The sequence below is a fragment of the Eschrichtius robustus genome, chromosome 7 (assembly GCF_028021215.1).
Source record: "Eschrichtius robustus isolate mEscRob2 chromosome 7, mEscRob2.pri, whole genome shotgun sequence".
Lineage (NCBI taxonomy): Eukaryota > Metazoa > Chordata > Mammalia > Artiodactyla > Eschrichtiidae > Eschrichtius > Eschrichtius robustus.
Window position 1 is genome coordinate 15,043,656 of NC_090830.1, and position 142,470 is coordinate 15,186,125.

General features: G+C 45.1%; 3 protein-coding genes and 1 long non-coding RNA gene across 6 annotated transcripts; 3 read left to right on the plus strand and 1 right to left on the minus strand.

Moving 5' to 3' along the window:
- Positions 1-2,246: 2,246 nt before the first annotated feature.
- LOC137767600 (uncharacterized) lies at positions 2,247-27,949 on the minus strand. Its single transcript, XR_011074550.1, has 3 exons — positions 27,862-27,949; positions 25,567-26,769; positions 2,247-2,335 (listed from the first exon to the last, which is right to left on the minus strand). It is a non-coding gene; the product is annotated as an uncharacterized lncRNA (long non-coding RNA).
- Positions 27,950-28,220: 271 nt separating this feature from the next.
- On the plus strand, positions 28,221-61,101 carry ABCB10 (ATP binding cassette subfamily B member 10). 2 transcript variants are annotated; one of them, XM_068547648.1, is made up of 14 exons: positions 28,221-28,814; positions 36,511-36,711; positions 37,460-37,662; positions 41,698-41,832; positions 42,590-42,736; positions 43,734-43,869; positions 49,680-49,775; positions 51,019-51,228; positions 53,129-53,208; positions 54,358-54,538; positions 57,069-57,112; positions 58,903-58,937; positions 59,404-59,649; positions 60,823-61,101. In XM_068547648.1, the coding sequence occupies exons 1-13, from the start codon at positions 28,319-28,321 to the stop codon at positions 59,633-59,635; spliced, it is 2,196 nt and encodes a 731-aa protein (XP_068403749.1). In that variant the 5' UTR covers positions 28,221-28,318; the 3' UTR covers positions 59,636-59,649; positions 60,823-61,101. The 2 variants fall into 2 exon arrangements, with proteins under 2 accessions (XP_068403749.1, XP_068403748.1); XM_068547647.1 differs by having other exon boundaries at positions 59,404-61,101.
- A 6,776-nt stretch (positions 61,102-67,877) lies between these two features.
- On the plus strand, positions 67,878-116,835 carry NUP133 (nucleoporin 133). Of its 2 annotated transcripts, XM_068547649.1 has the most exons (26): positions 67,878-68,192; positions 69,873-69,991; positions 72,340-72,443; positions 73,571-73,678; positions 75,367-75,501; positions 76,447-76,617; positions 78,216-78,371; positions 78,681-78,751; positions 82,244-82,391; positions 83,861-84,008; positions 84,863-85,020; positions 86,477-86,568; positions 90,864-91,027; positions 92,625-92,719; positions 95,435-95,659; positions 98,853-98,975; positions 99,551-99,650; positions 100,213-100,464; positions 101,103-101,236; positions 103,366-103,524; positions 107,059-107,194; positions 108,779-108,897; positions 109,957-110,037; positions 110,791-110,855; positions 112,149-112,237; positions 116,382-116,835. In XM_068547649.1, exons 1-26 carry the CDS (start codon positions 68,011-68,013, stop codon positions 116,516-116,518), a joined length of 3,471 nt encoding a protein of 1,156 aa, XP_068403750.1. In that variant the 5' UTR covers positions 67,878-68,010; the 3' UTR covers positions 116,519-116,835. The 2 variants fall into 2 exon arrangements, with proteins under 2 accessions (XP_068403750.1, XP_068403752.1); XM_068547651.1 differs by lacking the exon at positions 78,216-78,371.
- Positions 116,836-123,622: 6,787 nt separating this feature from the next.
- Positions 123,623-126,347, plus strand: ACTA1 (actin alpha 1, skeletal muscle). The gene is made up of 7 exons (XM_068547652.1): positions 123,623-123,684; positions 124,468-124,608; positions 124,714-125,038; positions 125,123-125,284; positions 125,386-125,577; positions 125,664-125,845; positions 125,947-126,347. The coding sequence occupies exons 2-7, from the start codon at positions 124,480-124,482 to the stop codon at positions 126,088-126,090; spliced, it is 1,134 nt and encodes a 377-aa protein (XP_068403753.1). The 5' UTR covers positions 123,623-123,684; positions 124,468-124,479; the 3' UTR covers positions 126,091-126,347.
- Positions 126,348-142,470: the final 16,123 nt, after the last annotated feature.

Below are 142,470 nucleotides of genomic sequence, written 5' to 3' on the forward strand. Positions count from 1 at the left end.
TCCTGCCTTTTCTCTCCTTGCTAAGAGTTCCCAAACCGTGATGGAGCTTAGCATCTGTGACTGTGTGAGGGGTGGGATCCGCTCGCCTGCACATAGAGCACTGGGGCGCGGGCTCCCGAGGCAGCTCTTCCACCATGGGCCCCGTGGGTCCCCACCAGGGAGGACAGCGCCCCCCGCAGCTTCCCTCCAGCAGCTGGGGAGCTCGAAGCGGCCTTCTGCGGTGTCAGAGTCCGTCCGAGCCGCGGTCCAAAGCAGTGCCTTTCTGAGGAGCCCTGAGATGCCCTGGCAGCCGCAGCGCATCCCTGCCCGGCCTTACCCTGCTCTGCTGTGCTCTGAGCAACTCTGGGATGAACTGGAAGCCGGCCAGGTGGCTTCGAACTGAAAGATACTAAGGAAGTTCTGCTATTACACACAATGACCAGGACAATGCTTTGGAAGACCTCATGGCTCGGGCGGGAGCCGGCTGAGACCAGGCCCTGCCTAGGCCCTGCCACGGAACCACCCCTGCAGGAGGCCCTGAGGAGAACACCTGTGGGCAAGAAGGGGCACACTTCCAGATTTTCTTTTAGGGGTGGAAGGTCAGGTGTAGAGACCGTGCTTGCCAAGTCTCTATGAACCTAGGTCCTGAGCTGGGGAGAAAGTGGGGAAGATTTGGGCATGCAAATGCCCCCAGAACTGTCCTGGCTCCTTCCATAGTAAAAGTATTTGTATTCTGAGAAGTGTCCTTCCCACCTTGGCCATCCAGAGAGACTTCTCTAGTCTTTCTGGGGTCTGTATGGCCTCAGCCGAAACCTGGCCCAGCTGCCAAGAGGAGTTGGGGAGAAGGAGGTGGGAGGGCCTGACTCAGTGCCGCTCTGGGGCTAGATGTTTCCCACCTCTGTAAGGGTGGACTAACCTCTAATCCGAGTTGAGTGCAATTGAAAGGTTCTTCCAGGGTTTTGTTTTTTCCCCTTTTAACAACGTCACTTAGTGTTACACTGGTTCTGCAATGGCTCTGAGGTGCAAAGAAGGCCCTTCTCCTCTTGGGGCCCTGAGTTTGCCTCTTCTGCCAGGCAGTTACCACACTTCCCTGCCCCAGCCTGTTTCTTTTGGCCTGGTTTGGACCATAGTCTTCTGCTACCCGAGATTTGAGAGCCCCCTGCTCTAGAAAACAGTTGTCGGTTTAAGAAATCATTGGCCCCTTCCCAGCACATCAAGTGGGGAAGAAAGAGGCTGTGATTTAGTCACCCAGCACTAACAACAACAACAACAAAACAGTTCAAAAACAGCTTCTCTGTTTTTGGACTTATTCTCCCAGGGCCTTATGTTCTGATAACATAGTTCTCAGAGCCAGTGGTTAGCACGTTCCTTTTTGAAGGTCCTGGAGAGCTTCCCTCACTCCCCCCATCCTTTCACCTTCTTGGTGAGATAAGAGGGGTGAACCCCTTGAGGAAGTGGAAGGCGGTTCTTCTCTGCGGGGTCCCCCAGTGAAGCAGCAGGACTGGCACTTAGGTTGTAATCAATGTTAAGCCAAAACAAAGCCATGGTAAATAATAAGAGACTCTGGGGCAATGTCTTTTGGTAACTGGGACATTTGTTGGGGGAGGAGGGAGGGGAGTAGATTTTTAAAAAGGAGCAGGGGATCATAATAAAAACTACCACTTAGGGGACTTCCCTGGTGGTGCAGGGGTTAAGAATCCGCCTGCCAATGCAGGGGACACGGGTTCGAGCCCTGGTCCGGGAGGATCCCACACGCTGCGGAGCAACTAAGCCCGTGTGCCACAACTACTGAGCCTGCGCTCTAGAGCCCATGAGCCACAACTACTGAGCCCACGTGCCACAACTACTGAAGCCCATGTGCCTAGAGCCCGTGCTCCCCAACAAGAGAAGCCACCACAATGAGAAGCTCGAGCACCACAACGAAGAGTAGCCCCCGCTCACCGCAACTAGAGAAAGCCCGTGCTCAGCAACAAAGACCCAACACAGCCAGAAATAAATAAATGAATAAATAAATTTATTAAAAAAGAAAAACAACTACCACTTATAGACTATACGCTGTGTGCCACGCATCGTGCTAGATGCCAGAGACTCTGTGATAAATCAGATGGCACCTCCACCTTCCAGTTACCAGAGAGGCCTTGTCTCAGCAGCTTCTCAGACATCACTGAACTGAAATGTTTGAGGGTCAGCAGCTTAAGATCTATCTGCTTCTAGTAAGTGTGCGCAACAGTTCAAGAAATTCCTGTGAGCAGTGATACCATGGATCTGGCCCATTAACAAAAACAAACACCTAAAATACTTCCAGCTGGTCAGCGGGGGTAATGCAGCACAGGGCTCTGTCTACTGATGCGGTATCCTGCAAGTTCAAAGAGGATAACGTTAAGTGTGTCTGGGAATTTGAAGATTACGTAAGAAATGTATTACACTTAGAACTACGTCAACTAAGCCCTTTAAATATTCGTAGGTGGCACCCATTTCTAGACAAAGTTATTGAGACTGTGTGATGTAGGGTGAATATGTCACGCTTCCAGATTTGCTCAACTGGTATCTCCATTTTTCAGTTAACAGAGGGGTCAGCCTTGTGACTAGTAGGTACTCAGACACCTGAAATGTTTGCATGTAGGTTGAACACTAACGTTTGCTAAGCCTGCCCAGTAAGTTGTTTTGTTTTTTTCTTGATCAGTGTACCCAACTGTTCAAGAAATTCCTATGAACATGAATGCCCTAGATCTAGCCTATTAAGGAAAAACAAATTTCTTCTTTCTTAAAGTCAACTGATTTAAAGCAGTGCTCAAAATCAAGTTTGATGGCAAATTTCAACACTGTAAAACTTAACTCATTTTTGTCACATTACATGTTATCTGACCTGACGATTTGGTCCCCCAAAAAGCAGAAAATTGGCAAACTATTTGCCTTAATCATTCTCTTTTTTGTTTTCTTTTTCTGGCCTTGTGGCATGTGGGATCTTAGTTCCCCAACCGGGGATTGAACCGGTTCCCCCGGCAAGTGGAAGCACACATTCCTAACCACTGGACCACCAGGGAATTCCTCCTTAGTCATTCTTGTACTGCTTTAGGACCACATATTTTTATATTGGAGATGTGTGTCATGTTTTTCTACCAATATATGTGCCTGACCCAACCCATGAGAAAGTAGCCAAACTTTCCAGGTACGTACAACATACAGTGCTGGCGTCAAGCTGGTCCAGCTGGACAAGCAAGCACGCTGGAGGCTCGGTAAGACACAGAGATAATCCTCACAAAGATTCAGAGGCTTGCCCGCCCGCCAGCCTGGTGCCTCGGGGTATGGCGGTCAGGGGTGTGCTGGGACACACGTGCTAAGTAAAAGACTGACTGCAACTCCTGGCATCCCTCACCACAGAGAAAGAGGCCTCTGTGGATTCTGGTGATGCATGGTGATGCACCCTCAGGACAAGCTCTCCAGTCCATATACCAGGTGACCCAAAGGCACCCCTTCGCATGGGGCCTGGAGCAGGAAGGAAGTCTTCGCTGCGCCCAGGCTACAGGCAAAGCAGTTCTGCTCGGGCCACATGATCCAACGGGCCTGAAGCTAGTGGAGGTGATGCTGTGAGGGGCCATCGGCCAGCTCAAGGGAGAGGCACAATGCAGGCCCAGCTCTGCTGCTTGAAAAATAGCTCCTGATTACGCCACAGGGCTCTGGAAGGGATTGAATGTCTGACCATGGACACCAAGTGGCCCCACATCAGCACTGCCCGTCATGACCTGGATTCTGTCAGACTCATAGGACCAGGGGAGCCCAGAGACGGTCCATAACAAGATGGCGCACCCAGGCTGAGCCCAGGCAGGACGAGAGAGCACACGTGAGCCGTGTGAGCAGTAGCCAGACCCCTGCCCCCACCGTGGCTGCACTTGCCACCCCTCTCCCCACCGCAACTGACATGGATAGCCGCATGGTGGCGGGGGTCCCGTAAAACCAGATGAAGCAGGAAGCAAGTGCCCACACTTGATTATGAGGGGTTGGCTCAGTGAGAGAATTCAAGCCAGAAAATGGATGGCAGCTTCATTGTAGCCACACTCAGGAGTTACCTTGAAAGACAGTGGCACGGGGAAGTCTTCCCGATGGGCAGTGTACCTGATGGTATGTGCTGAGTGAAAGGAAAAGCAGCCCAGGATAAAAATATAGAGGGACTCACGGGCAGTGGTGAATGACCTGGCTGGCTATTTTGGGCACCTGGAAGACCAAGGATGAGGAGGTCTGGGATGGAGGACCCCTTTGTGGATGGACGTCAGAGTGTGGGCTCAGGGGTGCACTGCAAAGTGCACGCCATGCTCAGCAGAAAGCACCCACCACAGAAGAGGCGCCCGCCAGTCAGCTACATCGACAGACGGACTCAGCCTGTGGACGTCCGCCGGCCTTTGTCATCAGCCACCCCAGCACTGGAAAGAAGGTCACAGAAATGGAGTGGCCGTAGTGCCAGAGATGGACAGCTGACATGAGCCCCACGGCGTGGACTCCTACGTGCCAAGGCTGATCTAGCTACCTCTGCCTCTGAACGTCCAACCTCCCAGCGACTGAAACCATCCCAGAGCCCCCGCAGTGGCACTATTTTCTGATAGAACCAACCAGCCACTTCGTGGCAAGTTTACAGCATCCTGGGAAGGTGCACCGCGTGTCCCACAGGAATGAGCACTTATTCCAGGCCGACTGCCCTTCCTGCACACAGAACCTCAGCCAGCACCACACTTGGGGGCTGTGAAGTGTCTCACCCACCTAGTGTTCACCCCAGAGACCCACTTCAGCATCCTGCACATCCCAGCCCCGGCGGGACCCAGCACTAGGAGGCCCTGCCCCCAGCACAGCGGAGCGGCCCGTTTGGAAACAGCCCTCTGCCGCCAGGATGAGATGCCATCTTCCAGGTCGTGTGCTCTGAGCCTGAGGCCTCTGCGGCGGCGTCTCCAGTACACAGGATGCAAGGGCCCGAGAACCAAAGGGCAGAAGTGGGAGCAGCCTGCTTACCATCCTTCTCGAGGGCCCTCTGGGGGCCTTCCTGCTGGCCATCCCTCCCCCTCTGCACTCTGGAAAGCCGGGGGACACAACGAAGTTCCCACCGAGCTACAGGATATGGCTGCTTTGTGCCCGTGTGTCCAGAGGCCCAGAGGTAAGGGGAGAAGCCCCACCTTGGCAGGGGTAATTGGCTCTGAGCACCACTAGGGGTAGAGCTGCCGCCCCACAGCAAGGGCAGCGGTCACTGCGGTGATCCACGTGGGACCACTGTGACTATGAACGGTCAAGTGCAGCAACACCAACCCGAGAAGAGGATCGGATCCTCAGAAACGAGGGCTGGGGTCACACCACCAAGCCAGCCACCAGGACTAGGAGTGACAGAGGAGGGCAGGAGGAACTGAGGAGACGGTGGCGGAGGAGCCAGCGTGCATCGGCATGGCCCTGAGTCCTCGAGCAGCCACAGACCGTAGTTCGTCCCACCGCCCAGGAGCCCTGGAGCAGCTGAGCGGAGCCCTGTGGCAGGCGGCGGACGGGGCTGCCAGGGTGGGTGCGCTTGAACCTCCCTCCAAGACAGAGCCCACTGCCAGTGACACTGTAGCCACAGCGTCTGGGGGCTCCATCCAGCCTTCAGCCCGCGGCCACGCCCTCCCAGGCAGCCCCCAGCCAAGGACTGGCCAGGACCGTGTTTGCCCAAAGTGGGACTCCTTTAAGGGACAGCCTTGACCCTGGCCCTCCCGTTGAGCTGACCAAGGCTTCGCCAGATTGCCAGCCTAGGCGAGGGCCCTCCCTGCCCGGCCCTGCGGCTTTCCTCTGTCCCTTCCACACGCGTGCGTCAAGCCCACGTTGTGACCTGCGAGCTTTTCCTGCTCAGTTTTGCTTCCTCTCCTTGGGTCTTTCGCAAGCTTTCCCCCGCCCCCCCCCCCCCCCATGCGTCTCCTGTCGCTGCCAGAACGTGTTACCACAACCTGGGTGGCTGCACACGACAGCAGTGTGTCGTCTCACAGTTCTGGGCGCTGGAAGTCCGAAATCGAGCTGTCAGTAGAGCCGCGCTCCCCCTGACGACCAAGGGAGGAATCGGCCCCAGCTTCCGGGGGCCCCTAGCCCTTGGGATGCCCCTTGGCTCGTCGCCATGTCACCCCAGTCTCCACCTCCGTCCTGAACATGGCACTCTGTCCTGTGTGTCTGCTTCTCTTCTCATGAGGACACCGGTCATGTCGGACTAAAGGCCGGCCCTGCTCCAGGGTGACCGCCTCCCAGCTTACATTCTAATCACATCTGCAAAGATCCTCTTCCTAAATAAAGGCACGTTCACGGCTACCAGGGGTTAGGATTCCAACATATCTTTTTTTTGGGGGGGCAGGACCCGATTCAACCCACACCCCCACCAGCTCACTCACATTCACTGTCTGCTTCCAGAGGTCCCAACTGACACAAAAGGTAAAAAGGTGGTTGACGTGTCAATTCAGCTGACATAGAGAATTAATTATTCAGTCATCTAGCGGAACGCACCAAGTTTGACTTTATCATTTCCTTAAAGCCCAGATACTGTGAAGCACTGTGATATGTAGATTTCTATCAGAGAGAAAAGGTCAGCCCAGAGGTTATTGCCCTGTAGGACATTAACCCATTTTGTATCTATTAGCCAGTTCATTTCAGTGTTCCCAGGACTGACTGTATAAATCTCTGTTCCTCAAATTCCCTTTTGAACCAGACTTGTTATCCTACTGGTTCCCCCATTAATTACAAGTTGAATAAAATCTTTGACAGCTGTTCCTTTTGTACATATTTGAGAGCCACATTGCAAACCTGTTGACATTGTGCTTTAACAGCAACTTGGACCTCCCTGTGACCATGAACTCACCCCCTGCATCCCTCCTCCCGGGAGCCCTGGGCAACCCACCCTGAAAGAACAAATTTCTGTGGACCAGCCTTGCAGAAAAACCACGAGCCCATAATCTTGACACCATAAATGCTTAATGCTCAAAGGTGACAAATTTTCATTGCGTTTTATCACCTGATAAATCTATGAAGTTGGTGACTAATAGGAAATTGAAGAAGGCCATTCACAGAGTTGTTCAAATTCAGATTTTGCATGCTAGAGTAACGCACTGCCGACAGTTTGATAGGGCTCTGCTACCTAATTCAAACCTCACTATGAGCGATATTACACACATTTTTACAGATGAGAAAATTGAGTCTCAAAGGAATGTAAGCAATCGGTCTGTCTCAGGCTACCACCTGGCACTGCAGGAAGTCAAGTCCACATTTCCAGCCTCTACACCAGCCTTCCTCACGTCTCAACTGCTGAAGAGGGTTCTCTTCCTAAAAGTTACATCACATGTGTTTTACCTAAATACGTGTGAATCTATTAATTATGCATACACAGAAAATAATGGGACATCTACCAGGAATTTCTAAAGTAAATACCACCATTATTTCTCTGTATCTTAGCACAATATAAATTATTACAAACTCAAAAGTGAATCCAAACTCTAAAGTGAATCATGTTTATTCTTTTTTCTTTTTTTTATTGAAGTATACTTGATTTACAATGTCATGTTAGTTTCAGGTATATAGCACAGTGTGTGTGTGTGTGTATATATATATGTATTCTTTTTCAGATTCTTTTCCCTTTTAGGTTATTACAAAATATCGAGTAGAGTTCCCTGTGCTGTACAGATCCTTGCTGATTATCTATTTTATATACAGTAGCGTGTATATGTTAATCCCAACCTCCCCCCACCCCCTTTCCCCTTCGGTAACCATAAATTACTTTTCTGTGTCTGTGAGTCTACTTCTGTTTTGTAAATAAGTTCATCATTTTTTTTTAGATTCCATATGTAAATGATATCATATGATACTTGCCTTTCTCTGTGTAACTTACTTCACTTAATACGATAACCTCTAGGTCCATCCATGTTGCTGCAAATGGCATTATTTCATTCTTTTTTATGGCTGAGTAATATTAAATTGTATATATATATATATAACACATCTTCCTTATCTATTCTTCTCTCGATGGACATTTAGGTTGCTTCCATGTCTTGGCTATTGTAAATAGTGCTGCTATGAACATTGGGGTGCATGTATCTTTTCAAATTATAGTTTTCTCCAGATATATGCCCAGGAGTGGGAATGCAGGATCATATAGTAACTCTATTTTTAGTTTTTTTAAGGAGTCTCCATACTGTTCTCCATAGTGGCTGCACCAATTTACATTCCCACCAACAGTGCAAGAGGGTTCCCTTTTTCTCCACACCCTCTCCAGCATTTATTATTTGTAGACTTTTCCATGATGGCCACTCTGAAGGGAGTGAGGTGATACCTCATTGTAGTTTTGATTTGCATTTCTCTAATCATTAGCAATGTTGAGCACTTTTTCATGTGCCTGTTGGCCGTCTGTATGTCTTCTTTGGAGAAATGTCTATTTAGATCTTCTGCCCATTTTTTGATTGGGTTGTTTGGTTTTTTTTGATATTGAGTTGTATGAGCTGTTTATATATTTTGGGAATTAATCCCTTGTCAGTCGCATCATGTGCAAATATTTTCTTCCATTTTATGGGCTGTCTTTTTTTTTTATGGTTTCCTTTGCTCTGCAAAACTTTTAAGTTTAATTAGGTCCCATTTGCTTATTTTTGTTTTTATTTTCATTACTCTAGGAGACGGATCCAAAAAGATATTGTTGTGATTTATGTGGAAGAGTGTTGTGCCTATGTTTTCCTCTAGGAGTTTTATAGTATACAGTCTTACATTTGAATCATGTTTGTTAACACAAGGGTAACATATTCCCCTAACACCTTCTCAGTCTGTGAGTATGTGGTGTGGCAGTTATCAAGCCTGGAAAGCATACCCTGAAATTGGAGACATAGAAGACCAGTGCCTGATTCAACCTAAGATGCTCAAGTGGGCTGTGTGCACAGGACGAGGGTGGCTGTGCTGGGATCAGCCTACACTCCCACCATTTGTCAGGATGGGATACACAAACGCTTCCTGAAGACCAGATGTGGGTCATGCCGGAGAGCGCTATCCTGTGGTCATCTTGTGCCCTACAGATACTCTGCAAAGCCAGAGGGGACCCAATAGCAAGATGCTGGATGCCAAAGCTAAATTTTTAGGGGCTGAGGAAGGAGGACCAAATGAGCATCCCGAATAGCGATGCATCAGCCTGGATCAGGGGAACAAGGGTCCCCGACACTAGGACTCTCCTGGGATCCTGTGGTATCACCTGCAGAAGGCAACTGACTCATTAGTCAGTTTCAAACACCTACCCTGCCCGGAGAGCATCCTGGACCATGCCAGTTCAAAGAGGGGCTTTCCTACTCGATATGCCTCTCTCCCCTGACCCTTTTCCAACACTGGTGTGGGTCCAAGAAACTGGATGGGATGCAGGAGCAGGAAGACTGGGAGAGAAGAAGAGGCTAAGGGCAAGACAGGGAAAGAGCGAAGAAGCCAACCACCTGCCCTGATCCACACTGGGGAAGGGAAGGAGATTTGGTGCAGAATTAGAACTGACCGTTACCTCAGAATAGCAGGAAATCCTTGTGCCTGCCTGACTTTTCTTCCAGGAACAAGGGAAGATTACCTCTGATTAATAACCTTTGTACGGACTGTAGGAGACAAAAATAAAACTGAATTTCCAGTATGTTACAAACACTGCTTGTTTCACATACCAGCTATACGCATTTTGACGCCCAGTAGGAAGGAAACCTGTTTAGCTTTGGCTTAATGTGTTTATTAAGAAAATTTATCCAAAATTTGGAAAGAAGAAAAAGGGATTATGAGCTGTTGTTTCAGTGTCCAGCTCAAAGTTTCTAACAAGCTTGCTAGAAAAACCTTCGTCTGACTTGCTACTTAGTATTGGTTAGGATGTTTTACAATTCTAAAGGAGATTATCTTGAAGAAAACTGATAGCACAGCAACTGATATTTGTTTTAGAGGAGAGCTAACCCCCCAAAGTATCATTTATTGCTCTGTGGGAAATTAGCCATGTTTTTAGTAATGCAGTAATCTCATTCTACATTTAAAAAAAAAAGTCTTTCCTGATTAACAAATGGACTCTTGTTCCTCAAACGCTCCTTGAGGCTTTACCATCCTGCTGGTCCTCTCATTAATGACTTAATCAATCCTTGACACATTTTGATTTTATATTTGTATGAGATATTCATGCTTTGTAACTTTTTGAAAATTAAACTTTACAACTGTTTCCAAAACTTAACTTAGCTGCCAAAACACTACTAGCTTTTTTCCTAATCTCATTAAGCCCACTGACATCCCCGGGGACCATATCTCAAGGAATCTGCTTTGGAAATTGCCACCAAGGCAGTCGCCTGTTAGCCAGGAGAACAAAGGAAGTGCCTGGTTTGTAAATAGGCATGATGACCCTTGTTGATTAAGCCAAAGGAAGATTTCAGGCCGTCCAAAAAAGACTAAAAATCCAGACAGCGTCCCAATTCACACACTCCTCTCATCCCCTCATCACCCCTGAGAGTAAAGTGAGGTTCTGCTGTTTAGGAAAATGCAACTAACATAAACATCCTCATGCCAAATATTTAATTAGGTATTTGAACTTTGGTATAGATACACAGATACATGTAGGAACATATGAGGTTGTTTTTTAATTAAAAGAGAGTTCTTTTTGATTGGAGGCTACTTGGAAAAGACCAATAATCACAAAAGTAACTATTAGAATTACAGGTAACTACACCTTCAGAGAGAATTGAGCCATGTTCGGCTGTTTAATCAATTGTTTTCATTTGCAGAATCAGGATGGAACCTAAGATGCTAATAATGTCATCTCCTTTCTTTATTTAACAATATGTCAAAAATATTGTCATTAAATATTGTTCTGCATGATTTTTAATGGCCTCAAAGTTGTCCACTGTAGGGAGGTACCAAAATTTATTTTATGAATCTTGAACTGTGGACCATTCAGGTTGCTACAAATTCCTAACAATTTCTTTAGGTTAAGTTCCTGGAAGTGGAACATTAAAATGAACTGTATTTGTCGAGGTCTTTTTTAACATGTTGCCAAACAGTCCTCCCAAAAGATTGTACAATTAAGAATTCCACCAATAGGTGTATGAGTGTGCTGTTTCCTTACATTCTCCACAATACTGGGTATGGTACTTTTAAATATTTTGCTGAATTTTTAAAATTGAATTATAGTTGATTGACAATATTATGCTAGTTTTCAGTGTACAACAGTGATTCAGTTATATATATATAAAACATTATATATATATATATATATAATATATATATATAAATGTTCTTTTAAAATTCTAAAATTTTTAAAATTCTAAAATTATAATTAAAAAATTTTTTAATTATAATTTAAAGTTTTAAAAATTATAATTTAAAATTTTTTTAATTAAAAAAATTTTAATTAAAAAAATTTTTAATCTTAAAAATTTTAAGGGGAGGAGCTTCAAGATGGCGGAAGAGTAAGACGCGGAGATCACCTTCCTCCCCACAGATACATCAGAAATACATCTACATGTGGAACAACTCCTACAGAACACCTACTGAACGCTGGCAGAACACCTCACAGCTCCCAAAAGGCAAACTCCCCACATACCTGGGTAGGGCAAAAGAAAAAAAAAAACAGAGACTAAAGAATAGGGACGGGACCTGCACCAGTGGGAGGGAGCTGTGAAGGAGGTAAGGTGTCCACACACTAGGAGCCCCTTCGCGGGTGGAGACTGCGGGTGGCGGAGGGGGGAAGCTTCGGAGCCACGGAGGAGAGCACAGCAACAGGGGTGCGGAGGGCAAAGCGGAGAGATTCCCGCACAGAGGATCGGCGCCGAGCAGCACTCACCAGCCCGAGAGGCTTGTATGTTCACCCGCCGGGGCGGGCGGGGGCTGGGAGCTGAGGCTCGGGCTTCGGTCGGATCGCAGGGAGAGGACTGGGGTTGGCGGCGTGAACACAGCCTGAAGGGGCTAGTGCACCACAGCTAGCCGGGAGGGAGTCCGGGAAAAGGTCTGCAGCTGCCGAACAGGCAAGAGACTTTGTCTTACCTCTTTGTTTCCTGGTGCGCGAGGAGAGGGGATTAAGAGCGCTGCCTAAACGAGCTCCAGAGACGGGCGCGAGCTGCGGCCATCAGCGCGGACCCCCGAGACGGGCATGAGACGCTAAGGCTGCTGCTGCCGCCACCAAGAAGCCTGTGTGCGAGCACAGGTCACTCTCCACACCGCCCCTCCCGGGAGCCTGTGCAGCCCGCCACGGCCAGGGTCCCGTGATCCAGGGACAACTTCCCCGGGAGAACGCACGGCGCGCCTCGGGCTGGTGCAACGTCACGCCGGCCTCTGCCGCCGCAGGCTCGCCCCACATTCCGTACCCCTCCCTCCCCGCGGCCTGAGTGAGCCAGAGCCCCCGAAGCAGCTGCGCCTTTAACCCCGTCGGCCTACACGCAGAGGCGGGGCCAAATCCAAAGCTGAACCTCGGGAGCTGTGCGAACAAAGAAGAGAAAGGGAAATCTCTCCCAGCAGCCTCAGGAGCAGCGGATTAAATCTCCACAATCAACCTGATGTACCTGCATCTGTGGAATACCTGAACAGACAACGAATCCTCCCCAATTGAGGAGGTGGACTTTGGGAGCAACGATACATATATTTTTTTCCCTTTTTCTCTTTTTGTGAGTGTGTATGTGTATGCTTCTTTGTGTGATTTTGTCTGTATAGCTTTGTTTTTACCATTTGTCCTAGGGTTCTGTCTGTCCGTTTTTGTTTTTTTACTTAAAAGTCTTTTTTTTTTAATAATAATTTTTTATTTTAATAACTTTATTTTATTTTATTTTACTTTATTTTCTTTTCTTCTTTATTTATTTATTTTCTGCCTTTTATTCTGAGCTGCGCGGAGGACAGGTTCTTGGTGCTCCAGCCAGGCATCAGGGCTGTGCCACTGAGGTGGGAGAGCCAAGTTCAGGACACTGGTCCACAAGAGACCTCCCAGCTCCACATACTATCAAACAGCGAAAATCTCCCAGAGATCTCCATCTCAATGCCAAGACCCAGCTCCACTCAACAACCAGCAAGCTACAGTGCTGGACACCCCGTGCCAAACAACTAGCAAGACAGGAACACAGCCCCATCCATTAGCAGAAAGGCTGCCTAAAATCATAATAAGGCCACAGACACCCCAAAACACACCACCAGACGTGGACCTGCCCACCAGAAAGACAACATCCAGCCTCATCCACCAGAACACAGGCACTAGTCCCCTCCACCAGGAAGCCTACACAACCCACTGAACCAACCTCAGCCACTGGGGACAGACACCAAAAACAACGGAAACTACGAACCTGCAGCCTGCGAAAAGGAGACCCCCAAACACAGTAAGTTAAGCAAAATGAGAAGACAGAGAAACACAGCAGATGAAGGAGCAAGGCAAAAACCCACCAGACCTAACAAACGAAGAGGAAATAGGCAGTCTACATGAAAAACAATTCAGAATAATGATAGTAAAGATGATCCAAAATCGTGGAAATAGAATGGAGAAAATATGAGAAACGTTCAACAAGGAACTAGAACTAAAGAGCAAACAAACAGTGATGAACAACACAATAAATGAAATTAAAAATTCTCTAGAAGGGATCAATAGCAGAAAGACTGAGGCAGAAGAACGGATAAGTGACCTGGAAGATAAAATAGTGGAAATAACTACTGCAGAGCAGAATAAAGAAAAAAGAATGAAAAGAATTGAGGACAGTCTCAGAGACCTCTGGGACAACATTAAACGCACCAACATTCGAATTATAGGGGTCCCAGAAGAAGAAGAGAAAAAGAAAGGGACTGAGAAAATATTTGAAGAGATTATATTTGAAAACTTCCCTAATATGGGAAAGGAAATAGTTAATCAAGTCCAGGAAGCACAGAGAGTCCCATACAGGATAAATCCAAGGAGAAACACGCCAAGACACATATTAATCAAACTATCAAAAATTAAATACAAAGAACAAATATTAAAAGCAGCAAGGGAAAAACAACACATAACACATAAGGGAATCCCCATAAGGTTAAAAGCTGATCTTTCAGCAGAAACTCTGCAAGCCAGAAGGGAGTGGCAGGACATATTTAAAGTGATGAAGCAGAAAAACCTACAACCAAGATTACTCTACCCAGCAAGGATCTCATTCAGATTTGATGGAGAAATTAAAACCTTTACAGACAAGTAAAAGCTAAGAAAATTCAGCACCACCAAACCAGCTTTACAACAAATGCTAAAGGAACTTCTCTAGGCAGGAAACACAAGAGAAGGAAAAGACCTACAATAATAAACCCAAAACAATTAAATAACTGGTAATAGGAACAACATATCGATAATTACCTTAAATGTAAATGGATTAAATGCTCCAACCAAAAGACATAGATTGGCTGAATGGATACAAAAACAAGACCCCTATATATGCTGCCTACAAGAGACCCACTTCATACCTTGGGACACATACAGACTGAAAGTGAGGGGATGGAAAAAGATATTCCATGCAAATGGAACTCAAAAGAAAGCTGGAGTAGCAATTCTCGTATCAGACAAAATAGACTTTAAAACAAAGACTATTACAAGAGACAAAGAAGTACACTACATAATGATCAAGGGATCAATCCAAGAAGAAGATATAACAATTGTAAATATTTATGCACCCAACATAGGAGCACCTCAGTACATAAGGCAAACACCTAACAGCCATAAAAGGGAAATCGACAGTAACACAATCATAGTAGGGGACTTTAACACCCCACTTTCACCAATGGACAGATCATCCAAAATGAAAATAGATAAGGAAACACAAGCTTTAAATGATACATTAAACAAGATGGACTTAATTGATATTTATAGGACATTCCATCCAAAAACAACAGAGTACACATTCTTCTCAAGTGCTCATGGAACATTCACCAGGATAGATCATATCTTGGGTCACAAATCAAGCCTTGGTAAATTTAAGAAAATTGAAATCATATCAAGTATCTTTTCCAACCACAACGCTATGAGACTAGATATCAATTACAGGAAAAAATCTGTAAGAAATACAAACACATGGAGGCTAAACAACACACTACTCAATAACCAAGAGATCACTGAAGAAATCAAAGAGGAAATCAAAAAATACCTAGAAACATATGACAATGAAAACACGATGACCCAAAACCTATGGGATGCAGCAAAAGCAGTTCTAAGAGGGAAGTTTATAGCAATACAATCCTACCTTAAGAAACAAGAAACATCTCAAACAACCTAACCTTACACCTAAAGCAATTAGAGAAAGAAGAACAAAAAAACCCCAAAGTTAGCAGAAGGAAAGAAATCATGAAGATCAAATCAGAAATAAATGAAAAAGAAATGAAGGAAACGATACCAAAGATCAATAAAACTAAAAGCTGGTTCTTTGAGAAGATAAACAAAATTGATAAACCATTAGCCAGACTTATCAAGAAAAAAAGGGAGAAGACTCAAATCAATAGAATTAGAAATGAAAGAGGAAAAGTAACAACTGACACTGCAGAAATACAAAGGATCATGAGACATCAAGCAACTCTATGCTAATAAAATGGACAACCTGGAAGAAATGGACAAATTCTTAGAAATGCACAACCTTCTGAGACTGAACCAGGAAGAAATAGAAAATATGAACAGACCAATAACAAGCACTGAAATTGAAACTGTGATTAAAAATCTTCCAACAAACAAAAGCCCAGGACCAGATGGCTTCACAGGCGAATTCTATGAAACATTTAGAGAAGAGCTAACACCTATCCTTCTCAAACTCTTCCAAAATATAGCAGAGGGAGGAACACTCCCAAACTCATTCTACGAGGCCACCATCACTCTGATACCAAAACCAGACAAAGATGTCACAAAGAAAGAAAACTACAGGCTAATATCACTGATAAACATAGATGTAAAAATCCTCAACAAAATACTAGCAAACAGAATCCAACAGCACATTAAAAGGATCATACACTATGATCAAGTGGGGTTTATCCCAGGAATGCAAGGCTTCTTCAATAGACGCAAATCAATCAATGTGATACACCATATTAACAAATTGAAGGAGAAAAACCATATGATCATCTCAATAGATGCAGAGAAAGCTTTTGACAAAATTCAACACCTATTTATGATAAAAACCCTCCAGAAAGCGGGCAGAGAGGGAACTTTCCTCAACATAATAAACGCCATATATGACAAACCCACAGCCAACATTGTCCTCAATGGTGAAAAACTGAAACCATTTCCACTAAGATCAGGAACAAGACAAGGTTGCCCACTCTCACCACTATTATTCAACATAGTTTTGGAAGTTTTAGCCACAGCAATCAGAGAAGAAAAAGAAATAAAAGGAATCCAAACTGGAAAAGAAGAAGTAAAGCTGTCACTGTTTGCAGATGACATGATACTATACATAGAGAATCCTACAGATGCTACCAGAAAACTACTAGAGCTAATCAATGAATTTGGTAAAGTAGCAGGATACAAAATTAATGCACAGAAATCTCTTGCATTCCTATACACTAATGATGAAAAATCTGAAAGTGAAATTAAGAAAACACTCCCATTTACCACTGCAACAAAAAGAATAAAATATCTAGGAATAAACCTACCTAAGGAGACCAAAGACCTGGAAAATTATAAGACACTGATGAAAGAAATTAAAGATGATACAAATAGATGGAGAGATATACCATGTTCTTGGATTGGAAGAAGCAACATTGCTAAAATGACTCTACTACCCAAAGCAATCTACATATTCAATGCAATCCCTATCAAACTACCACTGGCATTTTTCACAGAACTAGAACAAAAAATTTCACAACTTGTATGGAAACACAAAAGACCCCAAATAGCCAAAGCAATCTTGAGAAAGAAAAATGGAGCTGGAGGAATCAGGCTCCCTGACTTCAGACTATACTACAAAGCTACAGTAATCAAGACAGTATGGAACTGGCACAGAAACAGAAATAGAGATCAATGGAACAGGATAGAAAGCCCAGAGATAAACCCATGCACATATGGTCACCTTATCTTTGATAAAGGAGACAAGAATATACAGTGGAGAAAAGACAACCTCTTCAATAAGTGGTGCTGGGAAAACTGGACAGCTACATGTAAAAGAATGAAATTAGAACACTCCCTGACACCATACACAAAAATAAACTCAAAATGGATTAAAGACCTAAATGTAAGGCCAGACAGCATCAAAGTCTTAGAGGAAAACATAGGCAGAACACTCTGTGACATAAATCACAGCAAGACCCTTTTTGACCCACCTCCTAGAGAAATGGAAATAAAAACAAAAATAAACAAATGGGACCTAATGAAACTTAAAAGCTTTTGCACAGCAAAGGAAACCATAAACAAGACCAAAAGACAACCCTCAGAATGGGAGAAAATATTTGCAAATGAAGCAACTGACAAAGGATCAATCTCCAAAATTTACAAGCAGCTCATGCAGCTCAATAACAAAAAAACAAACAACTGAATCAAAAAATGGGCAGAAGACCTAAATAGACATTTCTCCAAAGAAGATATACAGATTGCCAACAAACACATGAAAAAATGCTCAACATCACTAATCATTAGAGAAATGGAAATCAAAACTACATTACGGTATCACCTCACACCGGTCAGAATGGCCATCATCAGAAAATCTGCAAACAATAAATGCTGGAGAGGGTGTGGAGAAAAGGGAACCCTCTTGCATTGTTGGTGGGAATGTAAATTGATACAGCCACTATGGAGAACAGTATGGAGGTTCCTTAAAAAACTAAAAATAGAACTACCATACGACCCAGCAATCCCACTACTGGGCATATACCCTGAGAAAACCATAATTCAAAAAGAGTCATGTACCAAAATGTTCCTTGCAGCTCTATTTACAATAGCCAGGACATGGAAGCAACCTAAGTGTCCATCATTGGATGAATGGACAAAGAAGATGTGGCACATATATACAGTGGAATATTACTCAGCCATAAAAAGAAACGAAACTGAGTTATTTGTAGTGAGGTGGATGGAGTTAGAGTCTGTCATACAGAGTGAAGTAAGTCAGAAAGAGAAAAACAAATACCGTATGCTAACACATATATATGGAATCTAGGGAAAAAAAAAAAAAGATCATGAAGAACCTAGTGGTAAGATGGGAATAAAGACACAGACCTACTAGAGAATGGACTTGAGGATATGGGGAGGGGGAAGGGTAAGCTGGGACAAAGTGAGAGAGTGGCATGGACATATATACACTACCAAACGTAAAATAGATAGCTAGTCGGAAGCAGCCGCATAGCACAGGGAGATCAGCTCGGTGCTTTGTGACCACCTAGAGGGGTGGGGTAGGGAGGGTGGGAGGGAGACGCAAGAGGGAAGAGATATGGGAACATATGTATACGTATAACTGATTCACTTTGTTATAAAGCAGAAAGTAACACACCATTGTAAAGCAATTATATTCCAATAAAGATGTTAAAAAAATAATAATAAAAAACAAAAACAAAAAAAAAGATGTGGCATATGTATACAATGGAACATTTCTCAGCCATAAAAAGGAACGAAACTGAGTTATTTGTAGTGAGGTGGATGGACCTAGAGACTGTCATACAGAGTGAAGTAAGTCAGAAAGAGAAAAACAAATACCATATGCTAACACATATATATGGAATCTAAAAACAAAAACAAAAACAAAAAATGGTCACGAAGAACCTAGGGGCATGACGGGACTAAAGATGCAGACCTACTAGAGAATGGACTTGAGGATACGGGGAGGGGGAAGGGTAAGCTGGGACAAAGTGAGAGAGTGGCATGGACATATATATACTACCAAACGTACAATAGCTAGCTAGTGGGAAGCAACCGCATAGCACAGGGAGATCAGCTCGGTGCTTTGTGACCACCTAGAGGGATGGGATAGGGAGGGTGGGAGGGAGGGAGATGCAATAGGGAAGAGATATGGGGACATATGTATATGTATAACTGATTCACTTTGTTATAAAGCAGAAACTAACACACCATTGTAAAGCAATTATACTCCAATAAAGATGTTAAAGAAAAAGAAAAAAAATTTTAAATTAAAAAAATTTTTTAAATTCTAAAATTTTAAAACATTAAAAATTGAAAACATTAAAACATTATATATATAAATGTTCTTTTTCAGATTCTTTTCCATTATAGGTTATTGCAAGATACTGAATATAGTTCCCTGTGCTATACAGTAAATACTTGTTGTTTTAAACATCTTGGTTCATTTAATATACTGGTTAATGCAACTGGTCAATTTAGTAGGCAGAGACTGGTATCTCATGGCTTTAATTAGCACTTAATTACTAGGTAAGATCAATACTTTTTCATATATTTTGGCCATGTTTTCCTAGTTGTATGTTTATTTTTCTACATGAACTTCAGTATCAAATTGATTGGGTCCTAGAAAAGATTTATTGGTATTTTTATTGACGTCATATTAAATTCATAAATTAACTTACAGAGAACTAATGTGCTTATGATACTGAGATGTTCTATCTAAGAACACTGGATGTTTTTCCATTTGTTTAAAATTCATTGTTGTATCTTTTAGAAGTGTTGCAAAGTATCCTCGTATAAATTTTGCACATTTGTTTTTATGTTTATTCCTAAATACATTTTCTATATTATATTGTCTAAGTGGCAATTGTGTATCTGAAGCCTCTTATTTTTCTTTTAAGAAATTTATTTCTTTCATTTATTTATTTTTGGCTGTGTTGGGTCTTTGTTGCTGCGCGCGGGCTTTCTCCAGTTGCGGCAAGCGGGGGCTACTCTTCGTTGCAGTGCGCGGGTTTCTCATTGTGGTGGCTTCTCTTGTTGCAGAGCATGGGCTCTAGGCACGCGGGCTTCAGTAGTCGTGGCACAAGGGCTCAGCAGTTGTGGCTCGTAGGCTTTAGAGCGCAGGCTCAGTAGTTGTGGCGCCCGGGCTTAGTTGTTCCGTGGCATGTGGGATCTTCCCGGACCAGGGCTCGAACCCGTGTTCCCTGCATTGGCAGGCAGATTCTTAACCACTGCGCCACCAGGGAAGTCCCTCTTATTTTTTGTATGCTGATATTGTACAATATTTTGCTATCTTAATGAAACTTTTTGTTGAGTCAGCTTTAATTTTGATTCTCTGAGGTTACTGAGGGTTACTATCATATCATCTGCAATAGAGATATTTTACTTTTTTTTTTTTTTTTTTTTTTTACCAATTCTCCTGTCTCCTTTTATAATTAGCATTGGTTAATACCTCTAGTATCAATACAATGTTAAGTAGTGATGTACATAATGGGCATCCTTTCCTGTTCCTGATCTTAAGAGAAATGCCTCTAGTATTTCCCCTCTAAGTAGATGGTGGTTTAGAGCTAAGATATATGATATACATACGAATAGGAATAAGAGTTGAATTTTGTCAATGATTTTTCAAAATCTAGGGAGATGATATTATTTTTCTCCTTAAATCTGTTAATATGGTGTATACAGTTGACCCTTGAACAACGTGGGTTTGAACTGTGTGGGTCCACTTATACTCAAATTTTTTTCAACAGTAAATACTATAGTACTGCACAATCCACGATTGGTTGAATTCTCAAATGTAGAGCTGGGGATACAGAGGATCTTCAGATAACGGAGAAACTGTGTATACCAAGGGCCAACTATAAATTATTCTTGGATTTTTTTAACTGCACAGAGGGTCGGTGCCCCTAACCTGCATGTTATTCAAGGGTCAATTTACTATATTAATGAATTTCCAAATATTGAACCAACCTTGTATTTTAGGATTAAATTGTATTTGGACATGATGCATTATTTCCTTAATGTGGTGGTAGATTCTGTTTACTAATATTTTGTTTAGTATCTGTCTGCTGAACTGTGTCTACCTAAAATGTTGAAGTCCTAAACTACAGTACCTCAGAATGTGACTGTGTTTGGAGATAGGGTCTTTAAAGAGGTAATTAAGTTAAAATGAGGTCTTTAGGGTGGGTCTTAATCCAATGTGACTGCTTTCCTTATAAGAAGACATTTGGACCAAGACAGGCATGCATACAAAAGAAAGGCCGTGTGCAGACTCAAGGAGAAGGTGGCCATCTGCAAGCCAAGGAGAGAGGCCTCAGAAGAAACAAAACCTGCTGTCACCTTATCTTGGACTTTCAGCCTCCAGGACTGTGAGAAAATAAATTTCTGCTGTTTAAGCCACCCAGTCTGTAATATTTTGTTCAGGCAGCCCTAACAAATAATAAAGTATCTTAGCCTTGATAATCATACGTGACATCAGTCTGTAATTGTTTCTGTATTATTTTAAACAGGAATCAGTATCAATACTGTACTGGCTTTATAAAAGTTTTCCCCAACATCACTTAGTTGAAGTTCATCCTCTAATAGACTCTTCAAGTGGGGCTCATAAACTCTGTTCTTCCCAAGCTTTTGCACGTTCAAATCAATTTTTCTATAGTCTTGATACTTGAAGGCGAATACAGTGGGTTGAATAGTGTCCCACAAAGAGAGATGTTCAAGGGACCTCCCTGGTGGTCCAGTGACTAAGACTCTGCCCTCTCGATGCTGGGGGCCCAGGTTTGATCCCTGGCAACTAAGAGTTCACATGTCACAACTAAAGATCCCGCGTGCTGCAACTAAGACCTGGCACAGCCAAATAAATAAATTAACATTTTAAAAAAAAGAGAGAGATATTCAAGCCCTAACCCCTGGTACCTGTGCATCAACTTACTTGGAAATTGGGTTTTTGCAGATATAATTATCTGCACATCTTGGGATGAGGGTATCCTGGATTTAGGATGGACCTGAAATGCAATGACTGGTGTCCTTCTAGAGAAAAGAGGGTGAGATTTTAAACAGAGACACAGAGGGGAAGACCATGTGAAGACAGAGACAGAGATTGCAGTTATGCAGCTACAAGCCAAGAATGTCGAGAGTTGCTGGCACCCACTGGCAGCTAGGAGTGAGGCATGGAACAACAGATTATCCCTCAGAGCCACCAGAACAAACCAATTCTGCCAACACCTTGATTTCAGACTTCTGGCCTCCAGAACTCTGAGAGAATAAATGTCCATTGTTTTGAGCCACCACGTTTGGTAATTTGTTATGATAGCCCTAGGCAACTAATACAGACTAAAATCTTTAGTTCATACTTTTCTTTTCATTGCTGCTCCATGGTTGCCTTACTTTGTGTGCTACTTTGGAGAAGTCTGAAGTCTGAATGCTGTCTAGTTCTCTTGCCCGTGCAAGTTATTTAACCCTTTTGCCTGGAGGCTTCGAGAATTTCTTCTGTATCTTTAAGGTCTAATCTACCACAATATGTCTCAGAATTGACCATTCTCTGTCAACTTTCTCAAGTGGCTGCGGGTTCTTTATCTATTTTTATAGACAATGATGGAGATTGGTATTTTATTTTTATTTATTTATTTATTTATGGCCACACCGCATGGCTTGCGGGATTCTCAGTTCCTCAACCAGGGACTGAACCCTGGCCACGGCAGTGAAAGCACCAAACCCTAACCACTAGACCACCAGGGAACTCCTCCATAGTTTGCTTTTAGGTAATCTTTTGCTATCTTAAAAAATTTCTTCTTCCTTTTCTTTCTTATCTTCGTTTTCTTAGTTGTTAGTCAATACTTTTAACTGATTTTTGAATAATGGTGAAAAATCCTAAAGTTACAGAAGGACACCTACCCTTATACCCCATTCACTTCTCCCCAGAGGCAACCACTGTTCCTTGTGTATCCTTCCAAATATATTCTATGAATATATGAATATTACTGCCTGTCAGTGTATTATATTTTTTATTTTTTACACAAGTACACTATACTATACACGCAGCCCTGCACCTTGCTGTTTTCATTGTACATCTAGGGTATGGTTCCAAATTGGTGCATGTAGAGCTGCCTCATTTTTTTGAAGACTGCATGGTCTTCCATTGCATGACTGTACCTCAATTTATTTAACTAATGCCCTAATGCTGGACTGTAATTTACAGTCTTGCTATTATAAACAATACTGTAATAAATATTTGGTACATATTTATCATTCCACACATGTGGGAGTATATATGTAGCCTAAATCCCTAGAAGTGACACAGCTATTAGAATGGCTAAAATCCAAAACACTGACACCACCAAATGCTGACGAGGATGTGGAGCAACAGGAACTCCCAGTCATTGTTGGTGGGAATGCAAAATATACAGACACCTTGGAAGGAAGTTTGGCAGTTTCTTACAAAACCAAACATACTCTTATGGTATGATCCAACAGTGGTGCTCCTTTGTGTTTACCCAAAGGAGTTGAAAACTTACATCCACAAAAAAACTGCCCACAGATGTTTATAGCAGCTTTATTCATAATTGTCAACATTGGGAGGCAACCAAGGTGTCCTTCATTAGGTGAATAGATTATTTAATAAACTGTGGTACATCCAGGCAATGGAATATTAGTCAATAATAAAAAGAAATGAACTATCAAGCCATGGAAAGTCATGGAGGAAACTTAAACGTATACTATAAGTGAAAGAAGATAATCTGAAATGCTACATGCGGTATGATGTGGAATTCTGGAAAAGGCAAAACTATGGAGACAGTAAAAAGATCAGTGGTTGTAGGGGGTTGGGGGGAGGGAGGGATGAACAGGCGAAGCACAGGGGATCTCCAGAGCACTGAAAATACTCTCTATGATACTATTACGGTGGATACATGTCATAACACACTTGTTAAAATCCACAGCATGTACAGCAGCAAGAGCGAACCCTAATGTATGCTGTGGCCTCTGGGTGATGATGATGCATCAATGTAGTTCATCCACTGTAACAAGTGTCCCGTCTGGTGGGCGTGTGGTGGTTAGCGGGTTGTGCTGTGTGTGGGAAAAAGGGGTCCATGGGAACTCTCTGTACTTTCCACTCAATTTTGCTGTGAACATAAAACTGCTCTAGGAAAACAAAAGTCTACTGTTTAAAATCCTAGGGGTGTTTGCAGGATCAAAGGATATATGCCTTTAAATTTTTGATAGATATAAGAGCTTTCCAGAACCACTGCGGCAATTTACATCAGCCTTGCCTATTTTTGTACCTCACTCTCATCAATACAATATAGTTGAACTTTTTGATCGTCACTGAATTGTTCAAGGAATAGGGTATCTGCTTGTCATTTTAATTTTCGTGTCTCATTATAAATTAGATAGAACATCTTTTTTTTTTTCTTTTTTTTTTTAATGTGTCTGAGCCATTTGAATTTCCTTTTGGGTGAAGTGCCTGTTCATTTTCTTTGCCCATTTTTCTATTAGGGCTGCACCTAATTTTATAGTTAGAAATCTACAAATTGGAATGGGAATGATGGTGTTAAGATCTTATATTGTGGATTGAAAAATATAGTTATCATATACCGTGCAGTCAACCTTGCATCTTTAAGCATGAGGTGAAACTAGAACTGAATGAGAAAAGTCATAGGGTATGGGTACTTTTTCTATATATCTGGGTACAACCTCAGCCTCTTAACATAAGAAACATAAAAAATACCATACCTAAATGTTATAAAGAGCATAGAATCAGGTGCACTGTCTAATTTCATTCATGCTGTCTTTTGTGGAACAGTCCTGAGCTACATTTCATTAGATCATGCAAGGTTCTCTGTGTAGCCTGAAATCTGGACAGCTGCTGAACATACTTTTTGGTAAAATAAAGTTAAGCATTGTACCAGATGCGATCTGCAAACTGACTATTTAAAGTAGCCTGAATAGGGACTTCCCTGGTGGCGCAGTGGTTAGGACTCTGTTCTCCCAATGCGGGGGGGGCCCGGGTTCCATCCACTGTCAGGGAACTAGATCCCACACGCATGCCGCAACTAAGTTTGCATGCCACAACTAAGGAGCCCATGTGCCACAACTAAGACCCAGTGCAACCAAATAAATAAATAGGTAAATATTTTTAAAAAATAAAGTAGCCTGAATAACTCAGTTGGTTTTTTGGCCAAACATGAGTAAGTGGACAAATAGTGAGCATGTGTTGCAGTATCAGACGAGATACTGACCTTTGTACCACTTTCCTAGAGCTACCTTAATAAAACAAAAACAAAATGGGTGGCTTAAAACAAATTTATTGTCTCATGGTTCTAGAGGGTCGAATTCTGAAATCAAGGTTTTGGAGGGCCATGCTCCCTTGGAAACTTGTAGGAGAATCCCTCCTTGCCTGTTGGCAGTTTCTGGTGATTTGTTGGCCATCTTTGGTGTTCCTTGGCTTGCAGCTGTAGAACTGCCATCTCTGCCTTTGTCATCAAGTGGCATTTTTCCCGTGTGTCTCTGGCTTCACATGGCCACCTTCTTATAAGGACACTGTACTCCATCTCCAAAATGACCTCATCTGAACTATATCTGCAATGACTCTATTTCCAAGTAAGATCCCGTTCTGAAGTACTGGGGTTTAGGATTTCAACATACTTTTTTTGGCGGGACACAATTTAACCCATAACAACCTTTCTCTAGAATCTTTTGGGAGAAGGTGAGAGAGACAAGGTAAAAGCCAAAGAGGCCGACACCTTTTACATACACTGCATTCAGCCTGCCTGAGCCATATCGGCGTTTGCTGTAAGCACACAGTGTGGATGACTTACCAAAAGCTTAATTTCAGAGGAACTTACAAAGCACTTCTGCCCCACGTGGATTCTAGACCTTTCGTTTGTGATTCACTGAACTGCATGCTCCACCTTCAGCCATCACCCTGCCACCCCGTCCCTGACAGGACGAGCTGCAAGCTGCAGAGAAAAAGAAATGAACTAAGAAGGGTCAAATGATCCCCCATTAGATCACAGATCAGACTGCAGGCCGGGGAGACTTCTGTCTGCTTCCCGTGCTATTGTGCTCCGAGGGGGGCCCCCTCCTGCTGTCCACCTTGTCGCCCTTTGAGAGCGACAAGGACCCACACATGGAGCTGTTCCTGAAGTAGTCTCAACTGATCTCAAGTTTCAGCCAAAAGACATCCTTTTTGAATTCGACACCTATTGGCCGCCTAACCTATTAAGCATCTATTCACCAAGGGCCAGATCTCACTACTTGGTTCAGTCACCCCTCTGCCGAGAGCCCTTTCTGTCTCGCCGTGGGTAGCATCTGAACTTCTGCTTGTTGTCTCAGAATTAATGTGCAGCCTTCCCTTGCTTTCCTGAGGAATTTTGTACTACTAATCCACTCACATCTAAGTGGTTTTTTCCTTCTTTCCCAAACTCACCTTAGAGCATTTCTTGCCCTTTTCAGTGGCCAAGGAATTTTATCCTAACTTCTAAAAAGGCAGTGAGAAGTTATCCTTAGTTTAAAATGGGAATATATATACATATATATATATATAATTGCCAATATATATTGAATATATATATTTAGAGCAGGCCACACTTCTTTTTTTTTTTGGTGTGATGACTATATAAGTCCAGATGATCCTTCAGCCAATTATTATTCCCTGCTCCATTCCCCCGTTGTATTTTTTTTTAAAGAGCCATGGACGTTTTCTTTAGATTCTTTGCTAGTAAATAAAAAAATTCTTGCCTTGAATATCATATGATAGCTGGGTGGGGTTTCTTTGTTCTGTTTTTTTTAAGCATGACAGTTTTGTAAGGGATAATTTTCAGATTATCAACTGACTGATCGTTAGAAGTGCAAGCAACACAGAGAGTTTTGTTTTTTTCATCAGTTACACTTCAGGTATTTTTCTTTTGACTCCAGGCCCCAGAGATTGCTGGCTGAAAAGGGCTGGCGGACTTCATTCCAGGGAAGGCAGAAAACAAAGGCCAGTCCTGCCTTCCCCAGCAAGCAGCAGCAGCAGTTTTCTGGAAAGTAGGAAACAGAAAAGAAGAGGAAGATTAGATTTGAGTTAAAATTGTCACTTTCTCTCCAACTGGGAGAAGGTCACTCTCTGACATGATGTGGGGTGTGAGGCACTGTATCTCCCTTGTTTTCAGAAGTCACCTAACAAAATCTCTCCCAGTAGGACACACCTACTCATAAATCAGCAGCGTCAGCTTCAATCACAGCTTGCATTCTAGAATGTAGACACCAGGGAGAGGCTGACCTAAGTTAACCTGGGGGGACTCCATGCCCCCCTGGCTCTCAGAGATTGGAATTTAGAGGATGGCATGCTTCCTGCTGTCTTCACAGGAGCATTTAGGGTGCGCTTTAAATCCCGCATTATCTTTCCATTATGGGTACTTCTCCTCCAAAGTCCTACATTCCTTATCTACCAGGGCCCCAAGTAGGGGGAGGTAAGTGAGGCACTCTCCTAGGGGCAAAATTTAGGGGAACCCTAAATAGCCCCAGTAATCAAGATAAACGGTATTTTAACGCAAAAAAATTAAACAAACAAATTGGCAAACAAAGCTGCTAACTGCTTGATTTTGGAAATGAAGCTTCCAGGGCTGGGATCAAGGTGAGGAGAGAGAGGTGGGCTCGTACAAGTGCAGGGGCAGATCCTGCATTTGAAATTTTGATATATTGTTCATTATGGGGTTTTTTGCATTAATTTTGGCCTTCAAAAAATTTTTAACTAAAATATTTATCTTGATTATTGACTTTTTTTTCCGAATCCATAAATACTGTAACTGAGGCAACTGCCTCTCACTGGCCTCAACCCGAGTCCCGGCCTTTAAAATACTGACGAGTCAACAAAAAGCTATCCACCTTCCGGAACCACGACTCTTAGATAAGGACCAGACTCCGGGGTACAGACGCCCTGCCGTGAAGTCTCCGCGTCCCGGTGGGTTTGGACCCTCCCCTCCGCCTTTCCGCGCTCGGGTATTAAAACACTGCGCGTTCTGCCTGGCCTTACTCGGAGCGGCCGGCGCGCCCGAGCCACGTCCGCTCCCGCGCGTCTGTCCACGTTATGAGATGACCCCTTCCCTCTCAGAGACCCAAGTTTCACTCACCGCCAAGCCCGTGCCGCACAGCGGTCTCCAAGCCCGCGCACTGCCGCAGCGCGCTGTCCGCCAGCATCTTTCCGGCGCCGGGCCCGTGCGATCGCGCCTGCGCGCTCCGCCGTGCGCGGGCGTGAGAAAGGGCCCGCGCCGCTCCCAGGTTGCTCCGGAGGGGCAGAGGAGGGCGAAACTGCTTCCCCGCGCGGCAGTGCGCAGGCGCAGCGGCGCGCGGCGCTTTCTTCCGCCTCAGCCACCGCGGCTCCGGCGGCGCGCCCGTCGCTGGGCCGCCCGGTGGGGGGCGCTGCGGGCTGGGGCGCCCGAGGGTGGTCGGGGACGGACTCGCCGCCCCGGGGCGGGGCCGCGCGGGCCGGGATGGGGCGGTCGCCGGGGCGGTGGTCCAAGCCGGCGAGCGGCGGCGGCGAGCACAGGAGAGGCTGCGGACCGAGGCGCAAGTTTCGGACGCGGCGCCATGCGCGGCCCCCAGGCCTGGCCGCTGCGGCTGCTCCTGAGGCGGGGCCCAGCCGCCCGCGCCCCCGGGACCTGGCCGCCGCCGACGCGCCTGGCGCCGGCGCGGCTTGGGGACGCGGGGCCGGCGCTCCTCGAGGGTGGCGAAGCCGCGCGAGGCCCGCGGTGCCGGGCGGGCCGCTGCCCGGGCGGGGGTCCCGGCAGCCCCGCGGGCGGCGCGGGCCTGGCGCGGCTCCTGGCGCTGTGGGCGCGGCCCTCCGGACCCTCCAGGTGCGGGGCGCTCGCCGGGTCCGGCGTCCCCCGGCTCCCGCGCGCCGCGCTCCCCGGCGGCCCAGCGGCGGTCGCGCGGGGCGGGGGCGAGACTTGGCTGCGCGAGCCGGCCTTGCCTGCGGCCGCGGCGACCCCCGGACACGACCCGCTGCAGCGGCCCATGGCTGCCGGGCGCTCGGAGGCCCAGAAGCTCCTAAGGCTGGCGCAGCCCGAGCGCCGGAGGCTGGCAGGTAGGGCCCCCGTCCCCTCCCCTCGGTCACCGCGACCTTACACACGCGAGGTCAGGGGCCGCCGAGAGGGGCACTGCGGGGGCGTCAGGGGGACCCGGGGCCACTGGAAACGGTGAGGAGGACGGGGTGCCTGTACCTGGGCGTCCCCACCTGGAGTGCGGACCGAGCGCGCCTGCTGTAGCGGTGTGGAGCCGGCAGGCCCGCCGGGAATCTGCTCCCAGAGCTAATGTTTGTTTTCTTATCTTGATACATATTATACAAGTGGGGCGGCATCTCAGTGTTGCAGTCTTCGGGTCTGTTCCGTTTTTACTTTGCCGGCGTTCTCAGAATGACCTGGGTTTTCTCCCCCTATCTTTGTAAAATTAATCCTAGCCCCAGATAAACCTATGTTCTCATATGCGCGTGCTTCAGGCAAGTTTATTAAGCAGCCAACAATACTTTTACTCTGTGAAGCAAAACAGTGTAAACTTTTCAGGTTTGTCCCCTGTGTCTCCTGGGTGGTAGGCAGGAAGTTACTAAGTTCTTTTCAGAAGAGTCAACACTGGCCATGATCAGTGATCTGTAAACTCCAGAAATGTTGAGAAACTGTAAATCATAACCCAACTAAATCATAATTGAGTAATTTTTAAGAAGAAATCAAAATGAATATTTTTAGAAACAAAATCCAGATAAACAGATTTTTGTATAGCTTGTCATTTTAGCCATAAATGGATAAATGTTTAAATGCAAGGGCCTTGTAAGATCTCAGAGGTTTTGAGATTTCTCCAAGTCTTCGTTTCTTTAATAAATATTGAGTCTCGTTGTGTGCTAGGCCCTTGGGTTCCACTGATGAGCGGAAGAAACATGGTGCCCGTTCCTGCTGGGGCTTGCGGCTTAGTGGGGGAGAAACATTGATGACAAGATCCTGTGACTGGAGATAAAACTGCACATGTGATGCGGGCTTGCAAAGAGGGCTTGTGAGGTTCTTAGGCTTGAAAGAGGTGAGAATCCCACCTTTTTTGGTTACAAATCCATTGCTTTAGGAAGGATAGTCCTAGAGAGCTATTTGTGATTCAGGGCAGGTTGGTGCCGTGGAGGAGGGCAGTAGAGTGGGAACATTTATACCTCTCACTGACTGTTACAGTTTAGGGGGGTTCTTGGTATTACCGAGGTATAAAGAGAACTATCTCATCGCTCAGTCGGTTGTGCGTGTATTTTGATGGAAATAAAGTTTTTTTCCTTTTTCCTCTTTTAAAAGAAAATGTTGAGGCTAGGAGCTCTCACTGGATTGTGAGCTGCTTGGGAAAGGGGCTGTGTCTGCCTCACCTTTCTGTGTCTAGTCCTTAGCCTGTGTGTGTGGTACGGAGCAGGGCTCAGGGGGCCTTCAAAAAAGGAATAAGTGATAGTCCGACCAGACCCAGAGGGAGGCCTGAGTTTAGAAACCCTGAGCCCTGAGGGGTGTGTCCGTCATTCCCGTATGTAACTAAAAGTAAGCGTAAGGAAATCCAGTTTTGTTTTGTTTCTGAAATTTTAGATGTCAAGAAGGTCTTTAGGGGTCGGGCCCCGTGGCACCCACACATGCTGGCCACAGTGGGTGGCCCAGCCCTGCCTCTCCCGTGATCACCATCCCTGTACCCTCCTGCCCGGTCCCACGTGTCCTGCCTGCTAGCATGCTGAGAAGACAGCCTTAAACAGGAGAAGAGCTGTATCTCCTTTTATTTTAAGAAGGGGAGGTATTTAGATCTGCTGCATTGAATCACTGTGAATGTATAATTTGAAGAAATAAGTCTGGGGTTGGTACGTTAATTTTTTCCCACCTTTTAAACAGGTAATAAATAGCTATTGTATTTAATATGATGAAAGCTCCTTATTGGGACGTACGGTTTCCTCAGAAGTTATTATATATAATATATTGCAGCCCCTCTGGATGTTGGCATTTGAAAGATTGAGAGAACGTTGAAGGGGGTCACCATTAATTTGTAACTTGTCGTTGTAAGAGCGGCCTCAGAAGCCGGCACATCTCATTGCAACTGGAAATAAAGAGCAAGGGTGTGTGTGTGTGTGTGTGTGTGTACTTTTAAATCAAGAGGCCAAAAAAAGCTGAGTTGAACAGAAGGAATTCCAATGTTAATTTGTTAATTTTTAGAAAAAGGAATACAAAAATCCTTTTCCAAAAATTCAGCTGTACGTTTGAATAACAGTGTTTTCATCTGTGTTCAGTAGTCTGGTGAGCATGCTGCCTGAACTGTGTGACCAGAAAACTTTGATCTTAAGTGATTTGTGGCAGAAACTTTAAAAACAGGGTCTGCCATTTGACATGCTTGTAGGTATCTGTTGAGAGCAGTCATTTCCATTTCTCTCCTAAAGGAACCACAGTCCTCGATGATCTCCGCGGCCCCTCCTCCCTGTGTCTCACTTTGTGTAGGAATTTGCAGATATCTTCCAACAGCTGTGGCCTAAAAGGTTGCTCTGCAGTCTTTTTTCACTGATAATTCTTCATCTTATCACCTTGGTCACAGGAGTCTTAAAAGATGGAGGAGCTCACTGAGGAGCCCCTGTGGGCTGATGGGATAAGAGGTAACTGGTCAGAGCCGTCCTGCCGGGCCTGGCAGATAGAAGCGGCTGCTGGGGCTCCCAGTGAGTTAGAGGCGGGGTGCGCCGTGCGTGGAGTTGGGAGTTAGGAGGGAGCCATGGGTCTTAGGGGGCCGTGAGACGCCGATGGAGGGTCTCTGTGCGGCGGGCCCGGTGCAGAGGAGCTTGTCTTGCTCATGCTTTGCAGGCAGGTCCCTGGTCAGGTGTGGCAGGTGCACGTCCAGCCCTCCACCCCCAGGGTGTTCACTTAAACACTGATAAGGGCTTGTGTGGTTTGAGAAGAGGACAGTTCTCAGAACCAGACGCCCGCCAGGAGCTTTTGCTGCATTTGTAGTTACATTTTATGGAGATAGACCGTGGCGTGACCAAAATGAACAGAGTGGTGAAACCAGTGGGTGTGGTAAGCAAGGAGAGGGGCGCAGCCTGTTTCCTGCAGCCCAAGCCGGGACAGAGGGTCTGACAGGGACAGCACTGGTGGGACAGTGAGGCTGAGCCTCCGCAGTGGAGACCGCTCCAGAAAGCCCTACGCAAGTACCACGTGGCAGAGAAAGCATGAGCGTGCTGTATCTGTGCTGCGAAACTGCTAGTCGGAGTTGATTCAAGACGGAAACACACACCAGATTTTGAAAGGACTTAGTATGGGAAAAAAAATGTGAACTTTCTTTACTTTTTAATGTTCATCGCATGTTGATTAATATTTTGGATCTATTGGATCAAATAAAATATGGTATTAAACTTAATTTTACCTGTTTCTTTTAAATGTGGCAGCTGGAAGATTTTAAGTTCTGTGGGCGGCGCCCGTCGCGTGTCTGCTGGACAGGAGCACCGGGTCACGGGCAGCCCCGATGATCTGGCCTTGCCCAGACCTTTGTTCTCCAGGTCACTCCACGAGCCTGCGAGGCTTCCTCACCCTCCGCTTCCTGCTGGCTGTCAGCCCCCTTCACCTCCTGCCCTGTCCAGCTTAGCTAGATGCCAGGCTCCTTCACCTCAGCCTCGAACCTGCACCGGGCCTCTACTCCTTTGTTCCCTGTAGACACAGAAAACTCCTTTCCTCCTCTGTCCCTCCCGTCAGAGAGTGGAGCTGCTGGCAGGGACACGGGTCATTCCTGACGCCTTGCGGTGACGGCTGTAATATAGATAATAGCGGATACTTACTGTTTACTAGATACTGGGCACTGGGCCAGAGGCTTTACGTGTGTGTGTGTGTGTGTGTGTGTGTGTGTGTGTGTGTGTAATTTCTCCTCACAACATTTCTGTGAGGGAGGGGTTCTTTTTATTGCTATTTGACAGATGAAGAAACTGAGGCACAGAGAGTTTGAGTGACCCACTCAAGGTCAAACAGCTAGATGGCAGAGCTAGGGCACTGACCCTGTCAGTCCCAACTTCAGAACTGACCTTCCCAACATGCATCCCAAATCTGAACTTCTCAGGTCCTGTAGAATCTAGTTCTTAAAAATATCTGCAGTCCTTGTCACGGTCCGTATCCCCTCTGCCCCTCCCCGTTTCACCCCAGTTCCCCTCTCGCCTGGATCAGGGGAGCCTCAGGTCCTTTCTTTTCACTCTGCTGCCAGAGTAGATCGTGTAAAATGCAGATGTGACTGTCTCACTCCCCAGCCCGAGGCCCTTTTAGGCCTGCCTTGCTGCAGAGTCCCTGTTCTACTTTAGAACCCGGATCCTAGTATGCCTCCACTTTACTTCTCAGTACTTCTCTGCCCCAGAGTCCCTGTTCCAGCTTTGTCCTGCAGCCTTTCTGCTCCCTGGCTGCCCTCACCCCCATGCGAGGCCCGTGCTGTGTTCTCGGCTTGGAATGTGGGAAGATGAAGAAGACAAGCTTTGTCTCAGAATGTGGTTCTGCAGTGTATGAACTGGGTGGCCTTGGGCAAGCTCCCTCACTTCTCTGTGCTTGAGTTTCCTCTCTGGAAAAAAAATGAGGGTGATAAAAGCATTGCTGGAGAGAGTGCATATCAAATGCTTCAGAGAGTGGTGGGTGGTTGGTGCCTTAGTCCTTGAGTGACATGGGGGTAGCTAGCTGCACCTGCCCAGCACAGTGTCCCGTATCCAGTGGCGATAGACGTGCTTTAGAGCCTCCTCCGCCCCCCAGGCCTGTCCATCCAGGAGCTGTCTACCGGCCACAGCCCTTCTCCAACAGCCTCCGTTTCAGGTTTTCCATCCCCTTTCTTTTGGAGGAGATTTCTCTCATTCTTTGAATGCTGTGATGCAGTAGAATGAGGGTAACGGAAAGATACTTGAAGATACCTGTCAAGAGACAGGTAACAGTTGCTTGGGTCCCGTCAAGCCAAGGATAGGAGCAAGCAAGATGCTTAACCATGGAGAAAAGGTGGAGAAGAGTTTCTGGAAGGATTATGGTGTACTTGGCTTGTCAGGTTTGGGGAGGAATCAGAGATGATAGTTGTGGCGCAAATCTGCATGATGCATGAATGTCCGAGATGGTGCTATGTAGTAAAACCTTAACAGGAATCCAGCTAACCCAATGCTGAAAAAAAAATTAACTTCTGTATACATTCAACTTGTAGAAGAAAGAGGCAAATGGCAATAAGACAAGCTGTCAATAGTTCTTTGTTTTTGTTTTTTTAATTAAAAGGAAAGAGAGGGGAGATACTGGAACGAATTTTGATTCAGCCAAATTCCTTTCTCTTTGTAATCATTATCATTACTGTGTAAGAACTAGTGTGTGTTCATGATATACAGGTTCTTATTTTGGAGTTGTAACTTTGAGTTTGAAAACTAGAGGCGGGAGGGAGAGATGGACCTTGATGGCACTCTGCATACATTACACTTACGGAAGTATTTGCCGAAGGGAAGAAACAAACCAGAGAAGCTGGCTGCTGATGACAGATGAAATAGGCCTTTCAGGTTAATCCCCGGCTCCCCAGGCCACTGCTTTCTGGAGCAGCCCGTTTGCCGTGACCGTGCCCTGCAGAACCCGAGCTATACTTGCCTCCTACACCCTTCGGGCTTTCAGTCCCTCTGAGCACTGTCATCAGGAACACCGCGTTTTGAAACAAGACCCCAAGTCTTAAAACAGAAGGAAATGGCCCTTGGCCAGGTTCACATTATGCAGTTCGGTTGTGATAAAGGGGTTTTCAGCCAGTCACATGGGCTTTCTGGCTCCGGTAAAGGAGTCATTGCCACACAGACTTCCTGAGCCACCAGATCTTAACGATTCTCTTTAGGCTGTTGTCGAACTCTGATACGCTTTCATGCCTCCTTTGCCAAAGTTCAGTTTATTTGTTCATTCATCCAACAAATATTTATTGAGCTCTTACTATATACCTGTCCCTGTAGGCAGTGGGGGTATAACAGTGAACAAAACAGACAGAAATCTTTTATCCTACTGGAGAGAGACAGTAGAAAAGTGAAGCGTTGGGAAGTGCTGGGAGGAGAATGAAGGGCGAGGCTGCTGTGTTTGGGTCTGTATTAACAGCTAAGGTTGCAGAGCAGGCCTCCTTGAGGGGAGGCCATTAGAAGACCCCCAGGAGGGGAGAGAGTGTGTGCAATGTTCCCGACTTAAGTCAGGCTCACATTCCTCCTAGAGCTCTGTTTGCCAACTGAACAACAGGTTCACACTGAGTTCGTCCTCTACTCTTTTTATTAACGTTTCGTGAAAGTAAAGCCTTTCACTGAAGTGTGGGCATTAGGCAAGACACAGATAGAGAAGCTGTTTGCAGGGTGTTGGGAGCACCCATTCCCCAGGGCTCAACCCACATTGTGTCCACTTGGGGTTCTCGCCATTGATTCTCCCGTGATGGCGCTAGCTGGGCCCCAAGTGGGACCAAACTCAGAAGGTGCACAGTGGCACGTGCCCTGCCCCAGTCACTCGATGCCACTCTTCAGAAGGAATCTCTGTTACTTGTTTCTCGTTACTCTCCTGGAGATATTCTGTGCATTCATGAACTTGAAAACCAACAAGCAAAAAAGTCCCACAGATGTTAACATCTGTGTCCTGGGCTTTTTCACTAACAGCGTATCTTGGTGGATGGCTTCATGTCGCTTCCTATAGACTCACCTCGTTCTTTTTAACGACTGCATAATATTTATTAAATAAATGCTCCATAATTGATTTAACTTTTTTCCATTAATGAATGTTTAGGATATTTTGAATCTTTTGCTGGTATAAGCAATGTCATAATGAACACCCTTGAGTGTACATTTTTTGCATACACATGTGGGAGTGTATCTGTAAGTTAGACTCTTAGAGATAGAATTGGTGGATGAAAGGGAATGTGCATTTACGTTTTGACTGATAAGATCACATCACTCTGCCGTTGCAACTGTACCAGTTTGCACACCCACTAACAGTGTAAATGCTTCTTTTCCCACAGCTTCACCAACATGGTGCTGTCAAACTCTTTGATCTTTGCCAATCATTAGATGAAAACTGATACATCTTTGTAGCGTAAATTCGCATTCCTCTTATTAGGAATGTCGTTATCTGATACATGTTGTTCCTAATTGGATTTTCTCGATATTTTCTTTTCTGAAAAGATACTGTGCCCTCTGTCTTTTTTTTTTTTAAGGAGCATGAACAGTTGTGTTCTTACATATTTTTATATCATGCTCATATTCTGGTACTTTATTTCCCAGAGCAATAATATTAAGAAGGAATGTATCACGTGTGTAATGGCTGCCCGTAACTGCTTTCCAAAGGTTCAAGTGTTTTGAAATATTAGACATAATCAAGAGCTTTACCTGCATAGTTTGATCTTCAAGCTAAGATACAGTTAGATGCCAGGGAATAACAATGTATAGCACGAATGTAGGAAAAATATCATCTCGGGAGGGAGGCTGGAACGGATTTTTGTGGTTAGCTGTCAGTCACTCCTGGGGAAGAAGAGAGCAACAGACCAGGGTAAAGCAAAAGCCGTCTTGTCTGGATACTTGGGGACGATCAGTGCCCTTACAGTCGTCCTGCCTGATCTGGCCCCAGAACCTACTCGGTTCTTCCCTTTAGTCAGGGGTCCAGGAGCTAAAGGGAGGAGACTCCCAGCATCTGAGAGCATCACATGCTCTGAAAAGTTTATTCGGGAAAGAAGCGTGATGAACTCAGCACCCCTGCGCCTTGGCCGAAGCACCGATGAACCGGAGAGTTGCTTGTGTTTTCCAGCTGCAGTTGGGTTTCTGACGGTGTCGAGTGTCATCACCATGTCCGCCCCCTTCTTCCTGGGGAAGATAATCGACGTCATTTACACAAACCCTTCTGCGGACTACAGCTCCAGCCTGACCAGCCTCTGCCTGGCGCTCGGCGGCGTGTTCCTGTGCGGCGCCGCGGCCAACGCCGTCCGCGTCTACCTCATGCAGACGTCAGGTGCCACGACCCTCCTCCTGGGCCACGTGGGGTGGGGGTGGGGGGCGGATCTCGTGGGTTCCCTGTGCTCCGGTCCCCATGTTGTCCTCTCTTCCTCCACCCCGTGGGGGACAGGGCCAACACTGGGCTGGGGATTGTTGTACATCACTTGCTCTGTGCTCAGCCCTCCTCTCCCGTGAATTGGAGCGCAGTCGCCTGTGTGCCTTCCCGGAGGTTTGAGTGAGGCGGCCGCAGAAGCCGGGACGTGCCCCGCGCTGTGCCGCCCCTGCAGGCGGAGCCGGGCGATAGCGGTCGGTGTCACTGTGAGGCCTGCTTGTTAGTAGGCGGTGACACCACAGTGACGCTAGAGCCCGGGACACCCGACTCCGAGTCGGTTGCTGGCCATTTAGCCGATGAAATACTCTGTAGATAATTCAGCAGTTGTTGCCGTTTGACGTTCAATCCAGGAAAAGATTGCGAAGGAGAAGCAAAATTAGCTTTTGAGAAGTTAACGTCGTAAAACTTCTCTGTAAGCTATACTTTACAGAAGTCTCTTGGTCACGTTCCGTTTACCGCTGTATCGTGGGCACCGAGAGGAGATCGGTGCTGGTCCCAGCGCGTGCCGGTCAGTGCGCCCGGCTCCCACCGCCCCCGCGCCGGCCCAACGGCGCCTCCGGGGCTGCGGCTCAGAAGAGGCGCCGACCTCGGGCCGCGCGGCTGCGTGTCAGCGGCTGAGCCCAAGCCGACGCCAGTGCTCTTTGCCTTGCAGGTCAGCGCATCGTGAATAGGTTGCGAGCTTCGCTCTTTTCCTCGGTTCTGAGGCAGGAGGTCGCTTTCTTTGACAAGACGCGCACCGGAGAGCTGATCAACCGCCTGTCCTCGGACGCGGCCCTGCTGGGGCGCTCGGTGACCGAGAACCTCTCGGACGGGCTCAGGGCCGGAGCCCAGGCTTCCATTGGCGTTGCCATGATGGTATGTCGGCCCGGCTGCCGGGGCGCCCTGCGGCCGGGGCTCGGCCCGCGCCCTCTCAGGCGTGAGGTGCGCTCCGGTGATCATCGCTGTAGCAGAGGCCGCGGGGACCTGGAGCAGCCGCTTCCTGGGTGGCACCTGCGCCGTCACTTCTCTGCAATGAATTCCTGTCTGGAGAACGGACCGTTGCATTTAGAAAAATTACCTTGTTGCCTGGGCTTTCTGAGAACGTGTGACGGGGGTGGGAGGGCCCTCGGGTGCTGAGCGTGGGTCAGAGGAGGGGTGTCAGTTCCGTCCCCAAAGGCAGGAAGCTGCCACTGCTGTCTGGATGGGACCGAGGCCTCGTTTCCTCTCCTCCTCCTGTCAGGAGCAGGTCCCCTCCTACACGCAGGCAGCTCAGCACTCCTTTAGGGGAGCCCGCTCCCCACAGGCCCGTGTCCCTTCCGTAGCTGGGGGCTGAGCCCAGCTCCCTTCTTCACACCAGGGGTCTCTTCAGACCTGCGCGGCTGGCCAGTAGGAATGTAGTGCAGGCCACGTGTGCCAATGTACATTTTCTAGTAGCCACGTTTTAAAAAACAGAAAGAGGGAATTACTTGGCGGTCCAGTGGTTAAGACTGGGCACTTTCACTGCTGTGGGCCTGGGTTCAATCCCTGGTCGGGGAACTGGAACTAAGATCTCACAAGCTGCGTGGCGTGGCCAAAAAAAAAATAAACAAATAAAAAATAAATAAAAAGCAAAAAGAAAGGTGAGATGAGATTAATCTTAATAATTTTACTTAATATAAACAAAATGATCAGTTCAACATGTGTTTAATATAAAAATTGTTAGATATTTCATATTATTTTTTCATATTAAGATTTCAAAATATAGTGTGTGGTTTTTTTATAAATTATTTATTTATTTATTTTATTTTTGGGTCTTCGTTGCTTAGCGCAGGTAGTTGCAGCGAGCGGGGGCTACTCTTCGTTGCAGTGCATGGGCTTCTTATGGCGGTGGCTTGTCTTGTTGCGGAGCATGGGCTCTAGGCGCACGGGCTTCGGTAGTTGTGGCTCGCGGGCTCAGCAGTTGTGGCTCGTGGGCTCTAGAGCGCAGGCTCAGGAGTTGTGGCGCATGGGCTTAGTTGCTCCGTGGCATGTGGGATCTTCCCGGACCAGGGCTCAGACCCTTGTCCTCTGCATTGGCAGGCGGATTCTTAACCACTGCGCCACCAGGGAAGCCTCCAAAATATAGTGTGTATTTTATGCTTACGGAACATCTAAATCTGGATGCTCAGTTTTCATTGGGAATACCTGATCTGTATTTAGATTTCATAAAATTTGTGGTTGAAAAAGTATATTAACATACCCAAGTTCCCAGACATACTTAAAACTTCACCGATAACTGAATAGAAATGGAGTATCAGTTTTTAATTTTAAATTTTTTTCTTTTTAATTTTTATTTATTTATTTATGGCTGTGTTGGGTCTTCGTTTCTGTGCGAGGGCTTTCTCCAGTTGTGGCAAGCGGGGGCCGCTCTTCATCGCGGTGCGCTGGCCTTTTACTCTTGCGGCCTCTCTTGTTGCGGAGCACAGGCTCCAGACACTCAGGCTCAGTAATTGTGGCTCACGGGCCCAGTTGGCTCCGCGGCATGTGGGATCTTCCCAGACCAGGGCTTGAACCCGTGTCCCCTGCATTGGCAGGCAGATTCTCGACCACTGCGCCACCAGGGAAGCCCTAAATTTTAATTAAAACTAAATAAAATGTAAGATTTAGTTCCCCAGCACACTGGCCACATTTCAGGTGCTCAGTAGCTGTGAGGGGCTGTCATCTTAGTGCAGTTCTAGACCCCTAGCATGAGGATGGTGACTGGTCTTTTCTCACAGGTGGAAAAGCTCGGGTTTCTGTCCTGTGTCCCACAGAGCATTCAGTCCAGAGCAGAAGGATATGTTGAGCCTGTAAGAGCTGACGTACAGAATGGAAGACAGCTTTGAAATCTTATGTATGCCCAGCCAAGAGAGAGGCAAAACTCTGGGAGGAGGGCCCTCCTGAACTAAAGCACCGTTTCCAGATATTAACAGTCTGGGGCTCAGGAAGAGCTGGGAAGCTCTTTTTGCAGCAGTTGAAGAGAGTCCCAGTGTAGGGCAGGTGGCTCATCACAGGGAGGGAGCCTTAGTACCTTGAGCTGCATAGCCAAGCACCACATCTGGGGGCTCAAACAGCAGAAGTTTACTTCCCGTGGTTCTGGAGTCTGGGAGCCCCAGGTCAAGGTGCTGACGACGTAGGTGCGTTCCGAGGCCTCTTCTCTTGGCTTGTGGGCAGCCGTGCTCTCGCTGTGTGCTCCGCTCACAAGGCCTTTCCCTCGTGCTCGTGGGGAGAGAGCTGACTCGCTGGTGTCTCCTCTCTTAAGGACCCGAATCCTATCAGATCAGGGCCCCACCCTTATAACCTCATTTTACCTTAACTCCTTCCTTAGAGGCTCCATCTCCAAGTCCAGCCCCATGGGGGCTTAAGGCATATGAATTTGGGGGGGACACAAACACTCAGCTCGTGACAGGGCCTCATAAGGGGGCATCCCCTGGGACCTGGCCTTTAGCTCTGGAGGAACAGAAGTGTACTTTGTTTCTCATGGGCTCCCTGGACCTGACTATGGTAAGCCTGCACCCAAGAACCTAATAATGTCTGTACCATACTGCCAGTTTGGTAATTTACATTTGGGGGTCTACCTCCCACCATTAAGATGTGTGTTCCTGATACTCCAGCGCTCCTTGCATGACAGCACCCTGCGATATTCTTCAGAAGGTTATTTCTAAGCATGGAACCGGAGCACAGGGAGGCAGGGTTCTGAGCCCATCCCCAGGGCCTAGGGAGCACCAAGGGATGCCCCCTGTGCAGAGGGCTTGCTTGGCCTGTGTTGTGTTGAGACCTGCCTGGGTGCCTCGCTGCCCCTGCATGTGTCCTGTGGCCACTGCCATCCCAGCGTCTGCTTGTCTGCTCAGGGTGGGTCGTCCCATAGATCAAGGTACTGAGCTCATTGCTGCCTCAGGGCCTCTGTGTACTTGCTCTTCCAAGACCACATGACCCTGTGGTTTCTCTCTCTCTCTCTCACCTGTTTGCTCTCCGACTCTCACCTTTGCTGTCCCCTTGGCTGAAGCTCCACGTGGGTCGGTTATCTCCCAGGTGCCTAGAATAGTGTTCGCTGCATGAAGGCATTAGGCAACCAATGAGTAAATAAGTGAATGACTGCGTGCTGCGTCCTTTACTTTACATTTCAGTCTGCAGCTTTTCCTCAGCATTTTAGGAGAGCCTTGTACTGATGATACAATTTTATAATTAATAATTTGTTGAAGAGATGCTAGTACCATTTAAAATAATTGCAACCCTAATTGCAGGGTTGGCTGCGGGAAAACCCCACTGTGTTACTTCCCCTTCGAGCAACTCCAGTTGTTAGGAAACTCCTCCTTTTGTTGAGTCCAGATCCATCCGACTGAGATTCCAGCCCTCTGGGCCGCGGAAACAGCTCTAACTTGGTTGTTACACCCCCTACCAAGTCCTCTTTCAACTTTGTCATATGATGTGGGGGTTTTTGGTCGTGCTGCCACCTGAGTCATTTCGGTGAGCCGTTGCTCGGGTTGTTCAGAGGCCTTGATCTGGACCTGAATGCAGGACTCCTGGTGTGGTCTGGCCAGCGTGGAGCAGGAGGCGGCCTCCCTCCTGCGCTCGCATCCTGCCCCCCTTCTCTGTCCTTGAACAGCGTGGCCTCATTTACACAGCACCGGTCCTGCATTGTGCCAGTAGTGGTGCAGCAGGGGAGGGTAAAAGAGCCCCACCCTTGCTTCAGCAGCTCTCTGTCACGTCACTCCTGTGTGGCAGGCTGAATATTCATGGGGCTTTGTGAAGATTGAAAATGTTTGAAAAGTTCTACCAAAACCGGATGTACGATTTTGAGACAGCACCTTTAAGCCTGCCTGTTAATTTCAACACACACCCACTTAGAGTGGGCAGTGAGAATGTCTTGCTACTCTGTGTAACCCAATACCTTTTGGCTTTTGTTTTTGACAGTTTTTTGTCTCCCCTAATCTGGCCACTTTCGTTTTGAGTGTGGTGCCTCCAATATCCATCCTTGCTGTGCTTTATGGTCGATACCTACGGAAACTGACCAAAGTCACTCAGGACTCCCTGGCACAAGCCACTCAGGTAAAGGCCCCTCCCTGGTGTGGTCTCCACTTGAATGAACTCAGAGCCAGGGTATCGGTGGGCAGACCCTAAGGGATGTGCTTAAGCTTTTCAAAAAAGTACTTCCTTTTCCTTACATTAGCCCCCCGGATCCTAGCAACACAAAGTACTCTGCCTTCTAGACTAGCCTACTACCCACACCTCAGCGTTGAGCCCACTTGACTGTACATTGTGTGAACTTCTTACTGTTACTATTTCTTATAGGACGAAAAAGCTAATTATATTCTGAAAATAGTTTCTGGATGATACTCTGTCCTTCATTAATTAATAAAGGTAGCTTTGTAATGCTATCCAGTATTGTCTTTTTTAAAAATTAAAAATAACTTATATTTTCATGTTACAAAACCATGCATATTTATGAAACTAAAATTTTGAGAATATAAAGAGAAAAAATAACATGCATAATTCTAGCTCTCAGAATGAATGTTATTAACATTTTGGAGTCTATCCTTTTCATCTATCTTTTTCACTACGTAAAATATATTTCTTTATCTATCTACCTACCTTCCCATTTATCTCTTTATCTACCTATATATATGATGTATGTATGTATAGATATATATTTGTTTACAAAAACAGGATTGTTCATATACTCTGCTTTGTAATCTATTTTTGACTTGGTTGCATATCATGAGCAGCTTTCTATTGATAGTATCTTAAAAATGAGAACCACATTTTAACGTTGCCTCCCTCGAAATATATGTATTATTTCTCCCAGCTAGCTGAGGAACGTATTGGAAATATAAGAACTGTTCGAGCTTTTGGGAAAGAAATGACTGAAATAGAGAAATACACCAGCAAAGTGGACCATGTGATGCAGTTAGCAAGGAAAGAGGCATTTGCTCGGGCTGGCTTCTTTGGAGCAGTAAGTAGATCATTTTGGAAAGAGTGAAAAGGGTAGACGTTATGATTGGGAGGGGTTTTTATTCTGTGAATCTTGCCATACGTAGAAAATACTTCTCTTCTCCCTCAAGACTAAGAATTACCATCCTTAAAATATTTTTGTGAAGGAGGAGGGAAACAAGTAAATGTAATTAAAGGAGAGGTGGTGAGACCAAGACAGTGTGGGATTGGGCACTGATTCTCAGAGTGTGGTCCAGACCAGGCATGTCAGCTTCGCCTGGGAACTGGTTAGGCACGCAGATTCTCAGCTCCACTCTGGATGTCCTGAATCGGAAACTCTTGGGATGGGGCTGGCAATCTGTGTTTTAGCCCCAGGTCATTCTGATGCAGGCAGTTTGAGACCCACTGAGGATTAACCAAAATAACCTCAGTGTATTTCAAGAAAGAAGTGTAAGAAAATTGATCACGTTGATCACAATGAACTCGGGTAGGACACCGAACTAGAAAATCACCATGATGGCAAATTCATAATATGTTCAAACTGGAAAGAACGTTAGAGGTGATTCAGTAACGGCCGTGACTTAACGGATAGGAAGGCCCAAGGAGGCAGCGCTTACAGAGACCACGCACCTCACGCAGGTCAGGGCAGGTGAGTGTGATGCAGGGCTCTGGCTTCTCAGTGCAGCCTGCCCAGCCCATCACGGTACAGTGTACTGATTTCCTCCAGTTAGGGAAGGCCTCCTTACTATCGTTTTTCTCCTTTGCAAATTGACTAGACTGAGTAAAATAGAAATCTGACGGGTGACTTAGTGTCTAGGTTTCTGTGTTAATGAGATTATTTCCTTCAATATTGTGATATTTCAAAAGTATTTTTAAATTCCGATGAAAACTTATTTAGTGTTTCGGAAAAATCTTGCTTGATGGTGAAATGCATAAAGGGAATTATAGGCCATGTGAATGCTTTTTGCACTTGGCGACTTCGGTTCCCACCTGACTGCTGTGTTTTCTTCCCTTGACAGACCGGGCTCTCGGGGAACCTGATCGTGCTTTCTGTGCTGTACAAAGGAGGGCTGCTGATGGGCAGCGCCCACATGACAGTGGGTGAACTCTCTTCCTTCCTAATGTATGCTTTCTGGGTTGGATTAAGCATTGGAGGTATATAATTTAAATAGGCTTGGGGAATTACAAATCAAAAATAGGGTTATAGTTTCTGAAATGAAAACTTAACTTTCCCATTACTCCACCTCTCATCAATTAACTAACTGCAGAAACCTCTCCTAGAATGTTACTCCAACTTGACTTTGGAAGAAAGAGCAAAGATACAAGTGGGATCCTCCCTGGGGTCGGGAATTTCCAGGGTTTTGCAGGCCCCCCGTAGCTGGTGGAGCTCCGGGTCTCACTGGAGCTCTTTCCAGCTGCATGTAGGGCAGCCTGTTACCTTTCACAGTAGGATGGATGCTGGGGAGGGAGGGTGCTGTGAACAGGCATGTACAGGAACCCCCGGCCTCTGGTGGTGAGGCTTCCATGATGGGCAAGTCACTGGTGGGGAGTAAAGTTCCTTCTGTACAAAGTCAGCCATGTTCAAACTAGTGAACAATCACAAATATAAACGATAAAGTACATGAAGCACAGTTGCTTGCTTTTGTCAAGAATCTCTCAGAGATGAGCTTTCATTGTCTACTCCTGGGTGAAGGGAAGCAAGATCCATGGAGTCTGCGAGGTTTTCTTTTCCGTAGCTTTCCTGAGGCCCCAGCCAACCGGGAGCAGATGATTTCCTGCTTTTTGTTTTCCTTCTTCTCTTTCAAAAGAGATGGAAAGGTTAGATAAACACTGAAGTCTGCTTCAAGGAGCTCAGGTATCCCATGGGGTCACCTCAACCCGAGACTCTTGTTGTTTTCAGGGTTTCAGGGTTTTCTACTGGTTAAACGTATAGGCTTCTCCTTAGACATCCGCAGGCAAGTGAGGATATTTTCTGGACTGAGATTTCCAGAGACCCCTTTAAAAATAGCATTTTAGTTCCTCTGGCTGGTCTTGAAGGCAAACCTGATCAAGACACTTCGGGTGCTGAGTGACGTGGGAAGCGAGAGGGCCAATTCAGGAGGACAGAGCAATGACGGTGTTGCCCTTTTCTCTCCGTCTCTTGGGTTGGGCCTGTCGGGCTGTAGGCTCGCACTCCCGTGTGGGTGGGTTCCTTTCAGCCTTCTGTCCCCCCCTCAGAGCAGACTTGTCTGCCGCCGCCTTCCCTCTCTGTGGCCTTCTTGTGCACAATCCACGCTTGACCGCTGTCAGCTTTCCTCCTGCCCCCCCCAATCTTACGTTTTCTGCCACATTTCTCTTGATCTTTCTTAGTCCCTCTGCTGACACCTCCTTTTTTCCACAGTACTTGACCTGATAGACGCTACCTCTGTTTTGGGGTGTTCTGCTGCCCTACCTTTTGTCCCAAGTTCATAGCTGTGTCTTGCACAGAAATTGGTTGGAAACACAGTTCCCGTCCCCTGGGAGTCAGTTACCTCCCCTGGTCACAGATGTGCTGCTGAGGCTTTGTCTGTGCTTGAGATTTCGGGGGGCTCGGCCTCCTGAGGCACAGGCCACCCCCCGGCTCTGGTTGATGGTTCCCGCCGTCTGGCGGTGGAGAGAGGAGTGAAGTGTGGGCAGGACTGTAGGGACCTGTTACAGGTTGAGTTGGGTTTTAAATGTTTTTGTGAAGCTCACTGTTTAGAGTGATTCTGTGATGAATCTGCCATCAAGAAATCCTGTTTTATTTATTAAATAAATCAGAATTTTTATATGTTGGTTCCCGCTTAGAACAGATTTTACTGAAAAAAAAAACCCCACAATAAATTCTACATTTATTCTCTGTTGTGAGAGGGTCAGAGGTGCTATTTGAAGGAAAACATGCTTGTTTATTTTATACCAGAGAAGGCTCTTACATCTTCCTGTCGAACCCAGTATCTTTTTTTCTTACATTTTTATTGAGGTGAAATTCACGTAACACAAACTTAATCATTTTTAAATGTACAGCTCAGTGGCATTTAGTACATTCACAGTGTTGTGCAACCACTACCTCTGTTTAGTTCCAAAATATTTTCCTCACCTCGAAGAAAGACCCATACTCATCAAGCAGTCTATACCCGCCTCCTCAGCCCCTAGCAACCAGTTTGCTTTCTATCTGTATGTATTTACTTATTCCGGATATTTCACGTGAATGGAATTATATAGTTTGTGGCCTTGTGTGTTTGGCTTCTTTCCCTTTGCATGTTTTCAGAGTTCACCCACATTGTAGCATGTACTTCATTCCTTTTTGTGGTTGAATAATATTCGATTGTATGGATAGACCACATTTTGTTTATCCAGGGCCATTTTGTCTTTGTTTCTGTTTTCCAGGGTCTAAACTTTTTACTATGTTGTGAACTACTTCCGACTCTTTCCCTTGACTTTTCCTTCCTTCCTTCCTTCCTTCCTTCCTTCCTTCCTTCCTTCCTTCCTTCTTTCCTTCCTTCCAATTAATAGACTTCTTAAAAGAGCAGTTTTAGGGGCTTTCCTCGTGGCACAGTGGTTAAGAATCCGCCTGCCAATGCAGGGGACATGGGTTCGAGCCCTGGTCCAGGAATATCCCACATGCCGCGGAGCAACTAAGCCCGTGCGCCACAACTCCTGAGCCTGCACTCTAGAGCCCGCGAGCCACAACTACTGAGCCCGCGAGCCACAACTACTGAGCCTGAGCTCTAGAGCTGTGCTCCGCAACAAGAGAAGCCACTGCAATGAGAAGCCCGCGCAGCACAACCAAGAGTAGCCCCTGATCGCCGCAACTGGAGAAAGCCTGTGCGCAGCAACGAAGACCCAATGCAGCCAAAAAGAAAGAGCAGTTTTAGGTTCACAAAAAGTTGAGCAGAAAGTACAGAGAGTCCCATGGTCCCCCCACCCCCCGTGCACAGACTCCCCCATTTATCAGCATCCCCCACCAGATGGTGCATTTGTTACAATTAATGAACATATACCGACACGTTATCACCTAAGTCCAGAGTCTACCTTAGGGGGTCACTCTTAGTGTTGTACGTTCTGTGGGTCTGGACAAATGTATAATGGCATGTATCCACCACTGTAGTATCATACAGAGTAGTGTCACTACCCTAAAAATCTTCTGTGCTCTGCCTATTCATCCTTCCTTCCCGCCAACCCCTGGCAACCACTGATTTTTTTTTACTGTCTCCACAGTTTTGCCTTTTCCAGATGTCGTATTGTTGAAATCATGCAGTGTGGAGCCTTTCCACCTTAGCTTCCTTCACTTAGCAGTAGGCATTGAAGGTCCCTCCATGTCTTCTCATGGCTCAATAGCTCTTTTCTTTTTCATGTTGGCTGGATGGACCACAGTTTATCCATTGAAAGGACATCTTTGTTGCTTCCAAGTTTTGGCAATTATGAATAAAGCTGCTGTAAACATTTGTGTGCAGGTTTTTGTGTGGCTATAAGTTTTCATCTCCTTTGGGTAAGCACAAAGGAGCACAATTGCTAGATTGCATATGGTAAGAGTATGTGTAGTGTTGTAAGAAATCGCCAAACATTCTTTCAAAGTGGCTGCACCATTTTGCATCCCCACCAGCAGTGAATAGAGTTCCTGTTGCTCCATATCCTCACCAGCATTTGGTGTTGTTAGAATTTTGGATTTTTGCTGTTCTGATAGGTTTGTTGTTGTCATAATTTGCTTTTTTCCCTGGTGACGTGATGCAGAGTATCCTTTTATATATTTATTTGCCATGGGTGTATCTTCTTTGGTGAGATGTCTGTTTGTCCATTTTTTAATTGGCTGTTTGTTTTCTTATTGTTGAGTTTTAAGAATTCTTTGTATACAGTAGTCTCCCCTTATCCTCAATTTCACTTTCTGTAGTTTCAGTTACTTGTGGTCAACTGCAGTCTGAAAATATTAAATGGAAAATTCCAGAAATAAGCCATAAATTTTAAATTGCACACCCTTCTGAGTAGCATGATGAAATCTCATGCTGTCCTGCCTGGGACATGGGCCATCCCTTTGTCCAGCACATCCCACCCGTTAGTCTTTTGGTAGCCGTCTCGGTGATAGATGGCACTGTGTAGTACTGCAGTGCTTGTGTTGATGTGACCCTTGTTTCACTTAATAATGGCCCCCAATTGCAAGAGTGGTGATGCTGGCAGTTCATATATGCCAAAGAGAAGCCATGAAGTGCTTCCTTTAAGTGAAAGGGTGAAAGTTCTTGATTTCATAAAGAAAGAGAAAAAATCATATGCTGAGGTTACTGAGATCTATGGTAAGAATGAGTCTTCTAGTCATGAAATTGTGAAGAAGGAAAAAGAAATTCGTGCTGGTGTTGCTGTCGCACCTCAGACTGCAAAAGTTACACCACACTGCTTAGTTAAGATGGAAAAGGCATTTAATTTGTACAAGATATTTTGAGAGAGACCACGTTCACATGACTTGTTACAGTATATTGTTATAATTCTATTTTATTATTAATGTTACTCTTACTTTATAAATTAAACTTTATCTTAAGTGTGTGTATGTAAGAAAAAAATACAGTTGACCCTTGAACAACACGGGTTTGAACTGTGAGGGTCCACTTATACAGATTTTTTTTCAGTAAATACGTACTGTAGTACTACACAATCCATAGATGCAGTTACAGAGGGCCTACTACAAAGTTATACATGGATTTTCACATGCGAGGGGGTTGGCGCCCCTAACCCCTGTGTTGCTCAAGGGTCACCTGTAGTATGTATGGGGCGCCACGGTTTCAGGCATCCACGGGGGTTGTGGAACGTATCCCCTGCGGATAAGGGGGAACTACTGTATTTTGGATACCAGTCCTTTGTCAGATGTGTCTTTTGCAAATAATTTCTCCCAGACTGTGGCCCGTCTTCTCATTCTCTTGACAGTGTCTTTCACAGAGCAGAAGTTTTTAATTTTAATGAACTCTGACTTCCTTAATTTTTTCTTTCGTGGATTGTGCTTTTGATATGATACTTAAGAAGTCATTGCTGAACACAAGGTCGTGTATGTTTTTCTCTTATGTTATCTTCTCAGAGTTTTATAGTTTGGCGTTCTACGTTTAGACCACTTTGAGTTAATTTTTGTGAAAGGTGTAAGGTCTGTGTCCTGAATCATTTTTTGCACATGGATGTCTGGTTGTTCCAACACCATTTGTTGAAAAGTCTACCCTTTCTTCATTGAATTGCATTTGCTCATTTGTCAAAGATCAACTGACTATATGTATGTGGCTCTGTTTCTGACCAATGCATTCTTAATTTAACCTGAAGGTTTTAATCCACCGTATCTTGTATAAATAACTGTATACCTTAGACAGGATATTTGAATTGCATTTTTTCAGCATCCTTACTGAGGGAAAGTGTTACAAGTATATGTTCTGGCAGTTGACATGGAGTGTACTTGGAGTTTAAGTCATTAATTAAATCATAGTTCAAAGGTGACTTTAAGAAGAGGTTGGAGTATTTAACATTGCCAAATTTCTTTTCAGTTTTTAGCCTGGTAGAAGTTGTATTTGTTGACCGTCTGCAAGGAGGGTTGGATTATGTGGATATGTCTTTTAAATGAATATTGGGGTACCTTAAATTCCTTATAAGTATGGGATAAGCATTATATTTTATTTATATTGCTATGTTTTTGAGTAGGTAGACTTTTATGTAACATTGTGATTTTAATTCAGTGGTTGATTAGTATGACTGTATGTATTTATAAATTCCCTGATCTGACCAAACATTAAATCCGTATTAGAAATAATGAAATTGGAGGAGGAGAAACTGAAGGAACACAAGGGTATGAGACTGAGGGAGTTCTGGTGGATTCCCAGGTAGCTGCTTCAAATCAGATTTTATATTAAAAGCAGGTGTGGTTACTGTTCCCAGAGGGCTGGGAGTAGCAGAGGGCCGTTTCCTGGTTCCAGTGACAGACGTGTGCCTTTGCTTCTCGTCCTCAGGTCTGAGCTCCTTCTACTCAGAGCTGATGAAGGGACTGGGTGCCGGGGGCCGCCTCTGGGAACTCCTCGAGAGAGAGCCGGAGCTTCCTTTCAATGGTGGGTCTGAAATGGGTTTGCTCCTGTTTGCTGGGATTAAACAAATGTGGTTTCGGACCGTGACACCAGCTTCCTGCCCCACCTGGGATGGACGAACGTGAGCGGGACGCTGTCCCTTGCGTGTGGCAGGGACAGGGCCATCAGTGGGGTGGGCGGTGAGGAAGGACAGCTGCTGGGCGCTGTCATGGGGCCCCAGGGCGTCCCTGGAGGCGTGGGGACTGACCACAAAGCGTGCAGCCACTGTTTACCTCCCTGCAGGCGATTTGCTACCACAGACAGCAGGGTAGAAGTGAGTGCAGCGCAGGGGTGCAGATAGGAAGGGCCCGGCCAGTGCCCCAGACTTGTCTTCCTTGGTGCTTTTGACGTTTGTGTGGGCGGGGCGGGGGGGGGGCGGAGGACAGGAAGAGGGATCACACGTATAAAAGACTCGGAGTTGCCTGGCTACGGGGGCGGGGCGGAGGATCCTGGCGCTGATTGGCTGGAGCTGTCTCCTTCACCAGCTGCTTCCCGGGAAGCCGGCGCTCGGGGCAGCTGTGCGGCCTGGGCCAGCCAGCCGAGGGCTCGGGGGACGGGGCTGTGAGCGGCAACCACTGCCAGCTGCTCGCTGATCCCTAGGGACTGGCGGTTGGCCCCAGGTCAGTAGTGAACGCCCAGTGTTCTCCACTCTGACAGGCTGGGAGAGATTGAGCCCAGCTGGGGGAGATTGAGCCCCTTCTCCCAGGTCGGGAGCAAGGCTACACAGCACAGAGCAGACCTCTGCCCCCCTCTAGCTCTGGGGCTGTTGTGCAGCGCCCGCCTATTCATCATCATACTCTCAAAACATGTATTTAGAGAAGGTGAGGGAAACCCTAGAGGCAAGGGAACCGCAGAGGCAGCATATAGAGAGAAGGCCCCTGGGCTCGCCCGGACGGCTCCGCGCTGGAACCTCCGTCCCCGGCTCGGCTGGCACGGGCAGGCTGGCTCCTCTGCACCTCGGCGTCCTGTCAGTAAGACTGGGATGGGGACTTCTGCCTCTCAGGGCTGCGAGACTCCAGCAAGGTGGCGGGCGTATGGTCGCACTGCCGGTGCAGAGCGGGTTCAGGGAAGCGCTGGTCGGAGGCCTCCTCCTGACCTGCCCGGGAAGAGCCCAGATTCCAGGACTCGCCACGCTGGGCCGCGTCCGCAGTCAAGACAGGCGGGCGCTGGGCTCCGCTGTGAGCCTGAGCTTTGCCCTGAGTGATTGGCGCTCCATCTTCCCTTGCAGAGGGGGCCATTTTAAACGAGAAGAGCTTCCAGGGCGCTTTGGAGTTCAAGAACGTGCATTTCGCCTATCCAGCTCGCCCAGAGGTGCCCATATTCCAGGATTTCAGCCTTTCTATCCCAGCAGGATCCATCACAGCGCTGGTTGGCCCAAGTGGTTCTGGCAAATCAACAGTGATTTCTCTCCTGCTGAGGCTGTACGACCCCAGCGCTGGTGAGTGGCTGAGCACGTTGTAGGACGGGAGGCCTCTCCTGAGCCCCCAGAGAGGATCAGATTACGCAGGGGCCGTGCAGTGCGCGAGTTGTGAACGAGTTCTGAACGCAGAGGGTTTGTTCCCAGGAAGGAAATCCCAAACAGAGGATTCACTTTTCAGGCTATGGCAGCTCGTACAGAGGGCCCGTCGGACACTTTGTATACCTTGTGTTCGCCACTCAGGTCCAGAGTGGCTTCCTGAACCCCACCTCCTTGTCTCCCGTGTGGTGCTTCCTCCACCGGGAGAGGGGCCCCAAGAAGGTGCCTCGGGGCTGCTGAGCACCGCCGGCCACGGCCGCACCGTGAGTAAGTGCCACTCGGTGCCGGCCCTGAGCTTGTGCGGGAGCCCGGGCTCTCCCTGGAGCCCTCCGGTCCTCCTGCCTGGGGCTGGTGTGCAGACAGGGCACGTGGCCGTCACTGATTCACTGCTGGGCCGCTGCTCCGTTGAAGCTTTCTTGCGGTAGTAGAGGTTTTCTTACGGATTTTTCTCTTTCAGGTTTTTTTAAAAATTTTTAACTGGATTATAGCAGCTTTCAGAGCAAAGAACACATTATTTTACTTCTTTATATCTTTTTAAAATATACAGTTGACATACAACATATGAGTTTCAGGTGTATAGCGTAATGATTCAATACACATATATACTGTGAAATGACCACCGCAGTGTGTCGGGCTAACATCCATCACCACACACAGTTACAGAGTTGACATCCTTCTTTGTGTCACAGCTCGGAGAAGATAGTCTGTTTTGGGATTAAGAAAACAATGACGGGGACTTCCCTGGTGGTCCAGTGGCTAAGACTCTGCGCTCCCAGTGCAGGGGGCCCGGGTTCGATCCCTGGTCAGGGAACTAGATCCCACATGCATGCCGCAACTGAGAGTCCGCATGCCGCAACTAAGACCCAATGCAGCCAAAATAGAATTAAATAAATAAATATTAAAAAAAAAAAAAGAATGGTATTTCTCAGCAGGAAAACAATTGTCGGTATAAAATAAAACCATGAATTTAAAGAGTATGTCTTATGGTGTCTTTGGTTACAACAGTGTGAGAGCTGGATATGTGCCAGGTAATTCTCTGACTCACAGATCCTGACCCACAGAACCACCAAGTGCGTTAAAATGGGTATTACTACACTGTTTGCCTCTGGAATCACTGCCTTGGTTTACCCTCTACTTGCTGTAAAATTCTGAGTTTAGAAAAATCCTAGTGAGGGGGATGCAAATCAAGTCAAAATACTAAGTCTCTAGTTTCTTCATCACAGTGAATAAATCAAGGAGAAAAGCAACTGCACTTAACATTCCTGCCTTGTGTAGCCTGTAGAACACTTATACTTTTTAAGTCAAGACCTCAGCTTTTTGTAGGTTTATGAAAGCCAGTTACAGCTGGCTTGTATAATGCCACACACCTAACTGAGAAGGAATGGGATTTCTTGTGTTGGTCACTGTCATTGTAATTGGGAAGCATGATTGCGTTCCCTCAAGGTGTAGAGGTAATTCTGTCAGCTGAGGTCACAGAGTTACATCTGACTGTCGAAACACTCTGCCACCGTGTCAAACAGAGTCTTAGTCGCAGACGGCAGACTCTCCAGCTATGCTTACTCGGGAAGGCGAGCTGGATGGATGAGCTAGGTGGGCTTAGTCATCCAACCACTGCAGGGAGACAGTAGGCGTGGACGATCCAGAAAAGTCCCTTTTAGCTCCGAAATTCCCTAAAATACGTTGGTTTTAGATTCTGTTTGGAGATTTTGAGTATCTGATCTTTAAAAAACTGAGTCTGGAATTTTCACACCAGATACTTTCTGTGTTTACATCAGTCATTGGCCCCATGACACCCAGTGACTCTCTCCTTCTTCTCTGCAAGGAACGATCAGTCTTGATGGCCGTGACATCCGTCAGCTAAATCCAGTCTGGCTGAGATCCAAGATTGGGACAGTGAGTCAGGTAGGAGGGGAGGGCTCCATTTTTATTACATTTTCTTTTAAAATGGCTTTTGTCATCTTCTTGGTCTTGAACCTTTCAAAAGAAAAGGAATGGAAGTTTTCCAGATGTATGAAACCAATCTCCAGGGCAGGTTGTTTAGGTTTGTAAATAGTGCTGTTTCCTGAAAACCTTAAACATTTTAACCACTCGAAGCATTGACTTTATCAGAAGCTGGGGACCGGCATTACTTTGTAATGCAGATAGTCTAGAAGAAGGCTGGGGAGAAAAAGATACAACTTTTTCGCTTCTACTGGCTCTTGCTCAATTCTCATTTTCATTACTAGCCGGTCTACTGTTTTGCATAATGGGTTTCAGAGACAAGCAAGCAAAGACTGTGGCCAGAGCCAGGGTCTCCTTGCAAAGAGGCTGCAGATTTCAAGAACCTTGATGTCATGCGGCCTCTTTGACGAGGCTGTTTTCACAAGACCACTCGGTGCAGGGGGATTTTGACACAGCTATTGGTATTTTTATCACCAAGCTTCGTGCACAGCAGGCAAACCCAAGCAGCCCGACTCCTGAGCCTCTTCCGCTAATGAGCCTTCCCTCAGCACCACTCCACTGGTCGGGGGCAGTGACGGGGGGCTTGGCTCGGTGGTGCAAGGGTAACGGCAGTGCCACAGCCTTACAGGGAGGGAGAAAGAAGCTGGGAGTTCATTTGCTTTTTAGGACTATTCCACAGAATGGCTCTGTCCAAATGCCACGTTCCCGCCTGCTCTGTGTGTATTTCAAAAAGTGATAGATAGAAATGGATTCTCCCATTGCCCTTGGACGGCAGGCGGCTGGAGAACGCAGACGGGCTCGGGGTCCTCCTCGGGGAGGGGGGCTTGCGCTTACAGAGCGCCTGCTGTGTGCCGGACACTCGCAGGTGTCTACTGTGGGACCCCGTGTCCTGCAGTGGGGGACCTACAGGTGACAAAGGCAGTCCTGCTCGTGCTAATGCATGCATTGTTTAATCGCCCACGGGGTATATTTATGGAGAATGAAGCAGAAAAACAGTATATATTCTCTGGGAACCGTTTAGTGTCTTAGCTGTAAGTATTGTACTAAGCTCCACTGTATTTACTAGACTGTTGCAATTTGCAATAAATACGTTTTATTTCCAATGTGTAGGAACCAATTTTGTTTTCTTGCTCAATTGCGGAGAACATTGCCTATGGCGCAGACGACCCTTCCTCGGTGACGGCCGAGCAGGTAGAGAAAGTGGCTGGTGTAGCCAATGCAGCTGCGTTCATCCGACATTTCCCTCAAGGGTTCAACACTGTGGTCGGAGAAAAGGGCGTTCTCCTCTCAGGTACCTTTTTGTTACCCTTTTGCGGCAAACACTCTCTAAACATTTCCTGTCGCAGTGTTATTTTCTAATTAGGCTTTTGTCCTTAGAGTTTATGAAATTAACCTTTTTCGTTTTCTCACATGTCTTTTGTGGACACATGTGGACAACTCCCCAGTGTCTTTCACTTTCCACCCCAGAGGTGCTTCCAGATTCCCACTGATGTCCCACTGGGTAGTACTCAGCCACAGCAGCTTTCTCTCATCCCAGAAGAGACACGTTTTGCAACTCGAGATCCTTGAAAACTGTAGAAAATAACACAGATACCGCGGATGGCAGGATGACTTGTCCAGGGAGGCAGACGTGCAGCTGAGGGAGCTCTTTATTCCCCACTTCGTAGGTTACGTGTAGACCCAGGACTTACAGACTTTTCTGTAGAGGGCCAGAGAGTAGATGATTTAGGTTTGTGCGTCACACGTGGTCTCTGTCACAGTCGTCGTCTTATTTTTTAACGACTCTTTTAAAACATAAAAACCATTCTCAGCTTGAGGCTGTGCACAGACAGGCCCTGGTCCAGACCTGGCCCAGGTGGAGTCCGCTCTGCCCCGTCCTGGACGAATGGGGGCTCGCAGGGCTGTGGCACCATCTGGCCCGTGGTGTCGGCTCACCCTGCAGGTCAGATCGCCTTTGGGGGCGGTGTTTCCAGGAGGGAAAGAGAAAACGGTTCTGTTGCTTTCGAGTGCAGAAGTGGGACCAGTGAATAGAGGAGTAAATTTTTCGTTAAACACAGATTTTTTTTTTTTATTACAAATGTTCAACTGTACTTCCTTTCACGGCGAGCTCTGTCACTGGATGTGTCCGAGCAAGGGATGGAGGCCTCCATGTCAGAGTGAAGGCTGCCAGGTTGGACTGGAGCAGGAGTCCTTTCCAGTGCTAAACTTTTTGCTTGAACTTAGACTACAGACAATTTAACACAAAAACGTTTTAAGTTTGTTGTGTATGATTTGTTTAAATGATACGCAGTAGATGAAAAAATGTTTTTTGATAGATTGGGGAAGTTCTGGGGTTTTTGATAGATTGGGGAAGTTCCGGGGTTTTTGATAGATTGGAGAAGTTCCGGGAGTAGAACCGCTACTGCGTCCCTGGAACAGACGTGTCCTTGGGCAGGACGCCAGTGTAAGCTTTACCGAGATGGAGGAGTGGGGTTGGGAGCTACCTGTGCTCTGTCCCATGAGCACAGCACCTGCTCCCTTGGAACAGGTGCTGCATGTCCTTCCCTTTGACCAGGATTCTCAAGCTCCATCTCCCAGTGAAATAACCAAAGGTTTCAGTCTACCCTGGAGGAAGGGTGGGCATCTAGCAGTAGGCCCCCCGTGTGCTCATTGGCACTGGGGTTTTCAGAGCTGCCCAGAGCCCTTGCTGGCCGCTCTGCTGACCCACACCGAGCACTCAGACCCCCACCAACCAGAGAATCCAGAAAGGAAGGGTTTTTCCTCCTTCCCTCGTCGTGAGGGTGGGGTTGCCTGGTTGAGGACAGCTTTTAGCAGTGCCACCCATTTCAGTTTAAATGATTAACTTGTCTTAGATGAAATAATAAGTAGGTTCAGCCAGTAACATCAACCAAAAAGGAATGTTCTCACCACCAAAAGTGGAATTGAGTTTCCTAACATGAACTAAGTTGTGAGGAGTGAGCTGAGTCCTGCTCTGAGACTTCACCAGTTGTAACTTAGGAGAGCGTCCCTGGGGGAAAGGAGAGGGTGGGGTGGAACAGTGATGAGGAGGGGAATTGTCATCTGTCTGTCCCTTCCAGCCTTCCCCCACACCGCCCCCCTTGCGTTTAGTAGAATTTGAGTTTTACAAAGGGGGCGGGTTAGAACGGCATACTCTCTCTGTTGCCCCCAGTTTTCATACACGCACAAAGTACCGCATGTGTCGGTTGTTCCCTGGGGCAGGAAAAAGAAAACACCGTGAGAGTGGAAGTATGGAGTGGTGTTCTGGGCGGACAGTGGAGTTACCAGTCCCAGCTCCTTTCGCCCCTGTCCATCTCACGTACTGCTCGGAAACCTCTAACTTTCTCGAGTTGCCCGTTTGTTTCCTGCTACAAGAGGTGCTCTCTTGGGGGACACGGCACGTGTGTGGTTAAAAGCGCACCCCACTGTTCAGACCTCGGCTCTGCCGCTGACCAGCTGTGAGGCCTCTCGCAGGATATTTGTGCCTCAGCTTTTCACCTGTAAAAAGAGAATCATTATAGGATCTACTTCAAAGGCTTGTTTTTGAGATGAAATGAAATAATACATGTAATGCATTTAGGAAATGCCTGGGACGTAGGAATTCCTCAGTGTTAGCCATGATAATAATTGTTGTTATTATTAATCTTGAGATAGATGAGGGAACGTTATAATATTTTAAAACATAGGTTTCTGTTCTCGCGTCTATCTCAACTATGACTGGGAGAAACTACCTTCAAATTGTCATATGGCTCATCAGAAAAGCCTATTACCAAGAATTTTTGTTAAGGCCTTCAATTTAAAAATGTATATATTGTCGTTGTCAGGTGGGCAGAAACAGCGAATTGCAATTGCCCGCGCTCTGCTTAAGGTAAGCCTGAAGCCTCTCGGCCGGGGTTGGCATTGTTCTTCATCAGGGACCTTGTAATTTGTAATGTGCAACTTTTCTTCTTCTTCCTTTTTCTTGGGAAGGGGCAGGTGGGTATATGGTTGACAGTTCTGGTGAAAGATGAGTTGGGAATTCCACTGAGTACCTGTGGTCCAAATTTAGCAAGTGTTTCCTGAGTATTAGGAGCCAGAGGGAGAACAGTTTAACACACGGATCTTCCATCAAGAAGCATACAGAATATTTTAAAAAAAGAACGTCTCTATGCGTGTAACTGAGTCACTTTGCTGTGCAGCAGAGATTGGCACAGCGTGGTATGTCAACTATACTTCAGTACAAAAAAATAATAAAATTAAAGAAGCATACAGTCTAACTGGTGGAGTAGTGATTATATCAAAATACCAAAATAATGCAAGTATGCTTACTTGTATAATCTGTAATCACCTGCTAAACTGAATAGTACAGACCTGAAATACTTATACAAGACTCCTAAGAGGAGAGGGGAAAGCTGAAAGTCATAGACATTGTATTTTTTAGGAAATGATGGCCTTCTCCTTTGTTATATAACTATTCTCCTCAGATTTATAGGTGATTTTTTCTTAAAAAACAGCTTTATTGAAGCATGATTTACATATCATAAGATTGACCAGTTTTAAATGTACTTTTCAGCGACTTTTAGTAAATTTACAGAGTTGTGCACCCATCACACAATCCAATTTGACAACATTTCTATCACCCTGATACCCTTTTGCAACCTTTCTGCCTTCCCAGCCCCAGCCTGCCACTAATCTACTTTCTGTTTGTCTAGATTTGCCTTTCTGGACATTTCAGATAAATGGAATCAGACAAGATACGGTCTCCTGCTTCTAGCCTCTTTCACCAGTATAGTTTTTGAGGTTCCTCCATGTTGTAGCCTATATCAGTACTTTATTCCTTTCCATTCCTTTGTATGGACAGACCGCAATTTGTTTATCACCCAAATGTTAATGAACTTTTGGGTTGTTTCCGGTTTAGGGCTGTTGTGAATAGCACTGCTCTGAATGAATAGTGTACAAGCTTTTGTGTGGGCATGTTTTCATTTCTTACGGATAGATTCCTAGACAAAGCTAGAATTTATGTGTTTCTCAGTTCTGTGTGTACTACTCCTAGCTAAACTATAAGCAGGACCTTGAGAGTCCATCTGACTCACTTTAGAGCCCCACTAAATACTGTTTAGTTGATTCACCAGCAGGTTAAAACTGCATTATGAAGAATATCCGGTTCATTGATCACTGTGATCATGGTTTAAAATCATGTCTAAATCTTCCATTTATGAGCTTATCTCAGACACTTATGAGCTTGTTTTTCTTCTTTTGTAGCAGCTTTATTGTGATAGAATTCACACACTCTACAGTTCACCCATGGAAAGCATACAGTTCAGTGTTAGCGTATTCAGAGTTGTGCATCCATCACCATAATCAGTTTTAGAACATTTTCATCACCCCCAAAATAGCATCCACACACCACCCTGCCTTATTTCCCCATTGACCCCAGTCCCAGGTAACGGCTCTGCCCCTGCAGAGGTGCCTGTTGTAGACATTTCCTGTGTGATTTCCTAAGTGGAATCACACACGAGGTGGACTTTTGTGTCTGGCTCCTCTCGCTCAGCAGAATGTTTTCAAGGGTCATCCATGTTGTATCATGTATCAGTACTTTATTTCGTTTTATTACTGAGAGTTTGTGTTTTTCTAATAAAATTATGTTTTCTTTTCCTTTTAATGTTTTTCCTTTTTCAGAATCCCAGAATTCTTCTCCTAGATGAAGCAACCAGGTGAGGCTATCTTAATGTGTAATTGGATTAAACCAAATTCTTCCTCTATCACAAACTTTTATTCTGTACTTCAAGTGATACGGCTGAGAATGCCTTACACTTTAAAGTCACGGGGTCTGAATTAATCATGACAGTTGGGAGGCAGTGAGCAGGCTGAGTCATGAGTTGAGGGTTCTAGTTCCAATTCAGACATTTGTGATGAATCCCTGATCACCAATCAGCAACTGTGCAAAACGCTTTTAACTTACATGGCAGTAGTTCTATGGAGATCAAGGGTCCAAAGCTTCTTTTTTTTACAGTAACTTTATAATATAAAATATAGACAGTTGACCCAAGAAGTTGCAATTTTGATCATAGTGAAAATCGGCTGCTAATGAGGGGCCAGTGTACGTGTACCAGGAAATACACGCGTGAACAGTGTGCGTGGCCCTGACGTCTTTGCTTTCCTGTGGGCTCTCCTGTTTAGTGCACTGGACGCTGAAAACGAGTATCTCGTTCAGCAAGCTCTGGATCGACTGATGGAAGGAAGGACGGTGTTCATCATCGCCCATCGTCTGTCCACCATTAAGAATGCCAATATGGTAGCTGTCCTTGACCAGGGGAAGATCACCGAGTGTGGGAAACACGAAGAACTGCTTTCGAAACCAGACGGGATATACAGGAAATTAATGAATAAACAGAGTTTTATTTCAGCATAAAGAAGCAATTATTGGTAAACTTAGTATGAGACACTTTAAAGCAAAGCAGCACTGCAGGAAAAAAAATTTTTTAAAACCCAGGCTGTATGAAATCTGTAAATCATACTTCAAGTTATTTGAAATCTGCCTATTTTTTCCAAAGATTGTAAAATATTGTTTTGAGATCGACCTGTTCTCAAGACCTTTTTATTCAGAGTTTTAATAATTGTAACTTTCTAAATGTCAAGCTCACTGAAGTTATTTTCAGGTTTTGTACTTTTATCTTGGAATATTTTGATTAATATAGCCTGGCACCTCACTTTCTTTTATCTGCTGTTATAAATTGAAGCTATTGTCAAATGACAACTTTTAAAAGGGAATTATAAATAAAGAGCCTAATTATTTTAGGCCACTTTACCAATCACTGTGTAATCTCTTGGTAGTACTCTACCTACTTTGGGTATCATTTTACCAGGTAGCATAATAGAAGGTGAAAATCTAACCCTTTATTTTATCCTGATAATCTCATAAAGCAAACCTGACATATATATACATATATATATATATATATATATATATATGTGTGTGTGTGTATCTATATATATGTGTATATATATAGATACACACACACAGAAATAGTTAACGTCACATGGCGAGGAGGGATCATGTATATTCCCCATCTCCTCTGTCTTCAGAGGTGTGAAAGTTCAGGGACATGTGTTCCTCTGGGCTGAGACTGTGTTTGGACGTGTGCATTTTCAACATTTTTGGCACATGAGAACCTGATGAGTTGTGAAAAGGGAAGAGGCCCCATCCTTTGAATATGAGAACTTCTGATTTCATTATTTACGTATTTGTTTCTGTGAATTTGGGAAGCCAGGCATGAACTGCCAGGTATTATCAAGAAGGATGTAAAAATGAATTTTACACTTATGTTGTCTGAGGCATGTGTCTTGAGAATTATTTTTTAAGAGTTTATAATTCCTAGCCAAATTTTACAGGTTTTTGTCGGTTACTTAGTTTTGAAATTTCATTCAATGAGGCTAAATTCCAAAATTATTAATATAACTGTAATGTTCAACCTTAAAACATTTGAAGGAAGCTTACATGTTCTTGCTATTCTGCAGAAGACCAAGAAACCTTAAGAGCTTGTCACTCTTCTGAAAAGAGGACATAACTAACCATCTTTCTTTTATTTGTGGTTATAGTTTTGTTCACCTAAATTTCTGAAAATTCCTCAAGCAATGCTGACGCCATTGGATTTGTCGTATTTCATATCAGCACCATTAATTTGCTGTTGCCTCAAGAAAAAGTACTTTTCTACATTGATAATGCCAGAACCTAAGAAGTAACAATGTTGATGTGATTAAAATGGAAGTTTTCTCGTGTCCTGAGTATGGATTAGTTTCCTGATTATACTGGAAGAAACCACTATTTCATGATAAGCGTGGAATATTACATTTCATTCTATGTAAGGGAATTTATTAATGAATAAAATGAATTCAGTGAATGAATGAACTCAGTCTTCTTTGAATTAGTAAACAGTACATCCGTGACAGTCATCTTAACAAGCTTTACTTGTTTTCTTCATGGTTTACTACTATGATATAGTTCTCAGAAAGCAAACAAATACAATCACAAGGTTGGATCTGAGGGAAATCTCCTTGTGCCATAGAAATAGTTACAAAATTGAATTTGATCATTATATTTTATTTTCTTATACAAGGTGTTTAATTGTGTCTTGGGTAACATTTTATATCATGGATTAAAATTCAAGCACATTACATTTATTGTGCACTTTATTTCTATTACTATTACAGATGCAGCTTAATTGTCACTTGCCACTCACTGATAGGGTTTTGATATGAGTCTGCAAGCAATTGATTTATTATGGTCTCTGCAGTCAGGCCTCTCCGCTAACGATCATCTGTATCTGCAGCTGCTCCCCAGTGCTAGCATCACCGCCTCAGCTCCACCTCAGATCATCAGGCATTAGATTCTCAGAAGGAGCACGCCACCTAGATCCCTCGCATGTGCAGTTCACAGTAGGGTTCGTGCTCCTGTGAGAATCTAATGCTGCTGCTGATCTGATAGGAGGCGGAGCTCAGGTGGTAATGCGAGCGATGGGGAGCGGCTGTGAACACAGATGAAGCTTCGCTCGCTCACCCACCGCTCATCTCCTGCTGTGCAGCCAGGTTCCTAACAGGCCACAGACTGGTAGCGGTCTAGTAGATAAGCAAAACGAAATTTAAATCACGTGAAAGCCTCCACGTGAAGATAAAATGTCACATCAGTGAGCTTAGTGTTTTGTTGTCTGCTCTCCCAGGCTCCTCTCTGTGCAAGGTCTCTGACCTTGGACCTGACTGGTTCCCAGGAAATAATCACAGATTAAACCATTATAGGCCGTACCCTGTACATGTACTTTTATAAAGTAGGGCTCCGTTTAGGGAAATCCATTTTATTCCATAAAAGTGCCAAAGCTGTTAGAAACTAAATGAAAACAAATGTAAATTGTTGTAAAACATTAAGTATATTAATGAAAGAAGTATATGGAAACTGCATTGTAAATGTTCATTTGAGGGTGTTTGTTTTTCTACGTTTTTACATCTGAGGCATCATGGAGCTTAGCTGGTAATCTCCGTTCAACTCATTCAATAAACATTTATGGAACATCTATTTTGTTAGGTCCTGTGCTAGGTGCTGGCTGAGCCTCCCTCATGAAGCTGGCACAGGGGTCCACAAGCTGTGACCTGCTACCTGTTTTGTATGGCCTGCAAAGCTAAGGATGGTTTTTACAGTTTTAAATGGTTAAAAAAAATTCATAATACATGAAAGGTACATGAAATTCAAATTTCAGTGTCCATAAGTAGAATTTTATTGGAACACAGCCATACTCACTCAGGGCAACAGACAGCAAGCTGGAGATTCTTCCTCTCTGGCCCGTGACAGAAAAAGTTTGCAGCCTCCAGAACTGGGGAAAACAACACACATTCTTCACTGCTTGAAGAACGTTTACGCTATGCTGAACTTTAGCGTTATCTCAAGAAGTTCCATTGCCACTAGATGGGGGCCTTGGAAATGACTGGGCGTGGATAATTTCCATGATGAGTTCTTCATTGTACCCCTGCCTTTCCATTTGAAGAGGATCATAATTACCGTGTTGCTGAGAATGGAATTCTGATAGTTCTACCGCATCTGCAGGAAATAATCCTGGCTGCTTTCCTGTTGTTGACTGAAAGGATGAGTCCCACATCAATCAGTTCGGTCTTAACAGAATGGGCTGAGTTTTAGGAAGGTTGGACAGAGGGAGGCACACCTAGGCTGAGAATCTTACACACATGCTGCACTTGTGGGGTACCTTTCTTTTTATCTTAAACAAAAATGGGCTTATACTGGACATACTAATTTTTAACCAACCTGCTTTTTTTATTTGATAGTATCTTCCTACATCTGCAAGTATTCATTACACACATCCACATGTATTCTTTTTAACCATATAGCATTCTATAATGTGAATATACTAGAAATCTATTGTTGGACATTTATCTTACTTGCTGTATTCTTTGCTGTCATAAACAACATTACCTATATATCTTTGTTTTGATTTCTTTGATTTTTTTCCAGACAAATTTCTGAAAGTGACATGGCTAAGTTTAAAGAGCATATACAAATTATAAGGCTTTTTGATAGATTGTCCTCATAAAAGTCTACTAATTCATAATCCCACCAGGAGGCTATATAATAGCGCCTCTTTCTCCACAGCCTTTTCAACATGAGCTATTTTCATTTTTTAAAACATTCCTGCTAGTTCAACAGGCAAACAATGCTGATGGGTGGTTTAACTTGCATTTCTTTAATTACTAGTGAAGTTTAAGACCTTTTCTTGTGTTTTTTGTCATTTTTAGTCTTTGATCTAGTGCTACTTCATGCCCTTCATACATTTCCATTTTTTTCTATTGGGGTAGCTTGCTTTCTCTTACTGATCTTCTTTAAAGTTTACTATTTTATTATAAATATTTTTTCTTCAGATTTTTTGTGTTTTTTGACATCCACAAATGTAATGGTATCTCTATTCTCTAATTCTCACAAGTGGGCACTATTAGTAGTTTATCAGAGGCTCAAAAAGGTGACACAGATAGTAGATAGCAGAGGTGGGATTTGAAACAAGTCCCATTTAATTCCAGAGTCTATACACTCTGTCAGTTACTACTGGTAGTTATCAAAATGTCCCAAGACAGCTGTCTCGATAACACTTGGGAATGCAAATGTTAGAAAAGCAGATTCTCAAGTCTCAGCCCAACGAGTCAGACACCGAGGTGGGGCTCGGCCGTGTAGCTTAGCCAGCCCTCCAGGTGGTGCTGGTGCCCCCTTAGGCTGGAGCGCCACTGCACTACACTACCCTTCCTTCTGGATTTCTAGAGTAAGTGGCTGCACTAGATTCAAGGAGGGAGAAAGATAAACAGGGACACGGCAGCACTGGGGAGGGATAAAGACGCCCTCGGCTGCCCCAAGGCGAACGTGCTGAGTATCTTCTGTTCCACGTGACTCCTCCACTCTATCCTCCAGGAGGCCGGCCTCCACAGACTGTCCTAGTGTCCTCCTCCCTCACAGCCTGGCCTCCCTGCACTGAGGTCATGATACGAACACTCCCAGTCCCCTTCCTTCTGGGTTGCCATGAGTTGGCTGCATCTCCTGACCCAAGGCCACGGCTCTGGCAGGTGGACCTATTTCTCAGGTTCTGGTGACCCCTTCCTTTCTTGGCCCATCTGCTGTTAGGAGCCTCAGGGCTTTACACAATCCCTAATAGTCCTTTTTTTTTTTTCATCTATTTATTTATTTAATTTTTGGCTGCATTGGGTCTTTGTTGCTGTGCACGGGCTTTCTCTAGTTGCGGCGAGCGGGGGCTACTCTTCGTTGCAGTGCACGGGCTTCTCACTGTGGTGGCTTCTCTTGTTGTGAAGCATGGGCTCTAGGCACTCAGGCTTCAGTAGTTGTGGCATGAGGGCTCAGTAGTTGTGGTGCATGGGCTTAGTTGCTCCGCGGCATGTGGGATCTTCCCGGACCAGGGCTCGAACCCACGTCCCCTGAATTGGCAGGCGTATTCTTAACCACTGCGCCACCAGGGAAGTCCCCCTAATAGTCCTTTATTAAACTCTCTACCCAGCTTGAGGGTGCTACCTATTTCCTCTGGGATCTTGTTTGATAGAGTTTACAAGGCCCTTCCTGGGCCCTCATTTCTCCAGTCTCCTCTACTTTTACTCACTTGTCGTTGGTTGGTTTGTCTAAAGTCCCTGGAATGCACCAAGCTCTTTGCTGCTTCAGGACCTTTGCCTGAGGATCCACTGCTTCAAACACTCTTCCTCCTCTTCTTTGCCTGGCTGACCGCACGTCTCAGCATAGACGGCCTTTTCTCTCAGAGGCCTTGTAGATCTTCTTCCAAAATCAGGTACCCCAGTCATTCTCTGTCAGACACCCTGCTCTTTTCTTTCATAGTACACATCCCAACTTGTAGTTGCGTAAATAAATTTGTGTCCATTTGCTCAGTATCCGTCCTTCTCACTGGCCTGTGACTCCATGAGGGCAGGGCCCGTGGCTGCTTTGTTTACCGTTATAAACCTCAGCACTTAGCGCATAGTCTGGCACGCGGTGGGTACTCAATAAATCCAGAATGAATGAGTGACTGTCTATTCGCCATCCTTCCTTAGTCATACATCTGGACTCCAGGGAAGTTCCTTTGAGCACAAAGGTGCTGACGAGTCGTTCCAGCCCCTGCAAATAACAACTTTTATAACTGGCTGGTGGACAAACCACTAACCAGACCCACAAAGCCCAAGAACAGATTTATCCCACAAATACCCACTCAGCCACGACTACTCTCATCCCCCTGGTAAGAATGAAACAAGTGGGGAATGCACGGGGCTATAAAAGCTATAAGACTCAAAGATGAGGTGCAAAGTTGGGTTATAAATGTAAGGGGAGGGCTTCCCTGGTGGCGCAGTGGTTGAGAATCTGCCTGCCAATGCAGGGGACATGGGTTCGAGCCCTGGTCTGGGAAGATCCCACATGCCGCGGAGCAACTAGGCCCGTGAGCCACAACTACTGAGCCTGCGCGTCTGGAGCCTGTGCTCCGCAACAAGAGAGGCCGCGATGGTGAGAGGCCCGCGCACCGCGGTGAAGAGTGGCCCCTGCTTGCCGCAACTAGAGAAAGCCCTCACACAGAGACGAAGACCAAACACAGCCATAAATAAATAAATAATTAATTTAAAAAAAAAAAAAGAGCAGGCTCTGCAGTCAGCTTAAAAAAAAAAAAAAAAACTAAGGGGAAGAAAGAGCAAAGCAGCTTGCCTATATAACCTTTGAGATGACTCTCCTGATGCTATAACGTGCACAAAAGAATGGCTTCCCAGGGGAAATGCCAACACCTGACATCCACATTGTGGTCTCCCACATATGCATATGCCAGTGTTTACTTAACCATTCCCTTATTTCAACAAATATTTAATGAAAGTCTATGTACCTGTTATGGTGTGCACAAAGGGAACAGCTGTTAAGGCATTCAAAAGGAGCTAAGTGAGAGACGGTTATGTAAACAACTATCGTGCAGGGTAAAAATATTATAAGTAGCCTCTACGTACGAGCACAGGGGGCAAAGGATAAAGGGATGCCTAGTCCTGTGGAAGGCTGCACCGAGAAGGCAGCACTGAAGTTAAGACTTGATGTAAGAGGCAGACGCTTGTGGGCAAAGGGGAAGAGAATGCGTTCCAGGCAAAAGAAACGTGTGCAAGGGCAGTGGAGGGGGGTGTGGGTTAGGGACAGAAAAGCCAGCCAGAGTTAAATCACAAAGGACCTTGCAAGGGAGCTTAGCAAATTACCTTTGGGCAACGATCAGCCAGAGCATTTAGAAGCCCAAGAGCAGCTTCTGGTTTGCCTTAGTTTGTTAAGCGGTGTCGATTAAAAAAATATATTCACAACCTAAAAGTTGAGAGTTGTGTTTTATTTGGCGGGAATTTTTAGGACTTCAAGCCCAGGAGGCAGCATCTCAACTAACCCTGAGAGAACTGCTCCAAGGAGGTGAGGGGGGGGGGGGGAGCCAGGATATATAGAGGTTTTGCAACAAAGGGCAGGTAGTCTGAATGTCAAAATATTACTGTTAAAGAAAACCAGGTATGTCAAGTTAAGGAATTTAGTACTTTTCTATGTATGGGAAGATGCAAGAGTCTGGGCTCACCGAAATCATTCCTTTGATGTGCACCTCAGCTATCTGGGGTCTGCATCTTGTGTTTTCATATCCTGAGTTTCCTCAAGGCTCACCAGCTCACCATCAGCTGTGGCTGCAATCGCTGATGACTGACATCCTCTGTTTACTGATACGGAGGCAATATTCCATTTATCAGCTGGCAGCGTGGGAGGACAGTGTTGTAAGACTACACAGAGGCACGGAGACTCAAAAAAGAGGCGAAAGTCTACGAAAGAGGGAAAAGGTGAACACCTGAACCAGGGCAGAGGCAGTGCAGGTGTGGTTTCTACTAGAGATGCTCAGTACAATGTCCCAGGCGTCACAGTGGAGGAGAGTGTGAAGAATGACCCTAGGACAGAGCTCTTCCTTTTGCCTTGGCCAACTGCCCAGTTTTACCAAATGGGGCAGAGGTGGTAGTAAGATAGGGGTCCTAATGAAAGCGTGAAACCAGCTTTTAGCGATTGGATTGTGAGGCGTCTGCAGGACTTCCAGGTGAAAGCGTCCACTAGGCGGCTGTCAGAAGCCTGTGGTTTTTGAGCAGGATCTGGTTAGCGATACGGACTTGTGGCGTCACCAACGTGAATGGGAAATGACAGACCTAGAGGATAACATCTAAAACACTGAGTGTGAAACCAGTGTCAGATTTAACACTTTTCCTCCCTTCTCAGCTTGGACCAGGGAAGAACTCTTCATCTCCCAAGAGGCTCAGGAAGGACCAGTGTGCAGAGGCTTTGCGTTCCAGTTGCTGGAGGGCCACCCCCACCCGCCGGACTGGAGAAGGGCCCCTGCTTCTCCTGCTTCACTTCCCTGGAAACTCCGGATTCATTCTCGCCGCTCCAGGACGCGGTCACACGCACACGATCCCTCTCCGCTTCTAGGGGCAGCCGCCTTGACCACGCCCCGTGGCCCGACGTTTCCTCGTACGTCATCACCGCGCCCCCTCCTTCCCCGGTTTCTCCTGCCTTCGCGACCACGCCCCGCGCCTCGGCGCGGCGCTTTGACGTCATCACAGCGCGCCCCGCGGCCTGGCGCTGCGCTTTGACGTGTCCACCGCGCTACCGCGCTCCCTCCCTCCCCTCAGGTGTTCAAGCTTCGTGCGCTGGCCGAGCTTCAGCCCCACGGCTGGAACGTGTGCTCTCTGTAGCTTCTCCCTTGCGTCATGTTCCCGGCCGTCTCCTCTCCGCGGACCCCGGGGCCCGGGGCCCGAAGGGGCCCGCTGGGCGGAGTCGGGCCGGGCTCCACGCCCCGGGCGACCAGCAGGAAGGGTCTGGCCCTGGGGTCTTTGGTCAGCTCCCCGGTGCTCTTCTCGCCGGCCGGCCGTCGTAGCTCGCTGAGCTCGCGGTGAGTGATCGTCCCGGGTTGGGTTTGGCGACTCACAGGCTCACGGGCCTCCAGAAGTCACCGGAACCGGGGACGGCGCGGGACGCCAGAGTACTGGGAGAATAGACCTCTGTCACCCTTGCATCCTTGTGTGTTGTTATTTCAGCCTCGCTTTGATTAATTCATCAATTGAGTCTTCGCATCATGCCCTTTGCATGGAATTACCTTTGTGTAGAGGTGAAGAACACATTGAATTAGAATCAGTGGTTACCCGCCTCACTCTTAGTACCCCTGTGATCTGGTGTAGGTCACTCATGATCTCTTCGTCTGCGAAATGGCGACAATGATACCTGACCTGAGCCTGCGAGGAGTCAATATGAAATGCCACGATGCAGATGTAAAGTGATGGTGGGAGTGAGGACCTCAAACCCTGGAAAATCATTATATGTGCTTAACATACTAATTGTCCTTAATATCCGCTGGTGGATAATTAAAGGGATTTTAGCTACAGAAGTTAGCTTTGTAGCTAAATTAATAGGGAGAAGGCTTTCCATAAGCAATGAGATAAGACTGGTAGTTTTGTTACCAAATAAAAGCGTGGCACACCAGTTCACGTCACTCGTGAAACCGTGGTCTGCATCTCCCCTTTCATAATTAAACTAGAATTTTAGAAGGAGCTAACATGTGTCTTGAGTGGTTTCTTTTGAATTCGTCTGTCAAAAATGAATTTTCTCCTCAAGAAGACGGTAATACTGGATCTTGAACTTACAGTTAAAATTTATCTATAGAAGTTTGCAATACTTTAAAGGAGAAATGATTTTTAAAGAATACCTTGTATCCTTTTGCGTTTTGTAAAGTGCTCTTCAAATGGTGATCTTGTGATTGTTTTCTACTCCTTTTGAGAAAAGTCAGTGAATAAAAGTCATACTTTGTTTTCTTTTTTAATTTCTTCTTACCTCTCGGTAATCATTGAAAGAAAAAACCTTTGTTATAATACTTTAGCAGAAACAATGCTCTCAATCACTCTGTGCATCTCCTTAGTCCTGTGATAAGAGGTAGAATAACTTTTATACTAATAAATTTACACTGGTTTTCTGAATGTTAAGAGGAAGGGGAGAAGGAAATATAATTTCTACTGCTGTATCTGTTATCGAAGACCAGGTAGCAGCAGATACGACCCTATTTGCTTTCTTGATTTTGATTGTATAAATCTGGTAGATTCTTATAATTCTGTATCTGATGAGAGCTTAAAGATAATCTGACCCAATGTTTGTAAAACTTCTTTGACCACAGAGTATGATAAACTCTACTCTATATTCTATTTCGTTTTCTAAAAATGTTGATTGAGACCCTCAAAATGACCCATAATTTGAAAAACACTGATCTAGTCCAGCCTTCTTATTTCACAGCTAAGGAAGCAGAGTTATAAAGAGTTTAAGTGAATAGATCATGCATCTAATTACTAGAGCATGAAAGTCTGAAGCCAAGTTTTCCTAAATCCTGTCAGTCTTCTTTGTTTTAATGAAAAATAAATTTAATAACACAGTATATATGAGCCAGAGTTTTTTCACTGTTATACTTCATCTTTCTTCTTGTTTATCAGAGATTTTCTCTTTATTGTGAAAATATATACATAAAAATTATAATGAATAATGGAAAATTTTAAGTTATGAGTGAAATAATCTGGTCTCGTTTCTTTAGAGGAACACCTACACGAATATTCCCACACCACTCTATAACTGAGTCTGTGAACTATGATGTGAAAACATTTGGATCTTCTCTCCCTGTTAAAGTCATGGAAGCCTTAACATTGGCTGAAGGTGGGTGTCATTTTCCATTTGTCTCTGTTAGCAATTCAAAATGAAGCCTAGGTCTGGCATGGAGATTGAAATTTGTGCTTTCTCTGGTATACCTTCACTTCAATGGAGAGAAATAGGTGGCTTATTTGGTTTTTCATTGTAATTGAGAAATATGATAAATTTGGGAAGCAGAATGAGTTCATTTTAGCACAATCAAAATAAGTGTTTATGGTTGTACATACTGTATATGCAAAACTTAGTCCAATTTCAAAAGTTGATTGAGTATATGAAGTTTAGCTTTTTAAAGAAAATCCAAAAAACTACTGCCTGACATTACTGGGTTTAATAATGCAGTAGAATCAAGTCTTACCTCCATTTCTGGATCCTATGTGGTACCCTGGAGGCTGTATGCACAAATTTATGTTATCAATTTGGTGCACCATTAGAAGGTTCTCTTGGCAGACAATTAGAGTGGAAGTGTAGACGGTGCAGTCAACACAAGCTGTAGAAAGACACCGTTAAGGGTGAGGAGTTGGGGTGACTAGAAGCGCAAAGTTCAGAGCATCCTGTGATTTCCTGGAACAGTGTTTTTGAAACTGCAGGTAGTGACTGAAATCAGTTTAGTGGTTCATGACCAGCATTTTTTAAAAACATGAAGTAAAATAGATTGCAAAATGTCAGAGTGCTTCTCATTTTGTTTTATTAAAATTGTGTATGAATGCATCATGATGTAAAATGTATTTCATACTGTGAATGACAGTCACAAAAGTTTAAAGTACTGCATTCCACAAGAAGGAATATTTCTCATCAACTTAAACCAGCACATCTTGCCAGTAAGTCCATGGGAGCTTCAGGTACAATTATTTTCAGGCAACTAAACTTCCATGAACCTCTGTCATGCATTGTTCCTGTTTTAAGTATATATTTTCATTTCCCGTCTAAAAATTTCAGCTTAAATTGCATTTAAACCTTTTGACACACTCCTGGTTCCTGCCACCAGATCATGTGAATAACAAATAGTACACAGCCTCAGAGGAGAGAGTCTCTAGAAATCAGGATGTGTAAATTGAAGAGTGTGTAAACTTGAGAGGAACTGGTCCTCACGTGGAAACTTCCAAGTGCTAGTCAGTTGGTGTGCTGTGTTAGCGTCCTCGAGGGTTCACCAGTGGAGGATTTGGAGCTGCTGTAGTGCTTTCAGGAAAAGAAAATATGGAGCAGATACTCCAGTTCAGCAAAAAAGCCCACCCTTAACCTAGGTATGATGTGATATTTTAGCTTGTACATTATTGATGCCTTTTATTTTGCCCCTCTACCCTGCCTTTAGACGGAGAGCAAAGCTCACATGAATTAAATTTCTAGGGCCGCTAATACATTTACTCAGGTTTACCACCAACACATACAACAGCGACAGAGCAGTCCCCCTTCTCCACAGGCGTGCGTTCCAAGACCCCCAGGGGATGCACCGGACCCTGTGTGTACTGTGTTTTTTCCTGGACGTACATACCTGTGGTAAAGCGTAAGTTTATAAATTAGGCACAGTAGGAGAATGTCCCAGTTGCCAGCGTCACGTCTCTGTGCTTCCAGCCATGTTTAAGTAAAATAGGGTTACTCCAACACAGGGACCGCGATGCCGCGACAGTGGATCTGATGACCTGCGCTACTACTAAGTGGCTGGTGGGAGGGTGGCAAAGGAGTGCTTCACCTCCCCAGCAGGACATCGGGGCAGTGGGAGATTTCATCACAGACTTCAGAAGTGTTATTTCTGGAATTTTCCATGTCACACTTTGGACCGCAGTTGACCACGGGTAACTGATACCACGGAAACCGAGGATAAGGAGTGACTGCTGTATACTAATTTAGTTTTGTCACTTAATACGGAATGTAACCCTTTAGGTCACCATATAATGAAGTAATTTATCATACTTTCAAAGAGCTCTTATTTGAAAATCTTGTTCTTTTGAAGGAACATGATTTTTCCTTGAAATACTTTATATATTTAATGAGAAGGTTTATGATTTGTGTTGCTTTATCAAAATTATGAATGTTACTAAATATAATATTATAAAAAGTAAGATATCTGTCTATAACAAAAATTAAGAAATACTAAACCTAGGCCCAAAATATACTTTTTGCCTTTAGATATATTTCTAAAAATAGTTGTCAAAGTTAAATGGAGCTCTTGTTTTGGATATTAATAACTCTTGAATTATTCAAGAGTATTTTTTGTTTTGAGTTAACCTCGTGTGTGTGTGGTGATTACTTTTTTGGGTGAAGATTGTGGCAATGAAGAAGATTTTGGTGTGAGGAAATTTTAAGTTTTTCTTATTCTTACTTTAAGATTAATTACGTACCTCATTTTTTTTCTTCAGTTGACGATCAGCTGACTGTTCACATAGATGAAGGTGGATGGGCTTGTCTGGTCTGCAAAGAGAAACTCATTATTTGGAAGATTGCTTTGTCACCTATTACCAAGGTAATGGTTCTTTAGAGAGCTGGAAGGAGAGAGAGGAGAGGATCCCTAATTGGCTCCGAATTTTTACCCTAAATTTTTAGAGTTGTTGGAGGACCATAATTTGAATCTACTCAAACATTATAGATTTGCATTTTCGTAGCAATATGAAATACTGAGCATATCATTTCAAAAAAGTTTCTCCCCTTATCATGATTTTAAGCAAGATCCATCTTATTTACATTTAAAAATTAGAGACATGGAAATTTTTAATGAATGTCGTGCTAGTCACTGTCTAATGAAGTCTAAGACTAAAAGCCATCCACATAAGCTGATGAACTGAGTTTCTTAGAAGATAGGAATGTATTTCACTGAATCTACTGAATGATGCATAATAAGATAGGAAAAAATGATACCAATTTTTATAACGCTAATTTAACTTTCAATTGTCAACTTCTCACACGGGGGTTTTCATTTGTACGTCCACTACCGTACCCTCAGCAGCGTCTTTTTCTTTCCGCTCCAGATCAGGCATACTCTCCTGTACCACTTGTGTTCACTGGGCCATTGTTCCGCTGGGACTTGGGCTCCCACTTACCTAAACTCTTCATGTCTACTGGCCTCTGTACTGCTGCTGCCTAGAAAACCGTGTTTGTAGTTTTAGGAGCATAGGTGAGGAAGAGGGCCTGGGGTGGGCATCCTGAGTTAGCAGAGGAACCTGATACTTGGCTGAGTCTAAGGAATGTTTTCTAGGTGACTTGGAATACTAACTCTGTGGTCATGCTGATTTTAAATGTCAACTAAACAAATCAAGATTAGACTGGGAAAATTCCAGGGGAAGCCTACACACTTCTTTCAACCAATAGACTTTTTGGTCTGGGAAGAGATTGGAGTAGTTTATATTAAGGGTCTGGTCTAGCTGTTAAGTTTTCTTGATTCTATATTTCTTAAAATATTTTGTTTTAAAATTACTGAAAATGATGATGAAAGCCTGATCAAAAAGATATGAGAAGAAAGAGTAGTTGTAGAATGGTATTTCCAGCAATGAATTAGAATCTAAAATATGCAGAGAAAGGAAATAGTGAAGCCAGATGCATATTCACAAACTTGGATTTGACATGAAAGATTTTTTGTTTGGATTTGTTCTGTAGTTATCTGTTTGCAAAGAACTTCAGCTACCACCTACTGATTTCCACTGGAGTGCCAACTTGGTGGCTCTCTCTTACTCTGCTACCTCAGGTGAAGCACATTCTACTCAGGTAGGTGACTTAAATGCTTATTGAAGTACATTTTTTAAAATAAGGGAGTTCTAAAGTTGGAGGAATCATCCAGCCCAGTTCTGAAACGTAACTATAAAGCTACAGGAATCAAGACAGAGAGGTAATGGCAAAGAGATGGACACACAGGGCAGTGGAACAGAATAGAGAGTAGAGATATAGACTCACTCAAGGGTGGCCCTTTGATCTTTGACAGAGGTGCAAAAGAAATTCAGTGGATCAAGGATGGTCTTTTCAGTAACTGGTGTTGGAATCATTGGCTGTCTTTATGGAAAAAAAAAGCATTCCTCCTAAACCTCATTCTTTATGTAAGGATGAATCCAAAATGGATCATAGATCTAAATGTGAAATGTAAAACTAAAAACTTTTGGAAGAAAACAGGAAAAAAAATCATCATGACCTGGGATTAGGTGAAGAGTTCTTAGAAGTTACCAAAAACATGATTCATAAAAATAGATAAATTGGACTTAATCAAAATTTAAAACTTGGCTCTGCCAAAGGCACTGAAAAGAAAATGAAGAGAGAACTACAGACTGGTAGGAAATATTATGAATCATATATCCAACCAAGGACTTGTATGTAGAACATAAAATGAACTCTCGAAGCTTAGTAAGAAAACAGACAGCCCAATTTAAAAATAGGACTTGAACACTTTACCAAAGAGGATATAAGGATGTCAAATAAGCACATGAAGAGGTGCTCACATCATTAGCCATTAGGGAAATGCAAATAAAACAAGTGAGATACCACTACAGCCCTATTACAGTGGCTGAAATGAAAAGCACTGACACTACCAAGTGCTGGCGAGGATGTGGAGCGACCGGAACCGCATACGTTGCTGGTGCGCCTGCTGGTGGTACAGCCACTTGATTTTCACTTCTTACAAAGTTAAAGTACCCTTGCCATATGACCCAACGATTTCATTCCTGGCTATTTACTTTAGAGAAAGTAACGCTTATGTTCACACAAAAAACAGTACGCTGATGTCATAGCAGCTTTATTTGTGATAGCCAAAGGCAGAAACAATCCGAATGTCCTTTAACAAGTGAATGGATAAACAAACTGGTTCATCCATAGGATGGAATACTACTCAGCAGTAGAAAGGTATGAGCTACTGATACATGCAACAACCTGGATGAATCTCAAAGACATCATTCTAAGTGAGATGAAGGTTATATTCAGTGTCAAATATAACCAGTGTCAAAAGGTTATATTCTATATGATTTCATTGGTTTGGCATTCTCGGAAAGACAGAACTATAATGATGGAAACGGTGATTGCCAGGGGTTAGGATAGGGAAGGGTGTGACAGTAAAGGGAAAGCGTTAGGGAGTTTTGGGTGCAGATGGAACTGTCCTGTATCCTTATCGTGGTGGTACTTACATGAGTCTACATGTGTTTTAAAATTCACAGAACTGTAAAAAGCAAAAGATTTTATGCGGTCTGAAGAGAAACCAGAGTATAAAAATTCACAGAACTGTAAAACAAAAGGGGGAAAATGTCAATTTTACCGTATGATAATTTTTTAAATTTGAAAAAAAGGAATTTTTATTTCTGATTTCTGTTAATCAATAGTGCACTGCCCTGGTTTCTTTATATCAGTGTCAGCAAACTCCCGATTTGGGCTCCTTCTTTTATTGTGGTTGCTGAGTGTTATGGTCTTGTTTTGAGGCTGTTGCTGTCATGGTTGCCACCAGAGAAGGATCCATCCGCTATTGGCCAAGCCTTGCAAGTGAAGACACCTACACAGAGACGTCCGTAGATCTGGGAGGTGATAAGACTTACAGTTTCCTAACAACAGTGCAGGTATATGATAGATATTCTTTTATATTTATTGGTAAGCTGTGCTGTGGCTTGGAAGTGGAATTTGAATGACTAAAAATTTGGGGTTTTGAGCAGATCATACCGGCAGGGGGTGAGGGGAATCAAAAAGAGGCAAGAAAAGAATGTCAGGATCTAGGATTTGAACACTTAGACGGAGGGAAGCCCTTCTCGTAGGGCTCTGAAATAGCAGTAGTGCATAGTAACCGATGTTATTCATTTCTGTCAGAAAGATCTTCATAACATGACTTAGAAACTCTTAGACAGTAGGAGGAATGGTTTGCTAATATATACTCTGCAGATTTACTGAAGAAATAAAATCTGATACTTGATTTGTTGAACCTGCATGATGGTGAACCTATAACTTAAAAATCAGAATTAAAAAATACATGCAGTTGGGGCTTCCCTGGTGGCGCTGTGGTTGAGAGACTGCCTGCCAATGCAGGGGACACGGGTTCGAGCCCTGGTCTGGGAAGATCCCACATGCCGCGGAGCAACTAGGCCCGTGAGCCACAACTACTGAGCCTGCGCGTCTGGAGCCTGTGCCCCGCAACAAGAGAGGCCGCGATAGTGAGAGGCCCGCGCACCGCGATGAAGAGTGGCCCCCGCTCGCCGCAACTAGAGAAAGCCCTCGCACAGAAACGAAGACCCAGCGCCGCCAAAAATAAATAAAATAAATAAATAAAGAAGCTTTCATTAAAAAAAAAAAAAATACACGCAGTTAAAAAAACTGCAACAAAGTTATTCTGTGTAGAATTAATATTAAGTGAATGGATTCATAAGTAAGTGATTTTAATAAAATAGCACTGTTCTTTTTCTTTTAGATTTGTTTTAAGGTACAGATGATTTCCTTCTGTATCAAAGTGATTTATGTTAATTTTCTTTTCTTAGTCTTAAATGCTTAACTAATTTTGCTATGTTTGTTCACAGGGAGGAAGTTTTATTTTATCCTCATCGGGAGGCCAACTGATTCGCCTGATACCCGAAAGTGTAGGAAAAATTCATCAGCATATCCTGCCTCAAGGGCAAGGTGTGCTTTCAGGAATTGGTCGGAAGGTTTCTTCTCTTTTGGGAATTTTATCTCCTAGTAGTGATCTCATAGTAAGTTGATAAAATAACTTTGTTTTACAAGCTTCTTTCTTAGTGAAATCAATAAGTTGGCAGTTTCCTATGAAGTTGGTATTGCCTCTGTATGAACAGTGGTGTACATGAGATGAAAGCTTTGATCTTTCAGTGAAGCATTTTTATTATGATGGTCAAATGAGTTCATACCCTGTAACGTTAATATTCTTAAGTCACACAGATTATCTTATAAGTACATTCTTTGAACTAAAACTATGATATAAAATTATAAATGTGTTTAAGGATTAATTTTGCTTTCTAGACGTAACCAAAAGTGTGTTCTCCACCCCCATGACTCCAGCCATCTGTGTGGATGACTCAAATCTATGTCTGCTGGGCTTCTGCCTCAGTCTCTGGAATAGTGAAGGGAGGCTGATGGGAACTAACATGTGGGGGGCATCTGCTCTCTGCTAGGTGCTCCATGATTGTTACCTCCTGTAATTATTAGATGACCTGTAACGCAGAGAGCTTCATCTCCAATTTGTAGATGAGGAACTGGCCTCAGTGAGGCTAAATTGCCCAAGGTTACAGAACCACTCCGTGGCAGATTCATGCCCACGTCTGTTTGAATTGAGAGCACACCATTTTTTTTTTAAAACTATGCTGTTCCCTCTGATTTCAGGTTACTATTATTATCTGCTTCCTTAACTGGTCTTTGAACCTAAAACTTAACATGTCTGGAAACAAATTGCTCATATTCTCTTCTCTCCTGTTGACTTACAAAACTCGTTTCTCTTTTGACCTGTTTCTAATGGCACTGTCACTTTTTTCAGAGACCCAGGTATAAAACCCTGATGTGTGTGTGTGTGTGTGTGTGTTTCTCTCTCTCTCTCTCTCCTTACCAGGTTCTCTAGGTTTGGCTTCTTTCATGTCTCACTGCCATCCCCATCTTCCTGCTTCCATTGTAAGGCCCTAATGTGCACTCTTGGTAAATTTCTCCTAAGTCTTGGTGCCAGTCTGCTTTACTCACTGTTGGCCCCTCCGGTCCCATTGGTGGCTAGACTCATGGTGACAGGAGAAGTGGAGACAATTAGGGTTTTCACTCAACAGTCCTGTATACCCAACTTAAAAAACACATCTATTCTTCAGAAGCAAGAAAGACGAGGTAACATACCCACGTGGAACTACACACAGCCCTACCAGATTCCTTCTCCTGTAACACAGCTCTTGTACTCGCAAGCCATTGAGACTATCGCCCTTGCTTATTAGGTTTACAAACACATTTAAGACTGTGCTGTGTGTGAACCTTATTTTTGCTTCTTTCCTAGTTATAATCCACATTCCAATTTAGCAGGACTAAATTGTCTAAATGTGTCTTGTTCTCTGAAGATCCTGTGACTTTCCCACCTCCCAACTCTGCTCTTCCTGGGCCTTCTGCCTTTATATTTCTGCCTGTGGAAATCCTTCTTACTCAAGGTCTGTTTCAGGATCACTCCTTCATTTGAATCCTAAATGAAGAATTCTGCTAGGATTACTAATCAAATAGTTATAAAATGTACTAATTTTGAATTTCAGAAAAATAGTTCATTAACATTAGAACTTAATAATCTATAAACTTTTTTCTCCTCTCCATATAGCTTTCAAGTGTCCTTTGGGATAGAGAGCGATCAAGCTTTTATAGCTTGACAAGTTCAAACATCAGTAAATGGGAATTAGATGATTCTTCAGAAAAACAAGCACATAGTTGGGATATAAATAGAGTCCTGAAGGAAAACATTATTGATGCTATCTGGGTAAGGAACGGTAACATTCTTCTCTGTAATTTTCATTTATGTGAGGTTGCTAGTTCCTTTCGTTGTTGTTTTTATTAGAACACATTTCAGTGTGATACACAAAGTTTTAGCCATCAGATAAGCTGAAATGGAGTAGTCAATCTTTAGAAGGATTGGAACTCACTGATTTACTTAACTTTTTAAACGCATACATTCAATAACTGTTTGACTTACTGTGGATGAGGCACTTTAGTAGGTGCTGGGGATATAAAGGTGAAAAGAAATGATTCCTAAACTCAAGGAGCTTACATTATTGATATTTTCATGTAGGGATCTGAAAGTAACTATGAAGCTATTAAAGAAGGGGTCAACATTCGGTATTTGGATTTGAAGCAAAACTGGTAAGCGATTAATTTGTCATGAAGAACATAGGAGTTGTTTGGAAAAACAAACCGATGTTTGTTATAAAATGATGAGCAGTCTTGCTGTCTGTTTTTCAAATGCCTCTAATGCTAATCTTACACCGTTATGTCTTACTAAATCGTTTTGTGTTGTCTAGAGATGCTAGTTCATTTGAGAAGTACAGGCAGTTGTCGGCCTTCCACTGTGTGTTCCATTAGCTGTCTGCCCTCAGCAGGGATCCTGTGTTCTGCTGTCACAGCCGGAGCCTCTCAGAGCCGCCTGCCCCGCTGCTGGGGGTCCTCCGTGCTGTCATTTTTCCCGGCTCAGAGGAGACGCTGGGCGCTCTTCTCCAGCCCTTTTTCTGTTGCTGAAGGAGCTTTAGCCTGTGTTTGTGGCTGTATTGAATAAAGGAAGGATGGGGTGAGGTTTTGTCGTGGTGGTACAAGTTAGAACTCGGTCATGGTTTATACTCAGAGTGAATTTCCTCTTAGAAACGGTGCTCTGAATGGTGCTTAAGATCCCAGGTTAGTCTGATAAAGCTACTTAATCCCATGTTATTGTTTAGCTTTAATACCAGAGGCCATATGGAACTTAAAAACCATTTGTAATATGACTTCTGTGGCAGAGTTCATAATGAGTGCAAATACATGACTTGTAGTTTTTCAAAACACAACTTACCGGACGTTAAGGACTATTTTTATGTGTTCTAGAGGAATTTAGTTTAGTAGAACAAATTCTGCTTGTTTCTTGGCTTGAAGTTCTGCTGTTTAGTTTTTCTCTCTTGGGCTATTGAGACTATCAGGATCCTTCTTTACAGTTTCTGAAAACCTCATATGTAAAGTATCAAAGAAGTAAAAATAATAGTATGTATTTAATTTCCCAAAACAGTTTCATTAAATACAGTGTATCTTGTTTTCATTTAGCATTACCAGACCTTCATAAATTTAGAACTGCTGCCAGGACACAGCCCACTGTGGGTGTAGGATGCGGGGATACGGACGATTTTTCATGTATAGTTTTCAGAATGGAGACCTGGGTTGAGAACAGAGAAACATGCTTAGGACTGGCTGTGCCGAGGCAGACTCTGGGCGCCTCCCCCAGTGCTGTCATTCTTGTGGGGCCTGTGAGATGCAGCTCTCATCCTCCTTCTGGGCCCCCTCCCCACCACAGCTCCAAATGACGCGGACATCGCTCTTATGTATACTCTTGTCGCAGTGATCCGTGCAGACTGTTCCATGTCTGGGTGGGTCTTTGCTGTTTAAGAAGCATGTGTGTCTCCCTGATGCTTATTGCTCCTCCTTGATCGACTGCTCATTTTGGCCAGAGCTGCAACCTCGGCTCCTATTTGCGGTGAACAGCCTTATGAGTTCTTTTACCAGATTATTACTGATGCAAAGCTCAGGCAGCTTCATTCTGGATTTTTTGAAATCATAAATGTATTGCCCTGTATATATTCGCATAAAAATTTGTCAATTTAAAAAAAAATTTTGTTTATTTATTTATTTTGGCTGCACCGGGTCTTGGTTGCGGCACGTGGGATCTTCATTGAGGCATGTGGATCTTCTGTTGCGGCACATGTGCTTCTCTCTAGTTGCGGCATGCGGGTTTTCTCTTCTCTAGTTGTGGCGCACAGGCTCCAGAGTGTGTGGGCTCTGTAGTTTGTGGCATACAGGCTCTCTAGCTGAGGCGCGTGAGCTCAGTAGTTGTGGCGCATGGGCTTAGCTGCCCCGCGGCGTGTGGGATCTTAGTTCCCCGACCAGGGATTGAACCCACGTCCCCTGCATTGGAAGGCGGATTCTTTACCACTGGACCACCAACGAAGTCCCTGTCCAATTTTTACTGATTTGCAGAATTGGTTATCTTCGTATCATCTTTACTACCTAAAATAGCTTCATGTTTTTTTAATCAGGAAGATTTTTTTTATAAAGATGTCAAATGAAACTGGTCTGAGCACCACTCCCTGAGGAATCCTCTGTTAGCTGTGTCTCCGGCATCAGGGGGCACCCGTTACCCCACGGCGGTCCAGTCTTTGGGGTGGCTTCAGTGTCGAGCCTCATCTGGGCGTGGCCGTCTCTCCCTCCCTACCTGGTGCGGAGGGCGGCTCTCAGGACTGCAGTCTCTGCGGCCTCGCTCACTTCCTTCTTACGTGTCATCAGGAGCTCTTTAGGTCACTGCCAATATGTTCAGATGTGGGCCAGTGTCCTTGAATTCTTCTCGGGAATTCAGGTAGAAGTGATAAGGTCTGGGGAGCTGGAGGAAGAGAACAGTGGAGAAGGGAAATGAGAGCCGCGTTAGGACTGCTTGGTTTGAAGTGCATGTCGTCCAGCCACTAGCTCGGTTTATTATTTTTAGTTGTCAGTAGAGGGTGCTTGCCACCCTGTTAATATTTCTGAGACTTGAACGAGAGTTGCTAAAAATGCTACTAAGTGTTTTAGAAGGGTTGAGATTAGAGACCATTTAATTGGTTGGGGGCAACAACTTTGATAGACTTAAGAGGACCATATACACTTTAAGATGGAAAAAGGTTTGTTTTTCACATATACAGCAGCTTGACTATACAGCAGCAGTTCTATGATTGGTTATTAAAATTAAAAACAAAATGTTTTTCCTCTGTACAAAAGTAAGCTTTAAAGAACAGATTAGATCAGGGGTTGGCAACCTTTCCTGTGACGGGTCCAAAACTATTTTATATTTTCAGGCTTTGGGGACCATGTGGTCTTCACTGCAGCTCTTTTACTCTATCACTGGTAGCATTAAAGCATCCATAGACAACACATAACAAGTGGCGTGGCTGCATGGCAGGAAAGCTTCATTTACAAAACCTCAACCTGGGCTCAGTTTAGTCTGAGAGCTGCACTTTGCCAATCCCTGTATTTGATGATTTGTTGGTGTTTTTAAGTCAGATTTATTGAGTTACATTTTACATATAGAAAATACCTTGCACCCTTTTTAATGTATAATTTGGTGAGTTTTGACAAACGTGGAGTCATTTAACTAGAACCACAATCAAGATACAGAACAGTTCTATCACTCCAAAAATTCCTTGGTACTCTTTTGTCAACCCCTCTCTCCACTTGCAGCTCCTGGCAACCATTGATGTATTTTCTGTCCTTATAGTATAAATGGAATCATAGGGTATAAAGCCTTTTGAGTCTGGCTTCTTTCACTTAGCATAATGCATTTGATATTCATTCAGTGGCTTCTTCCTTTTTACTGCTGAGTAGTAGTTCATTGTATAGATTTACCAGGATTTGTTTATCTATTCAGCAGTTGAAGGATATTGGGTTGTTTCCAGTTTTAGGCAGTCATGAGTAAAGCCACTATAAACACTTGGACACAGGTTTTTGTGTGAAGATAGGTTTTTATTTCTCTTGGGTAAATATCTAGGACTGGGCCTGCTAGGTCATATGGGAAATGCGTGTTTAACTCTTCAAGACGTTGCCGGACTGTTTTCCCAAAGAGGCAGTAGATCTTTCTTTCTCACTGATTAGCGATGGGCTCCTGATTTTGGCAGCGGCGTGGCACCTGGCGGACAAGCCCTGTCTCGTCTATTACTCGTTGGTAACAGTAGAAGATAACGGCTACCAAATGTCAGATGCAGTGACTGTGGAAGTCACTCAGTATAACCCACCTTTTCAGGTAAGGTTTCCATCTGTAAGTTAAAGTACAAAGTGACAGTAACATGCTGAGTTTTTTTCCTAACCATTGCAGGGTCAGATTCTTTGAGAAATTCATCTGCAGAGCTTGGAAGTACATTTTATTTTATTTTTTAAAAAATCTCTGTATTGATTTATTGTTACTATTATTTTTGGCAGCTTGCGGGATTTTAGTTCCCCGACCAGAGATTGAACCTGGGCCCTCGGCAGAGAAAGTGCAGAGTCCTAACCACTGGACTGCCAGGGAGTTCCTGGAAATACATTTTAAATAGCTAGTTTTTAGGCATTGCATTCTGTTTGCCATCTCATACTCAGTCCTTTGCTCAGCCTTAGCTAACGAGAAGTGAGGGTGGGAGCCCCTGACGGCGAGGAACGTGTTTCTCCTTCCGTAGCTCTGAAGGGACTTTCATTTCGGTATTACTGAGAAGAAAGAAAACACTGATGATGAACTGCAGGTGAAAAATAAGGAAGAAACCTGATATGAATTGGGCTTTGGTTTTGAGCCCTATATACTACAGAAAAATCCCGTTTTTGCTCTAAGTAGGATTATATTTGTAGGTAACCACATTATATACTTGTCAAAGTTCATGTGAATGATTAAAAGGCAAGCTCTCTCATTTTAAGCTCCTTAATAGCCATTGAACATTGTTGAATAAGTATGATGTTTTTGAGGAAGGGCCTTAACTGCTGTAAATTCAGTTCATTTAACCTTGTATAGTATCTAATTCTGTTGAACCCTTACTCTTAATATGATTTGTGTAGCTGAGTGCCGTAAGCTTAGAAATCTTTTAGTTTGGTCTTTTATTTCAAACAGAAATAAACCTTATGTGTTCTGATTATACAAGAAAAATATGCTCAGTGTTAAAATTTTTCAGACATTGGGAAAGGGTATAAAGAAGACAATTTGAGAATAAAAAAATTCCATGTTTATGTTATGTTTGTAAAATTCTTTTAATAAATGGAATATCCTTTTTAGCTTTTGCTGATTTTATGATTTAATTAGGTCTTATTTCTATTTTTAATTCCATATATGAACAAATTAACTCAGTTTTCTTGTGCTTGATATCTGGACAGTGAAGAAAAAGACAGTATTTATCAGGGGTCGTTTATAAAATAAATTTGTCAATTCTAAAATAAATAATAAACTAATCCTTTTATTTTCGTCCTCACATTTGTTACAGGCATTTAGTTAAAATCTTATCACCATGGAAACGTTTTCAAACTTTGCTAATTATTTGCAACTCAGCAAATGATCTCTCTAATTGATGTTTATAAACTTATTCTGTCATGTTTTGCAAATCATCTGATGGGTAGTGTTTAGGTTTTCACAAGGATAGTCAACGAATTATTTTATCATTTTTATGAGCGTACAAAAGTGTGAATTATAAAATCATACAAACAAGTATTTTTGTTTCAATTTTGATTAAATGTAATCTTAAATTTAATTTTCAGTCTGAAGACTTGATTATATGTCAGTTGATGGTCCCAAACTTTTCAAACCAGACTGCCTATCTGTATACTGAAAGTGCTGTCTACGTGTGCTCCACAGGAACTGGGAAGTTTTCTCTTCCTCAGGAGAAAATCGTCTTCAATACACAAGGTAGGGTAGTGGTTTTAGAAGCTAGGATTAGGGAACTCATTAGTCATTCTGAGCAGTTTTTGTTCTCTTTCCGTAAACTTTGCTTCAAGCATGATGCCTGTGACATTCAATACCACACCTACAATAGCTGAAAGACTGGAAGGGTGGTAGAGTTCCCAAACTGATATATTTATGGGCAAAAAATAGTAACGTTTTTCCCAGAAGAGGCCAAGAAGAAAAGAACTGATGCTAACAGAAGTAATTGCTTGTTCCTGGTCAGTAAGAGTGACTTATTCTGAGTTGATATTCTTTAAATGTTTGTCAAGACCCCTGGGTAAGAAGAATCCCAGGTGCTGGACTAATGCAAGGGGGCTGGAATTGGCGGGGAGGTGTGGGTGATGGGGGGAGCCAGCCAGGAGTGAAAAACACCAAGCGGACAGTCTCATCAGGGTCTTTATCTTAAGGGGCAAAGGCCAAATCCATGTGAGGCAGCAGGATGGAACCTCGGTTCTCTAGTCCCAGCACCGGAGCCTTGACTGGGTGCGTGGGGTGCTGTTAAGACTCCAAGAGAGCTTAAACCTTTTCCTTCCGCACTGGCTTGCTCAGTAAGTCGAGGTAGGGTTGGCAAGCCGCACTCTGAGCCTCGCAGAAGGGATGATTTTCTTGTTTGGTGCTCTGTACCCACTACTCTTGCAGGGCACGGTGAAGGGCACAGCCTACCACTCCAGATAGCCGGGAGCCTCGACTTTTGACGCGGGGTTACAGAGTAGGAGTAACACGGCAAAGGATATCACCAGGATTTTCTTCTGGGAGGTGGATTTAGGAAGGTACTTTTTGGTTATGTCTATCTGATCGTGTATTTTTCTTTCTCTTAGGAGATAGTATTTTAGGAGCTGGTTCCTGTGGGGGCGTTCCTATCCTTTTTTCTAGAAACAGTGGATTGGTGTCGATTACTTCAAGGGAAAATGTGTCCGTATTGGTAGAAGACCTTGAAGATTCCCTGGCATCTTCAGTTGCTGGACCAGGCAATGAGGTAACGTGGTTCCATACGATTTTTTTTTTTTTTTTAAGTATAGTTGGTTTAAAGTGTAGTTGATTTGCAAAGGATTTAACCATTTTTATCAGGATATTTCCCACAAATGTTTAAAAGTCAGACACTTTTAAAAGAGTTGTGATGAAGACATTAGTTCTTTTATCTCTCTCATCTCTTTTGCTTTTATTCAGAAGCGACTACTTGTAAGTCCTTCAGCTGTTTCTTTTGGTGTTTTCCTCCACATTTCTAAGTAATATGCGTGTATTGCTGTCTCTCATTCACTAATTCTCGTCGTCTGTAGATCTCCTGTCATGGAAGATGAGGGCTTGGGGTAGCCTGCACTCCTCTCTCTGCCTTTATCATCCCAGTATACATTTTTCCCATTATAATGGCAGTGTGAACGTTGTTTAGAGTCCAGAGTGAAGCAGTGTGCTGATTACATCTCCTTTAGTGTACAACTGTGTGCGATTCTTGGAGTGGACTAATTTCCTATTCGCTTACTTTCCTTTGATATCTGGCTTAATCTTCCCACACCCTCCAGCAGCTCCGTAGGCGCCTTTCCGTAAAGCTTTGCCCAGGGTCACGTCTCTAGAGAAGCCCCTTGCCTGCTGTCTGCCGGGAACTGCCTGGCCCCGCACTGCACGGGTTTGCCCGGCCTCCTCCCTGCTCTGTCACTTGCTGCTCCTCCTCCTGCTTTCCATCTTTGTGTGTTACAGTTGGAACCGCAGATGTGTGGTGGTTGGGTTTCTTCTTCTTCTTTTTCTTCTGAGATGATTTTTGAGGGGAGAGTGGGGAAAAAAACATCATTTTTTTTTTTCCTGTCATCTTGAATTCTGAAATACCCTGATCCTTAAAAAAGATTTTTATCATTCTTTTACAGGAGGCTAAAAATTAACACTGTTTGGGGTAATTTCCATTTGAATAGTATGTAAAATATATAGACTGTGTAATTCAAAATGAAAATGATTTGATACAGGTTCAACAGAAAGTAACTTTTTTTTTGTTTTACTTTTATTCTTTTGGATTCATGTGGTTTTCATGATACTGCTGTATGTTCTGAAACTGTCTTACAGTATTCCATTTCTTTTAAATTTCTCTAAGTTTTTCTTTAAGACTGAAATCAACCATTATGCTTAGAAATATACTTTGTGATGAGTTGTATAAGGGTAAGCCTATAAGAAGGTTGTGTTGTGATGAAATCTCCAAATGATTTTACTCACAGTATAATCCCTGAATTATATATACATTTTCTATAGGACTTTAGTTGATCATTTGGTGTGTTTTATCTTGTTTCAATAAATGTCTTAAGTATCAATATATAAACCATTGGTATAGAGAGTATGGCAAACAGCTGTGTGTCTGTACTGTTGCTCTCATAGGTGGGTCCAATGTTTAGTCCAATAACTAAGAATATTCTTATACCTTCACCTCTAAATCATAGTTTGTTATTTTACAGAGTGTGGTTTTTGACACCTCTACCAAGAATGAAACTATTGCCCGGGAAGATAAAACCAAATTGCTAAAAGCTGCTTTTCTGCAATACTGCAGGTATAACAAGTTTTTAAAATTACTGCTCTTTTGATGTCCGAGGACACATGTTCCTGACATATGCTGCTTATTTGTTGATTAGTGGGAGCGAGTTGGAGGAGTGAAGCCATCCAGGAGAAGATGTTTTTCTGAGCTTTAGCACTTTAACAAACTCTTGTTCTGAACTTGGTAGCCGCAGGAGGGTTCCAGCTAGGCTGGGAAAAACCTGGTGTAACACAGCCTCTCCACTCGATGGAAACAGTGTCCCACTAGAAATGGTGGTCACGAAGACAGCTTGCAAGCATGCTTTACGTATAATGTGAGGGCAGTGAAGTTGCATACAAAGGGTTATCATCGCTGTTGTGAAGGAATTAGGCTTGGCCTGTTGGTTGAGTTCTGCTGTGTAGACATCACCATAGAACTCAGTGGCTTATTTAGTACAGCTTCTGGCCCTGGGTCTGGTTGTTTGGGGCTGTGCTGGGGTGGCAGTTTTCCTGGTCCTGCCTGGGCTCGCGCATGGTCTGTGGTCAGCAGCCAGCTGTCTGGTTACACTTGCTCCCGTCTGGGGACCCTGGCTGGTCAGCTCTGTCTGCCTCATGTGGCATCTCTTCCTCTAGCAGGCTGCCCTGGCCTGCTCACAAACCTCAGGGTTCTGGAAGTGGAAGAGAGGAGGCCTTGCTGCACAAGTGCCCTTCGAGTCTCTGCTTGGTCACATTTGCTAATATCCCGTTGGCCCCAGCGAGTCCCGGGGTGAGGCCCCGTGGAAGGACGCTCGCAGGAGGGTGTGTGCGGGCTGGAGGAAACAGCTGCACTCGCTCTGTCACACTGGCTGCCCCTGTACAGTCATTTCAGTTCGTCCTACACACACATTCTGCATGTTCTGTATCTGGTACCTTCCATTTATATTGGAATGAATACTAAGGAGAATTGTGATCCAGCCCTTGCTCTGTCCCTGATTAGCTCTGTGAGACTTTGGACAGATTGCTTAATGTTTCTGGAATTGGGGTTTAGCGGATCTTTGTTTTGAAGAAATATTCAGATTTTACTGCCTCCATTTTCCCCGCTCTCAGCTCATGGTCCCGTAATTGCACTCCTAGTGGTGTCTGGCGCGTGGCGGCTCCCTCTCACAGAAGGGACACCCTTGAGACTTCGCAGTGCGTTTACAGGTTGAAAATTCTCTGCCATCGTAGTGATGGTCTACTGAGCTTAATTTCCTGTCCAGAAGAGGGCAGTTTTTTTGTTTCTGTTTTTAAATAGTATTCTTTTAATCTTGTTCTGTTGCATGGTGTTCAGTCTGACTGCCAAGATTTGGATTAATGCTATGATTTTATCTTGTATAAATGTATCCTTTAATTAACAGTTCTGTCAGACTTGTGGCATCTCAACATTTAAATGGTTATGGAGTCACTGTACTAGTTTCCTGTGCCTGCTGTAGTGAATTGCCACAAACTGGGTGGCATAAAACAATAGAAATTTATTCTGTCACAGTTCTGGAGGCCAGACGTCCAGAAGGACGGTGGCAGCAGGGCCGTGTACCCTCTGAAGGCTCTGGGGAAGGGTCTTCGCTAGCCTCTCCCTTAGCTCCTGGTGATTGCGGGCCGTTGTTGGCTTTCCTTGGCCACGTACGCCTCCCTCCAGCTGTCTCTATTGGCATCTGGCCTTCTTCCCTGTGCATCTGTCTTCACGTGTCCTGATAATGACACCAGTCATTGGGTTTAGGGCCCACCCTAATCCAGTATGACCTCATTATAAACTTAGCTGATCGTATCTTCAAAAACCTTATGTCCAGATAAGGTCACGTGCTGAGGTTCTGGGTGGACTTGGGTTTGGGGGAACACTATTCAACCCAGTATAGTCATTTCTAAATGTTTTACTGGGGAAGATGATTAAGTACGAAAAGGGGTCCCTGACCTCAAGTGCTCAGAGCGTAGTAACCTCAGGACCGGTGTTACTGGGCTTCTAACACAACTGTGCCTTCTACTTATCCTGTTTAGCATAAAGTACCATGAGGTTAGCAAGTAATCATTTCTGGGGTGGTGCCAGCCAATAGTCTAAAACAATTAGCCTCTTCACAAATGGGATCATGGAACCTTGAAAGCGGCATTGCTCAGCCTTCTCACTGCTGACGTTTGAGGCCGGACGGTCTTTGTGCTCAGCCTTCTCACTGCTGACGTTTGAGGCCGGACGGTCTTTGTTGTGGGGCCGTCCTGTGCGCTGTACGGTGTTCAGCAGCGTCTCTGGCCTCTTCCCGTCTGATGCCGGTAGCCTCCTTCCCCCCAGCGCGTGGCAGCCAGAGTTATTTTCAGGGGGTCAGAGCTGCTGGATAGAACTCTCAACTGTTATCCGTTCAGTTTTTTGCTAAGGTAATATTACTATTTTTATAGCATGGTTTCTTTGAAATTAATTTTTATATTGTTTTGATTTTCATTTTACTTATTATAAATATAAAAGCTTTTGTTCATGAGAGTTTTAAGAAACTTAGTCTTTTGGTTAAAATAGTTCATTATCGAGTGATCGTGCCATAGTCCACTTTGTATTCCCATGACCTCTAGCATAACTAGGTTTCCGGCTTCAACCTTGCCTTTAACACTTTGCGGCAGTTTTTCTGTGTTTCTCTGGTCGGCTCTGTCTCCTGTTCTGCAGAGACCATTTCAACCCTTTCCTCGCCTCCTCTGCCTTCCCATTTCTCTGCCCCTTTCCCCCCGAGGCAGCTGACTCAGGCTCCTGTTCCACAGAGATAGTAGAAGCCATCAGAGGACAACTCCCTGTCCTTAGCGCCCGCAAACTTACCTGCATCCCGACTCCTCTTCCCCTTTCCCTCCCTGGGGAGTAGGAAGAGGTGTTCTTCTTCCTAAGGCCAGTCTCTCTGCTCTGAGTGCCGTGATGTCCTGTTTCCCTTGAGACTGTACTCTCTCAGTTACTCCCCTTCTATCTTTGACCCTGTGCTGGCCTCTTCTCATCAGCTGTTAATCATATTTAATCTGCCATTTTTAAAAAAGACCAGTCTTTGACTTGTCCCCCTTTGAGCTGGCACCTCTTCTGCTTGTTCCTGTTTATAGCTAAGCTGCCTGAAACGTTGTCTCCAGTTGTTATTGTCTTCCATATTTTTCTCTTTCTACTCCCTGCACCATCTTTCCTCCTTCCTTGGCTTCATTTGCTGAAGAAGCACAGCCCTGCCTTGCTCTGGGCCATTACATACAAATGAAGAACGTTCAGAAGCAGTTGTGTGTTCCACAGGAACCTAGTTGTAACACATCTGAAACTGTGCTTGGCTTCCCCAGAGCTTATTCTTTCTTTCCTAGCCCCTGTTCCAGTGGCAGGTCCTAGCAGCCACAGTCAGTTGTTCAGTCATCCTTACACATCAGACCCAACCGATGGCCTGAATTTCCCGCCTGTGTCTCTTTCTCAAAGCTGTCTGCCTGTCTCCTTCGCTGCTGCAGCTGCTGCTGGTGGAAACTCCCGTCCTCTCTTGCCTGGATAGATTTCTGCAGTAACTTCCTCACTGGATTTTTCTCTCTCCTGTCTGACCCCCCATCTCCATAGCATAGTTAGAATGATCTTTTAAAAATAGAACAGATCGCGACATTTCCTTCTAAGCTCAAACTCCGTCACATGCTTTACGAGACCTTCTGTGCTCTGCCCTTTGTTTCTAAGAGGTGTGCCTTGGACCCTTCTTCCCTCTCTCCTCACTGGGTGATCCTCTCTCCCCCAGGGCTTCCGTTCTCTGCTGGGATGCAGGCGTACTTCTTAGAGGTGTGTCTTGTGCTCTCCGCCGCTGTGTGCCCCTCCCACACTCACCCCAGCCTCCCTGCGCCTCTTCCTCCAGGAAGTGTGCTCCGCCCCTTGGGGGTTTTGGTTTTCCCTCTGTGCGCTATGTGGCCTCTGCTCTTTCCCTGTTTAGTGTGTGTGTGTAACTGCTTCTTTAATGATCTGACTCCTCACACCACTGTATACTTTGTGAAGTCTTAGGACTGTGTTCTGATGTTTTGTTTATTGTTCTGTCTCCAGAGCCTGCGTATTATCAGTGTTCAACATATATCTGTTGAATTAATGAATGCATAATTGTCTCCCTTTTAAATAAATGTTATTAGAAGTAATAAACTTTGGGCTAACATATGGGACTTTTAATTTCACAGTTAACTTTTTCATGATGAGTTTAATCCTTTTTTTTAAAATTTTTATTGGGGTATAACTGCTTTACAATGGTGTGTTAGTTTCTGCTTTGTAACAAAGTGAGTCAGCTATACATATACATATGTCCCCCTATCTCCTAATACTTTTACTTTTGATACTTTTGTTTTCTGATTTTCTTTCAGAAAAGATGTAGGTGGTGCTCAGACGCTGGTTGACGAGCTGTTCTCCTCTCACTCTGACTCGGACTCCGACTGTGAACTAGACAGAGCTGTTACCCAGATCAGCGTGGACCTGGCGGACGACTACCCTGCTTCCGATCCGCGGTGGGCCGAGTCTGTGCCCGAGGGTAGCGGCATCCTAATTCTAATGTTACGGGGAAGGATATGCTGGGTCTTTTGTTCAGGCGTTTCTCAGTGTAGGGACATCCTAATTCCAGTGTTACGGGGAAGGATATGCTGGGTCTTTTGTTCAGGCGTTTCTCAGTGTAGGGACATCCTAATTCCAGTGTTACGGGGAAGGATATGCTGGGTCTTTTGTTCAGGCGTTTCTCAGTGTAGGGACATCCTAATTCCAGTGTTACGGGGAAGGATATGCTGGGTCTTTTGTTCAGGCGTTTCTCAGTGTAGGGACATCCTAATTCCAGTGTTACGGGGAAGGATATGCTGGGTCTTTTGTTCAGGCGTTTCTCAGTGTAGGGACATCCTAATTCCAGTGTTACGGGGAAGGATATGCTGGGTCTTTTGTTCAGGCGTTGCTCAGTGTAGGGACATCCTAATTCCAGTGTTACGGGGAAGGATATGCTGGGTCTTTTGTTCAGGCGTTGCTCAGTGTAGGGACATCCTAATTCCAGTGTTACGGGGAGGGATATGCTGGGTCTTTTGTTCAGGCGTTTCTCAGTGTAGGGACATCCTAATTCCAATGTTACAGGGAAGGATATGCTGGGTCTTTTGTTCAGGCGTTTCTCAGTGCATATTTTTTATTTTCTGAAGCAATTTAATATTAATTCAGTATTTTATAAAAGTTGTAACTTTGCTTATGGTAGATTTTGAAAAGGGCTCAGAACAGGGAGCCACTGGATGGTCTTAGTGGTTAGGATCTGGAGCTTTCACTGCCATGGCCCGGGTTTAGTCCCTGGTCGGGGAACTGAGATCCCGCAAGCCGTGCGGCACGGCCAAAATAAGAAAAATAAAACCACCTCATCTATTTTACATACATACATGCATATATACATAAAGGGCTCAGAACAGGTCTACATAGTAGAATAGAAACTGAGGAAACACTGGAGCAAATCCTGCATGTTCTGTCAGAACAGATTAATCAGCCCTACTTAGCTTTCTCAGCATTTTATTTCTAAAAGGAAATTGGTGGCATAGGTAGGCATTTGACACTTGCCCCAAATTAAATGATAATTTTAGCATAACTACTGAATTTGGCTAATGGAAATTATGTGCTTCTCTAAGAGCAGCAGTGGTCAGATCTCAGCCTGTAGAAGTGGGCATGTGTCCTCCTGTTCGCCCTGGGTGACTGTCCCTCTTACCCTCCATGCAGCATCGGGGCACTCGGGGGTTCCCAAGGACCATGGAACTGTCACAAACATCCTTCCTCTCCCTAATTTCCTGCCTAGCAAGCAATTCTCGTTAGAGTCTTAGGAAGAAAACATCAGTGCTCACCTTCTTTCTTTGACTGTTTTGAGCTGTCAAGCTTAGAATGATACGAGTGATGAAGCTAATAATAACATATTTGTGTTTTGAATAAATACGGTATGAATTGTATCAAACCCCCAAAAGTTTCGTCTAAATTTTTAACCTCTTGGGTATTGTAATTAGTAATTGCATTGAAAGGTTAGTACTTTCCTTTTGTATAGATTTTTCTTAACTCTTAATAGCAGTGCTTTCTGTCAAGCCAGTGTATTATGTTTTTGTCTTGTTATTATGTTTCGCCAGAAGCACCTGGGTTCAGCAATACGTCTTTGATTATTCTCCACCAGCTCGAAGACAAGATGAAAGCCCATTCTTTCCTTATGGACTTCATTCACCAAGTAAGCCTCCCAGTTGCTGTGAACAGGGATGGCCGGACACCTGGCTTTATTGTGCCTTTTGTGGCTCGCTCCAGGACAGTGGGAGACCCTTTCTCACTAATTCTGAGGTGTTTCATTGGGTGGGCCATGACTAGTGTTGTCCATTTTCTTTGCTGACTTAAGTAAATAATTCCAGGCCTGTGTGGAGGCCTGTTACTACAAGAGTCAAAGCTGCTTTGAAAATAGGATAAAAAGGAGAAAAATAGTGTATTTCAGCAGAAATGTTATTTCAGCTTTTCTTGTTACATCCTATGATACCCTGCTTTTCATTCGGATTTCCTGTGTGCTTTTATACAAAACTTAGGTTTTCCTGAGTTGATTTTGTATTATTAGAAAGACAGTGAAGAATCTGAAGGCGGTGACAGGTTTTTCTACGTGGATGTTTAATTTCGAGGTGCCATTAGCATCAAATACTCATTTAGAGTATTCTTTTTTTTTAAAATTAATTAATTAATTAATTAATTAATTTATTTATGGCTGTGTTGGGTCTTCGTTTCTGTGCGAGGGCTTTCTCTAGTTGCGGCAAGCGGGGACCACTCTTCATCGCGGTGCGCGGGCCTCTCACTGTCGCAGCCTCTCTTGTTGCGGAGCACAGGCTCCAGACGTGCAGGCTCAGTAGTTGTGGCTCACGGGCCTAGTTGCTCCGCGGCATGTGGAATCTTCCCCGACCAGGGCTCGAACCCGTGTCCCCTGCATTGGCAGGCAGATTCTCAACCACTGCGCCACCAGGGAAGCCCCAAAGTATTCTTTTTTTTTTTAAGGGGTAAGGGAATTCCCATTTATATTGAGCCTAATAATAGAAACTGTTTTTGCTGCTAGACAGAGTTGTTACACAAAATCACCCATCCTTACCTTGTTGATCAGTTGTGGCTCCCAGGCATAATCCAAAAGAATTAATTTAAATCCGTTTTTGCATATTTTTTCCCAGAATCAGTATGCCTCCTCGTTAAAGAGACTGAAGTCAGGGCCGCCTAATAGAACCTTCTGTGGTGATGGGACTGCCCTGTGGCTGTGCCGCCCAGCATGGCAGCCTCAGTCCTGTGTGGCTGCTGAACACTTGAAATTGTTGCTGCAGCTGAGGAACTGAAGTTTACTAAATTTAAATTTAATTAACTTAAAGTCACCACTTTGCTGGATAGTGGCTACCTTATTGGACAGTGTGGTTCTAGAGGATTCCAGAAATACCTTGGTTGTTTCTAACACCTCATTCTGCTTCAGTTTTAATGCACGGTCTGGCTCCAGTCTGCTCTTACTGTCTGGGCAAGAGAACTTTATTTGTTCATTGAGTCTCTTCTTAGTGTTTTAGGTGGGCTACAGATCAATGGGGAAAAAACATGTTTTCTCCTGATGTAATTGTCAAGTGTTATCAGTTAACTCTTAATACATAACAAATACCCCAGGATGTGGTGGGTTAAAACAACTGTGGGTTAGCAGGGCAGTTCTTTGCTGATTTCCCCGGGCCCTCTCCTTGAACTGCATTTGGGGTGGGCTGAGCTGGCAGGTCCCCAGGTGTCTCTCGTCTGACTGGCAGTCAGTGCCTCCGTCCGCTGGGGCCTCTTGGTTCTCCCCCACTTAGTCTCATTCTCCTCTAGGCTGGACTGGCCTCCTGTGGTCTCCAGGCGGCGCTTCAAGGGGATGAACTTAGAAGCTGTAGGCTTCAGACGTCACATATTATCACTTCCACCAAAGCGACGTTGGTCGAAGCAAGTCACAAGGCCAGGCCAGATAAAAGGGATTGGGAAATTGATTGTGCCTCTTGATGGGAGGAGTGGCAAGGTCACGTTGCAGAAGGGTGTGCGTGCTGGGGTGGGAGTAGTCCGTGGCCCTCACATGCCACACTGCGGGGATGCTAAGTTATGGGGGAGGGGGGTGCGAAGTGGGGGGAGCCATGGAGTTGGAGCCGTTGCGGCATCTCTTGGCACAGCCTCCCTGGGCCTCAGACCCTCGTGGAGTCACACGGCTCTTGGCAGCAGCGTCCGTTGTGAGGGAATGTCTAGCCAGATCTAAAAATCCCAGTCTGCCTGTGCCTTTATATTTCCTTTAATATTTAGAGCTTATGTCATTGAAAGGTTTACGTTAATAATCAGGAAAAATGTACAACTGGATACTTGTATCTAAGGAAATAATTCTGAATATAAAACTCTTCTCCTCAAGCCAGAAATGGGCATCAAGCAAATCAGAGGCAGCTGATGCAAAGGGTCAGAGACCCCCCCCCCCCCACCCTCCCCATGGCTTTAGGGTTCTGGAAGATGGAGGCTGCTGCTGAGTTTCTAGTTCTGAAGGTCTGGAGTCTAGGGGAGTTGATCAATGTAGCTAGAAAAGAACAATTTTATGATTTTGATAACCATAAACAATAATTTGAGGAATAAGATAGGTAGAGACAATAGTAGTTGACCCTAATCTTAGAACAGGAATGTCTGTACTTTCTTACAGGTGTAAATGGCCCTGGCTGAAGAGAGAGAGAGAGAGAGAGAGAGAGAGAGTGTGTGTGTGTGTGTGTGTGTGTGTGTGTGTGTGTGTTAGGAACAGCCCCAAAAACCAATAGACGGAGGTCTTTCTGGGGGAGGATGGGGCCAGCATCTCTGTACCCAGTGAGCTGCTGGTGGAAATGTGACTGCGTTCTCCTGTATGTTACTGTGAATGCTTTCTAAGAATACGTGTTCGTCTTGTCACAAGGTCGGCTTGTTTGGACGTCTCGGCACTTTTCCAGTGAGAGGGCTGCCAATGGCCACACGGCTGCTGCTCTGTGAACACGCCGAGAAGCTGGCCGCCGCCATCGTCCTCAAGAACCACCACTCGAGGCTTTCCGACCTTGTGAACACAGCGATACTGATGGCTTTAAACAAGAGGGACTGCGACATCCCGTGCAACCTGACCCCCGCAGACGTCTTCTTCAGAGAGGTGAGATGAGACCCGTCCTCCCCTTAGTGCGGCTCTGGAGCGCCGTGCCATTTACGGAACGGGCCCCTGGCGAGGAAAGGATTGAGGACAAAAGAGCTCCTTGAAGTTTTAAATTGGACTCCATGTTTTCTGGGTAAATTATCCCTCAAAAGTATCACTCATTTATCGCTTTCCCTGTAAGTTAGGGCTTGTAAAGATGACTACAAAGTCTTCCCTATCACGTCTGGATGTTTTCCTTGTGTTTCTCCACACCACGTCTTGACTCTGCCCCGGAGGGCATGTCCGTGGTGGGCTCCCCTGCCCCCCGGCTTCTGTTGTTCTGATGAAGGTGCAGCACCATCAGGTCAGAGCTTGGAGCTGTCGTCCCCAGCTTCCTTCCTTGCTGCTTCCACCTGTTTGCTGTGCCTGCTGTCCGACCAGGCTCCTCTCAGGCCGCCCTCTCCGCCCCTCCAGCGACTGCTCTGTCCCAGTGCCCCTTCAGGCCTGGACCTAATCGTGGCTCCCCGTCTTGCTAGCCCGGGGCTGCACCATCCCGCCTTGGTCCCCTGACTCCCGCCCACATCTTTGTAAACAGTCCCTTCACTAAACTCTCCTCAGCTGCCCGCTGGGATCCTGCTCTACACCTCACTTTTAAAGTCAGATTTATTTTCAGAGGAAAAGAAAAACCTGCCGTAAACTTGGGAGGGAGAAAAGATGAAGGTGCTGGCCAGCTGGTGGCAGCCGGACGCTGGTCAGAGCACACAGCTCTGGTACCTGAGTGACACCTCACAGCCTCATGAAAGGCAGGGCTGACTTTCCCGTCTCCCTTTACAGGTGTTGACGCCAGGACTCAGGGGCCGGTTGACCCAGCTGAGACCCTGGCTCTGAGCCGCCGTTCAGCAGGCTGTTTTGGGGGTGCTAGTCAGTCGCTCCAGGAGTCTGTAGCCCTTCACTAGGGCTGCTCCTTCTCCCTCTGTGGCATTGTCTGAGTTTAGAAGCAGTGCTCGCTCTTCCCCCAGCTCTGTGGGACTTGGGATTGTTTTTTGCATTTGGGAAACTTTTCTGTCTGGTGCCTCTAATTTTATCTCCTTCTGCGTGCAGTCTGGCTGTCATCTAGCATCTAACAGCCTGTGCCAAGGGTCTCTTCTACTCTGAATATTTGATGTACTGCAACCAAAAATAAGACACTGAACTATGTTCAGTTCTGTTGACTCCATAAATGTATTTAGTTTGAAGAAGGCCTCATTTTTATGCATTTGGGCTTTTTTTCTAGGGAATGTAAGGCAAAGCACTTTTCTGTTTTATTTTGTTTTTTAATCAAGTATACCTGAAATCTGAATGAAAAAAAAGAGAGACAAGTCACCTCAAATTTCATGATCTAACCAAACTGTTGTCATTTTTGTGTCCTTTTTTGTCTTTATTCATACATAATTTTACATGATAAAGTTTTTGTTTTTCTTTTTTAATTATTAATGACGAATTGAGCAAGAGCCTGGTTCCTTTTTCTGCTTTGGATCAAAGTGTAAAGCATACTAGTTAATTAAGTATAAGTACATTTTTCCAATTAACTGGAAAAAAAAAAAGGGTCTGGAAATTATCAATTGGATGAATACATAATTCATGAGTAGCACTGTAGGAATATGATAGGGAAAAAAAAAAAAAAAACTAAAAATGTGATTGGTTCCTCAAAAGAATGCTCCATATGGAAGATAGTAATGTTTAAGACTGTTTACATCACCATTTATCTTAATTTCTCTTTACATTTACTGGTCTTAAGCTTCCTTTGGGTGAAGTTCTAAAGGTCCCCCCACATGGCATAACCATAATAAAAAGAGAGAGCTGAAGAGGGTATGCATGTGTTTAGCGAAAAAATATGTATCAATTTTTTTTTTCTTTTTACCTGTGTCCATCCACTTGGGAGTGGTAAATTACATTACAAACAGGTATGCATTTTAAGAGAAGAGCTTGTTAACCCAAGTCAGGCTCTGATTGGTGGGCTGTGTAGAGGAGATGCGATCTCTCAGCCCTGGATAGAAGGTAAAATAATACAGACTCTGCTTGAGGGTTCACCCTCGACCTGTCGCCAGTCTGGAAGGAGCCCCCGCACCTCCTGGGGCTCTGTAAAGCGAGTTAACTGCTTCAGAACAGGCCCTCAACAGTGTTGGTACAGCTTATGAGCAATGTTTGAAACCACTGAACATGTCACTCACGTGGTAAAGCTGTCTAGCAAGTGTCTTGGCATTTTATTTGCTTTTATATTATTTCCTGCCTTTTATATCACATATGCTTTCATTATCTTTTTCACATTAACAGTGTAAAAAATTCTTACAGATTCAAAGTGCCAGAGGTTTCTTGCTAGGGCTGTTAGGATGCCTTTGACTGACATCAGAAATACTAAAGGAAGAAGAGTGATTTTGTTTGGGCTCCACTGTGCATGTGTTTATGAATTGTTCCTTCAACTAGTTTGTAAGCTCCTTGAGGGCAGCAAATCTAATTTCCATTTCTTCTTATCTCTGAGCGTTCAATGCTATGCAAACTCTAAATGCCAAGTAAATATCCACTTGATAAATAAAGGGGGAAAAGCTTAACTGTGGGCTGAAACTGGAAACAAGTGTTTCAGTGCTTAACATTTTTGCACAGTTACCGTCATGTTTTAATTAATGACAAAAAATAGAACAGTTACAAGTTATGTATTTAGTTAGTTTCTATGTAGCTACTGCTGTTCTACAAACATTTCTATTATGCCTAAAGAAAAGAAGTTCTTCAAAGGAAGAAATAAGCAAGTTCATTGGTTGGATAACTATTTTAATCCATTAGTTCATTCGTTTAATTCATTACTTTGGGGTCTCGCATTGTTATGTGACATCATTTGTAGCCTAGTACTATTTAAAGGTGGCATTGAGCCCTCATAGCTATAATAAACAAATATTTCAGTTACTTGATATTTAAATAAAAAATCTACCGGCTACCAATCCAGAATTTGCTTGTTTATCAGACTCAGTTATTTGGGCTCTCTACCTTTTAAAGTTAGGAGATTCTCACTTTTCTTGGTTTTTGAATTTGTTTTCATCACTGACCGTCCCTTTGACTACTGAGCAGAGGGTGTGACTTAGTGAGGAAAGCCTGCTGAGTCGATTCCAGGCAGCTGAGCTGTAATTGTCACCCATCAGTATGGTTTCTGTTGCTAGTAGGTGCCGTCTCTGTCCTCCCTCAGGTGTCCCAGGTGGATACCATCTGTGAGTGTTTACTGGAGCACGAGGAGCAAGTCCTGAAGGACACGTCCTTGGAATCAGTCGAATGGGCGGAGGTGGTGATCAGTGTGAACAGTATTCTCAAGGTACAAACGCGCAGTGAAGATACCAGCAAATCAAAGCCCAGACTGTGGATAGAGGAGAAAGTGGTCTCCATACTCCTACTTTGCATCACCAGTAATCCATAATGGTTTAGCCATTTGTTAATTCCAAAAAGTTAGGAAAACCTCAGTCATTTTATCAGTCAGTTAATATACATTTGAGTGTTTGCCTTGTGCATGTTAAAAGTTTCTATTTGGTAGAATAAACCTTTTATTTGGAGAAGGACATGTATGTCATTGCAAATGTATTAATGTTACTGTAACTGTCCGCTTTTTAATTACACAAAAGCTCACTACTTATATTATTGATTAAAATGTTTCATTTAATTTTAGCTCATGGACTTCATAGTAATGGTTTTCCTAGTTCAGTTACCATAGTTTTCTAAAATTGAAGTTAAACTGTAGAGTAAAACAAATTTCAAATGCAGAAAGAATCAAAAAGTAGTCCTACAGGCCTGTGCCGAGTAATTTTTTGTAATAATAGACTTGATGTTTCAGAGTATCTTAGAGATCCCGGGATCCCTTGCTTCCTGCATGTGATAACACATTTCATTTTCCAGGACATGCTGCAAGCTGCTAGTCACTATCGACAAAATAGAAGCTCCTTGTACAGAAGAGAAGAGCCACTAGAAAAAGAACCTGAGTATATTCCATGGACAGGTGAGATTGCAAGCACTGAGCCCAAATATACTGATTCATTAGCAGTTGTTCAAAATATATTTCTAATGGTCTGTTATTTTCGGAAGCCATATCGTTCTCCTAGTGCAAGTTTGTAAGTGAAATGAAAAATAACATAAGTGCCATCTCCAAAATGAGTAGTTCTTATGAAAATCGCTTTATCGCCTTGGAATAATTTGTAGATCTCTCTGTAACTCATTTTTTTAAACTGGTACTCACGCATCTACTAGGTTTTAGTACGTATAGTTATTCATAGCAGCAGGCCCTGGATGTACTGACTGTATTTTTTGTTGATTTGATACAAGGAAGTAAGTGGAGTAGCATTAAAGGAATTTAGAAGGAAGAAGAATCATGTTTACCTGGCTTTGCTGAGGCCGTCCTCATAGAGAAGATGGGTTTGAGCAGGACATAGAGAAGTATCAGCTGACCTCCTGTTTGATTTCTTTTTCCATCCATCAAGGCTGACGGGATATAATTTTTAGGCAGTTGGTCTTTCCCGTAGCCATTATAGAATCCTTACTTGTCATATTGTGTGATTTTACAGCAACAAGTGGTCCTGCCGGCATCCGAACAGCAATAGTGCGCCAGCATGGGATTGTCCTGAAAATGGTTTATCCTCAGGCAGACAGCAACCTCCGAAACATTCTGACAGAGCAGCTGGTAGCCCTGATTGATTGCTTCCTGGATGGTTATGTTTCTCAGCTCAAGTCTGTGGACAGATCCAGTGATCAAGAAAGATATAACAATCTGGAAATGGAATACCTGCAGAAAAGATCAGATCTCTTATGTCCGCTTCGTAAGTGCCTAATATTTAGTGAGGGCTGTGGGTCTTGAGTCTGCAGAACGGATGTAGGAGCCAAATCATTCATGCAATGTGTTATGCAGTATAGTGTCGTTAACCCAGCTGTAGCTCAGAGCTTAAAGCACAGCTTTCCTATGTACACCTTTCTGTGTTCATTTATTTAGCCTCGTCATTACTTACCAGGTAACAATTGTCCTAGATGGTGTTAAAGATGATTTAAAAATGAATAAATTAACAGCATGTGGAGACTGCTTACCATCTCAGACCTTCACAGGAACAGCTAGACCGCAGGGTAGAGCAGACAAGGGTCGTTCCAGGGTCGGGAGAGGTGGTACGGCTCTTCAGCAGAGGACACGAGACGGTCACAGCCAGGATTCAGAGAAGTAGCTTGTCTTGCTACGTGAAGGAAGGGAATAGCATCTTAGGTGGGCAGTGATGAAGCAAGGGACTGAATTTACATCTTTAATGAGTTTATATGGATTATGAAACTAAATGCCAGTAACTGGAAAGGTTTCTATTAATTATTTTTAGTATATAATATGAAGAAAGGTAAAATTTCAAGGAATATTTTTCTTATTACATACTAAGTTTTCGCTAACAGGATTTTTTTCCATCTGTTCTCATGTCCATAGTCACACTAGGCCAGTACCCATGGGCTGCTTCGTTAGCAGAAAAATACTGTGACTTTGATATCTTAGTACAAATGTGTGAGCAGACTGACAACCAGACCAGACTGCAGCGCTACATGACACAGTTTGCTGATCAGGTAACGAACCCTGGGGGTGTAGGCAGTGGATCCTGTAAGAAGGCTTTACCATTTCAAGTCTTACTTGGGGTTTTTGGAAGATGGTACAGTCTTTTTGCAGATTACCAGATACTAATTTGTACATTATGTTTCTTTGTAAGTAGGTAGACAATTCTTTATATATAAATATTACTGACGGATTCTTTAACCTTTGAAAAATATGTTAAGACTTTTATTTCTATTCTCATATTTTCAGTTATAATTAAAAGTACTTAGGGATATGGATATTGCTAGAGTTCTAAAGTTTGAGAACTTGAGTAGCATGGGATGCTACTTTTAGAGAGCTCAGATTTCCGTACACCTAAGATTCTTGTTTTCCTTCTTTGACATGCTTCCCATTTTTGTTTTTGTTTTTTTACGCTTACCATTTTTTTTTAAAGTTCGCATTGTGACACTATTCAGGTAAATTTAAGTTGTTCCTTAAAGCCAGTCTATTCAGTCAGTTGATCTTTATGTAAAAACTGAGTTTTTTTCTTACTATAAAGGTAACATTGTATAAAATTCAGGAAACCACTATAAACAAAAAAGAAGATAAAAAAATCGTTCATAATTCTACCACCCAGAGAGAACCCTTTTTAACATTTGGTTTGTATTCTTCTAGTCTTTTTACTCTACCAAACATGTTTTGTTAACTGCTTATTTCACTTAATACATAACAGACATTTGTCCATATCATTAAATATTACACAACCACATTTTTAATGGTGTTACGGTATTTCATGGACTGGATGTAACTTACTCGATCAGTACCTGATTGCTGGACATGGCTTATCTCGTATTTCACAATAGTGCTGAAGTATGTACTTTGTGCCCATCATAATTTTTATTCTTTTTAAGGATTCTTATTCTCTGTTGACATTTTCCATCCTTTTGTGCTTTGTTCCTTTTATTTTCTTTAATATGTTTACTAGTTATTTTAAGTCCTTTTGTGCTAATTCCAAAGTGATCATTCTTAGGTCTGCTTCTGCTGCCTGCATATTCATATTTTTCTGCTTCTTATGTCTTACAATTTTTTAAAAAATATTTATTTATTTTTCTTTTGGCTGTGCCGGGTCTTAGTTGAGGCACGTGGGATCTTCGTTGCGGTATGCAGGATCTTTTTTTCTTAGTTGCGGCATGCGGACTCTTAGTTGTGGCATGCATGTGGGATCTAGTTCCCCGACCAGGGATTGAACCTGGGCCCCCTGCATTGGGAGCACGGAGTCTTACCCACTGGACCACCGGGGAAGTCCCTTGCAATTTTTTAAATTGTATTTTCGACATTGTATATAAAAGAACCGTAAAGACGGAAATCAATGCTGTTCTTTCCCCTGGGAGGCAGGTAAGATGAGAGGCAGATCACTCAATTCATCAAGAATAGAGGTGGGTCAGGGCTTGACTGCAGCTTCCGTTACATTCATTCATTTCTGGTTTCAGATGTCTTATGGGGCTGGTGTGTTCCTTGCAGAATTCCCCCTTTAGTGGAAATCTCTCTTAAGTACTGTGAGACTGCAGGACACTTTTGTCTTCCTTTCCAGCCCAGCCTCTCACACCACCCCAGCATCCAGCAAACGTCCTGTGGGGAAACTGGATGTGCCTCTCTAGATCCTGATTTATTGTGCCAGCCCACATGGACACGTGGCACCCAGTTCTGCCCCTGAGAACCTTTCATTCTGGAAGGAAAGCGTCTCAGTACTGTCCAGTAGAACTTTCTGTGGTAATGGAGATCTTGCTCATATGTGCTGTCCCAAATGGAGTCTCTGACCACAGATGGCCTTCAAGTACTTGAAATGTGACTGGTGTCTCTGAGGAACTGAATTTTACATTTTAGATTAAGTTTAAACAGCTACATGTGACCAGTGACTGCCATATTATTGGACAGCACACATCTGTGTGACCCTGAGCAAGATCCCCTTTCTGAATCTGAATGTCCTCATTTGTTAAATGAGGTGATTTGAGGACCCTACAATGCAGGAAATGAGTGTTTAAAACTGGATTTCTATTCTGGAGTCTAAGACCTTTGGGAGAAATTTAATACTTTATTATCAGAAATGTATTTTTAAAAACTGTATTACTATATATTATTGAATTCTTGGCTTTGTTCTTTATAGAATTTTTCAGACTTTCTCTTCCGTTGGTATCTGGAGAAAGGAAAGCGAGGCAAATTATTATCTCAGCCTATTTCTCAGCACGGACAGTTGGCCAATTTTTTGCAAGCTCATGAACATCTCAGCTGGTTACACGAAATTAATAGCCAAGAATTAGAAAAGGTAAGAAGGATTCAGTTATATGGAGCAGATTTAGGCAATTTTTTGTTTAGTTTTAACTAGTTTAGTTTTTTGTAGTTAAATACAACTTATGGATTTTTTAAAAATGTGTATCTCCTATTCTCTCACATAATTTGATAAAAGTATTTTTCATTTATGATGGTATTGCCATTACTTGTTATATCTCAGTAAAAAAAAAAAAAAATGAAGCGTATTGTGATTCAACTGTTATTACAGTAAAATAAATCACAAAAACTTTAACACGTAATTAGCAGTTATTGGCCTTTTTTTGTAATGAGTATTTTCTTGTAATAAAAATGTTCAAATTATCAGTAAAAAGTGTACATGAATTAAAGTTTGTCCTTGACAGGGTGTTGACGTGAGAGCAAATGTTGGGTTTTTTTTGGGTTTTTTTGGCTAGGCTCCTGTTACAGCCCTTTTTTTCTTTAATTGGGGTATAGTTGTTTTACAACGTTGTGTTAGTTTCTTCTTTACAGCAAAGTGGAGTTCCCTGTGCTATACAGCAGGTTCTTACTAGTTATCTATTTTATACATGTTAGTGTATATATGTCAATCCTAATCTCCCAGTTCATCCCACCCCCCACTCCCTACCCCCCACTTTCCCCCCTTGGTGTCCATACGTTTGTTCTCTACATGTGTGTCTGTGTCTCTGCCTTGCAAACCGGTTCATCTGTACCATTTTTCTAGATTCCACATATATGCGGTTTTGGTATCAGGGTGATTGTGGCCTTATAGAATGAGTTTGGGAGTGTTCCTTTCTCTGCAATTTTTGGGAAGAGTTTGAGAAGGATGGGCGTTAGCTCATCTCTAAATGTTTGATAGAATTCACCTGTGAAGCCATCTGGTCCTGGACTTTTGTTTGTTGGAAGAGTTTTAAACACACTTTCAATTTCATTACTTCTGATTGGTCTGTTCATATTTTCTATTTCTTCCTGGTTCAGTCTTGGAAGCTTATACCTTTCTAAACATTTGTCCATTTCTTCCAGGTTGTCCATTTTATTGGCATAGCATTGCTTGTAGTAGTCTCTTAGGATGCTTTGTATTTCTGCAGTGTCTGTTGTAACTTCTCCTCTTTCATTTCTAATTTTATTGATTTGAGTCCTCTCCCTCTTTTTCTTGATGAGTCTAGCTAAAGGTTTATCAATTTTGTTTATCTTCTCAAAGAACCAGCTTTTAGTTTTATTGATCGTTGCTATTGTTTTCTTTGTTTCTATTTCATTTATTTCCTCTCTGATCTTTGTGATTTCTTTCCTTCTACTAACTTTTTTTTCTTCTTCTTCTTTCTCTAGTTCCTTTAGGTGTAAGGTTAAATTGTTCATTAGAGATTTTTCTTGTTTCTTGAGGTAGGATTGTATTGCTATAAACCTCCCTCTTAGAACTGTTTTCGCTGCATCCCATAGGTTTTGGGTCGTCGTGTTTTCATTGTCATTTGTCTCTAGGTATTTTTCGATTTCCTCTTTGATTTCTTCAGTAATCTCTTGGTTATTTAGTAATGTATTGTTTAGGCTCCATGTGTTTGTGTGTTTTACGTTTTTTTCCCTGTAATCGATTTCTAATCTCATAGCATTGTGGTTGGGAAAGATGTTTGATATGATTTCAATTTCCTTAAATTTACCGAGGCTTGATTTGTGACCCAAGATGTGATCTATCTTGGAGAATGTTCCGTGTGCACTTGAGAAGAAAGTGTAATCTCTTGTGTTTGAATGGAATGTCCTGTAAATATCAATTAAATCTATCTGGTCTGTTGTGTCATTTAAAACTTGTTTCCTTATTTATTTTCATTTTGGATGATCTGTCCATTGGCGTAAGTGAGGTGTTAAAGTCCCCCACTATTATTGTGTTACTGTTGATTTCCTCTTTTATAGCTGTTAGCAGTTGCCTTATGTATTGAGGTGCTCCTATGTTGGGTGCATATATATTTATAATTGTTATACCTTCTTCTTGGATTGATCCCTTGATCATTACGTAGTGTCCTTCCTTGTCTCTTGTAACATTCTTTATTTTAAAGTCTACTTTATCTGATATGAGTATGGCTATTCCAGCTTTCTTTTGATTTCCATTTGCATGGAATATCTTTTTCCATCCCCCCACTTTCAGTCTGTATGTGTCCCTAGGTCTGAAGTGGGTCTTTTGTGGACAGTATATATATGGGTCTTGTTTTTGTATACATTCAGCAAACCTGTGTCTTTTGGTTGGAGCATTTAGTCCATTCACGTTTAAGGTAACTATCGATGTATATGTTCCTATTACCATTTTCTGAATTGTTTTGGGTTTGTTTTTGTAGGTCCTTTTCTTCTCTTGTATTTCCTGCTTAGAGAAGTTCCTTTAGCATTTGTTGTAGTGCTGGCCTGGTGGTGCTGAATTCTCTTACCTTTTGCTTGTCCATAAAGCTTTTGATTTCTCTGTCAAATCTGAATGAAGTCCTTGCTGGGTAGAGTATTCTTGGTTGTAGGTTCTTTCCTTTCATCACTTTAAATATATCGTACCACTCCCTTCTGGCTTACAGAGTTTCTGTGAGTAGTCAGCTGTTAGCCTTATGGGAGTTCCCTTGTATGTTATTTGTCATTTTTTCATTGTTGCTTTTAATAATTTTTCTTTGTCTTTAGTTTTTGTCAATTTGATTACTGTGTCTCGGTGTGTTTCTCCTTGGATTTATCCTGCCTGGGACTCTCTGCACTTCTAGGACTTGGGTGGCTATTTCCTTTCCCCTGTTAGGGAAGTTTTCGACTATAATCTCTTCAGATATTTTCTCGGGTCCTTTCTCTCTCTCTTCTCCTTCTGGGACCCCTATAATGCGAATGTTGGTGTGTTTAATGTTGTCCCAGAGGTCTCTTAGGCTGTCTTCATTTCTTTTCATTCTTTTTTCTTTATTCTGCTCCATGGCAGTGATTCCCACCGTTCTGTCTTCCAGGTCACTTATCCGTTCTTCTGCCTCAGTTACTCTGCTATTGATTCCTTCAAGTGTATTTTTCAGTTCAGTTATTGTAGTATTTATCTCTGGTTTTTGTTCTTTAACTCTTCTAGGTCTTTGTTAAACATTTCTTGCATCTTCTCGATCTTTGCCTCCATTCTTTTTCCAAGGTCCTGGATCATCTTCACTATCATTATTCTGAATTCTTTTTCTGGAAGGTTGCCTATCTCCACTTCATTTAGTTGTTTTTCTGGGGTTTTATCTTGTTGCTTCATCTGGGACATAGTACTCTGTCTTTTACTTTTGTCTTTCTGTGAATGTGGTTTTCATTCTGCGAGCTGCAGAATTGTAGTTCTTCTTGCTTCTGAGAGCAAATGTTCTATACATGTCTCTTTTCCCAGTAATTAGTGTGGATGGCTGATATTTTATGTGTAATTACTCTCAAAGTATGGTACTGATGTGTTTTTAGGCTTGCTAACAGTGACTTGATCTTTCATTGATATAGCTTGGGGGGAAAAACCAAGTTTGGGTTTTACTTAATCTTTATTTCAACTTGAATTAGTATCCAGGATTTTATCATAGTTTTCATATTTTGTTTATTGTAGGCTCATGCAACACTTCTAGGTTTGGCAAATATGGAAACTCGTTACTTTGCAAAGAAAAAAACCCTTCTTGGCTTGAGTAAATTGGCTGCATTAGCTTCAGGCTTTTCAGAAGATACACTGCAAGGAAAAATTGAAGGTAAAATACAGTATTTGAACAAGAAGACATACAAATCAGTCGTACTGTCAATGTATTCTTAGAATGTGCTCTTGTTATCATTTAATGGGGTCCATTAGAAACAGGAGCCATCTCCTTTGCGAGGAGTGCTTTCTATTCAGTGTCCTTAGGCAATTACTCAGTTACATAATTAGGATTCTCTTTTTATGGAAAAGTAATTTGTGCCTTAAATAAGAATTCCTAAAGAGTAAATTCAAATGACTTGAACAGAGTACTCTGATTACACCCCTAGTGACTCATATGCTACGAACAAACTGCAAAGAAACCTGACGTTTACTCAGTGGGTTTGCTGCAGGTGGTGATAATTCTGTAGTGGTGGTCTGCTGTAGGTGGTGGTTTGGGAGATTCTTCCTCATTCTTTTATTTTTAAACGCTAATAGTGCCTGTTGGTCTAGAGAAGTGTGTATATGTTCTGCAAGGCTGGCTGGTAGTCTGAAAGGGGAACTGTATTTTAACCTGGCCGCCAGAGTTAGATCATGTTAATCAAAATATCTTAACACAAGGCTTTATTATTTCTGGTTCCCCCCCCCACTTCTGGTCATCACTTTGCATTTTGATCACTTCTTCTTAGCTTTTGCTTTCTTAGCACAATGAGAATATTTTCAGGTCTCGTAATTTCCTACAGACTATTATCACAGTGTATCTAATTGAAGGGAGTAGATTTTTTTAAGAGATAACTTTCTATTGGTTATACAAATTTAATTATGGAAATTAGTAAAGTATAGAAAAAACAACAACAAAAAAATAAATCGTCTATAATCCCCACTGCCCTAGAGATAATTACTGTTACTTTTTTAATCCTCCCAGTCTGTTTTCTTAGGTATGGAAATTGCACAAAACAGTTTTGTTTAATTTTTACAAGGTTGGGATCATGTGGAATGATGCCAGTATTGGAATGAGCATATCTGTGATTTAGTCACTCCATTTTGCTGTAACTGCTGTTAGCAAACAGTTCTGCATCCTTTTTTCCTGCAGCCCAGCTCATTCTCATGGGTGAAGCCAGGTAATGAGAGTTTATGCAAATCAAAAGCCCCGTCACCCTATCATATGGCGATAAATAACCATTGCTGGGTAATAGGTCTGGTGCACAGTCCTCTGGCTTGTGTTTTTCCTGGCATGTACTCATGGTGGCTTTTAAGTAGATCATTTCCCTTAGTGAATGAAATTATACTAGAAACTCTGGTAAAGTAAAAAGTAGTACTTTACAGAGTAACCTTGAAATGGACTGAGAGACCTCAGATCTGGGGGACTTGTGCTTCTGAAATCCGTCTGCTCTACAGTCGCTTCAGTCGGTAGGTTTGTTTTCTTAGCTTTTCTCTCCCCTCCTAATACTTCTGCTTGCTGTGATAATCCATATGACTTGGATCAAACCCTGAATATTTGTAACATAATTAGGAATCAAGAATAAGCAGAATTAATAACATTCTAGGATCACTGAATAGTGATGGGATTACCTTTAGAGCTGTTCCTTTTCTTTTTAAATTCAGATTTGTTTATGACAGAGCAAAAGTGAATGTTCACCCCTCCTCCTGTGTTGCCTTCTAGAAATGGCTGAGCAGGAGCGCTTTCTGCTACACCAGGAGACCCTGCCTGAACAGCTGCTGGGCGAGAAACAGCTGAGTCTCAGTGCGATGCCGGTACTGACTGCACCGCAGCTCATTGGCGTATGTGCTTTTCAAATCCCTGCACCGTTTCTTAGTCTCAGAACAACCTCAGTGTTTCCTGGACCACGTAGTCCAGTTCCTCAGAGGAGTCATCTTTCCATTTCCTATTTTCCTGGTCACTTTCCCCTGGAGTCAGGTGTCAGAAGCTGCTTAGGAGCAGGGTGCCAGTTAGCAGAAAGCAGTGGGTCAGCCTCTGCCCCCCATAGCTCTCTGCCTGTTCCCCAAGACGCTTATCCAGGCGACCAGAAGAAATTACTTCCATTGTGCTTTTCTAGTACAGGACAGATATGTACCATGAGACATAGTTCAGGCTCTTCAAAAAAAATGGTTTTAGGAACTGGATTTGCGTAGCCTCTAAGTGCCATCGTCACCATTTTTCTCTGCAACATAGCACGTTCCTGAGGATATAGCTAGATTAGGGGCTGCAACCCAGATAAGGTAATTTTGTTGCTGTGCACACTTAATAGCCTTAATTCTGCTTCTCTCTTTTCCTTTCAAGAAAGCATTTCAAATGCAAAAGCGGTGTCATAGGATCACCTTGAATTGCCCTGATTATGTTACTAAGAAAGCAGACAATTCAAAAACTTCAGTATTTTAGTCATTATTAGTAACAGATTTCCTATCATTGAGCTCACAGCAGCCTCTCCTGATAGAGCACATTTAATTTAAAAATCTAAGGGGCTGTTGCCTCTAAGACTCACCATTATTTTATGTATTGGTAAGAAGGAAAAAGTTGTCCAACTTTACCTTGATACTGAATCAATTGTAATACTACATTCCAATTTCAGGGATGTTAACATTGTGGGGAAAAAAGGTTCAGAAACAGTGAAATAAAATATTGTTTTCAAGTGTTGTAAGACAATGACAACAAGTAGATAGCTTTTCTTCTGAAATGGTTTGAGTATTCTGAAATGGTTTGAGTATTCAGAAGCTTTTCTTCTGAAATGGTTTGAGTATTCTTCTGAATGGTTGAGTATGGATGACTTCTCTGTAAATCTCTCCAGTCTTGGTTATATGATGAGTTAAAATAATTCTCTACCTTATTTTAACTTGCCATAGCTGTATATCTGTGAAGAAAACAGAAGAGCTAACGAGTATGATTTCAAGAAAGCTTTGGACTTGCTTGAATATATTGATGAGGTGAGTAAAATCACTTGATGATCTCAGGCAAGGATCACAGTTTGTGTATGGTTTTCTGTAGAACTGAGTACATCTTGAAAATGTCTTAATTTTAAAAGACTCTCAAAAAATTAAAATAAAATACTTTCTGGTTCGGCTACCCATAACTCTTGGAATACGTATAGCTCTTTAGAAAAGCTGTCAAGAGATCTCACCTCTTGATAATTCTCACACATTTCCAGGTGTCTTTTTCCCTGCACAAATAAAAAATGTTGCTTTTCAAGGTCCTGACATATTTTTTCTCTTTCATTTATTGAGTCGTTGTTAGTTTCTCAAACTGATATGCTGCTTGTCAATTTATTCTTCATAGTATTCACCCTAAGAGAAGCTGTTTCTCAGCCTTCTTTGAATAAAAAGATTATAATGATAATTCTGTAGGGTAAGTAGTCGGCCCTGCAAATTGAAAGTAGTTTGGTAGATTATAAAGACAATAATATGTGGGCTTTTATGTTACTCTGTTTAAAATCTTGACTCTCTCAAGCTTCTTGATAAAATCAGATTGTCTCAGAATAATCGGAAACAAATTCACACAAAGTTCTTAATAGTTTTACTCTTCTGAGTAGTATTAACGTCCCAAAGAAAGGGAAATTTTTTAAAATTATAAATTAAAGCATAATAATATTTATGCAGAATTAGGAGTTGATATAACTCAAATTTAAGCATGTATTTTTTAAAATCAGGACTTAATGAGGATTTTTTTGTTTTGCTGTGAAGGAGGAAGCTATAAATATAAATGATCTAAAACTGGAAATCCTTTGCAAAGCTCTTCAGAGAGATAAGTAAGTTCCCATAGTGTGAATATAAGACATTGTTTTGGAAAAGGACTCTTTAGGAAGGTTATGATACCATACACATCAAATCGTTTTGTAACCTAATTGTATTGTAACGTGTATTATAAAAATGTTAATGGTTTCATTAGCAATCCTAATTTTTTTTATTCAATAATTAAGGAATAGCTTAAGGACTTGGGACCACTGGTATTATAATTCTCTACTTTTGATTTTAAATTTTACACTGTCAGTTTGCACAGAAATGTGTATGTTCCTTATTTTCACAGAAGTTGGGCCAGTTCTGCCAAGAAAGACTTGAGGCTACATTTTTTTTTTTTTTAAATAAGAAGTTAGTACAGTTTGAGAATCAGTACCCTCTTCTAAGTTATTGCGACGTCTTTTTCACTGTAACCTCCCTGCAGAGGAGGATTTCTGTCCACTGGAACGGTGGTGTTAAGATTCAGTGGCAAAGAGAGACAGAATAATCAGCTGTAGAGATGGATTTTCCCCAGGGAAAGAATTTTAAAGAGAGCGTGACTTGAGTGCTAAAAGCCTTCTCTACTCAGTTTTCCTTTTTGCTGTGGCTTTGAGAACTTGCAGTGGAACTATTTTTACTAAAGCATTTCTTCCTCTAATCACTCCCAGATAGTTAAAATTGTTGTCAAATTTGGTCTTGGAGGTCATCCTCTGAAGCATCTAGCTCTGCCTGTTGGGTTCTCCTTCCCAATCATAAAAAATGTATTATGTCATTTGACTGGAATTCCTTGTCTTGGCTTCCTGATTAAACACTTCAGGGTATCATGAGGGATATAGCCATTGATTACTACAAAGCAGTGGTTCTGTGGATTTGTATTTCAGTAGTAGATAATCTCAACTAGATAAAGAAAACTTTTTAGGTCACACCAGACACTAGTTGCCATTTTACTTTTATGAGAAACAGAATATAACATTTTTTAACTATCGCCTGTGCTCTGAAGGGTCATACTTTGGGGTCGTTACTAGGTTGTTACTTATAGAATTTTCTTGGGAAAGATACCTCACTACTTGGTTTTGACATCGAATACATGCTGGTTATACTGGGCGAATAGCTACCTGAGTATAGCATCTCATATCTAATAGAGAAACTCTGGGTATATCCAACATTTAAAGCTCCTTTATTTAAATAGTTTTCAACAGTATCACAAAACTCAAGATTCTTCACCCCCTACAAACATCAAAACAAATCCACAATAGCAAACAAGTCATTTGTTTCAGATTATGGCCACAGTTTCATTTTCTCCTCACAGTGATTTTGTTTTCTAGCTGGTCCAGTTCAGATGGTAAAGATGATCCAATTGAAGTATCTAAAGACAGTATATTTGTGAAAATCTTACAGAAACTTTTAAAAGATGGTAAGTGGTTTGTTCATGTTGGAAATTAGTGTCACTCCTCAGTTTTAGAATCTTAGAATAATGGGGATTTGCCTAGGTGTCAAATGCCAGGGGGTTAAAATTAAACGGTATCATACTTAGAATTAGAGAAATTTGTTTAAAATAAAGGGAGGGCTCTTTCCTCCCCTACACGTTGAGGAGCTGTGTCATGGTGGAGTTGCCATCTGCTTGGCCACTTAACTCTTGTGAAGATTGAAAACCTAAAATGTGACTTTTTTGGTATATCCCGTACTGAACTGGCCATACCATGCTTGAGAGCAAACTACAAACTGTTTTATCAATCCATTTTGGACATTAATACTATAAAATTAGTTTTAAGAACAAAATAAGGGACTTCCCTGGCGGTCCAGTGGTTAAGACTTCGCCTTCCAATGCAGGGGGTGCGGGTTCAGTCCCTGGTTGGGGAGCTAATATCCCACATGCTTCAGGGCCAAAAAACCAAAACATAAAACAGAAGCAATATTGTAACAAATTCAATAAAGACTTTAAAACTGGTCCACGTCAAAAAAAAAAAAAAAAAGAACAAAATAAAAGGAGACAGGAAGGGAGTATGTTTCGTATATGTTTTGTACCTAAGACAGTGAGCAAAATTCCATTTGCTGATCGAGGTGCAAGTAAGTAAAGAAGCGTTTATGGTTAAATGTTTATTATGAAGGGAGAAGATGAATTAGAGGGTACTTAACTTTTACTTTCATATAACTGGAGCTTAATATATGGAGAAAGACTAGAGGTGAGAGATTTTCCACATTTTATACATAAAGACAAGTGTGGCTCATTTGTTGTAGAATTATTAAATCAAAATATATGATGATAATCCAGGCAGTGTGCAAAATAGGCTAACCTAGTGTTTACCAGTCTTTTCAGATATAAGGACACTCTCTTTAATACCAGCTGGAAAAAAGTACACAATGACAAAAAACTACAGTAAATTCAACAGCCCTTCTAAATGGATGTGGATTTTATTCATGATGCTGACATTTACACACATTCAGAAATTTCTGTACATATATCTGCAAGACACATTATTTAATCTACATAAGACATGCCCGGCCCAGGGCCTGGTACATAGTAGTTACCCAACAAACATTTGTTCTTTGAATGCCTAGAATTATTTTACAGATTCATAGCCCCAGTTCTTCTGTAATAGATTCCACTCTGCAGTCCTCTGCTTGAGAATCACTGGCTTAACCGAAATGACGGGGGCCTCAGAGAAGCACTGTGGAGCTCACCATACCAGCCAATATGCTGAGGTGAAGGAGCAGCAAACCCTCGGTGTTTACATGCCGGAAGTTCGCTCTGGATAGAGCTGTCGACCTCAGCATGTCGACCTGGATGTTTACTTAGGAAAAATGAATACTTGACTACCCCGCATTGACAGTAGATTTACTGAATGCTTTTCTTCTCAAAGATGAATAAATAACACAAAGGGAATTAAGCCTTTTCATTGTCAAAAAAATAAAAATAAAAAATTAAATAATGAAGGGGTATAGCAAAAGAAAATATCTTTTGCTTAAAAATACTTGAAATTCAGACAGTTAAAATATATCTACTAGGCTTTCTCTTTTCTAGATTTGGAATTGAAGAAATAACTGGATATGGTTGATTTCTCTGTGCTGTTGAAGAGATTCATTCGGACCCAAATCTGATGCTTTCCATGAAGTTAGTTCTTGTAAAGGTGCCACTGAACCGAATTGTGGCTAATTAAGTATTTGGTGCTATTTAAAGTTCACTTTTCAGTTTTTGCTATTTTTAGATTATAAATCATAGATGAAAAACAGAAATAGAAACCTATAATTTTACAAAAAGAATTATTAAATTTTGACCAAAGGACAAAAACTAGTGGAAACTATTATATATAAATTATAATATGTAATGATATAATATATAATACATATAATATATATTAATAACATACATTTATAATATTATACATATATTATAAAACCAAGCCAAAGACATTTATTTTTGGAACCTTTTTAATAATATGGCTTCCATGTACAAGAGTAAATGTTTTTAAAGGGCAGATTCTGAAGGTAGATATAGATAGCTTCACATTATATTTCATAGACTTGGGCAGCCCAACAATCACTTCAGCCTGTGGAATGAATTCAGCCTGCAGATATATTTAAATTACCCACCTGGAGCTTTTCAGTTTTTACATGTTATTAAAGTACATTATACATACAGGAAAAAAATGCATGTCATTGCACGGAGTTTAACATTTTTCCTAATTAGTCTCTGGCATTTAATAGTTGAGAAGAGTTCTTACAAAAGTCTTGTTTTCTGACTTGTCTTAAAAGTCAAAAGATTTGCCTACACCAGACTGACATATTTACCTGGCAGCTGGCAGCTGGAGCTGATGAGCACTGCCCGCTTTGAAAGGGGCGCTGGTCCTAAGTTTACCAAAACCCCTAGGCCCTCTTCCTCATGGTACCTGCCAGGGCTTTGCAGGCGTTTGAGTTTTTTTGACTCCTGCTCTAAAGAAAAATAAACCATCAAATATTATGTCTAACAGAAGGCATGCATTATAAAAATAGAAGTTAAATAAGATGGTTTTTTTTAAGAGAATTAATCTTTAGGAAATTAATGTGATATTTTCACAAGTGTAATGCTGTTTTACAGAGAAAAAGTCTCTATTGAAAGTGTGTTAATTGTAATAAATGATATATAAATATTGCAGATTTAGTCTCGTAACACTTGTTATGAGATTTTTTATTGTATAATAATTATCAAAAATGGTGCTAGGCACTTAGATGGTATTAAAAATAAACAGTATTTGATTTTGAGAACCTTACGATAACGTAACAAACTATAAAATATTGCCTTATTAATTTAAAATGTTTCCTCCAGTTCTCTTTATTTATCAAATGAGAAGAATCATACATACTGTTTTGTGACTACACAGATGCTCATTGGCTTTCCAGCTCAATAGAGGACTGACTGATGAGGACATGGTTCTTCCCCCTCTCCAGTCGTAGAGAGAAACTGTAATACGTTTGGCGACACTGTAGATAGCTTTCATGGCAGTGTTTCTACTAAATTATTTTCCTGAATAGGAGAATATTGTTTGAAATACTTGTTTTCTTTTTTTTTAATTTTTAAACAATTAAATAAACCTGAAATACAAAATAAAGTTGATCAACTTCAAGGAAAATACATATTACCAAAGTTGACTCTAGAAAATAATTTTTAAAAAATTAAGCAGACCACCGCGATGAAGAGTGAGTGGCCCCTGCTTGCCGCAACTGGAGAAAGCCCTCGCACAGGAACTAAGACCCAACACAGCCATCAATCAATCAATCAATCAATCAATCAAAATAATAAAATAATAATAATAAAAATAAAAAATTAAGCAGACCAATCACCCCAGGAAAAAAACATTATAATAAATAACATAAACATAAATAAATAAATAAATAAAATAATAATAATAATAATAATAAAAATAAAAAATTAAGCAGACCAATCACCCCAGGAAAAAAACATTAAAAACCTGTTCTCAAATAAGCACCTCTGCAGTGAAGCATTTCTAGAGTGTGGGAAGACCACCCATCCAAGCAAAACAGTGGATCTTTGATCTGGGGGACAGATAAATGTCTGAACGTCTTTTAAGAAGACATGGTATAACTTGTCTTCCTTAATAATTCAGATTCCTGTCTTTCAAATTTTACAGCTGGATTATAAGCAATCTCTCACTGATACCTTCTACCTCTCACTATATGGCTGCTTAGAATGCTGTTTGCTTGGGCTTGAAATACTTATTTTCAAGTGATTATTAGTTTAAAACTTCCACACTGAAGGAATGGCTTAAGCTGTGGAGAAAAATGAAAGTATTTCAGATTGTATTAAAGACTTTAAATAGAGTGGCTGTTTGGACCACTAGGGGGAAGAACAGTCACGCAGCCCCTGCTAAGTAAAGAATGTCATATTCTCAGGCCTGCGAGTATGCTTGGCAGATGGGAAGGAATTTAGAACAGAGTATTTCCCAAGAGCAGAGTGACATTATATTTTAAATAGAAGCACAGGTGTTTTTATCATCAGTCATCTCAATTCATTTGAGAGTTATGTGAAAAAAAAAAAAAACGTTCTGTGTTTGTGTTTATAGGCATTCAGCTCAGTGAGTACCTGCCAGAGGTGAAGGACCTGCTGCAAGCAGACCAGTTGGGAAGTTTGAAGTCCAATCCTTACTTTGAGTTTGTTTTAAAAGCTAATTATGAATACTATGTCCAGGGACAAATGTGATTTTGCTAAAAATGGTCATTGTTCCTGAAAATTTGTCTGAGTGTGTCCTTATAAAAATTTTAGACCTTAAACATCTAGAAGTTTGTACAGTTTTATAACATGTATTTCTGAATTTTTTATACTTTATTTGGAAGCTACTACAAAATAGTTGTGTGACTGTAGTTTTAGTTTTCGGTTACATGATATTTTTTTCTTCCTCTTTTCCATCTGAAGTTTATCTGTGGTTTTCATACTTGCTACCCTTCCTTTTTATCTCACTCCATCCAGGGTCCTGGTTCTGGCTACATGTATGCACGGATCACTTCTAGGCTTCAGCTTCTATATCTCTAAAAATGGCAAGATTGCACTAAGTTGTCTCTGAAATTGCTGTAACTCTGGATGTTATGTACTGGACAGTGTCTGGAATATTTGGTATCTATTTTGGTTAGGTCTGGGGGAAAATATCTAGTGGGATAAATGTCAAAATTTGCTAACTTATGAAACTAAAAGACAAAGTGGGCCTAATTCATTGTGAGCTTGATAACTGATTACTTCATTGGGAAAAATGTCAGATTTGTCTACATAAATAATAGAGTATTAATAAAAGTATTTTGGTGAATAAAACATATTTATGTGGCTTTCTAATCTATCTGTAAGTTACCATATAATAGGTTATAACCTGGCAGTATGGGGATTCAGTCAGGTTTATGCATTTTCAGGATGATTTACACTGAATTCCATCTTTACCACAGTCTGTCTAGCTAATCTAGGGTGTGTGTAATGCTAGAAACCTTTATAGGTTTTCTTAATATGGCAACTGATTTAACTGAAAAGTAGTTGTCTCAAAGGTTTGTCCTGACCAATGTTGTCACTCAGTTTTTGTTGGGCTTTAAATAAAGACGGAGTTGCTGGCATATTCAGGCTTTGGCCCAGTTGAATCCTCACTAAACAACTTGCTCCAACAGCTGAAAAGGTCAGGAGTTAAATATGGTGAAGAGAGTCCGGTTCCCGGCTTCACGAAGTGCAGCTCTCGCGCCCTGTCCCCTGCAGGCTTCAGATCCCGCCTCTGAGCGTGTGTGGAAGGATGGGTTCATGGAGGAGCTGCTGTCGGCAGTCACCAGAGGAGGGAAATGGGCAGCCCGGCCTCTGTCTGCAACACGGGTGCTGGGACAGCGTGCGTCACAGTTAGGAATATCCTGAAGGGCACTAGGGGAAGTTAGGGAGAGGAACTTGTTAGACGGCCTAAGAAATGGTTGAATTCTTGTGTTAGAAGACTTTGGTTTTACAGGGCCTTACGGGTCTCACCTGTGAGATCCTGTCAGGTGATACTGTGACTGGGACACAGGACCCTGCCACCTTCATGCGCTGCCACAAACCCAGTTACCCCCGTGTGACGAAAGCCAGTCTGACGATGACCCCGGCCCATGGACCACGAGGATGTAAAGCTGCCGCTCTCACAGCAGGGTGGATAGTTGTCTCATTTTGAGGGAGAAAAAGGCTCTCTCCTACCCCTGTTAGAGATGGTAGCCATAGCTCCAAAATGGTTGGGTTTCTTAAAAATTATTTTAACAGTAATAGTGAAATTGAGGCCTAAGATATTGAGTAATGTTTTCTTCTAAATTTTAAAAATTTGTTGCACACCACAGTCTTCATTAAAGAATTACTGATTTTTATATAAACTGAGTAGTTGGCGATGACAGAGTGTAAAGGTGCTGTAAAGGTGTGCATGTTTACTAGGAAAGAGAAAGTGGACTGACTTGGAGAAGGTTTTCTTCACTCGTGTCTTTGAACGCCGCTTGAAAAGTCACAGCCTGTGGCCCCGATTATATCAAACAGGAAGGTTGGGGGCTTGATCGTGAGCAACAGGCTTTGCGTGTGGCTGTGTTTTAGGAACTCGTGAACATGTCGAGTATTAAGACAGAATTTGAGAATCACAGCAAGAGACAGTGCTGGAATTCTTGGTGAGGTGGAAGGCGACTGACGCCCTCTGTTTTAGGGATTTCGGTCTGAAGAAAACTTTAGAAATCGGGTTGTGCTGCTTTTTTACTTTGGGGTCTGAATCGTGCTTTTCTCACAGCTTCACCCTCCAGGTGTGGGGGCTGTCGGGGATCGGTGTGAAGCGCACCCCTCGAGGCCCGAGGTGACCGCAGCCTCGCTCCCCACGCACATGTGCGTTTTCAGGCTAGTAACTACGAAAGCATTAGTGTAGCCCGCCTACCCGTTCCTGGAGACTTTATTCAAGGAACACTTGTAAAGAAAACAGCTTTCTATATTCCTACGTACAATTCACTCATTAAATACCAAGGTATATGTTTTAGATATAATCTTGTTTAATTCTAAAATTTAAAAAGTACTGTAGAAAATGTGAAACCTATTAAGAAAAAAAAAAAAGTGTGTGGAGGAAAATAAACCCCTGTAATCCCACCAGCCAGAAATAACTTCAGTTACCATTTTGAAATATATCCTAGGTTGTGCATATATCAGTATTTGGACTGTGCATGTGTTACATTTTGTAACCTGCTTATTTTGATGTGAGGTATTGTGAGCATTTCTATGTATCTTTAATCTGGTATTTCTCACCCTTTTTTTTTTTTTTAACATCTTTATTGGAGTATAATTGCTTTACAATGATGTGTTAGTTTCTGCTTTATAACAAAGTGAATCAGCTATACGTATACATATATCCCCATTTCTCTTCCCTCTTGCGTCTCCCTCCCACCCACCCTCCCTATCCCACCCCTCTAGGTGGTCACAAAGCACCGAGCTGATCTCCCTGTGCTATGCGGCTGCTTCCCACTAGCTATCGGTTTTACATTTGGTAGTATATATATGTCCATGCCACTCTCTCACTTTGTCCCAGCTTACCCTTCCCCCTCCCCATGTCCTCAAGTCCGTTCTCTAGTAGGTCTGCGTCTTTATTCCCATCCTGCCCCTGGGTTCTTTATAACTTTTTTTTTTTTTTTTAGATTCCATATATGTGCGTTAGCATACGGTATTTGTTTTTCTCTTTCTGACTTACTTCACTCTGTATGACAGACTCTATCTAGGTCCATCCACCTCACTACAAATAACTCAGTTTTATTTCTTTTTATGGCTGAGTAATATTCCATTGTATATATGTGCCACATCTTCTTTATCCATTCATCTGTCATCCTTCCTTTTCATTATCACTCCTCCTAAGGAGACTTCTTAAGACAATTTTCTTTAATCACTCTGCACCCTTCACCCACTCTGAAAGTTTAATACCACAAATATATTGTATATCTTTTTATGTACCACAGCCTTTGGAGCCACACATCATTGTAATAGCTAAGATTTTTTTTTTAACCCCCTAAGAACCAACTTTTCCCCCTTCAAGAATGCGTGTCTTCCGTATTCTTCAAGGTACAATTTTTTTCAATGACTGCCTGATACTTTACCATATGGCTGTATCATAATTTAACAGGTCTGTCTCTTCTTAACAGCCTTAAAAACACTTGGGTTAATGGTTTGGGGTTGGGTTGGGTTGGGGTTTTGTCTTTGTTTTTTTTCTTACCGTAATACTGGAATAAATCTTTGTACAAAAATCTGTTCATTCCGGATACATTTAAAATGACACCGACTCTTCCTGTTCAGTTAGTGATGACGTTGATAAGTGGTCAGTGAGCCGTTCTAATGATTTTTAGTGTCCTTTGCTCACCTCTCCTACCACCTCACCCCTCTCACCTCCTCCAAACACTTAGAAGAAAGATACTGTACCATTTCTCGTTTCTTGTGTTCCAGGCACTTAACCTAGTTTCAACCTTCAAATCAGTCTTAAGGAGCAGGTGGTATCCTCAGCTGAGAAGGCTGAGTGCCTCTGGAAGCCACCCACCCCAGGTCACATAGCCCGTCAGAGGGGCAGGTACACCCAGATGTGCTTTACCGAAGTGCAGGCTTTTTTAACTAGTTCATTATAGCTGGCCTGCTGTGCTGGGGTGGGGAGGAGGGGAGGGGAGGGGAGGGGGAGGAGACGGGGAGGAGGCGAAAGTAAGCCTCGGATGGAATCATTAGTCCCTTAGAGACGCCGAAGCAGAGCGAGTCCCAGTGTGAGAAAACCAGTAGGAGATCGAAGTCCTCTCTTCCTGCCTGCCACGGTCAACTGGACATTTTTAGATGTGTGGCTTGGGAGGGCAGTGAGTTGGTTTTTCCCTTTACCCGCCGGGTCACTGGAACGCTTCTGACTTTGTGTCTTGCCAGGCAGCCCCCCTCCCTGCTCTTTTTGGGATGACAGAGGATGGCTGCACATGGAGCCATGGCTTCCTTTAAGATGTCTTTGGCCCTTCACTGGAAGAGATCCCTCGAGGATCTGTTATGTTCCAGAACATACCAAGTGTTGGAGAAGGTTAAAGGGAGATAGAAAGCAGCCCCGAGCACTCCTAGGGAAGGGTGGGTCTCCCAAGCCCCTGTGTGTCCCAGGACGTGCTGTCTGTCTCACGGAGCCTTGGTTTGCTTATTTTTAAAGCTAGCGTAAATAGTACCTGTCTCATCTACCTCCAGATAGTTACAGGATTAATGGAACAACACAAAAACATGTGAAGCGCTTTACAGATTCATGTCTAAATAGGAAACACAGTAGAAGGCTTAGACTGCTTGAGATTGGGGTCCACAGATATGTGAGGGGCTGAGGGGATGCGGCTGGATTGGGTGTGAGCACAGTGGCTGGGCCCTAGCAGAAGGGCCTGTCAGAGGATCGAGCTAAGGCCGCCCCCGAAAACTTAGAAGCAGGAGCTCTATGTCGAGCATACCCTGCATGGCTGACCTTTCCTCAGGGTGTCTCTCAAAAGGCTGTGCAGGCAGTGACCCACTTACTCAGGCGTGGAGTGCTGGGGTGATCCCCAGAGTGTACATGTATGGAGACGGCCTTCCACCTGCTCCTCAAGGCCATTTATGAGCCAATGAGAATTCAGCAGGACCAGGATGGGCCTGCGGCCGCCCCGTGGTGACCCTCGGGTACTATTTCAACCTGCGCAGGCATCCCAGCTGGCGTTCTCAAGCCCACCTCCCCAAGGTTTGCTGTACCAGCAGATCTCCGCTAGCTTGTGAGTGCTCGATTCAGCTTTTCATGTGTGTCGGAATCTAATAGACCCTGAGCTTAGAGAAGCTCGCTATAGGAGAGGAGTTGCACTGAGCAACAGTTCTGGCAAATACAACCTCCTTCCCCTTTAAGATGTCAACCAAATTCTTAGGTATTCAGAAAATGACAGCATACTTCTTCCTATCTTCAAGACCAAAATTTAAGCCATTCCCCTTACACTGTACATAGAGTGCATTTGCCAGGTTTGGTTTTGTTTTGTTTCTAGTGTCACCACTTCACACTGCCACAGCAGGACACAAGGTATTGAAAATGAAATGTAGCTCTGTCCATTATTCATTCATTCTCTAATTTCAGAAACTGAATATGAAGCCACTGTGGCATTATACTCACTGCCGAGGCCCCGTACTAACCAAACTCCTTATTTTGTAATTGACTTTGGCCATTTTGGGGAAGGGCTGCCATGATGTGGGCTGCGGAGAAGGGTTTCATATACTTTTATATCCCTCCTCAAGAGGGCCCACACCCGTCCCAGTTGCTGAGTCCCACCACCAAATGTGAATGGTAGCTATTCTGGGAACACTTCAGCACATCAGAAAAATGAGTGTTTCCATTCTGGCTCACACCGCATCACTGATGTACCCCTTAAAGCATGTCACTGAGTTCATCACAGAGAATTGTTTCTCCTTGTGCCTTCCACAGCAAGGTTAGAACTGTTCTCATCCGGGCAGGTGCGGGGGGAGTGAGAAGCGCCAACTGGGTAACCTCCTCTGACCCCCCACTCCACCTTACCATAAGTAGATAGAGCCAAATCCTTCTAGAAATTTAGAAAGGCATATCCCCATGAATCAGCGGTATAAATAGAACCGCTTCAGCAGGCTCTGGTGGACCGGTGACTACAAGGGGGATTGGGAAGCGGCCGGCCTTGGCTGGGCATCACCCTCTAAATATAACGATGAGTTTGTTCAGCCTTTGCAGAAGGAAAACGTTTTGCCCATCCTAGAGCGCGACGTCCTTGTCCTCTTTACCGGGGGGAGGGACGGGCGCGGCTTCATCTAGTAAGAACACCTCACCGTTCCCACCCCCAGGTCGTGGGCTGTGACCTTTGCCTTTCGGCCCCAGGAGGGGGGGCCCTCAGTGAGCTCCGCCGAGGATGCGGGGGGTAGGGCGCTCCGCTCGGCCCGCCGCACCCCGGAGCGCGCCAGTCGCGCCCTGAAATTCACTGCCTTCACAAGCCCCCGAGCGCGCCGCGCGTCCCCGAGGCGGGCAGGTCCGAGGGCCCTGGCTTTGCGCCCGGCGCTGCCGCAGCCGCCGCCCGGGCCTGTCCCCGGGAGGCCCGCGCCTCCTCCCCGGCGCTCCGCCCTTGCCCCCCGCCGCTAGCTGTCTGCCCCACGACAGCTGCGCGCCCTCCCGCCGCTGGTGACCCTCTCCGGTGGGGGTGGGGGCCGACGGGGTCAGCCCTCTGGATTCGGGGAGCTCGGGGTGGGGGGAGAGACCAGGTTCGCTGGGGAGCTGGCGGGAGGGGTCGCCCGCCTCCCCTGCCCGGGACGCGGGTGTGACTGCTCCCCCGGTCCTCTCGGGCCCACCACTTGAACACGGCTCCCTCCTCCCTGGAGCCGCACTTGAGGTTCGGGGGTCTGAGCAAAGAACCCGAAGAAGGGGTGAAATGCGGGGCGCACCTCCCCAAGGCCCAGTGCGCGCCCAGCGGCCGGGGGCGGGGCAGGGCGGCGGCGGCGGACAGGTGCAGCCCGGGGCGCAGGCGCACTGGGCACGCCGCGCACGCGGTGGCCCTCGCCGCACGCCAGGCTCTCCGCCGGGCAGCTGGGCGGGGTCGGGGGGGGGGCCGACCAGCGGGGAGACGCTCCATATACGGCTCGGCCCGTGTTACCTGGGCTCGGGCCAGGCCGCTCCTTCTTTGGTCAGCGCGGGGGACCCGGGCGGGGACCCAGGCCGTGAACCGGCTGGGGGAGGGGGCTCTAGTGCCCGACACCCAAATATGGCTCGAGAAGGGAAGCGACATTCCTGCGGGGCGGCGCGGGGGGAGCGCCCGAGGGCTATATAAAACCTGAGCTGGGGGACGAGCGGCCACCGCAGCGCCCGAGCCGGAGAGCAGCAGGTGTAGCCACCCGCCGAGGTAGGCGGGGTCGGGGTGGGGACAGGGGGACGGGGCACCACCGAAGGGAGTCCGGAGAACTCCGGGTAGAGCCCGGCCGACTCACTATATCAGTCCCAGCCGTGCGTCCTCAGTGCTGCGCCTCCGGCCCCAGAGCCACGTGGCGCTTTAAAGAAGAGACAGGAAACCCTCGTCCTTTGGAAACTTCTCCAAATTTATGCCCAGCCCCTTCGGGCTGCTCTCCCTGACGCTTAGTTTGTGCCCAAGTAGATGAAAGGTTTTGCTCTAGTCGTCCCCAGGGCAGTTCCGTCCCAACCGAGCAAAAGGACAGCAAGGGCCACTACCCCCCGGGTTCGCCATCAGGCCCAAGGGCGCCTGGGTTGTGAGTCTGGTGTGTCGTGAGGGTCCGGAATAGGCCATTCGTCCCCGGGTGGAGCGCCCAAGCCCTTCCCACGGCGTCTCCTTTCACCCTCACAGTCGCCCAGTGGGCAGGGATCGCGGACCTTGACCCCCTAGGTGAGACCCCGGAGGTGCGGAGAGGGCGGCACCTGCAGCCAAGGAAGAGAACCCTCGGGGACAGTGTGCCCTGGGTTCCCGGATGGAGAAACGCTCGGTGTGGCCTCCCCCCAGCGCAGGGCCCGGTAGCGAAGCTCGGCCCGGGTGGCATTGATTGCTTCCCCTTCGGGACGGCGCCGGGCTGGGGGCTGGCGGTGTCCATAGGCCCCGGGGGAGGGAGGGCGCTCGCGATGGCGGGGCCTTCCGCCTGACACGCCGAGTGTCTCCACGGCCTTCCCGTCCTTGCAGAAACCAGACACCATGTGTGACGAAGACGAGACCACCGCCCTCGTGTGCGACAATGGCTCCGGCCTGGTGAAAGCCGGCTTCGCCGGCGACGACGCCCCTAGGGCCGTGTTCCCGTCCATCGTGGGCCGCCCTCGCCACCAGGTCAGGCTGCCCGTCCGCGGAGGGAGCTGGGCCGGGTCCCCGCGCAGCCCAGCCCCGCGCCACCCGGAGCCGCGGTAACGAGCGCGTGGTGTCTCCGCTCCGCAGGGCGTCATGGTGGGCATGGGGCAGAAAGACTCCTACGTGGGCGACGAGGCGCAGAGCAAGAGGGGTATCCTGACCCTCAAGTACCCCATCGAGCACGGCATCATCACCAACTGGGACGACATGGAGAAGATCTGGCACCACACCTTCTACAATGAGCTCCGCGTGGCCCCCGAGGAACACCCCACCCTGCTCACCGAGGCCCCCCTCAACCCCAAGGCCAACCGCGAGAAGATGACCCAGATCATGTTTGAGACCTTCAACGTGCCGGCCATGTACGTGGCCATCCAGGCCGTGTTGTCCCTCTACGCCTCCGGCCGTACCACCGGTGAGTGCTCGGGAGCCGCCCCCCCCCCCTTCCCGAGCGCCGGTCACTGACCCGCCGCTCACCCCCGACCCCGCCCCCGCGCAGGCATCGTGCTCGACTCGGGCGACGGCGTCACCCACAACGTGCCCATCTATGAGGGCTACGCGCTGCCGCACGCCATCATGCGCCTGGACCTGGCCGGCCGCGACCTCACCGACTACCTGATGAAGATCCTCACCGAGCGCGGCTACTCTTTCGTGACCACAGGTGCGCTGCGCCCCGGGCTCCCCGGGCGGGCGGGCAGGCGGGCGGCGCGCGGGTCCCCGGGCCCCGCGCTGAGGGCTCCTCTCTCGCCCCGCCGCCCGCAGCCGAGCGCGAGATCGTGCGCGACATCAAGGAGAAGCTGTGCTACGTGGCCCTGGACTTCGAGAACGAGATGGCTACGGCCGCCTCCTCCTCCTCCCTGGAGAAGAGCTACGAGCTGCCCGACGGCCAGGTCATCACCATCGGCAACGAGCGCTTCCGCTGCCCGGAGACGCTCTTCCAGCCCTCGTTTATCGGTGAGCCCCGAGCGCCCGCCCCCCGGCCCCCACCCGCCCCCCGGGCCCCCCGCCCGCCCGCTCACGCTCCTCCCCGTGGCCCCCAGGAATGGAGTCGGCGGGCATCCACGAGACCACCTACAACAGCATCATGAAGTGCGACATCGACATCAGGAAGGACCTGTACGCCAACAACGTCATGTCGGGCGGCACCACCATGTACCCGGGCATCGCCGACCGCATGCAGAAGGAGATCACCGCGCTGGCCCCCAGCACCATGAAGATCAAGGTGGGCGGCGCCCCCCCCCCCCCGCCCCGCTTCCCCGGCCCGCTAGGGGCTCCGGGCCGCGGCCGCGTCCCTGACGGACTGTCACTGTCACTGTCTTGCAGATCATCGCCCCGCCCGAGCGCAAGTACTCCGTGTGGATCGGCGGCTCCATCCTGGCCTCGCTGTCCACCTTCCAGCAGATGTGGATCACCAAGCAGGAGTACGACGAGGCCGGCCCCTCCATCGTCCACCGCAAATGCTTCTAGACGCCTCCCCGACAGCCACCACTTCTCCCCAGGACGACGAATCCGCTCGCGGCGCAGGCGGCTGACCTCGAGCTACCGCGCGGCAACTGCTGCTCTCCAACCACCTGCGCTGCTGCCGCCGCAAGCCGACACAGTGTTTGTAGCGTGTACATACATTAACTTATTTACCTCATTTTGTTATTTGTAAAACGAAGACCTGTGGAAGGAAATGGAAAACTTGAAGCATTAAACTCAGCCGTTCTGTTATGCTGCGTAAAGTTGTCTGTTGTGTTTATTTGCGGGGGCGGGGAGCGGCCGGGGGCGGGGAGGAAGAGGGACCCCATCTTCCTCCATCACTTTGCCCAATACTCCGAATGAGTGCACGCCTTTCAAGCCCGTGAGTTAAGTCTTCCCCTGCTCACGGCTCTCCCCTCTGGCTCAGATCCATTCCCCAGACTGGCAGGCGCGCCGTGACCCGACTTGACCTTCGGGCGCGTCCGGCTCTGCACTGCGCTCGGGTCGGCGGCGGCGCTGGGGCCGCGCGCGGGTGGCCGGGGGACGCCGCAGGCAGGGCGCTGACCGTGGTGCTGGGCCCGGGGGCCGCCCCGCAGCGCGCACCTCCGCTCCGCCCGCGGCGGGCGTGGCCTTACAGAATCCGGCTTCCCTCCGGAATCTGCGATCTAACTGAAAGGGCTGTGTTCATTTGTAAGTGAAGGTAACCACTTCCCTTCCCGATTGGGAAGTCCTTTGCTTCGTACCAGGTGATGGTGGCATAAAGAAGCGCCCTTTCCAGGGTGGGGCGGGGGAGGAGCGGCGCTCAGAGGTGGGAGGAGGGCGAGGAAGGACCAAGTGAACGCTCCAATAGAAGGACAGCGCATCCTAGGCGGGGAAGGGCACTGGGGGCGGGCCAGCAAGGAGATGCGTGCAGGGAAGGGAGCCCAGATGGTGCTGAAGAAGAGGAGGTCAGCATGAGAGAAGGAGCAACCCTACTTCACTCCCGCAGTGTCTGAAAGGCACGGAACATAGTAACAGTTCGCATTTCTATGAGGGAACACTGCATCTACATATTTTAAAGTAGCCTAGTGTTTCCCAGTCAAGACTTTCCGGAAAAAAAGTGGTCCCTATAAATGAAAGAGATTCTGACTCAAAGAAGGTAATACACTCATTCAGAAATAAGTTTGTAAGTAGAATTAACAACATAGCTTGTGTTATATGCCACTTTGCCATCTGTTTATTCCCTCCTGTTACGTACAGCCTATTGAGAAGCTTCCGAAATCATTGAAGCCTCCAAGGTAGGAATACTGCCAAATCCAGATATCAAGAGAATCATCATTCAGTAGAACTTAAGATTTTAATAAAACAAGTATACGATACCAAATCCACTGAAAACCAGGCATTCATCCACCCAGGAGGGATAAAGGTTAAAAATGGGCTAAATTCTAGTCCTTCAGAGGTACCCAGCTTTCATGGATAATAGTACATTTACACAGGCATATCTGAGCAAACAACACACACACAGCCTGAATAATTCGTGTAGCCAACAGCTGGGAAACAACGTCAGAATTACATGAGTCAGCTAACCCGCATGTTAAATCTTTTTTAACCAAAACCCCAGATCTCTTAATTAGGATTTAAGTAAGATATTTAAGGAGGTAATGACCCATTTCTCCTGTGATCATAATCATCAAATGCCTGAGAGAAGTTTTCAATATAATTTGTAGCATTTCCTTCTGCCCCACCTTTGACGTTGTTCTTCTACTGAAAACATGTGCAAAAATTAGGACTTGTGTGGTTTCACTGGAAGTGTGCCACATGACCTTTTCTCTTCTGGTTCTTCTCTAAAAAGAAACAAGCATCACACATTTCATTGGTGTTCTGTATCTTTCCTGCTCTCCTAGTAGGTTGTGATTATAGGTATTTGGTAAATTGTGTTACCTATATTAGGCCTGAAAGAAGATTTTTGGTGTGCTGTAGTAAAGAATTACATATATATATATATATATGACATATATTATATATTATGTATATATAATGAATGTATAATTATATGCATATATAATTAATGTATAATTATATGTATATGTAATTATATACATTTTAATATAATTATATATAATTTTATGTGTATATATAAAATATATATAAACACACACACACACTGTATATAGAGTGTATATAGTGTGTATAGAGATATACACATGTTTGTGCTGGGTGAGGAGAGCCCCCAGCAGCTCTAAGTGTGTTTGCAGTATGAAGAAGCGAGAAGCTCCTGTGTGACAGCAGTGTACTTGGCACTAGAGGGGATAATGTTACGGCTAATTTCCCGCTGAAAAGCCATCTCAGAGAATCAATTTTTGGAGCTGTGAGAGAATTGAAAGCAGCAAAAAAAATTTCCCCACCCATCACTTATGGTGTGTTTCCTTAGACCTGGTAGGTCTTATCAGGGATCTAACTGCAGTTATTTCATTCTCTCAAAAGCTCATTAAATAGCCGTAATTTTTTTTTTGCACCAAATCTATATTGCTAGTGCCCAGTTGAAGGAAGAAGGGACAAAGAAGAAAATGGGAAGAGAGGCTGTGTCAGGATTAAAAAGAAAGATTAGGCTGAGTGGGAAAAATAAAAGGATCTGGGATTGGGGTACAGCCTAGGCTTTATAATTTAAACCTTTGGGAGCTAGAATTAGACCATGGAATATCAGGGTACCTCCCAGCTGTTTAGTCCCCTGAACTGTCACCCCAGATTTGGCAGAACACTAAGGGGTTAATGAAATATTTTATTGCCCATCTACTATGTGCCAGGGGTACGGAGAAGGCTAAGATGTGGTTCCCATCCTGGGAGTTCAGTGTCATGACCCCCGCCATCACCAGGCACTTATGCCTTGACTCCGATCACCGCACAGCCTGTTGGAGGAGCTGGCTGGGATGGTCCTGGTCCAGGGGCGGGTGCGGGCCCACCCCGGACCATGACCGTCGGATGCTGTGGGTATCTGGCTGCTTTGCACTCGCCACCACCAGGCCGGCTTCCCTCCCGCACAGCATTGTTTTCTGACGAGGCTGGATGGTTCCAGATATAGATTCTTATAGGGAAACATCCATCATTGTGCTGGGGAAGGCCTGCCCGCCCCTGGCCTTGGGGACACAGACTACTGCTGCCTCTCACCTGGCAGTGCCTCTGCCCTGAGAACAAGAGTCAGAATGGGCTCAGGCCACAGACCAGCCCTGCCCCTGAGGGCACTCACGTGGCCAGCCCACCTGCCTGCCTTCCTCCCTTTCCTTCTTGCCTCATTTCTGTCGCTTACATTTCCTCTCTGCCCTGCACTGTCCTTGGAAGTCACCCCCTTTTGCACTGTCGCTATGTCACAGTCCTTTTGGGGAGTTCCCACAAGCTGATGCGCCGTGTCTGACCTCAGCTCAGAGAGAAGCCGAGAAGACCTGGTGTGATGGCGCGCTGGTGAGGTGGGCAGCGTGGCGGGTCCCAGGGCTCCGGGTCCACCTGCGTCCTTATCACCCACAGCCAGAGCCACTCCCCCCAGCAGGCCATGGGCTGCACCTCCCAGAAGGGGCACAGACGGCAAAGGCAGCTGGAGGTTAGCTGATGTGAATGAGGAATGGGGGCCCCTCATTAAGGGTGGCCCTTTCACCGGGTGCAGGAGCCCTGAGCCTTCTGACTGACTCTGCCCCTGCTTGTCAGTTTCTTAATGGCTTATCCTGATGGAGCAGGACTCTAAGGGGTCTTCATAGAACAGAAACGCCCCCCTCTATGTCCTCTGCCTGCCTCTTGTCTGTAGAAAAACTTTAGCCAAAGAATAAATTTATTCAGAGAAGTGAGAAAATGCAGAAGCAAAGAAAAGCAGTCAAACAAAAATAATAGTAATTTAGTCATTAAACAAAGTCAAGGATTTTAGTTCCTCCTCAAGAGTTCTAGATAATATTCTGAGCCATATCCTGTGAGCTACCCTGTAGATATTGAAACTCCCACCAGGTGGAAGAAGTTAACTACATGATGACCAGACTGTAGCCATGACATAAGCTGCCACAATTCCCAGAACTGGCCTCAAAGAAAGGGGACCAAACCGACCCTGGAACTGAAGGCTCACTGATCAAGCTGACACTGATCAGACCACCACATGACCAATTTCGAGATGACGGTCAGAGCTGGCTGTGCTGTTGCTGCATGTAGCCCCCTCCCTCTGTCTATTCACCCCTGAAACTCCCCTTTAAAAGCTCTTGCCCTCTGATTGGCAGGGGAGAATTGGCCTTTGGACATGAGTCCACCTTCTCCCCAGGTTGCCAGCCTCCAGAGTAAAGCAAACTTTCCTTTCTACCAACACTTGCCTCTCAAATATTAGCTTTCGAGTGATGAGCAGCCAGAGCTGAGTTCAGTAGCACTGATGCTGAACAGTTTCCGGGGGTGGTGATTGAGTGAAAGAAAGACTGAGATGTGCAAAGGTGATGTTGGTGGTTCTCAGGGCTGTCCGTAGAATCAGGATTGCCTTTCCTGTGACAATCATTGGGGTTTCCTAAACCTTATCACCACGTGGAGAGTTCTGGTCACTGGAGATGGACTTGGGAGTAGAAGTTTCTCTACATCATGGGCCAAGGGTGGCCGTAGCACCCCTGGATCCTTGTTCACCCCATCTTTCCTAGTTTCCTTCATGGGACCTGTATTAAGTTCCTGTAACAAATTACCACAAACTGGGTGGCTTAAAACAACAGGAATTATTTTTTTCCACAGTTCTGGGGGCTAGAACTCCAAAATCAAGGCAGGGTTGTCGGCACTTGAGGCCTCTCTCCTTGGCTTGCAGATGCCATCTTGTCCCTGTGTCTGCACGTCCTCTTCCCTCTCTTCATGTCTGTGCCCACATTCCTCCTTATAGGACACCAGTCATGTTGGATTAAGGCCCACCCTAAAGACTCTGTTCTAATTACTCCTGTAAAGGCCCTGTCTCCAAATACAGTCACATTCTGAGGTCCTGGGGGTTAGGACTTCAACATATGAATTTGGGGTGGTGGTGACACAATTCAGCCCACAATAGGGACAACAATTTAACCCACTAAAGTAACTAAGAGGCCACTAGTAACAATTCATTTTAATAGTCCATGCATCTCTTATGTTAATATTGTGTCTTATGTTATATGAAGAACTTTCACATACATTAGCTCATTTTATCTTATAAGGTAGCTAGGATAGGGATTATTGCTCTACTTTCATAAATGATAACAGTGAGGCCTCAAGACTGAGTGACTTGCCTAAGTTTATAAACTTAGTTTATAAATTAGTAAAAGTGGCAGAGGAAAGGCTTTAACTTGTAACTTTTGACTCTATTCTTTTATTTTCAGTTTTGATGTACCCTTATATTTTATATACATTTCTTGTAAACAGCATAAGGCTGAATAGTTTTCCCAGCCTGATAATTTTGTCTTTTAATTGAGACACTTTGTCCATTTATATTCAATGTGATTACTAAGCATGTTTGCGTTTAAATCTATCATTTTATTTTGTACTATTAGTCCAGCCTGTTCAAAGTCTAAAATTAATCAATACTTTTACTTTCCTTGGACAACACAAGACCCTTGTACCCCAAAGAAATAAAAGCAGGGACTCAAAGAGGTATTTGCACACCCATGTTCATAGCAGCATTATCCCAATAGGCAAAAGGTGGAAGCAGCCCAAGTGTCTGTTAATGGACGAACAGATAAAATGTGGTGTATATGTACAATGAAATATTATTCACTCTTAAAAAGGAAGGAGATTCTGACCCATGCTACAACATGGATGAGTCTGAAGACATTATAGTAAGTGAAATAAGCCAGTCACAAAAGGACAAATACTGTATGATTCCACTTATATGAGGTGGAATATCTGGGAGTGGGATGGATATTGAGAAGTGGCATGAGGGAACTTTTTGGAATTATGGAAATGTTCTGTATCTTGATAAAGGATTGGGTTACAAAGATCAGATTCAGTGACTGTACAATTAAGATTTGTGCATTTCATTTTGTGTACATTTTAATCAAAAGAAAAAATTGCAGGCAAAATGTAAGATGTCAGAACTTCTGATACCCTCTACATTAAAAAAGTTTTTTTTTAAATTAAAAAAAATTTTTTTTTGTATTTTTCATTTTAGGGGGTTTATCTGAATTGCATTGTGGGTAATTTCCTTCCATTGATCTTCCAATTTACTAATTCTCCCTTTAAATTACTTGATCTATTGTTAAACCCTTTTGCTCAGTTTTAAATTTCTGGTATTGAATTCTTAACTTTTAGAAAATTTTAGAAATTATTTTATTTTCAAATTAACTAGATCACATTTTTATAGTTTTCTGCTTCCTGTGGATATTTGTTAGCTTGTCTCTTACTTCTTTCATAGAGCAAGCATAGTTTTTTAATAATATGAATCTAATAATCCTAGTGGCTGAAGTCTTGGAGTTTATTTCTATTACCCATTGTTCTGGTTCATACTCACAGTACCTTTTTCCATGTGTACTTGACAGTGTCGTGTTCACTGTCTTTGAAGAATTATTTCTGGGACACTTGGAAACCCATAATAAAGGTGACTCTCTCAGGAAAGGACTTGTATTTGCTTCTGCCAGGGATCTCCTAGGATACCACTAATCTGAGATGATGGTAAACTAAATCCACAGCCTGAGGTCTCTTGGTCCCCCCAGATGAGATGGGTTGCAAATACGTGTGAGAACTCAGCCTGAGTTTACAATTTCCCAGGAATCTGCACCCCACGCCACTACCACGCACTCGGTACCAGGGCCACTTGCCTGTCCGATCCTCGAGTGTCGGTGTGGGGCAGGGCTTACCCCTGGCTCACTCCTTCACGCTTCCCCGTGGTGTAACCCTCAGTGTCCCAGCTTCACGAGGGAGGCATCAAGCTTTGCAAAGCTGTTAAACCCCAAGTGCAAGGTAACTGAGATAAGCAAACACTCTCGGGGCAAGAGATGTTTCTAGAATCACTGTCCTGCTGGTTCCCCTCAGATTTTGCCCTGGTAATTCTTTACTATCTTGTCAACTCTTCGGTGCTTGTAAGATGTTCAAAATACTTGATCTGGCTTTTTAGTTGTTTTCCACAGGAGTGTTGTTCCAAGAACTCAGCCTATTATATTCCCTAAAAATAGAACTCAACATCTTTCACGGTGCAGGCCTGGCTTTAGCCACCCTTGAAACACAGCTCAAATCTCACACATGGGCTTAAGGAATTTTGCCCCAAATTCTGTTGCCTTATTTTAAAGCTGTTATATTTTCCCTGGGCCTAAAAATACACTGGGTCTGAAAATTCCCCAGGATAACAGGGCACCAGCTGGGAGACAGAGCTGCCTGGAGCCCTTCAGCCCAATGTTAAAATGTGCCCTGTGTCAGCAGGGACCCATTGGACCAGGGAAAAAATGAAGGACAAAAGGACAAAGCAACTCAGTCAAAGTGATAAATCACCACGATGGTTTCTGTAGGGGGGAATGATAGGTGATTTTTTCTGCCTTTTTTATACTTCATTATTCTTTTCAACTTTATTTTTTTCAAGATATAAGTATTATGTTAATATTAAAAATACTTAAGTGAAAAATGAAAAAATAAATAGAGAAGAAAAGGCCCCTCTAGGCCCTCAGCCCTGAATGGTATTTCCAGCAGCAGAGATGAGTTTGGGCAGATCCATTTGCAGCCACGTGGGTGGCGGGAGGTGGGGACATGGAGACGGGGGTCGGAGAACAGCTGTGTCAAGCATGATCCCAAGGTGGTCCCCACTGAAAGGACTCAATTGCTCCTTTCATTTCTCCCGTCTGAGCTCCAGAGGCATCCTGAGTGAGCTGGGCAGATGGCACTGGGAAGAGCATCTCTGGGTTCCAGCCCTGGCTCAGCGGAGGACGTTGGTCTCCATCGCTAACAGGAGGGGGAAGCCCTGCTCTAGGTGGTCCCCGTTCCTCTGACAGTCTGTGATCCCGCCCCCGCCCCACTCCTCCTGCTCAGGACCCCTGGGAGAGGAAGGGGAGGCTGTTGAGAAGCCCCTCAGGATGCAGGACAAGGGGATGAGCAAAGAGAAGGGGAGACGCCAGTGCTATAAAGAGTTTCTCCATATCCAGGTTCCCTTTGAAGTTCTGAGAAGGCTCTGTTTACACTTTGCCCTTCCTAAGCCAGAGCGCCCACAGTTCTGCCTCCCCTCCCCCTCCCGCCCGGTCCATTCATCAGCGCGCATTTACTGAGCGTCTCTTCTATTGTAGGCACGGGAGACACTACATGGAATAACCAGACTGCACTTGAACTTCTCCAGTAAATGCTTAAAAAGGATGCCTACCATGCTTACCCTCTGTCTTTGGAAGGTTCTCTGGAATCTAGGTTTTCCTCTGAGTTTCATCTCCGGCCTCTAGTGCCGGTGCAGGGCAGGGAGGCCCGTGTGCTGGGGTCACCAGGGACGCCCAGAGCCTCCCCTGGGAGGAGCTGTGTAGTGATTTCTTCCTACGCTGCCCTGGTGGTGGAGGCCAGGAATTTGAAAGCTGGGGATCTCAGCACCTCTGAAATTACAGGGCGTCTCTCACTGACATGAGAGCAAGCGCAGTGGTCCGGCCTGGCCAGGTTGGAGCCCTCCCAGCCAGCCCTTCCTCAAGTCTCTGCGCCCCCGGGCACTTCCCTTGCTGCACCCCAGTCCCAGCCCTGCACTGGGTGGTCATATTTTTCCCAAAGGGCAATCCAGGCAATTTGAAGCAAACAGATTTGTTCCCAGCCACACGAGAACACAGGGTTGTGGTTCACAGCCAGGGAAGTGTCCTTTTTCTCCACCGTCTTCCTGGTTATCCAAGGACGCAGGTGTGGGGCCGTGCTTCCCTCAGCTGGAGGAGCCAAGACATCCAACATCTAGTCTTGATTATTCTTTTTTTTTAAAAAAAAATTATTTATTTATTTGGTTGCACCAGGTCTTAGTTGCGGCTCGCGGGCTCCTTAGTCACGGCATGCGAACTCAGTTGCAGCATGCATGTGGGATCTAGTTCCCTGACCAGGGATCGAACCTGGGCTCCCTGCGTTGGGAGCGTGTAGGTTTGGGTCTTTGTTGCTGTGTGCGGGCTTTCTCTAGTTGTGGCAAGTGGGGGCTACTCTTCATCGCAGTGCGTGGGCTTCTCGTTGCGGTAGCTTCTCTTGTTGCGGAGCACGGGCTCTAGGGCGCAGGCTTCAGTAGTTGTGGCTCGCGGGCTCCAGAGCACTGGCTCAGTAGTTGTGGCACACAGGCTTAGTTGCTCTGCGGCATGTGGGATCTTCTTGGACCAGGGATCAAGCCTGTGTCTCCTGCATTGGCAGGCAGATTCTCAATCACTGCGCCACCAGGGAAGTCCCTAGTCTTGATTATCCTTTGGCTCATTTTCCAAAAGCACCCAGAACTCTGTCACTCCACTCTTGCCCTGCTCGTTGGCACACCTGCAGCTATAAGTTTGCTGATTTACTCAACAAACTTTTACTGGGCACCTACTATGTGCAGGCACCGTGCTGAGAGACAAGGAGGCCAGCCGAAGAGTCCGGGTCTCAGCCTCAGGGAGCCCTCAGTGCAGAGTGGGAAACAGAATTCATCAACAACAATGCAAGCCTGTCCATTTAGCATGGGCTGCAAGAGAGGCGTGGGGTGTGACAGTATAGAAGAAGCCAAGGGGGGTGGGCTCCTGAGCCAGGGCGGTCGAGGTCCTTTGAAGGTGAGTAGGCAGCAGCAGGTGAAGTGGGGAGGCTGGAGGTTCGTGGCCTGCGGAAAGCTGGGTGTGGCGGGGTGGGGATGGGGGAGGGTGGTGGGCAGAGAGGATGCAGGGGGAGGCAGACCCAGCCTGAAGACCCTCCACCGCTGAGGGTATATTTTTTCTTTATTCTAAGAGCAGTGGAAAGCCATGGAACTGTTCTAAGCAGAGACAGAGAGAGAGAGAGAGTGAAGCTGCCTTGCTGGGGCAGGAGGGGGCCTCCAGGGCGCCTCTCGGGTCTCTGACTCACCTGCTCACTGAAACGGGCACCGGAGCTTGGGAGCTGCGGCTGGTGTGGCAGCCAGGCAGGTGGGTGGTCCCAGGCAGGAGGGGGGCAGAGCAGTCCTGGCCCTGAAGGGGTGCAGCCTGGGCTCTGAGGCGGCAGTGTGACATGGGCTGCAGCCTCTCACTTCCTCTCATTCCATTCCCACCTTGGAGCTGGCCGGGTACTGGAATGTTCTCTATAGAAAATCCAGAAAGGCCACAGGAGAATGAAGGTTTGTGCTATTTCCCTCCCATATGAGGGGAAGGGCTGGGGAGGGGGTGGGGAGGGGAGGAGGGGAAGGGCTGGGGAGGGGTGGGGAGGGGAAGAGGGGAAGGGCTGGGGAGGGGTGGGGAGGGGAGGAGGGGAAGGGCTGGGGAGGGGTGGGGAGGGGAGGAGGGGAAGGGATGGGGATGGGGAGGGGGAGGGGAGGAGCGCAGCTGTCTGCCGGCCTGCCGGTCACACGGGGAGTCGGGTACCAGCCCCCACCGCCTACCTCTGTTTTTACATCAGCGCCGCTGGCAGCTGGCTGGTTGAATCGGCCTCCCGGTGGCGGAGGGACTCTTGACGGCGGGCGAGGGCCGGGGAAGCATGTAGTCGTCTCAGCAGGAATTACGAAGTGAACCGTCTCTCCTGCGAGGAGATCTTCGCCTTTCCCCCGAGCTGCTGTGCCCGGGGCGTGACAGCTGCCAGGCTGTCAGAGCTCTGGGGACGGAGCCGGGAGTCACCAGGACAACAGCCTGGGTTGGGCAGCGAGCGCAAGGCGTGGCTGGCAGCGGGGCGGCAGGAAGCTGTGCTAATAGGCACTGAAACGCGCCACCCCGCGGCGCCATGGGCCCCGCGACCCGCGACCAGGCGGGTAACAGAAGCTCAGAAACATGGGCGGGAGCCTGGGCGGGGCAGTCAGGTGCCGGAGGAGCCGCCTTCTTCCCGGCGGTGCCGCGTCCTGCAAACGCTCGGCGTCTCTGAGCCTAATTCCCGCCTGTGCGAGGGGGTAGCGAGCCCAGCCCCCCGGGGCTGGAGGATCTCAGGCGCTCGGTACCGGTGTCCGCAGTGCCGAGAGCGGGCCTAGTTCTTCCTCTCGCTGTGTCTTGAGGAGAGCTCGGCATACACCCCCTCCCTTGGTCTGTGAAGGGTATGGGAGCCTTCCTGAGGTCACCGGCAGGGGTCAAGGGCCAGAGGTGCTCTGCCACGTGCCTTTGGGCCCCTCTGGGTCTCAGCCCGCATGTAGAACAAGATCAGCTCCAAGAGAACATTGCTGCTCTAGCTGCTGCTGTACCTTCAACCACTTGGTTGTTTGGTGCACGGAATCAGAGGCTGACGCTGGGTCCCCGCTCCTGAATTCACCTTGCGTGCATCACAGGGTGAATGTTGACTGTGTCCATCCTGGGGATTTAGATTCCCAGAAGAGGGAGTCAGGGGTGACCCTTGCTGGGAGGAAGGGGATGGGCTGGGAGCACCACGCCCTTCTTGCCTGCTCTGAGGGGTGGGTGCTGCCCTACCCCCCACCCCGCGGACCCCCCAGCTCCCGGGCCTGGTGGAGGAGAGCCATGAGTGTCTCTGGTCTGTCCTCTGACATTCCGAGCGAGAGCCTGGTGGCCCAAGGCCCGGGCCTGCCTGTGCTCTCAGGCTGGGGCGGGCCAGGCTGAGCCTGACCCCTGGCAGCTCAGAGCCCCGAGGGTCACGCCCACGGAGCAGGCACCCGACCGCTGGCACAGCCTCTCCTTCTGGGGGCTCCGGAGCAGGCAGCTGTCTTCTCCTTCACGCACTCCAGCTGACCCTAGAAGGAAGCAGAGGGACGTCGACAAGTGGCCAGTGTGGTTTTCCGCCTTTCTCCCTGGGTGAGTAAGCTCAGCTTTACACTCAAACTTCAAAGTCAAGAGTGGCCGTGGTGGGCCCCGAGGGGGAGACAAGGGCGTCCAGACCCCGTGAGGGACGCACACGGGGCGGCCCAGGCTGATGCACAGGCGTCCTCTCCGCCCTGCCCCGCAGCCCCCCTTCCCCACGTCTCTGAGCCCAGGCGCCCAGCTCCCCTCACACTGCGTGTCCCGTCTTCCTGCCGGGTATCTGGAATGCTTGGCCTGCCTGTGGACCTGGGCAGTGGGCACGGCGTGGCCTCAGGGGAAAGGCAGCCAGGCCTTGAGCTGCTGGGACCCTCTCCCAGGGCTTCAAGTGTCAGGCCTGGGTCTCGTTAATCTCAGGTGCTCCTTGAGGGCGGTGGCCAAGCTCCCCAATAAAGTGGCCACCAAAGCCACGCCGTTCCTCCCACGGGGGCTGGCTTGGTGGGGCCGCTGGTCCAGCAGCGAGTCTCTGCCTGTCGTGACCTGGGGTCAGGGGTCTCCCCCCCGTGCCCCGTGCCAAGGAGCAGCTGGCCCCAGAGGAAGCTAGAAGTTTTCCTATTTTGCAGATTGGAAAGACAAGGCTGAGAGGTGATTATAAAGTCCCAGGCTGCTGTTGCGTCAGGAAGCTGGTTATTTCTCCCGAGTTCCGGGATGCCCGGGGCAATGACATGGGGGGGATGGTAGGCGAGCCTGGGGCAGCCCTGGAAACGCGGAGTCAGGCTCCTTCCTGGGGAAAGACCAAGGGGGCACGACCCTCCCCCGGCCCCTCGGTCAGAATCCGCCTTGAGGACAAAGCCCACCACCTCCCTTTGCAAGTGTTTTATTTTTCTCTCTTCTAAGTGGCCTCCCCTCGCGCTATGCACCTGGTTTGCCATCTCACGGGTTCATTACCGTCCAGACTGAGCTCCCAGCGCTGGGTCTGGACTGCAGCCTGGGGACAGGAAGAAGGGAGTGGGGAGAGAGCAGCCTTCCTGGGCCGGGCTTACAGTGACAGCTGGGCCGCATGCCTGCCATTCCCCCCAGCACGCTCATTCTCTGGATATAGGGGCTGCTGGCACAGCCAGGGCCCTGGCTCCAGGGCTGGACACGCTGCTGCTTTAGGGCAAGGCCAACGGGCCGGGCTGGGGCATCAGCTTTCCCCCTGTCCTTGCATGGTCAGGGCCCACAGCCTGCATCCTGATTTGCGTGTATTATTAGGTCCCAGGACTCCTGCAGCCCTGGGTGAGCCTCAGAGGGTGGGCCCCAAGCCAGTCTGTGAAGGGAACTTGCTGCTGAACTTGAACTATGTTTGGGGGTCCTCTGGCCTGCTTGAGATGGCAGGCCCGCCAGCTCCTGCTGGCAAAATGGAAAGGTGCCTCAGCGCCTTTCCTTGCTGTCCTTCCAACTGCCCTTGAGCCCACGATGCTTGGCAGTCCCCTCCGGCACCTTCCCTCGCCCCCCACCCCTGGGGCTCCTTTCTGTTCTATAACCTGGTTCATGGTTGACGGGGCTTCGCTGCTTTCTCTCCCTGGTGACACGGGGGAGTGTTTACTAGGGCAGTTAATGCCACGATTCTACAAGGAGGGTTAATTTTGGGAATTGGGACCACACTGCCCTGGAGGTGAGGGGGGGTGGTCCCCGTCCAGGGCACAGAGCCCCCCGACCCCCAGGCAGGAGGAATGCCCAGACACTATTTGACGATGACTGTGAAAGGGGACAAGCTGTGCAGCTTTGCCACCGAGGGGACGGGAGTGACAGGCCCCTCACTCTCTGCCTTCGGCATCTGCCCTCTGCCTTGGGGCTCAGAGCCAAGGCCAGGCCTAGTGAGCAGGTCTGGTTTGATTGGACTATTATTATTATTAATTAATTTTTTTACAGGTAAAGAACTTCATTAACCTTTGTTTCAAACGTTATTCCCAGGCTTCTTCAGCTTACTGAGCTACAGAGAATGAATTGTTTAAGCAAAGGCTGAAAAGAGATGCAGTGTCCGGCGGGCTTGGGCTTAAAACTCTCAGAGATCTGATTTTATCACATCCGCAAACAAAATTTTTAAAAGCAGCCGTAACATAGACTAGCAGCTCCTAGTAACGTGTTCAAGTTTTATCTTCTTCAGACATTGACTCAGTTCAGCTTGCCCGGTTCTTAGAAGCCTGATCAGAATTCTCCATGGGACCTGGGTCCCCTCCATCGCTCCTGAGCCTGGCGTGAGTGCACAGGGGAGGCGCTGGTCCCGGGAGGCCGGGCCCGAGGCAGGAGCCGCGGGAGAAGCCGGGCCAAGCGGAGGGCACCTCACCCTGACCCCTCGGCCAGACCCCCTTCCCGGTGGGCGTCTCAGGGTGAGCGCTGCAGCCTTTCTTCACAGGGAGCTCCTCCCAGGCGGGCAGCCTGGCAGGCCAATCTCACCTGTGCTCTCACAGCCCTGGGTGCCCCACGTCCTGGGGACAGGGGTCCTACCTCACACTGGGGACCCTCCTCTGCAGACGTGGACACAGCCCCCAGGGCATCTGAGCGCTCGCGGGGACAGTCCCTCATGACTCAGTGCCCCCGGGCCTTGTCTTCCGCATCTGTAAACAAGGGGCATCTCGGTCACCTCCAGGGGCTCTCTCTGCCCCAGCCCTGAAGTCCTGCCTGCCCTTCCACTACAAGATCAGGACATGGTGGGCTCCTGAAGGCCCTCCTGGCTGTGGCAGTGCTGGTGGACCCTCCACCCTCGGGGAGGAGCTCTGGCCCCCCCGGCTTGCAGCGCCCAGGCCGTGGACCTTCTTGTGTCCTCTGCCCTCTGCCTGCCGGCTGGGGCCACCATGGTTACCACTGGGGTCAACACTGTGTCAGAGGGAGGACTTGATATTTCTGCTGCCCTGAGAACAGTGCCCTGAATGGGGTAAGCGCGATATATGTGTTTGTTGAATGCATTAAGGATATATTATTTAAAACCCCAATTAGAGATTATTCAGAAATAAACTTTTATTTTGGAAAATTTTTAGATTTGCAGAAAAGTTGCCATGGGAGCACGTAGACCCCCATACATCACACCCCCAGTTGCCCCACTGTTAGACCTTCTGTTAACCGGGAGCGTTGCCACTCTCGGGAACCAGCCTTGGAGCGATGCCGTTACCTACACTCCGGGCTTTCTTTGGGTTTCTCCTGTTCTCCCGTTGCTGCCCCCTTTCTGCTCCAGGACCCCGTGGACACCATGTTGCGCTAGGTTATCATGTTCGCCTCCCCTGGTCTGTGAGAGTTTCTCAGTCTTATCTTGTTTTTCGTGACTTTGACAGTTTTGAGGAGTTCCGGTCCGGTATTTGGTAGAAGGTCCCTCGATTTGGGTTTCCCTGGTGTTTTTCTCATGATCAGACTGGGATTCTGGGTTTTTGGAAAGAATACTAAGAGGCAAAGTGTCCGTCTCCTCATATCACATGAGGGGACCCTCATGACACCCCTGCTGATGTGAGGGCACGTGGCTGAGGGGGTGTCTGTCAGGTTTCTCCAATCTGAGTGACTGTTTCACTTTCCCTACAATATTCTTTGGAGCCCAGGCTTAGATCTCGAAGGAGGGGGATTAAGCCCCACCCCCTGGAGTAGGGAGTATCTCCATCTATTGTTTGGAATCCTGTGTAAGGAGGCATTGCCTCCTCTCACCCATTTATTTACTTATTCAATCATAATTTTCATCAGTATGGGTTTATAAATATAGTTATTTTATACTTTGGGTTATAATCCAGTGCCATATTATTTATTTTGTTGCTCATATCCTTCTGAATTTGGCACTAGAAGCTCTTACGGGTTGTGTAGGACAGTAGAAAATATATATATGTTGGTCTCTGCCCCTGGTTCCTGGCACAGAGCTCCTAAAACCCTTGGAATTGCCTAACTGATAAGAACACTAGGAGCACCTCTTGTCTGAATACTGGTCTTTGACTTCTGTTCCTGACACAGGGCTCCTGAAACCCTTGTGATTTCCTGGGTGATAGGAGGGTCTTCTGTTCTAATGCGGTGACCCTGCGTGGCTCCTGAGTGAGGGCTGGTCACCAGCAAGACCCAGCAGGATGAGAAGCTTGGGAGTTTCAGCTCCACCTCCCATTGTTTTGGGAAGGAGAAGGGCTGAAAGCGGAGCTAATGATGGATCACATGAGCCTCCATAAATCCCAGTAGGCTGGGTATTTAGAGCCCAAGGCGAGGGGCCCACAAGGTGCTGCCTTGGGCACAGGATCCTGAGAAACGTGGTCTTCACTCCTGCAGGAGGAGCCCAGCCAGGCCCCTGCCCAACACAATCCTGCCCGTCTGAAGGTGGCTGGCTTTGCCATCACGGCTGAGCTCTGCCTTCACCTTTGGGGACGTCGGCAGTGACCGGCCGCCAGCCGCATGACCAGCTTATCGCCAGCCCCTTCCTCTGTGTGGGCACAAAAAGTTCGCGCATCTTGGGCCTGAGGTCTCGCTCTTTAAGTCCGGGCAGAGGACACATCTGAGGGACACATGGGGCTCAGAGATCTCAGAGCTTCCAAATTAAAGGGAAAGGAATCTTGGCGGGAAGCACCAAGCATCTTAAGAGACGTGAATGTAGTAAAACAGAGAAGTATCGTAACCCTGCCTTCTGCTTCAGACCTTGTGC

Coding starts and splice junctions, on each gene's coding strand:
- NUP133 (XM_068547649.1), top strand. CDS start 68,011: ATGTTCCCGGCCGTCTCCTCTCCGCGGACCCCGGGGCCCGGGGCCCGA. Junction 95,660..98,852: donor CAGACGTCTTCTTCAGAGAG/GTGAGATGAGAC, acceptor GTCCTCCCTCAG/GTGTCCCAGGTGGATACCAT. Junction 110,856..112,148: donor AAAGCTCTTCAGAGAGATAA/GTAAGTTCCCAT, acceptor TTTGTTTTCTAG/CTGGTCCAGTTCAGATGGTA.
- ACTA1 (XM_068547652.1), top strand. CDS start 124,480: ATGTGTGACGAAGACGAGACCACCGCCCTCGTGTGCGACAATGGCTCC. Junction 124,609..124,713: donor TGGGCCGCCCTCGCCACCAG/GTCAGGCTGCCC, acceptor TCCGCTCCGCAG/GGCGTCATGGTGGGCATGGG. Junction 125,578..125,663: donor CTTCCAGCCCTCGTTTATCG/GTGAGCCCCGAG, acceptor CGTGGCCCCCAG/GAATGGAGTCGGCGGGCATC.
- ABCB10 (XM_068547647.1), top strand. CDS start 28,319: ATGCGCGGCCCCCAGGCCTGGCCGCTGCGGCTGCTCCTGAGGCGGGGC. Junction 43,870..49,679: donor GGTTGGATTAAGCATTGGAG/GTATATAATTTA, acceptor TCTCGTCCTCAG/GTCTGAGCTCCTTCTACTCA. Junction 54,539..57,068: donor AAAGGGCGTTCTCCTCTCAG/GTACCTTTTTGT, acceptor TGTCGTTGTCAG/GTGGGCAGAAACAGCGAATT.